At 37.7% G+C, this 144,179-nt stretch overlaps 1 pseudogene; it reads right to left on the bottom strand.

The window, feature by feature from the left end:
• Positions 1 to 88,368: 88,368 nt before the first annotated feature.
• LOC127198579 (adenosylhomocysteinase-like) lies at positions 88,369 to 122,078 on the bottom strand (annotated as a pseudogene).
• Positions 122,079 to 144,179: the final 22,101 nt, after the last annotated feature.

The raw sequence follows: 144,179 nt of genomic DNA, 5'->3' as shown, positions 1-144,179 counted from the left end.
TTGAGTGGCCGAGGGTTCTAGTGACCAGCAAATTCTCAAGTCCAGTAGGATGTCTCCACTGGAGTTTTTGTGGCCTGTGTAACCTCTGAGATTTTGGGTGCCAACCTTGCCTCTGGGATTTCAATTACCTGTTTGGCCTTGGAACTTTGGATACCTGCTTAGTCTCTGGGTTACCTAGTATGGCAGAGCCTCCAGTAAAACAGAATTCTTCTCACAAAGTTGTCACTTAGAATATGGAACCCAGGGAGGGGTTTCAGTTCGGGGATGCTGGGAGAGCTTTAAGGCGAGTTAGCAGGTGGTGAATGATGTCTTACCTGGAGGTCCCTTTTGCCAGCAGGTTATTATGGCTACAGCATATATTTTTGTTACTTTTGCAAATATTAAACAGCTGAGGTCAATTATTTTGGTGGTTTGAATGAAAATAGCCCCATAGGCCTAAAGGGAGTGGCACTATTAGGGTGTATGGCTTTGTTGGAGTAGATGTGGCCTTATTGGTGGAAGTGTATGACTGGGGGTAAGCGTTAGGGTTTCAGAAGCTCAGCCAGCTGCTATGTTGTTCTCTCTTCCTACTGCCTTTGGTCCAGTTGTAGAGCACTCAGCTACCTATCCAGTACCATGCCTGCCAACATGCCAGAATGCTGTTATGCTTCCTTCCATGACAATAATGGGCTGAACCCCAGAACTGTAAGCCATTCTTAATTAAATGTTTATATGGATTGCTGCGGTCATGACATCTAGTCACAGGAATAAGACTGTAACTAAGATAGGTGTGTTCATAAAATCAAAATCTGATTTTGTTCTATTGTTCTACATGCTCTATTTTTGTGCCAGTACTGGGTAGATTTTATAACTATGGCCCTGTCATACATCTTGAGATCTCGAATGTTAATACCACCAGCATTTTACTTTTTGGTCTTTTTGGTTCGGTACGAAATTTAGGATAGGATTTGGTAAGGGTTTTTTTGTTTGTTTGTTTTGTCTGTTTTCTCTATGAATAATGAGATAGGATCTAATTATGGTTGAACTGAATCTGTAAATGGCTTTTGGTAAGATGATAATTTTCATAACATTAAGTCTAGTGATCTACAACTATGTGTTATTTTTGTTTGGTTGTATGTTTGGTTGGCTGGTTTGGTCTTTTTTGTTTGCTTGGTTTTTGCTTTTTGTTTATTTGTTTTAAAATTTCTAATGTCTTTCTACATCTCTTTCTTCAGTGGTTTAAAGTTTTTATTGTAAAAAATCTTCACCTTTGTGGTTAGGTTTATTACTAGATATTTTACTTGCTTTGAAACCACTGTTAATAGGAGTGCAGACACACAATCTTTCTTTCTCACTTGTTTATTGTTGGTGTTTTAAAAAACTATCGATTTTTTATGTTTATATTTTATTCTACCTTGATGCTGAAATTGTTTATTATTTCTGGACATATTCCATTATAATGTCTGGTATCTCTTACATCTATCATGTTATCTGTAAATAAGTATAGTTTGCTTCTTTTTTTCTAATATGTATCTCTTTAATTTTTTGCTCTACTTATTCACTTCAGTTGGTGCTTTGGGCACAATACTGAAAAGAAATACTGGACAACCCTGTCCCATTCCTCACTTCAGTAAGATTGCTTCAAGTTTCTTTTTCATTTAGGATGATTTTTGCTGAGAATTTCTTATGTATAACTTTTATTATATTGAGGTATGTTTGCTTTCTTCCTTCTTTCCCTAGAACCGTTAATTATAGCATCATATTGAAAGTCTTTTTTTCATTGTTATTCTTTCAACATCCTCATTAATTATTAATTTATCCAAGATGTTAAATTATTCTTGGTTTAATTTTAAACCTAAATAATGCATCCATTTCTCTTAAGTTTCCAGATTGTCAAAGTATACATTTTAAACATATTCTTCAATAATATTTGGAACTACTTTGGTGTCAATTCGGATATTCTCCTGATGGTCATTTCTAATTCTGCTACATTGGGTCCCTTCTTTCTTTCATTTGGTTACTCATGCCAAGGGTCTGTCAATCTTGTTTATCTTCTCACAGAACCATACCTTAGATTTCTTGATTCTGTGTTTTGTTTTCTTTGCTTCTGTTTCTTTAATGTATGCTTCTTTATTAATTCCAGCTTTTGGCAGGGTTTCTATTGGTTTGGTCTTATTTTTTCCAAACCTTTTACCTACATCATTAAGTACCTTACTTTTACTCTGATTTTCTAATGTAGATACATGAGGCTATAAAAAAATATCTTTTTAGTATTGCTTTCAAAATGCCAGAAATGTTTTGTTGTGTTGCGTTTTCATTTCATTCACTTATAGGATATTTTTAATTTATATTTTTATTTCTTCTTTAACATACTAATCATGCAGCATTGATTTTCTTAAGCATCATGAGTTGTCTGTTGCTGTCAGTTTTATATTTTATTATATTCTGGCCACTTAGGGTAAATTAAATTGTTTCAGTGTTTATTTATTTTTAAAGATTTGTTCTGAGGCCCAGAATATGCTCTATTTAGGAGAAGCTTTCACATTCTTATGAGTGTAATGTGTATTACTTGTTGTTTATGTGGAATATTCTGTGGAGAGCTGTATAATCCATTTGATGGATTATATCAATTTATTCTTAGGTTTATCTGCTTATTTTTGTCCAGATGACCTGTCTACTGGAAAATGTGGGGTATTGAAATGTTCTACTATTAATAGCTTGATGTTAATCTGTACCTTTAAATTTAGTCCTATATAGTTAACTAAAATGGGTGCCCCAGAATTTGGTAGAAATAGATTTAGTATCATAATGTCTACTTCATTAACTGTTCCTTTGATTACAATGAAGTTTCTCTCTTTATTTTTTATGATTAATTTCAGTTTGACATCTGTTTCATCAGATTTTAGTTAGTAACACCTGCTTGCTTCCTGGTCCTGTGTATTTAAGATACAATTATCCATCCTTTTACTCTAAATAAGTAACTATCTTTAAAGGTAAGATGTGTTTATTGTAGACAATGGATCTTCTTGAAACTTTTTGCCAACGTTTTGGGTTTTTGTTTTGTTTGGTTTGGTTTTTGTTTGCTTTTTTTTGTTGTTGTTTTTTTGGATTGGGCAATTGAGGCAATTTGTTTTTAAAGTTATTATCAAAATATGTGTGTTAAATAGGGTCATTGATCCACTGATTTGTTTTTCAATGTACTTACTTATGTTCTCAGTGGTATTTTGTGTCTTAGCAATTTTGTCTTTGAATTTCATTTCTCTCTTCAGCCTGAAACACTGCTTCTTGTATTTTATTTATGTTTGGTTTGTTGGAAATACTTTTTAGGCTATTTATAACATGGAAAATTTTTTCTCCTTCAATTTTGGCAGATAGTTTTACTAGACATATTAATCTAGGCATTTGTTCATGGCAGTTTAGTTCTTAGAATACTATTGACTGAAGCTCTTTTGTCATTCAAAGTTTCCCTTGAGAAACTGTTATTCAGATGGATCTTTCTTTTTCTGTGTCTTGATTTTTCTTTTGGATCTTTCAATACAATTTGTTCTTCTGTATACTTAATATTTTAATTATGATATTTCATGTAAATTTTATTTTCTGATTTGACTATTTAGTGTGGAGCCTCTTGCTTCCATATAAGTATGGTTTTGTTGTTGTTGTTGTTGTTGTTTGGGAAAATTTTCTTGTATGCTCTTGGGATACTTATCCATTCTTATAACTTGAAGGTTTTGGACGTTTCATAGTGTCCCATATTTTTTGTATATTACTTTACTCTGTTATATTAAGTGTTCCAAAATTTTGCTTACTTCATGTAGACCCTCTAATATATCTTTTAATGCTGATATTCTATCTTATACTTGATTGTTTCTACTTGCAAGACTTTCTTGTTGCTTACTTTGGTTATTGTTTTTTAAGGTTTTGCCTTCCTTTCAACTTGAGTCTGCAACAATTCTATGTTTCTACTTTTTTAACTCTATATTCAAATACTGAATTATTTTTATCATTTTCATTGGCCTATGTTTTGTGTTTTCTTGGGCATCACTCAGAAAATAATTATCTTAAAGTCTGTTCTCTTTAAGCAAAGTGATCTGTTTTTCTGTGTCTTCTTTAAAATCCTTGACTTTTTAAAAAATTTGTTTATTTTACATCCCCATTGTAGGCCCCTCTGTCATTGGCTCCTGGTCCCACCCTTCCTCAATCCTCCTCCTCTTTCCCCTAGTCCTCAGAAAGAGGGAGTCCTTCTCCATTATCATCAGAATTCAGCATAATAGAGTCTCATCTGGACTGCCTGCATCCTCTTCCTCTATGGCCTGGTTAGACCAACCCAATAGGGGGAAGTGATCAATGAATGGGCACCAGAGTCCATGTCAGAGGTAGTGCCTACTCCCTATATTAGGGCACCCACAAGGAGACTGTGCTGCCTATCTATTACATCTGAGCACAGGGTCTAGGTCCTCACCACGCATGGCCCTTAATTGGTGCATAAGTCTCTGCAGCACCCCAGCCTACCCCACCCTGGGGCATGGATTTGTTGGTTCCATTGGTCTCTTTGTGGAGCTCCTCAATGTCCTTCTATCCCCCAACTCTTCCATAATACTTCCTGTGTCCCACCTTGAAGTTTGGCGGTAAGTCTCAGCTTTGGCTTCTATCCCTCACTAGGTGGAGTCTTTCAGAGTACCTCTATGTTGTACTCCTACCTGTTCTTTATTGACAACCACTTCTGATGTCTACACTGTTTGCCCTTCTGAATGGGAACTAAACATTCTCCATAGGATCCTCCTTGTAATTTAGCATATTTGAGTCTATGTACTGCAGTGTGATTATCCTGTACTATGTAGCTACTATCGACATATAAGTGAGTATATACCAGACATGCCTTTCTGGTCATGGGTAACCTCACTTAGGATGATCTTTTCTATTTCCATTCATTTGCCTGCAAATTTGAAGCTTTCCTTGCTTTTAAAAGCTGAGTAATATTCCATTGTGTAAATGTACCACAGGTTCTTTATATATTCTTCAGTTGAGGGACATCTAGTTGTTTGGAGATTCTGGTTATTATGAATAAAGTTGTTGGTAACATGGTTGTCTATATATCCTCATTGGACAGAAGAGCATCTTTCAGGTAAATGTCCAGGAGTGGTATAGTGGGTCTTTTTAAAATTGGTTTTTCGAGACAGTGTTTCTCTGTGTAGCCTCGGCTACAAGACTCACTTTATAGACCAGGCTGGTGTTAAACTCACAGCAATCCACCTGCCTCTGCCTCCCAAGTGCTGGAATTAAAGGTGTGGGCCACTGTGTCACATAGGTTGATATTGAGGAAAAATATTCCCAACTTTCTTAGAAAGCATAGGATTAGTTTTCTTTTTTTTTTTTTTTTATTAATTTATTCTTGTTACATCTCAATGTTTATCCCATCCCTTGTATCCTCCCATTCCTCCCCCCCCCCATTTTCCCATTAGCCCCCTCCCCTATGACTGTTCCTGAGGGGGATTACGTCCCCCTATATATGCTCATAGGGTATCAAGTCTCTTCTTGGCTACTTGCTGTCTTCAAAGTGGTTGCACAAGTTTGCATTCCCACCAGCAAGACAGGAGTGTTCCACTTTCTCCACATCCTCCACAGCATGGAGTGGAATATACCTATTTTTCTGAGATAGCACCAGATAGATTTCCAAAGTGGCTGTACTACAAAAAAATGGGGAAGAGCCTGGAACATATTGGCACAGGAGACAACTTTCTGAACAGAACACCAATGGCCCAGGCCTTAATGTCAACAATTAATAAATGGGATCTCATGAGGCTGAGAAGCTTCTGTAAGGCAGGAGACATGGTCAAGAGAACAAAGCAACAGCCTACAGACTGGGAAAAGGTCTTCACCAACCCTACATCTGACAAAGGTATAATATCCAAAATATATAAAGAACTCAAGAAATTAAATACCACCAAACCAAATAACCCAATTGAGAAATGGGGCTTGGAACTAAACAGAGAATTCTCAACAGAGGAATATCAAATGGCTGAGAAACACTTAAAGAAATGCTCAACCTCCTTAGTCATCAGGGAAATGCAAATCAAAACAACTCTGAGATTCCATCTTACACCCATCAGAATGGCTAAGATAAAAAATTCAAGTGACACCACATGCTGGCGAGGATGTGGGGAGAGAGGAACACTCCTTCATTGCTGGTGGGAATGCAAACTAGTACAGCGGTTTGAATTTTCTTTGTTTTCAAAAGGCAAACTAGTTCTTCAGCTGTAGCTGCAAGGATTAGCAGCTAAAGCCAAGCTGTGCTGGCTGATGAGCACTGCTCTGCTGGGTCCTTTCTCTTTCAGATAACACTGGCTGAGCAAGAGGACTCACTGGAGACTGCTCCCTCCCAGACCCCCCTCCCCCCCACTCATACTGAATTGCAAAATATATGGAGGTTTCTGGATTCAAAACATTCACTAAATCTTTCTTTTTAAAAATTTAGGTATTGAAATCTTTTTCAAAAATTAGCTCCATTATCTAGCAAAGTACTTCTGTAACTTTCTCTCAGCACAATTTCTCTTCTAGAAATTTCAGCAGCAGGGTTTGTCACAGGTAGCCTACATGTGGGCTGTTGTAGGTATCAACTTTTGCTAACTGAGGCATCCTGTATGTGGGAATTTGAAAGAAAACAAAATTTCTAACTAATAAGAAATTGTGCAATATCAAGCTCCTTCCTAAAAATAAAATAAATTTCTAAACAAATTTTCCAAATTATTCTAAAATGTAATATTCTGTTGAAATAGGATATTCTATCTGGGTATTAGGACCATACCAGATAATTTGTTCATGTTTTTCTTTATTTGAACCAAAATGATGGTATGCATTTTTATCAAAACTGTTTCAAATTTTTGGACCAGAGATGTGTGTTTATTTGTGTTTTGAGTGGCAATAGTTTTCCCACAACTCACTGCCTCCAGTCATCTTTTTTTTTTTTTTTTTTTTAATCAGAGTCTCAAACATCCAGAGCCAGCCATATTTTCAGCACCAACAGTTTTTTGTGCACAAGCTAGCTTTATTGCCTCATCTAGTTTTAATTTAAGAGAGAGCTTAAATCGGTTGAATCAGATATCTAGGGGCAACTCAAAAAGGAAGGGGCTACTGAGTTTATTGAACTTTCTGGAAAGAGGGCTGAAAGTGCCCAGTCAGGATCAACCAAGGGCAGCATAGTTACATTGGGATTGGCAGTTTAATTTGTCTTTATATTTTATGAATTGCAGGCAGAGATGTATTTGCAAGGAGGCACATGGGCATTTTTAAAAGTGATTAATTAAGTATGCAGTTTACATGAAAACAATTTACTGATAGACATTATCAGGACACCCAAAATACATATGCAATTTCCTTGCCTTCTAATTTATAGATACAATTATTTTTATTATGCAATTAGGGAAGGAGACCTTCATTAATTTTGTGCAAGTTTGAAAAACCAACACCAATTTAGTGGTGAAAGGGGTTGCCTAAATCTTTAAAGAAAAGGGAGGTTGTAGATTTGAGGGTTCACCCAGTTGATAAATTCTTTGTGTCTAAAGCCAAATGAATTGCATCTATTACTGCTCTTTGAGTTCTTTAAGAGGACACTTGATTACTGTGAACTTCATGAGGTTCGTTGTTTGTTTGTTTAGGAAGTAGCAATCTTTAAAATGTCTCTGTTTCTAGAAGGTATTCAGGGCAATGAGGATAGCCTATATTGTTTAGGGTATCTTTTGTGCTTTCCTGGTAAAGACCTTAAAAGAAAAATTTCAATTCCTGGCATTGAGGTGTTTCTTAGGTAGCCTATAGTTTGAGGAAGAGTATTTTTGCTGAAGACATGACACATTTCAAAGACAGGACTTGTGAAAATCAATGTGGATCTGATCTGGAATCCTCCTTTCTGGGAACTAGCCCTCATAGTATCTGAAGGTGCTGTGCAAGCTGCCAAGGGAAAAAAGCAATCTGTAGTTCTATCCTGCTGTAACACCTATAAACTGTAACAATGACCAGCTAGGTATTCTTAAAGGAGAAATGCTCTCACTTAAATACAGGAAGCAATCAGTAGACATTTAATTTGACTTAAGGCACACCCAATAGAAGTGAATCCATTTCTGGTACTCTGAACTGAGCCAAAAACGCACAGATAATAGGCCATAAAACTTAGAAGTCTATATACTACTACCACTTTCCTAAAGTGCTATAATTTTTTTTCCAGACATGGTTTCTCTGTATAGCCTTGCCTCCCCTAGACCCACTTTGTAGACCAGGCTGGCCTTGAACATACAACAATCTACCTGCCTCTGCTTCCCGAGTGCTGGGATTAAAGGCGTGCGTCATTACCTTCTCTCAAAGGACTCTGATCTTCCTGGAGATTAACACTGTTCTGGAAATGTAGTAGGTATGGCCATCCAATCAGTTGGCACACCCTTTGGCTGCTTTGCTTACTGAACTACCTGGAGCTGGCTGATGCCCAGAGCTGAGGGCACTAGTGTATTCAAACAAGTAGACAGAAGACGCAGTCCCAGCTCATTCAGAGGGTGGACCAGAAAAGGAGGGGCCTAAGAGTCCCCCACTGCCAACTTTGTTGACAGCTGAAGGGTGAAGTGGGCAACAGGGAGACAAACGCCCGGTCAAGTGCAATAATTTTTAACTGCATTTGAAATACCTATCCTGATATCCACAGAGAAGTATAGCTCTAACACCTAGTCAAAGAAGTTTCTTTTTTCAACAGGCAAAGATTATTACAGAAACTCACAACTTCTCAAAACCCAGAGATTATCTGACCAGTGTATGCCTTTCCCAATTAATATATTTGCTACACAGCCTTACATCAATGCTTCAGGAAACATTACGGAATAGGGAGTGGGAAGGTTGTAAGAGCTAGAGGATATATGCTACAAGATTCTCTCCTCTAAAAAAAAAAAAAAATGGCCCACAAAAGTAGGATATAGGGAGGAGTAGGAATGAATATGATCCAAATACATTGTAATACATTACATAAAATTGTTAATGAGTTAATTAAATATATTTTAAAAAATAAACTCCTATTCTGATTTGGTAAATCATGGCAAGCTAGAACTGCCTTGGCCCAGTTTACCCCTTAGTAATGGCAGATTGCCTTATGACTGATCCCATACACAGACTTGTCTCACCAAGGCTTGTTTCATTGTAAATAAAATTTCATTGCCCAACACATAATAGCCAAAGTGCCCTTCTCTGGTGACTCATTTAACCTATGCTCATGGTTGCCAAAGATGAAAAAGATAAGCAATGACTTGATTTACATTTTGTTTTGTGGGAAGCAAAGTATCATAGTAGAAATGGAGCATATAGCATTAGCTCAGCCTTCAAGAATAAAAATATTAGTCCAGATAAAGATTTAATAAAGATTTCAAGGTATAAATTTTTCAGAAGCCAAAGATTTGGTAGGTATTTTGCTTAAGGCATAACTGAGCACATCAAGAGAGAAACACAAAGCAAAAGCTTGTTGACTGTTTGAATCTCCCCACCCTTTTATTTCAGAATCATTGAACACAAAAAAGGAAAATGGTATGAAGTAAATCAACATGTTTTGATCAAAGCCTCATTTACCCAAATTGGCAGAAGATATGAACAGGCCACCTTAATAAGAAGAAGCTGCTTGGTGTAACCAAAACTCCCAAGAATGCTTGCTCAAGAGAAAATTTTAGTCAGTGTTCTTTTGCCTTAAAAATGAGGAAATCAAAGTCAGAAGTAGCCTTCCTACACAGAAATGACAATTGTGCAGAAGTAGAAATTAGGGAAGGTATGCCCTTCACAATAGCCACAAGCAATATAAAGTATCTAGGAGTATCTCTAACGAAACAAGAGAAGGACTTGCTTGTAAAACTTCAAATCTCTGAAAAAGGAGATTAAAGATGACATCAGAAGATGGAAAGATCTCCCTTGTTCATGAATTTGGAGAATTAACATAATCAAAATTGTCATTTTACCAAAAGCAATTTACAGATTCAATGCAATCCCTATGAAAATACCTACACAAAATTTTTTAAAGACATTGAAAGATCAATTCTCAACTTCATATAGAAAAAAAAAAACAGAATAACTGAAACAATCCTGTACAATAAAAGATCCTCCAGAGGAATCTCCATTCCTGATCTCAAGTTGTACTATGGAGCAATGGTAATTTAAACAGCAGGTACTGGCACAGAAATAGGCTGGTTGATCAATGGACTCGAATTGAAGACACAGAAATGAATCCACACACATATGTTCACTTGATTTTTGATAAAAAAAAAAAAACAAGTTTATTCAGCGTAAAAGGATAGCATCTTCAACAAATGCTTCTGGTCTAACTGGATGTCTACATGTAGAAAAATGCAATTAGACCCATATTTGTCACCGTGCACAAAACTCAAGTCCAAGTAGAGTAAAGACCTCAACACAAAACCAGAGACACTAAATCAGTTAGAAGAAAAAGTGGAGAAGAGCCTAGAACACATTGGCACAGGAGACAACTTGCTGAACAGAACTCCAACAGCCCAAGCTTTAAAGTCAACAGTTAATAAATGGGACCTCCTGAGGCTGAGAAGCTTCTGAATGGCAGAAGATACTGTCAACAGAACAAAGCAACAGTCTAGAGACTAAGAAAAGGTCTTCATCAACCCTACATCTGGCAAAGGTCTAGTACTCAAAATACATAAAGAGTTCAAGAAAGTAAACACCACCAAACCAAATAACCAGATTAAGAAATGGGGCTCAGTATTGAACAGAGAATTCTCAACAGAGGAATATCAAATAGGTGAGAAACACTTAAATAAATTTCAATGTCCTTAGTCATCAGAGAAATGAAAATCAAAATGAATCTGAGATTCCATCTTACACCCATCAGAATGGCTAAGATCAAAAACTCAAGTGACACCACATGCAGGTGAGGATGTGGAGAAAGAGGAACACTCCTGAATTGCTGGTGGGAATGCAAACTTGTACAACCACTTTAGAACTATATCTGGCACTATCTCAGAAAACTGGGAATAGGGCTACCTTAAGACCCAGCAATCCCACTCCTTGGAATATGCCTGGAAGATGCTCCACCACACAGCAATGACATATGCTCAACCATGTTCATAGCAGCCTTATGCATAATAGCCAGAACATGGAAACAACCTAAATATCCCTCAGTCAAAGAAAAGATAAATAAACTGTGGTATATTTATACTATGGAATACTACTCAGCCATTAGACACTAGGAAATCCTCAAATTTGTGGACAAATGGACAGAACTAGAAAGGATCATACTGAGTCAGTTAACCCAGACCCAGATAAACTCACATGGTATATACTCTTATAATTGGACACTAGCCCAAAAAGGATGCCCCATGAAAGTCTTCACGTACCAGGAGATTGGGATAGATGTGAGGACCTCCTATTGGGACTCTAGGTGAGACAAGTATGGGAGAAGGGGGAAATAGAAGGACCCAGAAGTTCCTAGAAACCTACAAGAAGAACATCATGACAGGTGGATCTGGACCCAGGAGGGTCTGCTCAGTTTACTGCACCAACCAAAGACAATACATACAGTAAACATTGAACCTCTGCTCAGATCTAGCCAATGACAGGACATTCTCCACAGTTGTGGGAAAGCAGGGATTGACTCTGACATGAACTCTGATGCCCCATATTTGATGATTTCTCCTTGGTGGAAGGCTGCTGGCACTCAGAAAAGGGATAAGCAGGCTACCAAGATGAGACTTGATGGCCTGTGACCATATGGTGGGGGAGGAGATCTCCTTCTGTTACAAACTGTGGGGAGGGTAATAGGGAAAAAGCAGGAGGGAAGGAGGAATAGGATACAAATGTGGGGGGGGACAATGGAGATGTGATCTGAATAAATTAATTAAATATCAGAAAAAAATAATGGGGAAAGCATATATCTATGAATGTTTCCTGAAAATAGAAATTTTCTTGTACCTAGTATTAATAAATTAGTTATTCAACATTTATTGGGTAAATTTCTTTTTTTCTTAGCAGTATATATGCCATGATCTCAAAGAATTTTATCATGTGTCATTTAAATCAACATGTTGGATGGTTTATTATTTTATCTTTATTGATTTAATGTATTAGATAAAGAAATCACTGTGTGTAAAATTCTGTGAGTTAAGTTTACTAAAATAAAGTAAAAACAAAGGAACAAACAAAGAATGGAGAGAAGAGCTCCAAAAAGTGTTATGTTGTGCCATATTAACAATTTTGCCTCTTTGCAGTCTCAAAGTAACTTACTCAGTTTCTTCCTTCCCATAGGAAGATTTTTTTAATTTGTTTATTTATTTATTTATTTATTATTTATTTTACTTTGATTTTATTCCAGCTCTCAGACCTTTGGAAGACTCCTTGGTAACTTCCAAACTTGTAAGAGAAGATCAATGAGAGGATTTTTTTCCCTTAGATATCAAGCTGCCTTAATGTATTCATTTGGTGGCATTCCTAGAACATAGAAAGAATACCTACATTTGAATGAAGTTCCTTGTCTCTATAAAGAAAATTCAACACCAGCTTTCAATAGTAGTTAACCTAAAGATTATAAGGTCAATAAGTAAAGTTAGTAAATCCATGTCTGCCTGGGTTATTCATATATTAGTCTTCCCCTTTTTAAGACTAGTTAAGAGTACATAGTCACTGGTAGTTCTCTTATGGTAACATGAAAAATACCAAAGATTAGAAAACAATAATAGTAGCACACATAATTCACTGATTATTTACTGTTACACAATACTAAACAATAGGTTGTTTTTTCACTCAGTTATTCAATAACCATATGAGGTTTATAATTCCATGATTTTCAAGTTATAGCCGAGGGCACATGAGTGAAAGGAGGTTAAATAGCAAACTAATAAATGAAATAATTAGTTCTTAAATCATATCAGCTTAACACAAAAGTGTGAAATTTTCAGTCAGAAGCAGGCAAATTTGAAAAAAAACTGTCTTGTACTCTTACAACCAGAAATATGACTCTGATGAATTATTTTATATAAATTGAATTAAATATTACTATCTTTTAGGTTTTTATGAGAAAAGTACGTAGTAATGTGAATATACCCATGTAGATCATTAAATTTGTAAGACCTGAGCTATATCTTTAGTTCTCACTTTTTTCCTTTTTATTGAAAATAGATTCATTTGTCATCCAATATATCCTGATTTGTGTGTGATTAAAATAGACTCTAGAACTTGATACTTTCTGTCATTCTTCTCACAAGAATTAACTTCACACACTGATCTATGTTGTTAATAACAGTGAAAAACTTTTGGAGGTTTTGATGGTGGTGACAGCTTTTTGATTATACTAGAAAAATCATGGTTTGGAGTCAAGAATAACAATAGCACCCTGATCACAGCAGACAAACTACATTCTAGGCTTGGTGGTTTCAGTAGCCCTGTCTTCATGCATGTTTTACAGTGCAATATTGTGGTGTGTGGCTTTTCTTGTGGATTCTTGAACAAATATCTATTTGTCTGAGATTACATTAATCACCAGATCAAAGAAACAATAGGCCCCATGTCTAGATTAGTGAGCCAATGAGTCTATTCCAAAGCTGTGGGTGAAAAGCTATTTAGTGAATTATCATAAGTGAAAATATCACTCTTGCATGAGAAGAGACTTACTAAGTGAGGGGCTATTATCAAAAACAGAAGAAAAACCAGCCTTTTCATAGCAGCAGTAGGTTCTCAGGTCAAATTGCTCTCAGTCTGAGAGAAAAACTAATGCAACAAAAATATGCCCCCAAATTAAACAAATACAATTTACTGAAGAAAACTGTTTAACAAGTTCAACTCTTGGCAAGAATCTTCAAAGTCATTCAGACATTTCTTAAAATTGAGAAGTATTAACATTTAAGAATACAGCTTTAAAGAGAGACAGTAACTATATTATAGTATCATGCAATATTCATTCCATTCAGAGATATCATTAATTATCTGATGCTCCATTTTATTGCTGACAGCTTCCTGTAAGGAGAAAAGTTATGCTGGATTACTGTCTTCAAGATGTACCCAAACTTCTTTAACATTTTTAAAATTTTTTCTCCTAAATTCAAGAAAAAAGTGAACATTTTTATTATGTCCATTGCTTAACTTGGAGGTTTATTCATTTGAAATGTTTGTTGGAGATTTTAACTATTCTGTAAAAGTTTTATTAAGTTGTGAAGATTTTTGTATAGAATAAAACATAAATAAAATGACCGGATTAACCACTTGGAAATATCGTCCAGAATACAATAGCATTTAGTGAGTATTGTGTGCTTTTTTTCCCTATGGAACTGTGGTAAAGCATAATCTTCACCCCATATCGGACATCAAAAATGGACCATCTCTAGCTTAGTGAACTAGTGAGTTTACGTTAGTTCCTTAGAAAACTGTGGGTAATGACTTGCTTATGGAAGCCCCTGAATGAACTTAACTCTCTAGAACCATAAGGCAAAATAAATCCTTCCTTCCATAAGGCGCCATTGTTATGGTATTTTACCAGAAAAACAGAGAAGCAACTAAGACAGATGTTGGCAAACAACTATTCACCCCATATAGGACTCTGAAGACAGAAAACCAAACTATTCCACCCAAATCCAGCTTAGTAAACATATGAGTTTATTGGTTCATTACTTATAGGATTATGAAAAAAGTATTACTTAAAGTAACATGGATGACTCCAAAGCAACTGCAACTCTAAGAAGCCTACTCCATCATAGGTGATATTTCACCAAAGATGCATCCTGGAAACTCCCTGTATGACTTACAGGCAGCTCATTCAGGGGGAGACACTCTTCTCTAAACATCTATTATTACTCATGTAAATAGGGAGAGTAGGTTTGTAAATTCCAGGAACTTCATGAAACTTGTAAGCTTTGATGTCTTCCTGAGCCTTGTAAGGCATATGTATTTCTTAAATAAATGTTTCAAGTTGGAGGAAATCACTACACAACAATAAAAATGGCTGAAACAGCAATATTCTGAATTTTTCTGTTTATTTTTTCCATTAATTAAGATTCATTAAGGCCTAAGGAGAGGAAGAACAAGAATCTGATTTTGTAACACCAGAACTCCTGAGTAAAAGGTACATATAGTAGCACACATATATAATCCCTAGTACTACAGGAACAAAAAATCCAGCATGACCCCTGGGACCTCCTGGCCAACTGATCTATTCAAATTAGTATAAGCTTGTCTCAGAAAATGATAAGGTGAATGGGAATTGAGGAAGACATCTGATGGATGTGGGGCCAGGGAGCAGTCCCAGCAGTAAGGCAGGTCTGACAAGAGAAGATAAGGAATGGGCTGAGAAAAATAATGGATGAATGAGTTAGAGATCATGGCTGGGAGAATCTGGCTTGCTAGCAACCAGTTTGTTTCTTTTATTTATACAGAGTTCACAAAAGAGGCAAGGCTATGTTGGCAATAGAAATACACATCATATCATTTTGTCCCTAGATAATTGTCGCAAGAATAGTTATTATCAATCTCAAATCATTTTAGACTACATTTATGAAATATGACATTCTAATATTTTAGGAAAGTGAAATATTGAGCAGGTAGAAAAATATCTGAGCCAGTCTAGGTGAGCTCCCAAGTCTTGAACAATCCATATTGGTTAAAGTACAATTTGTGCATTAGTCTAGCCTAAAGGTTTGAAAGTAATCCCATGCTGCAAACTGACTTGTTCTATTCATTTGTTTTCTCTTTCTTTTTTAGTTATAAGGCCTCACTATAACTTAATGTGAGCCAGTCTCATTATTGTTAGTAAATTATTAGTAAATTATTAAATTCCTATATTTCTTTTAATATATATATATATTCCAGCAACTGGAACCCAGACTCCTCCCACCTCCCACAGCACAACTACTGGATACCAGGGTTACCATCCCAGCCTCCATTCCATGGTTCTTCTGGTCCCTCCATGAAGACTGGCTTGACAATAGAAGCATACAGAGTACCTGTTCCAAGATTAGTCTGAGTACCAGCTTAGTCTGAGTACCAGTGTCTGCTGGGCAAGCAATCCATTGCATTGCTGACTCCAAAACAACTAGATCCATTCATGTTCCCTGGGATAAAGGAGATGTTCTTGGCTGCCAGACATGATCTGTACCACCTCAGACTTCCCAACTATCTCTGCTATACTAAAAACTACTCTAGATTCCTGAGATGTACAGATCTGCACTTCAGTTTATGGCTCTGCTAGGTGTCTTGAGGAGACTACAGAACCTCAATGGATCAAAACCCATACCCCAATTCTCTGCCTATAGGCCCAACTGGAATACAACCAGCAGAGAAGAGCTGTAGGCTATGGAAGGTGATTCAAGCCCCAGACTATGAATTATGGCTCCTCCCACATGCCAAAGAAAACCCCGCAGATTCTTGCAACAACCAATCAACACCACAACCACTTGGCTAAAGGCCAGTATAAGAAAACAATCATCAAAAACCAGGACAATATGGCTAAAAGCTCTGTATATACTAAAACAGTTGAAACATAGGAAAAAAGCTTAAAACTATGCTTATGAAAAGGGTAGAGGCATTTGAAAAGGGAAGAAACAAATTCTTCAAAGAAATACATGAAAATGCACTGATACAAATAGAGACCTTTAAAGAGGAAATGAATAATTCACTTAAAGATATACATGAATACACAGCCAAACAGGTGAAGAAAATGAATAAAACAGTTCAAGACCTGAAAATGGAAATAGATTCAATAAAGAAAACACAGACTAAGGAAATACAGGAAATGGAAAACTTAGAGGAAAGAATCTGACTGCTAATTCTAAAATGCAAAAGCCTATGTTTCCTGGATAACATGAGGCATTCTGGGAGCTAGGAGCATACAGTTCCAGGACCCCGGTGAACCATTGTTTGGTCCAAGAGTCACTGTTACTATTATTTGTATATAATTACATTTGTTTCTCTAGGTTTATTATTTGTTTACAAAGTTTTATAACACAATCTTGAACAGTTTAAGTCAGTTCTTAACCCTCTCTCTTATACTGAACCCATCTTTGCCAAAATCTCCAAGTTACTTCCTTTTTAGTTTTTTCTTTGTTCTATCTGAATCTTCTTCATCTTTCCTATACCTCTCTGCCTGTGGCTGAATCCGTTGCTGAACCCCTACTACCTCTTCTAACTCTTCCTCCCCTACTGGTCAGGAAGTCCATCCAGATTCTTTCCCTTGCTCAATGATTGGCTAAAAGCTGATTTATTGGCATACAAGGGGACAATTGGAAAATAGAGTCTAGACAACATTAAGATTGGTGATTCTCAGAACAATGTTTGCAACCAGATATGGAGGGGGGGTACAAAAATCAACATTTGAATTACACAATAACATTATGCCAACAAGTCATAACAAATCCTGGGTTACCAGCACCTGGTGTGATAGAAGTAGCATCAGCAACAGAATATAAGAGATAGAGAAGAGAATCTCAGATGTAGGAGACACAGTTGAAGAAATTGATACATATGTCAAACAAAACACTAAATCAAAAAAATTCCTGACATAAAACATGTAAAAAACAAGGACATCGTGAAAAGATGAAATCTAAGAATAATAGAAATGGAAGAGAGAGAAAATTCCTGGCTCTAAGAACCAGAAAACGTTTTCAATAAAATCATAGAAGAAATTTTCTCCAACCCAAAGAAAGAGATGCCTTTAAACATACATAGGCTTACAGAACACCGAATAGATTAGACCCGAAAATAAATTTCTCCTGCTACATAATATTAACAACAACAACAACAACAACAACAACAAATATATTAAAATCTGCAAGTGGAAAAGACCATGCAACTTTTAGACCTATCATAAACACACATGACTTCTCAGCAAAGACAATGAAATCCAGAAGGTCCTGGACAGATATCTTATAGTTTCAAAGAGACCACAGATGCCAGCCTAGACTACTCGACCCAGCAAAACTTTCACTCACCATAGAGGAAGAAAAAATTCCATGACAAAACTGAACTTAAACAATATCTATACTCCAACCTGGCCCTATTGAAGACACTAGAAGGAAACTCCAACCCAACAAAGTCAACTACATCCAAGAAAACATAGGATATAGATAACTTCACAACACCAAAACCAAAAGAAGGCAAGCACACAAACACACTATCACCACCAACACCACAATAAAATCATTGGTCACTAATATCTATCAAAATTAATGGACTTGGCTCTACAATAAAAAGACACAGGCTAACAGAATGAATGTGTAAAGAGAATCACGCATTCTGCTGCATATAAGAAACTCACCACAACAATAAAGATAGACATTACCTCAGAATAAAGAGCTGGAAAAAGGTTTTCTGAGAAAACAGACCCAAGAAGCAAGCTAGAGTAGCCATCCTAATATCTAGTAAAATAGACTTTCAACCAAAAGTAATCAAAAGAAATGGGGAAGGACACTTCATTCTCATCAAAGAAAAAAAATCACCAAGAAGACATGTCAATCTTCAGCATCTATACCTCAAAAACAAGGGCACCCAGATTTGTAGAAGAAACATTATTAAAGCTTAAGTCACTCATTGAACCTCACAAATTAATATAGAAATCTCCAATACACCATGCTCACCAATGGACACATCATTGAAAAAGAAAGTAAAAAGAGACATAATGAAACTAATAAAAGCCATTAATAAATAGACATAATAGATGTCTGCAGCACTTTTTCATCCAAACATAAAAGAATGTACTTTCTTCTCAGCACTACAGAGTACCAGCTCCCAAATCAACCATATATTCAATCACAAAGCAAACCTCAACCAATTGAATTAACATATTGTTCTTTATCAGATCCCCATGGATGAAAGCTGGACTTCAACAACTACAGAAATAACAAAGACTACATTCTCACAGAAACTGAACAACACCTTGCTCAAAGGTCATTGGGTCAGGGAAAAAATAAAGAAATTGAAGACTTCCTAAAGTTCAACAAAAATGAAGGCACAACATACCAAAACATATAGGAGGCCATGAAAGCACTGCTAAGAAGAAAGTACATAACATTAAGTCCCTTCATAAAGAACTTAGAGATACTCATACTATCAACTCAACAGTTCACCTGAAAGCAGCAGCAGCAGCAGCAGAAGAAGAAGAAGAAGAAGAAGAAGAAGAAGAAGAAGAAGAAGAAGAAGAAGAAGAGTAGGAGGACGAGGATGAGGAAGCAAATACACAAGAGGAGTAGATGGCAAGAAATAATCTAACTCAGGAATAAAATCAACAAATTAGAAACAAAGAGAACAATAAAAGAAGCTACAAAACGCTAGCTAAATTACAGAAGACATAGAGCTCAAGTCACAGAAAAATCAGACAAAAGCTCTGATTAGAAGATTGGGTGGATTACAATAAAATTTCAAGTCCCAGATTCAAAGTCTGTTGGTAGTTAATGTAAGAGCACCAATTGCTAACAAATGGTATCTGTTAATATAGCATCATGGAGATCTGAAAGTGATATTGCTTTCTCTGCCTTTGCATGAAGACATTAATTAGGGACATCATTGTCCACTAAATCTGCAATGAATTTTACTGAAGGAAATGCGACACAAGAGAATACGGATGTTTCCTCAATGCCTTCCAAAAGTTGCCTCTAGACCTAGAAACATATGTAAGGCTAAGCAGGTTTCTAGAGAGAGGATAAAAAGGGTAGCCCATGAGCAGAAGAACTCACCACTAAAGAGCTTATGTATGTGTTAATTCATCCAAGCACAAATCTGGGGAATCTGTGTGAATGGATTTTAAGAGTGTAGTATAGTGGGAAAAAACATAAAACTGAATCAGTAAGAATTTATTGATATAGTCCTACTGTGTGGAGATTCTAAGTTAATACAGAGGCTCAGAGAATTTAAGAGGGTGTCAAAAGTTTGTTTGATTCATTGTCTAAAGCATTTGTCAAAAGATGCCCTACAGAAAAAGAACTGAAGATGCCTGGTATCCCTTGGCATAGTGTTGATAAATGGATATTAAGGCTCAAGGAAATTACAATGATAGAGTGGATAAGCTGTATTAGACCTAATCCTCTGTAATGGACAGGCTTAGAAGACATGCCCTTTACTAATTCTAAGAAGAAAAATGGTTAGAGGGACACCAGCACATTTGAAGAGCTTTGCCATTGCTCATTTTCTTATGCCAGACCTTAGGGTTGGAGATGCTGCTTAATTGAATGAATTAAATGTGATAGGTTTAATTGGGCTCTGGAGTACCAGGGGCCAAGTGTGGCAGCATTAAATCACCAAAAGCAAGGTGAATATAGTTATAATTGGCAGCACAGACAAAGCAATATCTATAATGAGCTGACCTGTAATGGGCACAGCAAAGTGATTTTTATAAAGGCTTATGTCTTAGTCATTGTTCTATTACTATAAAGAGACATAATAACCAAGTTAAGACTTATAAAAGAAAGAATTTAACTGGAGGCTTATTTACAGTTTCAGAGGGTTAGTCTGTTATCATCATAGTGGGAACATGGTGGGAACATAATGGAAACATGCCACTGGGGAAGAATCTGAGAAAATATCCTGATCCATAGGCAGAGTAGAAGAGGGAGAAAGAAATAAAGAGAATCCACCATAGACATTTGAAACCTCAAAATACACCCCTTAGTGACAAATTTCCCCCAACAAAGGCACACCTCCTAATTCTGCTAGTCCTTTCAAACAGTTACATTCTCTAGTGACTAAGTATTCAAATATATGAACCTATGCACACCATGCACATTCAAACCACCACACATAACTCATATGGACCTTTTTCCCAGGGGTTTCTAGGCAAGAAACAGATAAGCACCCTACTAAAACTTTGTTAGATCTACATAAGCAGACAAAACTTCAAACAAGCAAACAGGATGACAATGGGCCCAGACCCTTCAGGAATGAAGGTATAGTTTTGTCCTCCAGGAAAAGAGCCAGGACCTAATGAAGTGTTCCTTAAGGGTAAAAGATAGACTGAATTCACAGTAGAAGTAGTTCTAAATTCCAGCTAATTCTATATAACCAGTAGCAGAAAGGAGAACTATAGTTGGCATGATTATCTCTATCATACTTTCTTAAGAATGTGTTTCTGAATAAACACACATATATTAAATATACTTGTATGTTCTCTATTCCTTTATGATATACTATAACACTGATTGGCATAATATCAATGGTTATCATATTAAGGCATGAGACAGTAAAAGATGGTACATCAAGGAATATTTACATCTATTCTAAAATATATAATGGCTTTAGGGTTGTACATGAGCTAGTCATGTGATATTAAGTATAATTATGATCTGGTTGTTGTTTTCATTTGAAAATTAAGCATGGCATGAAAAGATATGATTGTGTGTCAGGGTGACAGGGAAAAGACATAAAAAGAAGGAAGCTTTTGATTTTTGTATGCTGTGTTCTCATTCAGTAGTGAGACTGAAGAAATATTAGATCTATTGGATTCTTGGCTTTCCTATTAAGAGATTGTCATTGATATACTCATAAATTCCATAAAAATTTTTATCCTATAAAAACATTGACTAATATGCTTCCATATCAATTTCCAGAATAGCTACATTAGAGAAAAAGGAGCTGAAAAGGGATGAGTCAGATTAAAACTTTCCACTTCATTCTACTTCCTAAGAAAATAAAGAAAACAAATCTCTGTAAAGGAAAATAGTGTCTCCCCCTGCGAGCCTTTTGTGAAAAATCTGGCCTCCTAAGCATATTTTTGAAAAATGACCTTGGCATCTTAATTATCTCACCATTGGTCAGTCATATAAGTTCAATAACTTTTTTGATATCCAAGGAAGATTTTTGCCTGTATTTCTAAAAAGAAAAAAATTACACTCCAAATACACCAAAGCATACTAAAAGCATTCCCATTCCAAAAGGGAAAAAGAGAATAGAGAATGATTGAGCCAAATATAGAAAAGCAAATGTTCTAGTAAGATTTGTTTTGTCAACTTGGCACAAACTGAGCCACCTGGTAGAAGGGAACTTCAGTTCCATTATTTTCTCCATCAGAGTGCAATATCTGTGGCCGCATATCAGTGGATCACTTATTTGTTTAGGAAACAACACGATTTTATTTATCACCCTCTCAGGGACTGACTATAAGACTCTGATTCTTGTTAATTCTAAAGCAGGGACCCAGAAATGATGCTGCTGGTGACAATGCCATAAACAAAAGGACTATGACCAGGTAAATAGAAAGACTGTTATTGGATAAACAGAAGCCTAAATTCAACATTCTTCAGAAATACTCCTTACCAGGAAAACTACTATCTCCATTTTCTGCTCCAATGGTCAGCTACCTCAGACAAGGGCATCTAGTTCCTTTTCAATGTGAAAAGCCTGTGTCAACTAAATTAGCTCTCATCATCCTGACTGGCATTTTTAAAAGCCACTAACTTTCCCACCCAGTAACATACATGGTATCTAGTCCAAGTTCTAGTAGTTCTTCTTCTTGTATGCAACATTATAAACTGACTGCACTTCTGTGGTCATTTGGTTTTGGGAGTCTCAGTAGAATTATCCCTTAAGGTTTCCTTCCAAATTCTCCACTTTACTACAAATGCTTATCCAACACTTAAAATTGACTCCTGCAAATCAGTTACAAAGGAAGAGGCTAACAAAGCAGAACCTTTCTTGTGAGATTTAGCCAGAGCAATAATTTCATACCTCTTGTACAAATTTTCTGTAAGTCATTTTCTCATAATTTCACCAAAAGTCTTGAGAACCACTCAGAGGAGGAAAGATTTTTGTCTCTCAGTTTTAGAAAGTTTAGAATAAATTTGTACATGAGAGGACAGTTTCTCTGTCACCTGAGGAACTGTAAGCAAATAGCTCCATCTTTGTTTAAAGAAAAGCATACAACTATCACAAACAGCAGTAGTCATTACCAAAGAGTATTCTGGGAAATTAAGGTACAGAGAAGTCAGAAGAAATATAATGCAGAGATATCCAGACTTAGTATGGCCACCTTTTCCAGTAAATGTAACTCTTGACAAGATAAAAGACTAATATTATATTTCATGCTATTTATTGAGCAGATAATACAACATGTTATTATCACTCAATATTTAAAGAAAATATTAATGTTATAATACCAGAAGAATAACTAAAGAATTGAGATTTCCTGTACATGGCTAATGTGGAACCCAAATTAAAATGTAGAAGTGGCTTTCAGATCCAAGATGGCAGTGCCTATCATGCACTGTATCTGATCTACCGCACAAAAACCAGGGACCAGATTGGGAGACACAGACTGCAAGAACTGGAGAACACTATGTGAGTGGGGTCCTGCATAGTGCAGACAACAGGCAGGTTTGGTCCTGGGTCAAACAATAGCCCATAGAGGTCCTGAACACACTCCCCAGACTTTGGAACGGAAGCCACCTATGAACTGAAGCCGGTCTCTATAGCTGAAATGCAGTGTGTCTGATGGTGGAACATTGGAATTCCTGAGCTGGGGAAGTCTCAGGAAAACAGATGAATCTGTCCTCAGACACCTCCACTTGCCCCACGCTGGTCTACCGAGAGCCTCAGAGGCTGCACGGAAGCTCAGGCAGTGGAGAGCATGGTGCCCAGACCACATCAGGCAGCCAGCTTCAATGGATTGAGACTGCAAAATTGGGATGACAGAACCCAACCTGGCCAGTCCCCAGACTCCCATGCTTGTGAGAGAAGCTGAACACCCCTGAGAGGTGTGGAAGGGGGTCTGAATTGTGGCGACAACTCAGTGGGATTGAACCATCAAAGGTGCACTATCTAGACAGGTTCGCTATCTAGACTGGTCCAGGGAGGAACCTGAATGTGGGCCACAGTGGTCTAGACTTGGACAATTGGACAGATAAAGCCTGGCCTGGCCAGTCCCCATGGCTTACCAGGGTCTCCCACACTCTTGTGAGAAGCTGGACAACCCTGAGGGATCTGGATGGGGTCTGAACTGTGCATACAACTCAGTGGGACAAAACCACCACAGTCCTTCAGTCTGAACAGGTCCCAGCAGGAACCTATCTACCTGCCACAGCAGTCTGTGCCTGCACAATTGGGCAGTTAAAACCTGGTCTGGCCAGTCTCCACAGCCCTACGGGGTCCCACACACACTTTGGAGAGGCTGAACTGCCCTGAGGGGTCAGGAAAAAAAATTAAACAGTGGTCCCCAACACAGCTGGTCTAAATCCCCGCAGTAGCTTGAACAGGATGAGGCAGAAGCATACTTCTGCTGACACAATCAGGAGATTAAGGTATAGAGCAAAGTGTCCTAGAGCAGAAATCAGGTCACCTGCTAGTTCCAGGGAAGAACTCCCTGATCCCCATAATCAAGGGCACATGACCTATTATCACTCACCAACTATATGTTCTTAAAGACCAGTGAAGGACACCAGAAGCTACCACCCAACATCAGAGATAGCAAGATGACTAAAGGGCAGTATAAGGATGCAAACAACAAAAACAAAAACAACTTGGCATCTCCAGATCCCAGCTATCCCAAGGAAAGCAACCCTGAGAACTCAAACACAATCGAAATATAATCAAATGCCCTCAAATCCTTAGTAATGAAGATGAAAATGGAGGAAATGAATAAATCCATAATCAAATGCAGGAAGACACAGCCAAACAAGTGGAAGACAGAAAAGAAACCTATAAACAGGCACTGAAAAAAAAATCCCGGAAAATACAAATAACCATATGAAGGAAATCAATAAAACAGTTCATGATCTGAAGATGAAAATGGAAACAGTGATAAAAGCAAAGGCAGAAGAAAAATGGGAATGAAAGACCTTAGAGAAAAAAGTAAGCAACACAGAGGCAAGCTTCTCTAACAGAATCCAAGAAATGGAGAAACAAATCCTGGGACTAAAAGATACAATTGTACATCTAACAGCAACCATCAAAGAAAATGCAAAGTCTCAAAAATTCCTGACACAAAATATCCAAGAAATCAAAGACACCATCAAAAGATATGAAATCTGAGAATAATAGGCATTGACGAAAGAGAAGACACCCAACTCCAAGGCCCAGAAGATATCATCAACAAAATCATAGAAGAAAATTTCCCGTTTAAAGGAAGAGATGCATATAAACATACAAGAGGCCTACAGAACACCAAATAGAATAGACCATAAAAGAAAATCTTCCCACCACATTATATAAAAACACAAAATATACAGAACAAAGAAAAAATATTAAAAGTGGCAAGAGAAAAAAATCCAAGTAACATACAATGGCAAACCTATCAGAATTACACCCAGATTTCCAGCAGAGACCATAAAATCCAGAATGGCATGGGCACAGGTCCTGCAATCCCTACCAGACCACAGATGCCAAGCCAGACTACTACACCCAGCAAAACTATCAATAACCATTACTGGAGAAAACAAAATATTCCATGACAAAAACAAATTCAAAGAGTTCCTTTGCACAAATCTGGCTTTACAGAGGTTACTAGAAGGAAAACTCCAACTCAAAGAGACAAGCCACAACCCAACTACACATGAAATCGATAACTATACAACCACACAAACTCTCTACTATAACCAACATCAAAAATTAAGGGACTAAACAGTCACTGGTCATTAATATCTCTCAACATGAATGGTCTCAATTCTCCAAAAGAAAGACACAGACTAACTGAATGGATACATAATCCAACATTCTTCTGCATTCAAGAAACACATCTCACCCACAAGGACAGATATTGCGTCAGGGTAAAAGGCTGGAAAAAAATATTACAAGGAAACGGTCACAAGAAGAAAGCTGGTATAGCCATTTTAATATCTAATAAAATAAACTTTCAATCAAAATTAATCAAAAGGTATGAGGAAGGACACTTCATACTCATCAAAGGTAAAGTCAACCAAGAGGACATCACAATTCTGAACATCTATGCTCCAAATACAAGGGCACTCACATTTGTAAAAGAGCTATTAACAAAGCTTGAACCACACATCAATCCCCAGACATTAATAGTGGGAGACTTCCGCACCCCACTTTCATTGAAGGATAACTGAAGGTGACAGAAACAGAAACTAAACCAAGAAATAACATCATTAACCAACATCATGAATCAAATTAACCTAACAGATATTTACAGAACTTTTCACCCAAACACAAAGGATTTTACCTTCTTCTCAACACCCCATAGAACCTCCAAAATTGATCACATAGTATGTTATAAAGCAAGCCTCAGCAGATACAAAAAGATTGAACTAATACCTTGTATGCTATCAGATCACCATGGTCTAAGACAGGACTTCAACAACAACAGAAACAACAAAAAGTCTACACATACATGGAAAATAAAAACTCTCTACTTAATGACACCTGGGTCAGGGAATAAATAAAGAAAGAAATTAAGGACTTTCTGAAATTCAATGAAAATGAAGGAATAACATACCCCAAATTGTGGGACACATTGAAAGTGGTGCTAAGAAGAAAATTTATAGCACTAAGTGCATTTATAAGGAAATTGGAAATATCCCACATAAGCAAATTAATGACACATCTGGAGCCCTAGAAAAAAAGAAGCAGAAACACCCAAGAGGAGTAGACAGCTAGAAATAACCAAACTCAGGGCTGAAATCAATAAATTAGAAAGAAAAAGAACAATTCAAAAAATCAACAAAACCAGGAGCTTGTTCTTTGAGAAAATCAACAAGATAGACAAACCGTTAGCCAAACTAACTAAAAGGCAGAGACACACTATCAAAATCAAGAAAATCCAAAATGAAAAGGAAGACATAACAACAGACACTGAAGAAATACAAAGAATCATAAGATCCTACTTTAAAAACATATATGCCATAAAATTTGAAAATCTAAGGGAAATGGACAATTTCCTTGATTGATTCCATGTACCAAACTGAATCAAGATCAGATAAACAAATTAAATAGTCCTATTTCTCCTATAGAAATAAAAGCAATCATTTATAGTTTCCCAACCAAAAAGAGCCCAAAGCCAGATGGATTCAGTGCAGAATGCTATGAGACTCTCAAAGAAGAGCTAATACCGATACTGTTCAAGCTACCCCAAAAGATAGAAATGGGTGGAACATTACCAAATTCATTCTAGGAGGCCATAGTCACATTGATACCTAAACCCCACAAAGACCCAACAGAAAAAAAGATAATTTTAAACCAATTTCTCTTATGAACATTGAAGCAAAATACTGAATAAAATACTCATAAACCGAATTCAGGAACATATGAAAGACAACACTCAATACGACCAAGTAGGCTTCATTCCAGGAATGCAGGGATGGTTTAATATACAGAATTCCATCAGTGTAATCTACCATTAAACAAACTGAAAAAAGAAATCACATGATCATCTCCTTAGATGCAGAAAAAGCACTTGACAAAATCTAACACCTACTCACATTTAAAGTTTTGGAGAGATTAGGGATGCAAGGCATATACCTAAACATAATAAAGGCTATATACAGCAATGCAATAGCCAATATCAAATTAAATCAAAAGATACTCAAGGAAATTTTTTCAAAAAGCAGGGACCAGACAAGGCTGCCCATTTTCTCCATATCTCTTCAATATAGCTCTTGAAGTTCTAGCCAGAGCAATAAGACAACAAAAGGGGATCCAAATGGGAAAGGAGGAAGTCAAATTATCCTTATTTGCAGATGATATGATAGAGTACATAAGTGACCCTCAAAATTCCACCAAAGAACTCCTACAGCTGATGAACTCCTTCAGCAAAGTGGCTGGATACAAAATTAACAGAAAAAAAGTCAGTATTCTTCCAATATACAAATGACAATCATGCAGAGGAAGAAATTATTAAATCTACACCCTTCACAATAGCCACAAGCAATATAAAATATCTAGGAGTAACTCTAACCAAACAAGTGAAGGACTTGTTCCTGAATCTCTGAAGAAAGGGCTTAAAGATGACATCAGAAGATGGAAAGATCTTCCTTGTTCGTGGATCGGGAGAATTAACATAGTAAAAATGGCCATCTTACCAAAAGCAATTTACAGATTCAATGCAATCCCTATCAAAATAACTACCCAATTTTTAAAGACATTGAAAGATCAATTCTCAACTTCATATGGAAAACCAAAAAACCCCGGAGTTTTATTGAATCCTATTCAATAAAATAAATATACTGAGGAGGAATCTCCACTCCTTGTCTCAGCTGTACTATAGAGAAATACTAATTAAAACAGCATGGTACTGGCAGAGCAATAGGCTCTTGGATCAATGGATTTGAATCGAAGACCCAGAAATGAATCCACACACAAATGGAATTGACAAAAAAGCCAAATCTATTCAATAGAAAAGGATAGCATCTTCAATAGATGGTGCTGGTCTAACTCGATGTCTACATGTAGAAAAATGCAATTAGACCCATATTTGTCATCATGCACAAAACTCAAGTCCTAGTGGATTGAAGACCTCAACATAAAACCAGAGACACTAAATCAGTTAAAAGAAAAACTGGGGAAGAGCCTGGAACACATTAGCACAGGAGACAACTTCCTGAACAGAACACCAATAGTGCAAGCCTTAAGGTCAACAATTATAAATGGGACCTCATGAGGCTGAGAAACTTCTGCAAGGCAGAAGATACTGTCAACAGAACCAAGCAATAGCTTACAGAGTGGGAGAAGATCTTCACCAACCCTACATCTGACAAAGGTCTGATATCCAAAATATATAAAGAACTCAAGAAATTAAGCACCTCCATAGCAAATAACCTAATTGAGAAATGGGGCTCAGAACTAAACAGAGAATTCTCAACAGAGGAATATTGAATGGTTGAGAAACACTTAAAGAAATGCTCAACATCTTTAGTCACCAGAGAAATGCAAATCAAAATGACTCTGAGATTCCATCTTACACCCATCAGAATGGCTAAGATCAAAAACTCAAGTGACACCACATGCTGGTGAGGATGTGGAGAAAGAGGAACACTCCTTCATTGTTGGTGGGAATGCAAACTTGTACAACCACTTTGGAAATCTATTTGGAGTTTCACAAAAAACTGGGAATAGAGCTTCCTCTAGACCCAGCTATTCCATGCCTTGGAAAATACCCAGAAAATTCTCCACCACACAACAAGGACATATGCCCAACCATGTTCATAGAAGGCATATTCATTGTAGCAAGTACCTGGAAACAGCCTAAATGTCCCTCGGGTGAAGAATGGATAAAGAAACTGTGGTACATTTACACTGTGGGATACTACTCAGCTGTAAAAACAAGGAAATCCAGAAATTTGTGGACAAATGGATGGAACTAGAAATGATAATACTGGGTGAGTTAACCCAGAAGCAGAAAGTCTCACATGGTATGTAATCACTTATAAGTGGGCACTAGCCCAAAAGGCATGTGCCAAAAAGTCTTTACTTACCAGGAGATTGGGATAAATGTGAGGACATCCTACTAGGACCCTAGATAAGAGAAATATAGGAGAGAGGGTAATAGAAGGATCTAGAGGGTCTTAGAAATCTACAAGAAAAACATCGTGATGGGTGGATCAAGGCCCAGCAGTCTGCTCAAACTATTGCACTAACCAAGGACAATACAAGCAGTAAACATCCAACACTTATTCCGATCTAGACAATGGACAAGACAGTCTCCACAGTTTGTGGAGAGCAGGAACTAACTCTGACATTAACTCTGGTGCTCCATAATTGACAACCTCCCCTTGGTGTGGAGGCCTGGTGGCACTCAAAGAAAGAATAAGCAGGCTACCAAGATGAGACTTGATAGCCTATAATCATAACATTGAGGAGGAGGTCCCTCTCAGTCATAGACCTACGGGATGGAAAGAGGGTGAAAGTGGAAAGAAGGCAGGAATGGGAGGATACAAGTGATAAGATAACAATTAAGTTGTAATCTGAATAAATTTATTAAATATTTTAAATGGAGTACAGAATATGAACAAATTAATAAAATATATTATTAAAATGGGGTATAGAGCTAAACAGAGAATTCTCAGTAGAGGAACATCAAATGTCCAAGAAGCATTTAAAGAAATGGTCAGCATCCTTAGTCATCAGGGAAATGCAAATATAAACAACTCTGAGAGTCCATCTTACACCATCAGAGTGGTTAAGATCAAAAACTCAAGTGACAGCACATGCTGGTAAGGGTGGGGAGAAAGGAGAACACTCCTCCATTGCTGGTAGGAGTGTAAACTTGTACAACCACTTTGGAAGTCAATCTTTCCACTTTCTCAGAAAATGGGAAACAGTACTACCTCAAGACCCAGCTAAACACTTCTGGCCATAAATCCAAAAGGTGTTCCACCATACAAGCACATGTGCTCAACTATGTTTACCACAGCTTTATTCATAATAGCCAAAAACAATACAATCTAGTTATCCTTTAACCAAAGAATGGATAAATAAAATATGGTACATTTACACAATTGAATGCTACTCAGTTATTAAAATTATTGAAATCATGACATTTGCTGACAAATGCATGAAACTAGAAATGATCATATTGAGGGAGGTAACTCAGATCCAGAAAGATTCACATTGGTGTGTACTCACTTATAAGCAGATATTAGCCATATATTACAGGATAACCTTACTATAATTCACAGATCCCAAGAAGCTAAATAACAAGGAAGGCACTAGGGAGGACCTCTTTGAATCTCACTCAGGTGATGAAATAAACTAGACAATGGAAGTAGAGAGGGAACTGGAAAGGAGAGGGTGTGGGGAGGATAATGGGGGTGAAGTATCAATTGTGAGAAGAATGAGAAGGGGAAGTTAGAGGACTTGGAGAGAAAATGGAATCTGAGGGCAGGGGCATCACTGAGACAAGCTGTAGACCTGTTACAGGGTAGGCTACAGGAAGGATATGCAGATATCTCTAGAAGAGACTCCTAGACTCAGGGCAACATGGAAACTGAGGAGGCCACCTTCTGGCCAAGCATGACTCATAGTGGTATGAGGAACACCAATCCACATACAAAATCATTAGAGCCAAAATTTATCCTGCCTGCAAGATGGTCAGAGATAAATAAAGAGTAGAGACAGTAGGAATGTCCAACCAATGCTTGGCCTAACTTGAGGTCCAATCCATGGGAGAGAGGCAGCCTCTGACACCATTAACGAAACTCTGTTAAGTTTATAGACAAAAGCCTAACTTAATCATCCTTTTAATCACACCCAGCAGCTGATTGAATCAGATACTGAAACTCATAGCCAAGCATTAGGCAGAGGCTGGGGAGTACTCTTGAAGAGCAGGGCAGAGGATAAAAGATCCCTGAGGGGACAAGAACTCAACAAGAAGACTAGCAGAGTTAACTAACCTAGACCCACAAAGGCTTACAGAAGTGAAAGCACCAACCAAAAAGCATGCATGGACTGGAAGTAGGCCACCTACACGTGTAACTAATGGGCAGTATGATCTTCATGTGAATCCCCTAGTAAGTTGAAAGGGTTTGACCTAATGGGGCTACCCTGCCTGGCCTCAGTGGATAAGAATGACCTCAATACTGATGTGACTTGATGTGCAGGGGGTGGGTTTGTAGGAGGGGAGTTCTCCTCTTTTCTGAAGACAGAGCGAAGTGGGATAGGGGGAACTGTGGGAAGGGGGGACCAGAAGTAGAAGAGCAAGGGGCTAAGATTGAGATGTAAAGTGAATATATAAATTAGAAATAAATTTAAGAAAAAGATCTATAAAACAAAAACCACTTCTAAGCCATAATCCCTACTTGCTCCAAAACAGATAACTTCCTGGAATACTGGAGGTTGTTGTTCATGTAAGATAACAAGTGGTTTTCACTTCTGTAGATAAGATTCTTTTCATCAGCCGCATAGAATATGTGCTTGGTTACACTTAGGCTGGATGTATGTAGCCTTGACTAAACTACTGATATCCATGAGTATTCCAAATGGAACACACATATCTGAAGAATCAAAGCTAACATTATCAAATGAGAGAAAACATGTGATGTTTCTATTTCTGTGACTCGGTTACTTCACTCAGATGATTGTTTCTCTCTATATATGTTTACTTGAATTTTTCGTATCTTCATTTTGAAGAGATAAGTAATATTCCATTGTATAGATATACCACAGTTTTATTATCTGTTCATCGGTTTCTTAACATGTAGGTAATTTCCATTTCTTTGTTACTGCAAATATAGTAACAATAAACATGGATAAACAAGTATCTCTCTAGAAGAAGAAAGGGTCTTTGGTTAATATACTCAAGAGTTGTACAGGTAGTTAATGTGGTAGACCATTTTTTAGATTTTTGAGAAACCTCCATACTGATACCCATAGTGGTTGTACCAGCTGCACTCCCATCATTCATAAATAAATGTTATCTTTCCCCACATTCGTGTCATCATTTGCCACAATTTTATTTCTTGTTTTTGTTTGCTTTGTTTTTATTTTGCTTTGATCTTAGTCATTGTGACTTATATAAAATTAAATCTCAAAGTAGTTTTATTTATATTGAATATGTTTAAAATATATCTCAGGGATGCTTATTTCATCTATGTAAAATTCTTTGTTTACTTCAAGCCCTGTTTTTAAGAGGATTTTTTTCTTGACTTTTGGGGTATTTTCAGTTCTTCATAAATTCATCTTTTTTCTAACAATTTCTTGTATTGTTCCTAAATCCAATATCAAATGGTGAGTCCTGAAAAAAATACATACAAACAACATTTCAAGATAGGGTAGGTCATATTTATATATTATAAAAAATAGCCAAAACACTATGAATATAACATATATATGATTCCTAATGTTTTGTGGTTCTTCTTGCAGTAGGTAGTTTATTGTATATAAGTATAATAATGTAAGTGCATATATAAAAAATATTAATAAAAAATTTTAAAAAATAAAAGAAAAAGAAATATAACAACAATTAAATCAAAAGCCACTCTAAATTTGAAAAAGAGCAAAATTGGTGGTACTTAGAAGGGATTGTAGGAAGAAAAAGAAAGTATTAAATGGTCTAGTTATAATCCACAAAAATATTAAAATATTTTAAATACTCAATGAAAATATAATCACAACATTTACTCTTCCTCTTCTCCCTCCAAGCCTTCTCATATCTTAACTACTTCCTGTCAAATTCATGACCTCAAATGTAATTAAATATAAAAACACAACAGTCTGACTAATTCTCCCTCTTTCAGCAAATTTTAATTTCCCAAACATGTTCATTGTTGGGCAGAGGGCTCATGAAAATTTCCTAACTCATATTTGCATGTCGACTGGTGTTGTGATTTTTAGATCTTGATTAAGCAGCCATATTGTCGAGGTTTCATAAGTGTAGTTAATTTGTCATACCTAGAAGATTCAATGTTGCAGTGGACTTTCTGGTCTTCAGCCTTATATAATATTTCCACTTATTCTTTTATAATGTCCACTGAGCCTCAATTATGTGTAAGATACTTAAATTGGGCCTGAGCACTCCAAAGGCAGTGTCTCTCTGTATTTTGATTATCTGTGGCTTTCTCTGTTTTCTTCATCTTCTGCAAAAGAATTTATTTAGACAAAGGGTGGGAGCCATATTTATAAAAATATGTATTTAGAAAGAAGTTAGGAATGATACTGTTTAGGAAATTTGCAATAATATGTCCTCTGAGTTCTAGCACCTCGCTGTTTACAGTACTAGGTATGATTTCCCTCCTGGCTGAATCTGGAGTTAAAATAGTTATATCTTAGCCACAAGACATAAGTGCAGCTGATGTTCCTTTAGAGATATGTGCCATGCTGGTCTTACTCTTATCATTCATAGGCATCAGACTTATATAGCAAGAGAAGAAATGCAGTACTGGAACACATATGTAGAGTAATGGAACAAAATAAAAACCAAATTTGAGTAAATGTAAATATAGCTATATAATACATAGAAATTGGAGAAAATAACATCGTCAATAACTGGTGCTCGACAAACTAGATATCATCTTACAGATAAATAAAATTAGATATGTATCCATTATTCTGAGAAAACTGAACTACAAATGAATTAATGATATCTGTATGAAACCTGACACTGCTAGAAGAAAACATACACAATATAGGTATAAGAAAAGACTTTCTTATTGAATTCAATCTGCCCCAAAATGAAAGGTAACAATTGATAAGAGGAACTTGTGACTTAAAACCATCTGCCCAGCTAAGGAAACAATTAATCAAGTGAAGAGAGGAACAACAGAGTGGCAGAAAATGTTTATCAGCTATATATCTAACAGAATATTCTGGATACTCATATAAGATTACATAAATTATTTAAAAAAAGAATCAAGAAAACAAATGACCCAGTTTTAAAAGGAGCCCATTTTTAAAAGGCTATTCATTTGAACAAATGTCTGAATAGAAGAAATAAAAGTGATGAGGAAACATGTCAAAAAGTGTTCATCATCCCTAGCAATTAGGAAAATGCAAGATTAAAAAAAAAAAAAAACCAAACCCTTAGTCACTGTTCGTGCTACTGCGAACTGTTGCAGCCACAATGGACTTCAGTGTTGAGAAGTCTCAAATAGGTACAGATAAATCTTCCTTTTGACCCAGCTATACTACCGCATGGCATATTCCCAATGGACTCAACATCACGCTCCATGGATACCTGCTCAGCAATATTCATAGACACTATATTCAAAATATCTAGAAATAGGGAAAAAACTAAATGCCTTTAATTGATGAATGGATAATGAAAAGTTTCTCTCACACACACATACACACACACACACTACACACAAATATTTTTCTACTGTAAAGAAAAAATGAAATTCTTAAATTTTTCAGGCAAATGAGTGGAACTAGAAAATATTATATTATCTTACTGTTCAATTGCAAAAGACATGATGAGCAAGACAACTTGTAAAGAAATCAGGTAATTGAGAGCTTGCTTACACTTTCAGAAGCTGATTATATCTCTATAATGGAGGAGAGCATGTTGGAGAGCATGGCAGTGGGTAGGCTGGCATAGCCTGGAATGATAGCTGATAGCTTATATCCCGATCTGCCAGAAAGAGGCAGAGAAAGCAAGACAGGGTCTGCCTTGGGCTTTTGAGATTTCAAACTCTAGCCCTAGTGAAATGCCTCTTCCAGCAAGGTCACATATATTACAAGGGCCTGCCTCCTAACCCTTCCAAAACGGTTTCACTAACTAGAGACTATGCATTGAAATATATGACCCTGTGAAGGCCATTCTCATTCAAACCACCCCTCTTATTAACTAAGCCAACTGAGAACCATAAAAACAAACAGTACGTTTCTCTCATTTATACTTCCTAACTCCCAATCTTCAGATATAAGCATATGGAGAACAAAAAACTGAAAAGGGACTGTGGAGACAGAGGAGTCATGTGAAAGAAAAGAATAACAGAATAGAGGAGGTATAAAGGGAGAAACTGGAAAATTTAAGGGAGCAACATAAATTTGGGAGAAGAGAGAGATGTCTACAAAGGAGAGGGAAAGGGGATAAATAACAATAAGTACACTTGAGAAATTTATAAGAAATCAAATTATTTGTTTTCTTCTTTAAAAATATTTCATAATACCTATAACTGTGTAAATATATAATTTACATATGTACATATATATAGTGCAGTATATTGTGTACATGAGATTTTGCTACTTAGGATTATAATGTTCCTCCCAAGAGTTGTAAACTATCTAACAAAAAATGTAATAGCAAATATAAGGTTTCCTTTTGGTTTGTTGGTCAGGGGAGTCCCGGAGACTTCCAAACATTATAAGCTCCTGTTTTTTACCCTTGATTGCTCCAAAGAAATTGAAAGGCGATCCCTACTGCCAAAGACACTGCAAATGGAGGACACATGTCGTAGAGGAATTTAACAGGATCTGACCCAAAAGCCTACTCTGTGAGTATTAGTTTTCATAACACCAGAAGACATAATGCAAGCTGCCATGGGAGGAGCACGCTCAGTAATGCTCTAACAATATGGTTTCATATGAATTTTAGAATGAGGATTTGGATGGTGCAAAATTGACAAAGAACTAAAAAGGATTAGGTATTCATAAAAGTGCAATAGTGGTATTTATATTTGGCCAATAACCCACAGCTATCCAAACAGACTTTAGGCCCACTTTATAGGAGAGGGTTTATGTCTGTTACTATAAACATAGTCAACTTTCCATGGCTAGTGAGGCTCTGAGCCCTACAGGGGAACCTATAACTACCATTCTCCCAGACCACTACAATCTAAAATTACATTCTTGAGACTTATTCTTATAACCACAGATAAGTGTAGCTCTCTCATCTCCATCGTGCAAGCTTCTTTTTCAGCAAACAGAGACAATTATAGTATGCACAACTGCTCAAAATTCACATAACAGCTTACAGAAAAGTGACTAATCCCAACTGATACTTCTGAAACACAACCTTTACACCTTAGGTTCAGAGAACATCGTAAAAGAGAGGGATCAAATTATAAGATCCAGTGAGCTAGAAGATAAGCTGCAAGAATGTATCTTCCATATATGACAAGGAGGCTGAACCTATGAGATTCTCACAATCGGGTTACCTAAATGGGACATGAACAATGACAAAACCAGTTAGCGTGTCAAATTGCAAGGGCAGGGGGGATCTCATGGGTACCCTCCTTACATGAAGAGGTACAGACAGCAGATGATTGCTCTGAGTAGAGTCAATCTTTCTGAGAGATGAACCCTCTAACTGGATATTCAATACTAAGTGGTCCACTCTAAAAACATTTACATTTGAGCAACATTAATAAATAATTGTATTCATATATGTACATGGATATATACATAGAAATTATAATTACAGAAAATAAAGCCATTTGAGAAGGATTATGGAGCAATAGGAAGGGTTAGAATGAACAGAGAAAGAATGAAAATCCTGTAAATACAGTGCATATATATGAATTAAGAAATTGAATATTTGGTTTGGGGATTTAACTCAGTGGGAGAGCACTTGGCTACCAAGTGCAAGGCCCTGGGTTTGGTCCTCAGCTCTGGGGGAAAAAGGCAAAAAAAAAAAAGTGAGTATTTTTTAAAAATCACAAAAGAATGACTTTATGCTGAAATTCAAGAAAATGGAAAAAGAATAAACTAAATCTAAATCCAGTAGGCAGCAGTCAAGGGCAAAATTCAGAGCATAAATTAATGAAAAAGAAAGAAAAGCACAAAGAATCGATGAATGAAAGAGCTTGTTATATAAGAAAATGAACAAGTTCAGCACTTGCTTTCTCCAACTAAGGAAAAGAAAGCAAAACATGAGTTGTAAACTTCATTATTTATCCAACAGACCAAAGTTAAAGCAAGAAGAGATAAGCAGTGTGGACTGACACAAAAGTAGTAAAATGATCAAAATAGCAATAAAAAGTTTTCTGACTAAGAAAAGCCCGTTCCAAGGTCACAGGAGAACACTATCTAAACATATATTCACAGGAGAACTATACCTGACCTTCAAATAACTTTAAACAACAACTCTAAAATTGTTCAATGCTCTCCATCTATCAGACCATATCTAATTACCCCATAGCACAGTATCCCTTCCGGTCTTTCCCGGTAGGGACATCCTATAAACTGGCCCAGCCTGACAAATACTAGAACCGCTGCATTCAGGATATCAAACTATTCCTACTACATGAGAAGTTACAGTATTTTTGACAGAAAGCTTGGAAATGATCTATAGTTGCAATGAAGTGGCAGAAGGCAAAACAGATATTGGTTGTCTTTCTATATATCAACAAAAAACATGGTGAGGAAGAGATCATGAACACACTCCAGTTCACAATAATCTCAAAGAAAATAGCATGTTTAGGGATAAATCTAGCCAAAGATATGAAAGAAATCTAAAAGGAAAACTAGTATCTCTGAGAGAGAGAGAGAGAGAGAGAGAGAGAGAGAGAGAGAGAGAGAGAGAGAGAGAGAGAGATTAGAAAATGCAAAACCTTCTCAAAGTTGTCTACTGGTAAAGTTAATATGATCATTTTACCAAAAGTAATTCCCAGATTCAATTTTCCACAATCCAAATCCTCATCCTAAAATTTATATGGAACCATACTGCTAGAGCATTATTGAGTGTGCTCCTCCCATGGCAGCTTGCATTCCTTCTGGGTATTATGAAAACTAATACAAAGTAGGCTTCTGAGTCAGATCTAGTTCCATTCCTCTAAGCCATGCGTCCTCAGTTCACAGTGTCGTTGGCAATAGGGACTGACTTTCAATTTCTTTGGATCAATCAAGGATAAAAAACAGGAACTTATATTGTTTGGAAGTCTCTTGGACTCCCCTGATCGATAAATCAAAAGGGAATTTCTCATGTTTGCTACTACAGTTTTTGTTAGTTTACAACTCTTGGGAGGAACACTATAATCCCAAGTAGCAAAATTTCATCTAAACTGTATACTACACTATATTTGTACATATATAAGATACATATATATATATATAAATATAAAGTTATAGGTACTATGAAATATTTTTAAAGAAGTAAACCTAAATAATTTTATTCCAAATCTTTTAGTGACACTTGTCATATATAAAAATGTTTGCTTATGTACTAACTGGATGGTGTGCATTGGAATACACTGAATGTACTACCAAAGCTAGTGTGTCTTTTAATGAGATGCACCAAGGATGTATCTCAGCATTAAGTACATTTTTTAGTTTTGCATAGGTCCAATCTCTAGCATCACAAAAAGACACATTGAAGATGAAAGAGACAAAGAAAAATAGCATGTTGGGCAACTTCTGGCAGTTTTCTGTAAGGTCCTGTGTGAAACATACAAATGTGTGTAGCTTGTATCCTCATATTAACATGAGATCCTGAGGACAGAATGGAAAGATTATGGCTTAAAGTGATGTATTTTTATGTCAAGTGGACAAGAATGGAGTCTTCTAGTTGTTTTCAACTATCAACTTGACACAGACACAAAGGGATACCTCAATTAAGGAAGTGCCTCAATCAGACTGTCCTGTGGGCATGTCTGTGGGGTATAATTCTTGATACCTACTTGATGTGGGAGGCCCCATCCCACTATGGGCAATGCCATCCCTTGGCAAACGGTCCTAGGTTGTATTACAAAAATGGTTCAGTATAAGCAAGAAAAAAGAAGCCAGGAAAAAGTACTTCTAAATGGTTTCTACTTCAGTTCTGGTTTGAGCTCCTGCCTTGACCTCCTTCAGTGATACATAGGGGCCATGTATGCTATAAGCTGAAATAAACTCTTTCTAAACAAGTTGCTTTTGACAACAGTGGTTATAACAACAATAGAGAAGCAAAATATAAAAACATATAAAAAAAGAGACCCAAATATCTTTGTTTCCTTTTCATGACTTCAATCATGCTTTCAATTAATATTCATAATCATGAAAAAGGGCTAAGATTAGTCCATACTAGGTCACACGCAGCTCATACCTGAACTGCATGTGATGGGAGAATGCTGCAAACAGTTTAAAATGGTCTCATTCAATTTTGAAAAATAATTATTTTTGATTGGGTCTTATTTTTGTGAAAAGACAAGACCTGTATTATTTATCAATATACTAGAGAGAACTATATACTTACAGAAATAAAACTCTTTATGAACATAGACTTAGATGAAAAGCATAGAGTGAAGCCCAAAACCATCTAATACAATACCATATTTCCGACTCTACGTTCTTATGCACTGTACTGTGATGCTGTCTATAGCAGTTTAGCAAATGGGGTGTTGGTCTAATTTGACTATGACATTTTTATAGTTATGATATTTTTCTTCTTAAATAATATTTAATGGATAGGAAAATATTTTATTTTTTCCATTTTCTTTTTTTTGTTTGTTTGTTTGTTTGTTTTGTTGCTTTTGTAAAATTTTTTATTAATTTATTCTTGTTACATCTCAATGTTTATCCCATCCCTTGTATCCTCCCATTCTTTCCTCCCTCCCATTTTCCCATTACTCCCCTCCCCTATGACTGTTCCTGAGGGGGATTTCCTCCCCCTGTATATGCTGATAGGGTATCAAGTCTCTTCTTGATAACATGCTGTCCTTCCTCTGAGTGCCACCAGGTCTCCCCCTCTAGGGGACATGGTCAAATATGAGGCACCAGAGTTCGTGTGAAAGTCATACCCCACTCTCCACTCAACTGTGGACAATGTTCTGTCCATTGGCTAGATCTGCGTAGGGGTTTAAAGTTCACCACCTGTATTGTCCTTGGCTGGTGCCTTAGTTTGAGCGGGACCCCTGGGCCCAAATCTGCCTATCATGATGTTCTTCTTGTAGGTTTCTAGGACCCTCTGGATCCTTCTACTTTGCTATTCTCCCATGCTTCTCTTATCTAGAGTCCCAATAGGATATCCTCCCCTCTGTCCCAGTGTCTTGGTAAGTGAAGGTTTTTGTGGGACATGCTCCTTGGGCTAGTATGCAGATATAAGTGAGTATATACCATTTGATTCTTTCTGCTTCTGGGTTAACTCACTCATTATGATCATTTTTAGCTCAATCTATTTGTCCACAAATTTCAGGAATTCCTTGTTTTTAATAGCTGAGTAGTATTCCATAGTGTATGTGTACCACAGTTTCTTTATCCATTCTTCTACTGAATGACACTTAGGCTGTTTCCATGTTCTGGCTATTATGAACATGGTTGAGCAAATTTTCTTGTTGTGTGCTGGAGCATCTTCTGGGTATATTCCAAGGAGTGGAATAGCTGGGTCTTAAGGAAGCCCTATTCCCAGTTTTCTGAGATAGCACCAGATAGATTTCCAAAGTGGCTGTACTAATTTGCATTCCCACCAGCAATGAAGAAATGTTCCTCTTTCTCCACATCCTCTCCCGTATGAGGTGTCACTTGAATTTTTGAACTTAGACATTCTGATGGGTGTAAGATGGAATCTCAGAGTTGTTTTGTTTTGCATTTCCCTGATGACTAAGGAGGTTGAGCATTTCTTTAAGTGTTTCTCAGCCATTTGATATTCCTCTTTGGAGAATTCTCTGTTTAGTTCCAAGCCCCATTTCTCAATTGGGTTATTTGGTTTGGTGGTGTTTAATTTCTTGAGTTCTTTATATATTTTGGATATTAGACCTTTGTCAGATGTAGGGTTGGTGAAGATCGTTTCCCAGTCTGTAGGCTGTCACTTTGTTCTCTTGACAGTGTCTCCTGACTTACAGAAGCTTCTCAGCCTCATGAGGTGCCATTTATTAATTGTTGACATTAAGGCCTGGGCTGTTGGTGTTCTGTTCAGGAAGTTGTCTCCTGTGCCAATATGTTCCAGGCTCTTCCCCACTTTTTCTTCTAAATGACTTAGTGTCCCTGGTTTGACGTTGAGGTCTTTGATCCACTTGGATTTGAGTTTTGGGCAAGGTGACAAATATGGGTCCAGTTGCATTTTTTAACACATAGACCTCCAGTTAGACCAGAACCATTTGTAGAAGATGCTATCCTTTTCCATTGAATGGATTTGGCTTCTTTGTCAAACATCAAGTGATCATATGTCTGTGGATTCATATCTGGGTCTTCGATTTGATTCCTATGATCAACCAGGCTGTTGCTGTGCCACTACCATGCTGTTTTAACTACTATTGCTTTATAGTACAGTTTGAGATCAGGTATGGAGATTCCTCCGGAGCACCTTTTATTGTACAATATTGTTTTAGCTATTCTGGGTTTTCTGTTTTTCCATATTAAGTTCAGAATTGAACTTTCAATGTCTTTAAAAAATTGTGTAGTTATTTTAATAGGGATTGCATTGAATCTGTGCTGTAGATTGCTTTGGTAAGATAGCCATTTTTACTGTGTTAGTTCTCCTGATCCATGAGCAAGGAAGATCATTCCATCTTCTCAGGTCATCTTCAATCTATTTCTTCAGTGTTTTGAAATTTTTTTCAAACAAGTCCTTCACTTGCTTAGTTAGAGTAACTCTTAAATATTTTATATTGCTTGTGGCTAATGTGAAGCATGTGGTTTTCCCAATTTCTTCCTCTGCAAGCATGTCATTTGTGTACAGGAAGGCTATAGACTTTTTTGAGTTAATTTTGTATCTAGCCAATTTGCTGAAGGTGTTTTTCAGCTGTAGGAGTTCTCTGGAGGAATTTTGAAGGTCACTTACATACACTATCATATCATCTGCAAATAGGGATAATTTGACTTCCTCCTTTCCCATTTGGATACCCTTGATCTCCTTTTGTTGTCTTATTGCTCTGGCTAGAACTTCGAGTACTATATTGAAGAAATATGGAGAGAGTGGGCAACCTTGCCTTGTTCCTGATTTTAGAGGAATTTCCTTGAGTATCTTACCATTTACTTTGATTTTGGCTATTGGCTTGCTGTATATAGCCTTTATTATGTTGAGGAAAGTGCCTTGTATCCCCGATCTCTCTAGAACTTTAAACATGAATGGGTGTTGAATTTTATCAAATGCTTTCTCTGCATCCAAGGAGATGATCATGTGGTTTTTTATTTTCAGTTTGTTTATATGGTGGATTACATTGATGGATTTCCGTATATTAAACCATCCCTGCATGCCTGGAATGAAGCCTACTTGGTCATGATGAATGATATCTTTGATGTGTTCCTGTATTCGTTTTGCATGTATTTTATTTAGTATTTTTGCATCTATGTTCATAAGAGAAATTGTTCTGAAATTCTCTTTCTTTGTTGAGTCTTTGTGAGGTTTAGGTAACAATGAGACTATTGCCTCATAGAATGAATTTGGTAATGTTCCATCCATTTCTATCTTTTGGAGTAGCTTGAATAGTATCAGTATTAGCTTGCCCTTGAAGGTCTGGTAGAATTCTGCACTGAAACCATCTGGCCCTGGGCTTTTTTTGGTTGGGAGACTATCAATAATTGCTTCCATTTCTGTAGGGGAAATGGGACTATTTAGCTTGTTTATCTGTTCCTCACTCAAATTTGGCAAGTGAAATTGATCAAGAAAATGGTCCATTTCCCTTAGATTTTCAAATTTTGTGGCATATATGCCTTCAAAGTAAGATCTTATGATTCTTTGTATTTCTTCAGTGTCTATTGTTATGTCTCCCTTTTCATTTCTGATTTTGTTGATTTCAAGACTGTCTCTCTGCCTTTTAGTTAGTTTGGCTAACGGTCTGTCTATCTTGTTGATTTTCTCAAAGAACCAGCTCTTGGTTTTGTTGATTCTTTGGACTGTTTTCTGAGTTTCTAATTGTTAATTTCAGCCCTGAATTTGTTTATTTCAAGACATATACTCCTTTTGGGTGTTTCTGCTTCTTTTTTTTCTAGAGCTTCCAGTTGTGTCATTAAGATGCTTGTATGCGATGTTTCCAATTTCTTTTTAAAGGCACTTAGTGCTATGAATTTTCCTCGTAGCACTGCTTTCAATGTATCCCACAAATTTGGGTATGTTTTTCCGTCATTTTCATTGCCTTTCAGAAACTCGTTGATTTCTTTCTTTATTTCTTCCCTGACCCAGGTGTCATTTAGCAGAGAGTTCTTAGGTTTCCATGTACGTGTAGGCTTTTTGTTATTTCTGTTGTTGTTGAATTGCAGCCTAAGACCATGGTGATCTGATAGGATACAAGGTATTATCTCAATCCTCTTGTATCTGTTGAGGCCTGCTTTGTGATCTATGATGTGATCAATTTTGGAGAAGGTTCCATGGGGTGCAGAGAAGAAGGTATATTCTTTCTTGATTGGGTGATAGGTTCTATAGACATCTTTTAGATCCATTTGACCCACGGCATTGGTTAATGATGTTATTTCTCAGCTTAGTTTCTGTTTCAATGACTTATCCTTCAGTGAGAGTGGGTTGTTGAAGTCTCCCACTATTATTGTATGGGGATCGATGTGTGGTTTAAGCTTTTTTAGCAGATCTTTTACAAATGTGGGTGCCCTTGTATTGGGAGCATAGATGTTCAGAATTGTGATGTCATCTTGGTTGACTTTACCTTTGATGAGTATAAAGTGTCCTTCTGCATCCCTTTTGATTAATTTTGGTTGAAAGTCTATTTTGTTCAATACTAAAATGGCTATGCCTGCTTGCTTCTTGTGACCATTTGCTTGGAATGTTTTTTCCAACCTTTTACCCTGAGGTAATGCCTATTGTTATGGGTGAGTTGTGGTTTTTGAGTGCAGAAGAATGTTGGATCTTGTTTATGCACCCATTCAGTTAGTCTGTGTCTTTTTATTGGAGAATTGAGACCATTGATGTTGAGATATTAATGACCAGTGACTGTTAAGAGTCTTAATTTTGATGTTGTTTCCAGTCGAGCATTTGTGTAGTTGTGTTTTTCCATGGGATAGTTATCTATTTCCTGAGTGGTTTTGGTTGTAGCTTGACCCTTTGGGATGGAGTTTTCCTTCTAGTACCTTCTGTAAAGCTGGATTTGTGGATAGGTACTGTTTGAATTTGTTTTTGTCCTGGAATATTTTGTTTTCTCCATCAATGGTTATTGATAGTTTTGCTGGGTAAGGTAGTCTGGCCTGGCATCTGTGGTCTCTTAGGTTTTGCAGGATCTCTGTCTAGGCCCTTCTGACTTTTGTGGTCTCAGCTGAGAAGTCGGGTGTAATTCTGATAGGTTTGCCATTAAATGTTATTTGACCCTTTTCCCTTGCAGCTTTTAATATTTTTTCTTTATTCTGTATGTTTCATGTTTTGATTATTATGTGATGGGCAGTTTTTCTTTTCTGGTCAATTTTATTCGGTGTTCTGTAGGCCTCTTGTATGTATATAGGCATCTCTTTCTTTCGATTGGGGAAATTTTCTTCTATGATTTTGTTGAGAATAGTTTCTGGGCCCTGGAGTCTGATGTCTTCTCTTTCTTCAATGCCTATTATCCTCAAATTTCTTCTTTTCATGGTGTCCTTAATTTCTTCGATGTTTTGTGTCAGGAATTTTCCAGACTTGGCATTTTCTTTAATGGTTGCTTCAAGATCTGTGATTGTATCTTCTAGACCTAAGATTCGTTCTTCCATCTCTTGGATTCTCTTAGAAAAGCTCACCTCTGTGTTGATCACCTTCTTCTCTGAGGTCTCACATTCTTCTTTTTCTTCTGTCTGTGTGTTTTTCATTGAATCCATTTTCATCTTCAGATCTTGAACTGATGTTTTGATTTCTTTCATCTGATTGTATATTCCTGAGTTTCTTCCATTGCCTCTTTATAGATCTTCAGAGCTTGAACCGGTTTATTTATTTCTTTCATCTGGTTGTTTGCATTTTCCTGGAAAATTCCAGTTCCACTCTATGTGTTTCTTTTATGTCTCTCACCTGTTTATCTGCGTCTTCCTGCATTTGATTATGAATTTTATTTGTTTCCTCCATTATCATCCTCATTACTAAGGATTTGATGTCATTTTCTTTTATTTCCATTGTGTTTGAGTTCCCTGGGTTGTTTTCTTTGGGATAGCTGGAAACTGGAGATGCCATGTTGTTTTGGGTTTTTTTGCGTATGCTTTTATGCTGTCCTTTAGATAGCTTGCTGTCTCTGTTTTTGTTGGGTAGCTTCCAGAGTTTGGTGGAGGGAGGCTGATTATAGATTCACTTGTTTTCTCATGATTTCCCTAGTCTAGAAGCTCTGATGCTTCACTGGTGTGGATGGCAGGAGGCTAACCCTGTCGTTTTGGACTCTCACAGCCAGTGATCCTCAGCTCCCCTATACTGTGGGTCCTGTAATCGTTCTGGGTCTCTGAATGAGTGTTGGGTCATGTCAAAGTATCCATAGCCTTCTGCGTCCCCTGCCTTGTCCACCCAGGGCCACTGGTCCCTAACCATGGACCGAGGTCAGCAAGATTCTCAGGGAACGAACCTTCTGCTGAGCTCAGCTAGGGACTCTGGGCCCAATCAGTGCACTGAGCTTCCCTAGTGAATCTGGCCCCAAAATGCATGCAGAGTCCACCCAGAATTTTTGGGCTGGGACCGCGTGCCAAGCTCAGCTAGAGGCTTTTGGCCCAAAGTGCGTGCTGTGGTCAGCTAGAGACTCAGGACCCGAATTGTTCGCCAAGCTCAGCCAGGAATTCAGGATTCAAACTGCGCACTTTGTCCAACCAGAGTCTTCATGCCGGGACTGTGCCTAAAACTCAGCTAGAGACTCTGGGTCCAAACTGTCTCTCAAGCACAGCTAGGGACTCTGGCCCCAAACTGCACGCTGAGCTCTGCCCGAGTCTCCAGGGCGAAATTTGCACCAAGCTCAGCCAGGGACTCTGGATCCACACTGTGCGCTAAATTCAGCACGGGACTCCAGACCTAAACTGCGTGGAGAATCCAGCCAGAGTCTCAGGGCCATCAAGCTGCAAAGCTCAGCTAGAGTCTCTGGACCCAACCTGCCTGGCAATCCAGCTAGGGACTCTGGGCCGAATCTGCATGCTGACCTCAGCCTGTGTCAGAGCAGCAGAACTGCACCCTGAGCTGAGTTAGTGTCTTGGGCAGAACTGTTCACTGAGCTGAGCTAGCACCTCGGGTGGAACTGAGTGCTTCGCCCAGCCTGTGTCACAGCAGGGGAGCTGTGGCTGAGCTAAGCTAGTGCTTCGGGCAGAACTGCTTTCTGAATTGAGCTAATGTCTCCAAGGCACTGTGCACTGAGCTGAACTTGGGGCTCAGGGACTGAGCTGTCCGCCGAGTCCAGTTTGGCTCTCAAGGTACTGCGTGACCCAAATCCTGTCCAGAGTCCTCTCTCCCGTAGCAACTCCCACCAGCCACAACACTAATGGCCTCTGCTGGAGGGCTCTGAGCTGCAAACCTCAGCCGCTGCTGCTGCTGCTGCTGCCACCACTGTTGCCGCTGCTGCTCCAATCCAAGATCCACTCTCCTCCCATGTGAAGGGGCATGCAGGTCCTCTGCACCCTGGTCCCTTCGAACCATGGAGCACTCCTGCTGCCATGGTGTGGGGACCTTGGTGTTCCTGGTTCAGAAATCTGTGCAATTCCCTGAATTGTTTACTGGAGCTTCTAAACACAGTCCACACTGCTTGCTGCCATCTTGGATCTCTGGGAAATATTTTATTAAAGTAAGAAAAAAAATCAGCGTTTTTCAGGACTAGAAATGTAACTTAGTGGTAGAATGCTTACCATTCCTAGTACTGAAAGGTTATAAAATTTTTGTAAAAGGATAACATTTCAAATAACTGCATTTATTTATCAGTACAAACCATTTAAGCTAAATAGGCCACTAATAAAATAATATGACATCATATATACCTTTACAAAAATGTCCGATTTAATCTCTACTTCCCTCTGAAAATAAAATCTTAGGATTCCCTTTTTCTTTTGGTCCCTCTTGGCAATGCTGCATTTTTCCAAGTGCTTTTAAAAGTAGCAGCAAATTATTAGCTAAAGCAATCTCAAAAATTTTTTATGAATACAGATGGTGGGTATCCTACTCCTCAGGGTCATCTTAGCCCCTCCAGGAAGTATGGTATCTGCTGCTGCCAAGTTTCTGCTTCCCCTCAGGTGATGAAAAATCTGTTCTCAGCCCATATCCCTCAGGTTTCCTCCCTTTCTCTCACCTTCTACTCTTCATTCTTACAATCACAAGTAGTTCCTGTAAGGTAGTCCTCCATCTCTCTGCTTTCTATAAGCTGCCTGAGAACTCTCACTTAGTATTCTGGCTCAGACTGGAGTGGCGGGGAACAGGAATTCATTTAGTTCTCCTTTCATTTTCTCTCTTTATGCTCCATTGAAAGCACCTCAAATGTTTTTCCCTCATTCATATGCCCAGTAAAAAAATTCTGTCATTTGGTATATTGCACACACACACACACGCACGCGCGTGCACACACACACACGCGGGCGCGCGCGCACACACACACACACACACACACACACACTCACACACACACTTTCTTAAAGTCTCTGACTTTACTTATACTACAAAGGCTTTTTTATAAAATGCCCCACCATAATAATAGATAAAAAAAGATCAGAGCTCCTCAACAATAACTGTAATATATCTTAGTTGTCATTTCTTCCTTTTCACACAAGAAATTGTTTATAATCATGTAGTTTAACAAGATTTGCCAGTTTCTGAGAAAGCAACTTTAATTGATAACACAACTGCAAGAGATGTATTTTCCGGCCTGAATCAATATTTTCTCTCCCAACAACATATAAGATTTTGTATTATCTACCTCATAGTTTGACCTATCAATTATTAATCAATGCAGAAAGCCTCTGTCTCAATTGTCAATACAGAATAAATCTCTGTCAACATTTAGCCTTATTGATAATACAGTACAGTTATAGGTACATGGTGCATATTCTCTCTGATGCTTCTCACAATAACTGATTTACTATTGATGAATTTTCCTAGCTATTTGAAGAATAAGAGAGTTTCTCAAAACTTCTCAGAAATTGTTTTAGTTCATTTCTTTTTAATATGAAATACAAGACTCAGAAGCATGATGCAGAGGCCCATGACTGTATCCCAGCACTCAGAGGCTAAAGCAAGATGTTTGCAATGATTTTAAGGCCAGCCTGGTCTGTACAGTGAGCTGCAGTAAGTTATAGATTAAGACCTTGTCTAACAAAAATAAATAAAAAATTTAAAAGGGGAGGGAATAAATGCCTGAGATCAAGATGGAGGGTATTGATAGGCTTCTCTTTGAGATTTGCTTAAACACTACTGTACTATTCTTATCTTCTCTTCCAAAACTTCCATGTCTTTCTATAATAGCCTGGAGTTTCGTTTTTTGTTTTATTTTGGGGGGGTGGGGTGGGAGTTGTTTGTTTGTTTGTTTGTTTCTTTGTTTGTTTTAGAATGGAATAAATTTCACTAAAATTATATGTGCAGTTAGTAGACCCTAGAATCATAATCTATTTCTTTAGGTTTGGAATATATACCAGATATAAAGAAATGGAAGAAAAATAATGTCCTGTAACATTTTGAGCATCAACTTACTAAAAGATGACTGATGAGGAGGATGACTTAGAGAGAAGTCTTATATGAGGAGTGGTAAAAAGAGCACCTTGGGGGAAACTTTCTGAAGGAAACTAAGAATTCTTCAGACCAGCGGAAGTTTGGTTCCCATATGTGTATGGGTTTCTGTGGTATTTCTTATATCAGAGGACTTTAACCAGGATGTCAAATAACTATACAGACACAAAAACAAAAAGGAAATAAGGACTCTGAGTAAGATGCCTAAATTTTCTAGTTCTGTTGTCCCATAGGATTGTTGGAAAGTAAGTTTCATAGACTTAAAAATAAAAATAAGATAAAAATGAACATTTCTCAAAAAAGGTGTTAGTCTCATGGTGTGCTGCTCTGATAAATGTTACCATTATTGCTATATTTATATAAGCTTATATTATATAGGTTGTTACTGTTATTATTATATTTATATAGGTTCAAGAAGGTTATATTTATATAACATTTTGAAACAAAAACTCATTATGTAGTCCAAGTTGGCCTCAGACTCATGATCTTCCTGCCTTCCTCCTGCCTCTTAGCCTTCCAACTGTGGGAATTCTAGGTACCAGCTCTATTTTTAAAAGATCTTATTTTATACTCTATAGTCTTCTTGTAATTGAAGTAGAAGATACATACAAACAATTCAATTCTTTTGTCCCAACTTAGGCCATTAGAGTTGGTAAATTGATTCACTGACCCCCTCCAAGCCCTAGAGAGCCATTCTAGCTCACAGGAAATCACACAATCCTTATGGGTGAAATGCCTTTATTCCACACAGTGACAAAAACCCTGTCTGTGCATAAATAAAAGGCACTAGATAGATCATTAACATCATATATCTTTCCCCAGAGTCCTCTTTCACACTTCTTAGAAAGAAGGCTCAGCTTAACCACTACACATTTCAGAGCAGTTACCATGTCATTTCCACTTCTATATATGCCTTCCTATCTTTTTTTTATGCCTTCCTATCTTAAACAGAAATAAGCAGGTTGTTGCAACATTTCCGAATCAATAGACAGATTATTTAGGTCGTTAGTCTAAGCAATAGTCTTATAATATTCCCTAGATAATTTTTCCTTTTGAGATATTCTAAAAATAAGTTTCCTCCAATAAACCTCAATTTATTCCAACGTTCAGAATTCATCACTATCAACTTTAATAATTACATACATAAAGAATCTGTATGGAAAAGTGTAAAGTAGCCTTTCCAAGTGAACAGCTTTCTCACTCTCCGTCCCATGCTGCTCCTTCTGGACTTAAGAACCCACAGAGAGTGTATCAGTCTTCTTTCCTCTGTGCCAGTCTCATTTTGTTATTCTCTCCTTCTTCCTGTTTTCCTTTGTTTCTTCCATTTTGACCCATTCTTCTAACTTGCAGAAGGCCCACATTCATTTCTCAGCATGTGCATGGCAGCTCCCAGTTATCTGTAACTCCAGTCGCAGGGTATCTGATGACTCTTCTGACCTCTGCAGGCTCACACACACACATGGTGCACACATATGTACTTATGTGCCTACACATAAAATAAATAAGTGTTTTTATTTAAATTTATGCTTTTCACTGAACTAGAAATATAAACCCAAAATTCATACTAAAGTACAAAATATCAATAGTCAAAACAATTTTTAATCAGGAAGAGAAATTCTGGGGATATTACAATCTCATCTTATATTCTATAGTCACAAAATACAAAGCAAGGTATTTGCATAAAAATGAAAGAATAGAACAATGGAACAGAAGAAAAGAAACACAAAACTACACAACTGCATATATTCACCTAATTTTTTTACAAAGATGTCAAATACTTTTTTTTTAAAGACAACCTCTTTACCCAAAGATGATATAAAAACTGGACATGCATATGTAGAAGAATAAAACTGGATCTCTTTGACTTATCCTACACACACACACACACACACACACACACACACAGACATACACACACACACACATACACACATCAATTCAAAATTCAACTAAAAACCTTAATGTAATAACTGAAATTTTTAAAGTGTAAGAGGAAAACTTGGGTATAGTACTTTAAGATATCACATACCAAACACTTCATGAAGGAGATTCCAATTGTAATGAAAATAAAACCAAGAACTTACAAGTAGAATAACATGAAATTAAAATGGTTCTTGGCAGAAATGATGATGATGATGATGATGATGATGATGATGATGATGATATAGCAACCATAGTAAAGATACAGGATATAAAATAGAAAATATTTGCATGTGCTAGAGGATTGATAATCTAAAATATGAAGTGAATCACTTGAGGGTCTCTAGAACAGTGGTTCTCAAACTTCTTAGTGCTGAGACTCTTTAAAACAGTTCCTCATTTTGTAATGACTCCAATCATAAAATTATTTCACTGCTTGCTACTTCATAAGTATAATTTTGCTACTGTTATAAATCATAATGTAAATATATGACATGCAGGATATCTAATATGGGACCCATAAAAGCATGGAAATCCATAGGTTGAAAGCCACTGTTCCAGAGAAGCAGAACTGTTAAAATTATTAGGTAGTAAAAGGGTATTTATTATATTAGCTTACATGATATTGTTAAGGTTGTTCAACTATGGCTGACTTTACACTGGATAAGCTCTAAACTTGGTAGTGATGCTCAGTCCATTAGGCTGCATACTTCAGAAGTATCAACATGCTTCTGAAGGCTTAGAGATTTCTTGAGGAACCAGTAGTGTTTTCAGTCTGCCTTGGAAAGCCAAAGATATCAGGTTCCCAAGTCAGTGATGGGTGACCTCAGCAGTGGAAGTAGCAGTGACAGTGGGTTGCAGCAGCAACAGCACAAGTGTGTTCACCAGAAAGAAATGTGGTTTCCTTGGCGTTTACCCAATTGTCTCTATTCTCCTATAAAAATTCATACATATACATATCCAAAACACTATGGATATAACATTTATATAATTCCTGATTGTTTTTTGGTTCTTCCTGCTCTAGGTAGTTTGTTGCATATGTGTGTAGTAATATAAATGAATCTGTAAAAATATAAAAATAAAACAGTTAAAATAAAAAATTCACAACACACAAAAAATACTTGCATATAATTGTAAAACCAGATGATATGGTCACAACACACTTTTGTGTTTACGGACCTCAGTTTCTCCATCCATCAAATAAAGGAGGTAGAACAGAAAAATAATACATGCGCATTCATTTTTATTGATAGACTATTAACAATAAGTAGGAAATTAGATTAATACAGATATCTGACAACATATAAATAGATAATTAAAATGTATGTACAATGAAATTCTATTTAGCACTGAATAAAAATGAAATTACAGAATTCTCAGAAAACAGAGGAAAATGAAAACTAGTATACAGAGTGAGGTACCTAAGAACTAAATAGACAAATACCATGTGTACTTCTTTATACGCAGATCCTAGTTTGTAAGTCTTTTATTTCTATGTTTAATCTGAAGTGAGTGATTATAAAGGAATAAAACAAAAAGAAATGCCAGATGGTAGGTGAGATTCTTTGGGTTGAGGAGAGCAAAGCACATATGCAAGCAAATGACATGAATACTGTATATAGAGAGGTTTTAATTGAGATGACAGTGAAGCAATAAGGAAAAGGATGATGTAGAGACTGCAGTCAACCAAAACTAAGAACTGCAGGGAAAAAACATATGGAAGTGTATAATAAATAAGAGCTTCTCACACCCTGGAGGCTGCTCAAATTAGAATGAACCAGCATATGTAGCACAACTTGGTAGAAACCAAGCAAAACACTTTTTCCTCCCAGACTACCTGCAACTCCCTTCCTACATCCTGGAGTCTGACTAAGTTAAGGCCTCACACTTTAGGGGTCAGGCAAAGCACTCCATCTGTTACTGATGCCTACAATTTTTTCCCTACATCCCAGAGCATGTTTAAGTCAAATTGTTGCATACACATGGCCCAGTGGAGAACAGGTGCAGTAATTTACTCACCCCTACCCCCTTCACACTCCACCCATGCCTGGAGCCTACTCAAGCTGAACTATCATATGCAGCCTGTCCCATTGGAAATTAAATAAGGTACCCTCCTCCAATTCCACTGCCTATAACTCCGCCCTCGTTCCAGAAGCATACTTCAGCTAAAAGCCATAAGTGACTTGGTATGGTAGACATCTCGAAAGACAGTAGCTTTTCCCAGTGTGACTTCCACACTCTAGTGCTCTTAAGTGGTTCAACACACTGACCACATAAAAACATGAGTGTAGTGGGGTGAATATATATAGCGGAAGTACAACACCTGGCTTAATATACCAAGATATTATTGGAAAAACACATACAATACCCCAAAAAAGATGCCCCTCAAGCATCAACCTCATAGTAATAATTTCAAAGAAGAATATCTTCAATAATATGTAAGATATAGAATTAAAAATAAAAATTATAAACATGCTCAAAGTGTTGAAGGAATTTAAAGACAAATGAACAAAAACCTGAATGTACTGAGAGAGAATAAGAATAAGCTAGTTGAACCTAAAAAAAAAAAAAAAAAGGTGAATGAAAAAGAAAGTTAATTCAGGTTATTAAAACAGAAATCAATACAGAGATAGAAATATTGAAAGAAACAAAATTAATTGAAACTAGAAAAGAAATTTTCAATTAGTTAAATTTGTGGAAGGCAGAATAACAAAACAAAGCATAAGAACTAAATAACACACTCAGAGAAAATGAAGAATGAGGACTCATGAGTGGAATATTCAGGGCCCTTGAGATGTCATGAAGTAGACAATCTATGAATAAGTGTCAGAAAGAGGAACTTTATATTAAGGGCATAGATATTTCTTTTTTAAATACATTTTATTAATTTATTCATATTACATCTAAATTGTTATTCCATCCCATGTATCCCATTCCTCTCTCCCTCCCGTTTTCCCTTTACTCCCCTCCTCTATGACTGTGATTGAGGAGGACCTCCTCCTCTTGCATATGGTCATAGGTTATTAAGTCTCTTTTTGGTAGCCTGCTATCCTTCCTCTGAGTGCCACCAGGTCTCCCCATGCAGGGGACATTGTCAAATATGGGGCACCAGAGTTCATGTGAAATTCAGATACTTCTTCTAGTAAAACTTTAAACAAATATTTTCAAGTCTTGAGAAAAATATAACCATATACACCAAAAAGATCTATAGAACAACAAATAGGACCAGAAGAAACGTCCTCATAAAGTAATAGAGTTACTGTACATAACTCTAAGTTAAAAACATAAAATAAATAACAGATATTAAAACCTGCAATAAAATTGACCATGTTACATACAAAGATAGACTCATTAGAACAAGCTTTATTCCAAGATCTGATAGACCTCAGCTACTAACCCAGAATATTATACCCAGCAAACCTATCCTTGCATAAGTGATGAAAAAATAAAAACATATATGATATAAACATACTCAAGGAATTTATTAATAATAAGACCTCAATACAGAGGAAAGTGGAAGTAATATATCAGAACAAACAGAAGCATAAGCACACCAAAGAAGCTGCAGGAAAAAATAAAAATTTCAGGGCAGTAATTTAAAAGATGTCCTAGAAAACATCATAGAAATATTGAATTATTAAAGTTTCTATTGTTATAATAAAACACCCTGACCAAAAACAAATTGTTGAGGAAAATTTTGATCGTTGCCTTACATGTTATAAGCCCATCATCCAGGCAGGTTAAGACAGGAACTTAAGCAGAAATATGGAGACAATAGCTAATGCAGAGACCATGGAGTAGTCCTGCTTACCGGATTTTGCAGTAGGGTGTGTATTTTCCATCCTAGCCCCAAGCTCCTGGAACAATGACTCATGAGACTGAAAATACATTTACAAATACCTAGGCCATAGAGCTAGGCTCTTTTCTGAGTAATTCATAACTTAAAATAATCCATTTATACTAATCTACATTCTGCCACATAGCTGGTTGCCTCTGCTAAGATACCATGTGTCTGTCCTCACAACTTCCAGGGTGAGCCTCCCAGACCTAGCTGTATCTGATATTCCTTTCTGCCTGCTGGATGTCCCACCTTCTATCCTACTCTTTCCTATAAGCTATTTTTTTTAATTTAGAGGTAATGCATCCATACAGTACTCAAGATATTCTCTCTACAGTTCCCCCCTGTAGTCCACTAAAAGGCTCTTTTTCTTACAAATAAGCTATATACAATGAGAACAATTATGAAATTTATCAAGTAAGCATTACAACTATTATTGACATATAAAATTGGTTTAAGAGAAGATTCAAAAATCTTTTTCCTGTATTTCTACATTATTTCTATATTCTTTTTCTATATTCCTTCTTCCCTTCTCAACCTTTTTCTCCTTACCTAAGGAAAAAGGTAGAGAAAAGGATAGGGAAGAGTGAAATCCCTGAGTCTAAACTTCTATATCTGGTTTCTTCCCTGATCAAGACCAATTAATAATTTGTAACCAACTACAGTTTAAGGATAAGCATCCATCAGCCATAGAATGATCAAAAGCTACCCAGCCTTAATGGAATGGAATGTTGTTCTCTAAAATTGCATTCAGGTAATTTAAGGAGTAGTGGTCCTTTTGGGTGTCAAAGAAAATTGGGGAAATTTGGGTTAAGAAAGCCAGATCTAACATTTCTTGTCCAGTCAGTAAATGCTGTGAAAATGCAGGCTTTAATGAAGTCCTATTTGGAAAGTCTGAAAGGCTGGACCAGTTGGGATAAGCAGCTTCCTTTGAAGCTTTCCTTGAAGCAAGCTTTGATGAAACAGAAACTGAAGTAGCCTGAGGCTAGATCTAGAATAAATGTGTTTCAGCACCTCAACATCCTGGAGAATGAGTTTTTGAAGGCCTTCTTTCTATTGGTATTTGGTACATTTGTTCTATAAACATATAAACTCACACAAGTAATATACAGTTCTGTAATAACATGTTACAATGTGCAAGATGTGCTAATCAATGAAAATTTTTTCTGTTCTTTGTTTGAGCAGGTGAAAGACATTTGTCTTTTTTTATAAGCTAGTTTGGACCAAACTTCAATGTAAATTTTTATTTATGCCATTTCAAAGAATGGCATGCTAAGTCTCAGCCAGTCTCACAGCTACTTCCATAAAGAGGGATCAGCATATATTTTACATATCTTGGTCTTTTCAAGTTCCTTCTTCCTGTCTGCATCATCTTTCAAACCTAATTTCTTTTTTAATCTGTTTTATTTATTATAATTTATTCACATCACATCCTGATTGCTATTCCCTCCTTGTTATCTTTCCATTCCCACCCTCCATTCCTCTTCTTTCCATTCCCCACCCCTAGACCTCTGATGGAAGCCCTGCCTACCCCAACTTTTGGCAACAGCCTATTAGGTCTCATCAGGATAGCCTGCATTCCCTTCCTCTGTGCACCCACTAGGCCATCTTGCCAATGGGCAGTGACCAAATCTTGGGCACCCAAGTGCATATCAGACATTCAGAAACAGTCTCCTCTCCCTCCTCCACATAGAGAATCAGCAACATCTGAATAGGGGGTCTTGGTACTCTGCATGCCTGTCCTTGGTTCCCACATCAGTTTGTGCAGGTCCCCCTGTGACCAGATCCCAAGGCCTTGATGATCTCCCAGTGGAGCTTCTGCTCCCTTGTGGGCCTTCCATCCTCCACTCTTCCTTACAACTCTTAGCATGCTACACCCAGAGTCTAGCTTCAAGTCTCAGCATCTGTCCCAATCCACCACTGGGTAGAGTCTCTCAGAGAACGTCTATGTTGAGCTAATATCCACTAATACATGAGTATACACCATGAGTGTTTTTCTGGGTCTGTGTTACCTCAGGATGATCATTTCTAGTTCCATTTCAAGATTTTCTTATTTTTAATAGCTGAATAGTATTCCATTGTGTAAATGAACAACAGTTTCTTTATCCATTCTTTGGTTTAGGGACATTTAGGTTGTTTCCAGATTCAGGATATTACAAATAAAACTACTATGAACATAGTTGAGCAAATGTCCTTGTTGTGTGGTGGAGCATCTTTCAAATATATGCCCAGGAGTGGAATAGTAGAGCCTTTAGGTAGCACTATTCCTAATTTTCTGAGAAAGCACCATATTGATTTCCAAAGTGTTTGTACAAGTTTGCACTCCCAGCAACAATGGAGAAGTGTTCCCCTTTTTCCACATCCTTGCCAGTATGTGCTGTCACTTGAATTTTTTATCTTAGCCATTCAGGTAGGTGTAAAAGAGAATCTCAGAGTCATTTTTATTTTAATTTCTCTGATGACTAAGGACATTGAACACTTCTTTAACTGTTTCTCAGCCATTGATATTCCTCTGTTGAGAAGTCTCTGTTTATTTCTGTACCCCATTTTTAATTGGATTATTTGGTTTGGTAGTATAGCCAATATCAAACTAAATGGACAGAAACTTAAATCAATTCCACTGGAATCAAAGACAAGACAAGGCTGTCCACTCTCTCTGTATCTCTTCAATATAGTATGTGAAGTCCTAGCTAGAGGAATGACAACTAATAGAAATCAAGGGGATACAAATTAGAAAGGAAGAAGTCAAAGTATCACTATTTGTAGATGATATGATAGTATACATAAGTGACCCCAAAAATTCTAGCAAGGAACTTCTACAATTGATAAATACTGTCTGCAAGGTGGCTGGATACAAAATCAACTCAAAAAGTCAGTAGTCCTCCTGTATACAAATGACAAAAGGGCTGAGAAAGAAATTAAGGAAACCACACCCTTCACAATAGCCACAAATAATAAAAGTATCTTGGTGTAACTCTAACCAAGCAAGTAAAAGAGACATATGGAAAAAAAAAACTTCAAGTCTTTTATTTTAATTTTATTAATTTATTCAGATTATAACTTAATTGTTATCCCATCACTTGTATCCTCCTATTCCTCCCTCCCTTCCACTTTCAACCTATTCCCCTCCCCTAGGTCTAAGACTGAGAGAGATCTCCTCCCCCACTATATGGCCATAGGCTATCAAGTCTCATCTTTGTAGCCTGCTTATTATTTCTTTGCCATCAGGCCTCCCTTACAAAAGGAGGTGGTCAAATATGGGGCACCATAGTTCATGTCAGAGTCAGTTTCTGTTCTACACATAACTGTGGAGAATGCCCTGTCCATTGGGTACAACAGAGTAGGGGTTCGATGTTTACTACTTGTATTGTCCTTGGTTAGTGCAATAGTTTGAGCAAACACCCCTGGGCCCTGATCCACCAATCAAGATGTTCTTCTTGTAGGTTACTAGGACCCTCTAGGTCCTTCTATTTCCCCATCTCCTATCATAATGAGTGAGTTAACCCAGAAGCAGAAAAACTCACATGGTATATACTCACTTATAATTGAGCACTGGCCCAAAAGGCATGTCCCACAAAAGTCTTCACTTACCAGAAGATTGGGATAGATGTGAGGACATCCTACTGACTCTAGAAAGAGAAAACTTCAAGTCTTTGAGCGATGAAATTGAAAAAGATATCATAAATGGAAAGATCTCCCATGCTCATGGATTGAGAGAATCAACAAAGTAATAGATTCAATGCAATCTCTATCAAAATATCCACACAATTTTTTACAGACCTTGAAAGATCAATTCTCAACTTAATATTTAAAAAAAAAAAAAGAAGGCTAAAATAATCCTATACAATAAAAGATCTCCTAGAGTTATCTCCATCCCTGATCTCAAATTGTACTATAGAGTAACAGTAATAAAAATGTCATGGCACCGGCATAGAAATAGGCCAGTAGATCAATGGAATTGAATTGAAGACCCAGAAATAAATCTAAACACTTATGGACAATTGATTTTTGACAAAGAAGCTAAAACCATACAATAGAAAGAAAAGAAAAAGACAGCATCTTTCAACAAATGGTGCTGGTCTAACTGGATGTGTTATACCTCAGACCTTTATCCTCAGAAAGGAGGAGCCTTCCTTCCCTAACAACTGACATCAGCCTATTAAGTCTCATACAAATTGTCTGGATCCTCTTCCTCTGTGGTCTGGCAAGGCTGGCTGGCCAGGGGAGGTGATCAAAATATGGGCCCCACAAGGAGACTGATGTCTATCTACTACATCTGAGCAAAGGGACTAGGTCCTCGCTGTCTTTCTCCAAGTCTGCCTTATTTTGATCCCTCCTAAAAATGATATATGTAGTGGATGTAATTGTGTTTTTGTTTTGATCCCAAGTGTGCAATGTGAAACAGACTTATGTGAGAGTGTATGGTGTTTTCCACTGAAAACAGAATTGTGAGAGAACAAGTGATACTTGTCCACTGAAAGAGGAACCACCTCTTGGGAAGGCACACTCTTTTCCAACTAATAAACATCCTAGTGCAGACACTGAGAGGAGATATATACATCATCCCAAAACAAGAGGTGTGACTCTTTTCTTCTTGGCTGTTCATCACTCTACTTCAAGACACTCCTAGAGAGAACTGCTCCAGTGAAGGCTTCAAAGCTCTGGGTTCTAGCTGCTGCTCCAGACTCTGCTTGATGCTCTGGGCTCTGGCGATTGCTCCAGGTTCCAGCAGTTGCTGTTACAGTCACCTTCGCTGAATTGCTCATTTACTGTTTAACTGGCCTATTGGAATCAATCCAAGGAACTGAGTATAAAAAAGATCTATCTCCTCTGTTCTTATAAACTTTTTTTCTCTCCTATCTAAAATAGTTGGGTTGGAAAGGAGGTGTAAGCATTAAAGAACCCCAAATAAAGTAGGTTTGAAAAAGTTCAGAGCCTACCGATATACAATACAGTAACTGTTACTGAAAAAAAATCTATGATGATAACTGCAACAAAATCAAATGGAATCCAGATGTATTGTGTTTTCCTATATTTTTAACACAGAAAATATATTTTCCAACTCTCTGCCTAAGGACTTCGCTGTTTTCAAACAAAAATATTCTTCCTGTGATGTTTTACACCCAGTTTCCTTTCTCTTTTGCTGTTTTCCAAACTCAGCACCTCACAAGTTTAGACAATTTGGAGCTTCTCAGTTTGCATCTAATGCTGTCATTGTCTCCAACCTAGCCATTCAGCTAGCTTAGGGCTTCTGTTGGCATGCCAGGCCATCCCAACCTGAGGGGCTTCTGTGTGGATTTAGGACTGTACTTGCATGGATCCAAACTGGGCTACTCTTTTCCCAGTGTGCTTTTAACTATGCTGCTCTCAGAGAAGTTGCAGCTACAGTGCCTTCAGGCTCTGGTCCAAGAGCCTCCACTCCAGTGTTTGGCACACCTCTTCAGTGGGTCTTAAAGGGACTTTGTGTGGCTTTCTGGTTCAGCTCCTCTGTCCATTATTCTTGGCTTATGCCAGGATCATGTGTTTTTTTTTTAATTTTTTACTAATTTATTCTTGTTACATCTCAATGATTATCCCATCCCTTGTATCCTCCCATCCTCCCCTTATTCCCCTCCCCTATGACTGTTCCTGAGGGGGATTTCCTCCCCCTGTATATGCTCATAGGCAAGGACAATACAGGCGGTAAACTTTAACCCTTACCCAGATATAGCCAATGGACAGAACATTCTCCACAGTTGAGTGGAGACCGGGGTATGACTTTCACACAAACTCTGGTGCCTCATATTTGACCATGTTCCCTGGAGGGGGAGACCTGGTGGCACTCAGAGGAAGGATAGCAGGTTACCAGGATCATGTGTTTTAAGCATGAATTTTTACAAAAGTTTGGATTATATGCCTACCATGAAAGGTGCGGTCTATAGTACAGTGACAGTTTTTCTTCCGGGCCCCAAGCTCTCTGAATAATGACTCATGAGACTAAAAATATATTTAGAAATACCTAGACCATAGAGATAGGTGCATTCCCTGATTAGCTCATAATTTAATAATCTATTTATTCAAATCTAAGTTCTGCCACATGGTTGGTTCCCTCTGCTCAGGCACCATACATCTGTTCTCCTCACATCTTTCCAAATAAATTTCCCACACCTGGCTCTATCCCATAATCCTGCCTACCAGGTGTCTCACCTTCTATTCTATACTTTCCTATAGACTATAGGTTTTTTTGACAGGCAATGAATCCATACAATAGAAAAGATATTCTCTCTGAAAACTTTATTCTCATGATTAGCTCAGCCTACTTTCTCATACCATCTTCTATAAATAATGCAGGGAAACATAACCATAAATAGTAAAAGAAAAACCAAAAATAAATTTCTATATATCAACTCACACAAAACTCAAATCCAAGAGGATCAATATAATACCTGATATTTTGAAGCTGCTAGGTGAAAAAGTAGAGAGTATTCTTTGACACATCAGTATAGGTAAGGATTTTATAAGTAGGACTAAAATAGTACAGGTAGCTCATCAACTAGTGATATCTCATAAAGTAAGACTTTGATATATCAACAGAAACTGTTACTTGAGTGAAGATGTAGTCCCCAAAAAGGGAGAATATGTTTAAGTAGTCTTCTTCTTCTCATTTTTGTTTGATTTTTGTGTTAGTTTGCTTGTCTGTTTTATTTTCTTTTATTTTTTGAGACAGGGTCTCACTATGTATCTCTAGCTGTCCTAGAACTCATTATGTAGAGCAGGCTGGTCTTGAAATCATAGAGATCTGCCTCTACCTCTGAAGTAAGTGCTGGCATTAAATAAGTGCTGAGATTAAAGGTGTATGCCACCACATCTGGTAGCTAATAGTGTTCTAATAGAAGCTTAGTAACTAGAATATGTAAGAAGCAATAATAATTAAATTTTAAGATAAGTTATGTAGGCAAAAAGATTCTACAGTATGACCTAGATATAACATTCCTTGACATATGCCCAAAGGACTCAGTGTCTTACTTCACAAATATTTGCTCATTTATGTTCACTGATGATCTATTCATATTATCTGGCAAATGTCCTTCAAGTGATAAATGGATAATGAAAATGTCATAAATATACACTTTGGGATACTGTGTAGCTTTAAAGAAAAATTAATTCATGAAATTTGTAGGAAAATAGAAAAATAATATATTGAGTGTGATAGTCTGGGGCAAAAAGGCAAACGCTAAATGTTCTCTTTAATTTGGGGTCCTAGCTCTGATGGTTTTAGATTTGAGTAAATAACCTGAGGTAACCTCAGATGACAGGAAAGAAGAAACATGGGAGAAGCATAGAGAAAGTGCTACCAAGAGGAGGATAGTAAGACACAGATTTTATGAAATCTGAGCAGAATGAGAACAGTAGAGGATCTTTAACTGGGCAGCAGTGACAGTGGTTAATATAGAAGAGGAAGGAATGATAACACCAAGAATGTATGAAAAGGCAATGAACATATGGCCTTATCAACTTACTTTAAAATAAATATGTAATTTTACATACATAATGTATGATATTATACATGACATAATGTAATAAAATAGATACATATAAATAAGTACATATAGTTTAAATGGAGTTATGCCACAGCTGTCTAGTTGAACTTAAGACTAAGTGAAAAAAATGTTATTTTTGGTGCTATAAGCCTATCCCACTACCCATGCTGATGAGGCCATAAAGGAGAATCAATTAGCACAATTTTTCTAAACACACACACACACACACACACACACACACACACACACACACACAGGCAAAACTTTCTGCCAATGCCATTGACTCTCTAATAAAACCTCTTCTAGGTATGAGAAACCACCTTTTAAGTTGTTGGGCATGGGAGTCCAAGAAACTCACTGAATAATATAGGCTATTGTTATTGCCTTGGTTACCTCCCAGAGGTTGGATATAAGATAATATTGCTGAAGACACCATGCACTTTAGACACAGAACTCGCTGGATTCAAGCTGGATCTGACCTGAGAGCGTCCTTCCTGGGGACTAGCTCTCACAGTAACAAAAAGTAACATACTATCTGCCACGGGTTGGAAGCAATCAATGGTTTTACACAGCTGTGATACCTAGGATCCATCACAATCACTTATATGGCAAGATATCCCTAAAAGTTTCATAGTGGCATTTATATCTTGGCAGTAACAACAGCTGTATAATAGAATTTAAAGCCCACTGGACAGAAAGTAAATCTTGCCTGATACTAGAAATTTACCCCCATATCCTTGGCTAGTGAGGTCATGGATTTTCAAGAAAATGTTTCTGCTACTTCCCTAAAGAAATATGACTCCTAACTGCATTCTAAATACTTAATCTTATACCTACAGAAAAGTATAGCTCTCACAGCTCATTAAAGAAGTTTTTTCTATTAGCAGATGGAGGACCAGATAATTACAATTGGTCAAAAATGTAGAGAACATCTGACTGCTAGGTTCAAAGCCTCACTTGATATATTTACAACACAGTTCACAATTTCTGGACCTAAGGCTCAGGGAACATCATGGACAATGGATGGAAAGATTGTAAGAACCATAAGACCAGATTTCTCCTATCAATAGTAGGAAAGCTACTCCTATAATAACTCAACAATATGCCTGTCTAAACAGTACTTCAACAATTACAATGCCAAGAAATAGTCTACTGTGTAAGGTAAAACTACCATAAGAGCCCACTCTAGTCAGAGAACTAGAGGCAAATAAGGTCTGCTGAGAGAAGCATAAATGGTCATCTCTGGGCATGATCCCCTAAATGATTATTGAATTCCAAATGGTCAAACAAGTAATCATCATGTTATATCTCTATTTTTATGTGTTTATCCATATATCAAGCAGTAAACATTTGACCATGTCCCCTGGAGGGGGAGACCTGGTGGCACTCAGAGGAAGGACAGCAGGTAGCCAAGAAGAGACTTGATACCCTATGAGCATATACAGGGGGAGGTAATCCCCCTCAGGTACAGTCATAGGGGAGGGGAATAATGGGAAAATGGGGGGGGGAGGAATGGGAGGATACAAGGGATGGGATAAACATTGAGAGGTAACAAGAATAAATCAATAAAAAAAAAAAAGGAAAGAAAGAAAAAAAATTCAAGAGCCATAAACTGTAAATGTTATTCTTTTTTCTTTAGAAGAAGACATGAGATGAGAGTCATAGTCAAGCTTAGTAGTACATAGCTTGGGCTGAAGCCAGAGCATTCCTATCTAAATATCCCTAAACATAGGCCTGAAGCTTCTAGCTTTCATACAATCCAATCTGCTGCAAATCTGGACGTTGAAGGCTTCTGCTTCCATCTTCCATCTGCTAACCTAGGCCTAGAATGTTTCAACCTCTAAGACTTGCTGCTGAATAAGCTCACCTTTTCTAGTTTTTTCAGAACCCTGCCTAGCTGGCTCAAAACTCTTCTCAACCCTGATTGATTCAAACTGGCTTCTCTCCCCTTCTCATTGAATTTCTCTGCTTGGAAAATCCACCTCTGAACTCTATGAACTGAACTGCATGCAGTCGACTGCACTCAACTAAATTGCACCAAACTGAGCAGAATTGTATATACTCTCAAACTCTACCGTTCAGTCTCCATGAATTCTCTCTCTCTCCTTCCCCCCCCCCTCTCCCTCCCTTCCTCCCTCCCTCCCTCTCCCTCTCCCTCTATTTTGCTACTTCTCTCAAGTAGTTTCTATCTCCTGTTCTTGTGAGAGTTGGGCATATCCTCTGACTCATTCTGCCATATCTTTTTCTCTCTCTAATTTGTCACTTGGTCTGGTCCTAAATTAGACATCACTGTTTAGGGATAAAGCTGTGTACCAATTTCAAGCCAAATGGATTAAAGGTGTGTTTCATCTATATTCCAGCCAGAGGGATTAAATATGTGTAATAAGTGTATGTCTGCATTCCAGCTAGGTCAAACAGAACTAAGTCTTTGGATGTGTTACCTTGCCAGAGTTGCCATGTTGCTGGATTAAAGTTCCTCTACAATAAACTTGAGAGGGAGTTGGAAGGAGAAAAGGAGAAAGCAGAAATGATATGAATATGTTTTAATTTACAAAATACACTTTAAAATTCCATTAAACAAATTTGGATGTGCATTCAATCATCAGAAAAAAAATGTTTTATCTTATATATGATTATACTACCAAGCTAACAGTAATGGTGTAAGTAAATGCCAAAAGAGAACTATTAAGATTTGTGCAGGGAAATAAATAAGGGTCCATTTGCATTTTTCTAGCAGTAGTCGTCCAGTTAGACGAGCACATTTGTTGAAGATGCATTGTATGGCTTTGGCTTCTTTGTTAAAAATCAAGTGTCCATAGGTATGTGGGTTTACTTCTGGGTCTTCAGTACAATTTCATTGATCTACCTGCTTCTATGCCAGTATTCATGCAGTTTTTATTACTGTTGTTCTACAGATCAGGGATACAAGGCATATATCTAAACATAGGAAAGTCAATATACAGCAAACCTATAGCCAACATCAAACTAAATGGAAAGAAACTTAAAGCATTTCCATTGAAATCGGGGACAATACAAGGCGGCACATTCTCTCCGTGTCTCTTCAATATAGTACTGGAAGACATAGCTAAAGGAATAAGACAACTAAAGGAGAGCAAAGAGTTTTTATTTAATTAAAACTCTTTTTTAAAATGTATTCACTTTACCCGCTTCCTCAACTTCTCCTGGTCGCATGCTCCCTCCATCTTCTCCTTATGCCCGTCTCCTACTCCTCTTTCTCATTTCTGATTTTGTTGATTTCGATAGTGTTTCTTTGCCTTTTAGTTAGTTGATTACAGGTTTGTCTATCTTGTTAATATTGTCAAAAAAAAAACCAGCTCTTAATTAATTGATTGTTTCAATTGTTCTCTTTGTTCTTATTTTATTGATTTCAACCCTGAGTTTGATGATTTGTAGACCTCTACTCCTCTTGTGGTGGGGGCCATGCCAGAGGAACAGCGAAACAGCTCTAGAATTCATGGAATAAGATCCACCTGTTAGCATAGCCATGATGAGCATGTCTCAGTCAGGCATAACGTGAGAACTATGTGTCCAGAGGACTTATGCTGGTATGGATTGTAGATCTGTTTCCCTTGAGGTCCTCCTAATCTCCTTAATGTATGCATTGTGAGAGTATTATAAAGGGGGTTTCCAGCCATTCACTGGCCAATATCATTGGCATATGCAATAACAGTGCTTGATCTCTTTTAGGCATTATTGCTGGAGCAGATTAATGATTCAGGCACTACCCTTGAAAAGAGCCTACAGATATAGATTGCTGACAATGACCATCAGAGGAAACCCTTGATAGGAGCCATCAGCTCTAACTGCTTGCCAGAACTGCTTGCTCTAACATCAGTCTGGCCTGGATGGCTGCCCTAGAGAAAGTCTTCAGTTGGGATCTATATTCCATCTCACTTTCCCCAGATGATATCAAAGCTGGACATCAATAATTTGTGTGTGTCTGCTTCTTTTTTCTTCCCCATAGGGCTTTCAGATGTGCCATTAAGCTGCTTGTATGAGATGTCTCAAATTTCTTTATGAAGGTACTTAATGCTATGAACTTTCCTCTTAGCACTACTTTCATGTTATCCCATGATTTTGGGTATGTTGCACCTTTATTTTCATTCAACACTAGGAAGTCTTTAATTTCTTTCTCTTTCTTCCCTAGCCCAGTTGTCACTGAGTAGGGAGTTCATCAGTTTCCATGTGTGTATAAGCTTTTTGTTATTTATTTTGTTGTTCAGTTCCAGCTTTGGTCAATGGTGATCTTAGAAAATAGAAGGGGTTTTTTCAGTCTTCTTCTGTTGAGGCTTGCTTTGTAACTGACTATATGGTCAATTTTGGAGAATGTTCTATGAGGTGCTGAGAAGAACATATAATCTTTTGTGTTTGGGTAAAAGGTTCGGTAGATGTTTGTTAGGTCCATTTGATTCATGACATCTGTTAGTGTCATTATTTCTCTGTGTTTCTGTTTCATTGACCTGTCTTTTCGTGAGCATGGGGTGTTAAAATCTCCCACTATTAATGTGTGAATCTATGTAAAACTGATGGATCTCTGCTCCTTTTCATCTATTCATTCAGAGGCTTTGCACCTAGCTAGCTAAACCTGTCCATGATTTCCTTTCTAACATAGCTAAATTTCTCAAAATTGAATTATTCTTCTCCATCACTATCTCATTTAAAATTTACTTTTTAATTTCTCTTCCTTCTTTCAATTTTTGAAAATAATGAGACAGACATGATATGACTAGAAAAACTGGCCAGTGCTGTGTATCATTACCTTGAATGTATGATGTCACATGTTTTCTCACTTATGATTCTTAGATTTTTAGATAGATACATAATGTATATAGACATATATATATATATATATATATATATATATATATATATATGTCATGAAAATTGAGGATAAAATATAAAGGTACAAGGAAAGTATCAAGAATAGGGAGAGGTGAGAAAAGGAAGGATAGGATAAGTCTGGAGCAATATGGTGAATATACAGCATAAATTTATATAAAATATCTTCAAAAATTTTTAAATATATTTCTTAAGATATTTTACTTACCAGGAAACTGGGACAGAGGGGAAGGCATCCTATTGGGACTCTAAATGAGAGACGCATGGGAGAATAGCAAAATAAAAGGATACAGAGGGTCCTAGAAATCTACAAGTAGAACAATATGATAGGCAGATTTGGGCCCAGGGGTCCCGCTCAAACTAAGGCACCAGCCAAGGACAATACAGGAGGTAAACTTTAAACCCCTTCCCTGATCTAGCCAATGGTCAGAATATTCTCCACAATTGAGTGGAGAGTGTGATATGACTTTCTCACGTACTATGGTGCCTCACATTTGACCATGTCCCCTGGAGGGGGAGACCTGGTGGCACTCAGAGGAAGGACAGCAGGTAGCCAAGAAGAGACTTGATACCCTATGAGAATATATAGGGGGAGGTAATCCCCCTCAGGAACAGTCATAGGGGAGGGGAATAATGGGAAAATGGGGGGGGAGGAATGGAAGGATACAAGGGATGGGATAAACATTGAGATGTAACAAGAATAAATTAATAAAAAAAAAAAAAAAGATATTTTCAAGATAGGGTCTCTCTATGCCCTGATTTCCCTGGAACTCATTTTGCAGACCAGGATGACCTCAAACTCAAAATTTTAGCCTGTTTCTGCCTTCCTAAGTATGAAAATTAATGATGTGTGGTTAGTTTCCTAGCCCAATTATTCCACTCTTTGCCATATGCCCAAAGACTTGACATCCTACTTCATAATAGCTGCTCAGACATGTTTATTGTTACTTTATTCACAATAGGCAGGAAGTGGAAACAGTCTAAATATCCTTCAAATGACAAATGATTTGTGAAATGGTACATATATACTATTGAATCCCATTCAACTATAAATAAAAATAAAATAATGAACTTTGCAGGTAAATGGGCAGAACTAGAAAAGATTCTATTGAATAAGGCAACTAATACTTAGAAATTCAAAAATCTCATGTTCTTTCTCATCAAAACTCTTAGCTCCAAATTTCTCATATTTGTATACATATCTTGGATAACAGCAGAAATCAGGAAAATAAAATGGGACCATTGCTGAGGCAGAAGATGGGGGAGCAATAGAAAGAAGAATTTTATGATGCAAGGGATTTGATTATATAAATTATGTAAATGGTGACCTCTAATTAAGAAAGAATGAGGGAGATAAAGACAGAAAAAATAAAGAGGGTAACGATGTCTAAAAAGTTATAAGGAATCATACAATTAACTTTCTCCCTAGAAAGAAAACCTTAAAATGCGTATAGGTCTCTGAAAAAAAATATTCATATACTGTGCTTGATAATTTTATGGAAACCTGGAACAAGCTAAGGTCATTTCAGAAGAAATAATATCAACTAAGAAAATGTCTCCATAGTATTAGGCTCTTACATGTAACAATTGTGTAGCTTTGTCTTTATGTGATACTTGTAACAACGGGAGGAGGAGCTATCTCTGACATGGTTACCCATATCTGGGATCCTTTCCTCTGACTGGTGTGCATTATCTAGCCTCAATAAGAGAAGATGCACCTAGTCTTACTGCAACTTGATATGCCAAAACTGGTTGATATCCATGGGAGGCCTCCCCTTTTCTGAAGAAAAAGAGAGGACTGAATTGGGAAGTCAATGGGGTGGGGGAAGAACTGGGAGGAGAAAAGGGAGGGAAGTGGCTGTAAGGATATATAGTTAATTAATAATTAATAAACTAATAAATAAAACAACAAAAAGATCAGGTTATATGGCGTTTTCTTATTTAGTATGTGATGGGGAAGAGGCCCAGCCCATTGTGGATGGTGCTATCCCTGGGTTTATGCTCCTGTGTTCCATAAGAAAACAGGCTGAGCAAGCCTTGAGGAGTAAGTAAGTAAGCAGAATCTTTCATGACCTCTAAATAAGCTCTTGTCTCCAGGTTCCTGCCCTGTTTGAGTTCTGGTTTCTGGCTTCCTTCAGCAACGTGCTATGATGTGGAAGTGTAAGCCAAGTAAACCCTTTCTTTTCAGCTTGCTTTTTTGTCATGATGCTTTATCATAGTAATAATAACTCAAAATATGACCTATAGACATTCTCCACAGTTGAGTGTAGAGTGGGGATTGACTTTCACACGAACTCTGGTGCCACATATTTGACCACGTCCCCTGAGTGGGGAGGCCTGGTGACACTCAGAGGAAGGATAGCAGGCTACCAAGAAGAGACTTGAAATCTTATGAGCATATACAGAGGGAGGAGGTCCCCCTCAGGCACAGTCATAGGGGATGGGAGTAAGGAGAAAATAGGAGGGAGGGAGGGGTGGGAGGATTCAAAAGATGGGATAATAATTGAGATGTAACAAGAATAAATTAATTTAAAAACATGAAAATAAATAAATAAAATATTACAGAAAATTAAAAAAAAATTCCCATCTGTGCTTGTAAATCCAAGAGTCAAAGGCCACCTAAAAGGTATGAGAAGCCTTCCTTCGAGTTGTTAGTCATGGGTGTCCAATAGACTCCCAACAGGCTATTACTATTTCCTTTGGTTGACCCCAGAAGTGGAAGGTAAGTCATATTGCTAAAAACATCGTGTACGTCAGAAAGAACACCAACAGACCACAGAGCTGAAGCTAATTTGAAAGCCTCTTCCCTGAGAACTAACCTTCATGATATACAAGTTACCATGAAAATTTCCAAAGAAAGGAAAAAAGCATCAGTCTTTCCAAGCTATGCTACCTTTGAACCACAATAACAAGTATAGCAGGATAACTCAAAATTTACAGTAGTGCAACATATGCCATGGCAGTAACTAGCAGCTCTTTAATTGGACTTAATACCTGCTCCACAAGAAAAAAAACATGCCTGGTACTAGAAACCTAGCTAACTACTCAGTGCTAATAAGGTCATGATTTTTGGAGCAGAATCTACAACCATTACTTTACTAAACCAGACTAATTTGTTAGCAACACTATATAATCATTTTTCCCTAAGCTCACAGATAAGCATATATTTAACCCTTCATCAAGAAACCTTCTCATTGCAACAGATAGAAATTGGTACAGAAAACCACAACCAATCACAACACAGAGCTTTTGAGCCCAGTCCCAACTGATACATCAACACTCATCCTCTACACCTGTGGTTCAGAAATCACTGTGGAAGAAGGGGCAGAAGGAATGTAAAATCCAGAAGGACATGGTAGTTTGCTGTGAGATTGTGTCTCCTAGTAATTCCAAACTGAAAATTCTTTAAGTCTCACCAACACGAGTGACAAAACATCTGCACAAGGACAAAAAAAAATTAGACATAACAAAGTAGGTAGGGGAATGATCAGAAGACAAAAACTCTACACAAAAATTACAGGTAACTAAAGAATGTTGAGAATGGGAGAAGTAGTTTTCCCCAGGGGAGAGCACACCAACTGCTTATCCAGTTCCAATGACCAATCCTGAAAAGATACATACAAGTAACACCATATAGACTGAGCAGGTTATATTTAGGAATATACATATAAACACATACATATATATGTAGCAGTGGTTAATGAAAAATAAGTCATTTATTTCAAAGAGGCCAAGGAGTGGTCTTGAGAAGGTTTAGAGGGAGGGAATGGAAGAGGAAAATTATGCAATTCTATTAATTATAAAAATACAAAAAAATAAGAAAACATAACTTATTTATTTTATGAAAACCTCAATTTAACATTAAATTTGTGTTTTGTGCACAGGGAAGTTTGTTGTGAGATTTTGTCTCCTAGTAATGCCAGAAGGTGAATACATTAAGTCTCTCTAATTGCCTAAACATTAACTTTGCACATATCACATGTTCTTGACAATATTATTACAGAGAGACCATTTCTATACATCTAGTAACTAAAGACATTTATACAAGTATGTTCCATGCAAGATTATTTTTGCAGCCTTTTTAGAATAGCAAGGGACTAAAGTCACCATTAAAATAATTATAAGAGAATGTAGAATTCTGGTAGCATGTTTACATAGCGAAGTATGTGCAGCTGTACAGTAAAATATAAGTGTGTGTGTGTGTGTGGGTGTGTGTGTGTGGGTGGGTGGGTGGGTGGGTGGGTGTGTGTGTGGGGGTGGGTGGGTGGGTGGGTGTGTTCTCTAGAGGAAAAGATTAAACAGCATTTGGTGCCTTTACAAAAAAAGAAAGTAATGCCTTAATATATTTTTGACTTGTCCCATCACAAAACACTGTGTTCAATAACGATCAGATAAAAATCCCATTCACAGCTTGAAATTCTAGTTCTTCAGTATAAAATCATTGAAATGTGTTCAAAAATTCTCTACTCTTTCTTTTTATCAAATTCTAGAAAATATAATATAATAAAAATGTTTTACTTGTTCATATAATAATATGGTTCACATGACATATATCATACAGTGACATAAAATATGACATGTACACAACAATGTTCACTATAACTTTATATATAATTAATCTGTGTTAAGTTATTCGACGAAATAGGTTCAATATAAATAATTCAAAATAATTTAAATTATCAAATGATCATTTGCAGTCCACAGAAATGGAAACAGATTCCCTTGCTGCCTCTAAGGGTAAAATATGTCTACTCACACCTTACATGCCATGCTGGGCTATATGTGGCTTTTGCTATGCTTCCCCAGCTTTTTAGCTTTTAACACTAATCTCCTATACTCCAGCCAAGTCCATTAGGCTTTTTATCCAACTGACACAGCAATGAGGCCACTTTTCCTTTTAACAAAGAGCTCATTAAGACCCATCACACAGTCCTACTTTGTTGAGACTGAAGAGGCTTTGCTGTCAAATATTTGTGATTAATCATAACTCTAAGTGCAATTTTGCGAGCCACATTTTCAAACTGCTGACTCCTGAAATATTTTATCCTTTGTATCTTCACAAACTGCTCTTGAAGATTGAGAAATGGAATTTTAGCATTGGTTTTCTTTGTCACAAGATTGGCAGAGTGCAGGCGAAATTGAGTAAATAACACAGAGAAGACTTTGGATTAGAAGAGAAACATAAAGGGATAGCTCTTCGGAAGCATTTGGACAAACAAAAATCAAAGCAAATGACACTTTAGAAATGCATTGCTCTAAGAAGAACATGAGTGCTTCTTATATAAGACTTTGAAATAAGGTACTATGTGGTTCAAAGATCATGTTCAAGTATACTGTGACTGTGCTTTAAAAACCCATCTACAATTTCTTCTTTTGAAGGCATAATAAAAAATTACCAATCAATTCATTCTGTGATGAATAGAGCCACATTAGACTATTTCTCTGATGAAGAACATCATTCCCAAAGTCATCCTTTTTCCCTCTTCCATTATTTCTGTACCTTTCTTCCTTAAAGCACTAAAACAAATTACCTCATCGGACCATCAAAGACACTCAAGTTTCTTTTTATAATTGAGGTTTTTCAACAGTGCTTCCCTCTGGATTCCACTATCTATCCTACTCTGCTTGCCAAGGAATTCCAAAAGTCAATTTGCACTGAAGAAACTTTCCTAATGTGCTCATTTTTATTATTAGAGTGACCTTCCTTAAACTGAAATTTAAGTTTGTTTGATGTACAAATATTAGTTTTGTGGTTCCTATGAAATGACTGAGTTAAATAGCTTTGGTACGAATTTATTCTCTCTCTCTCTCTCTCTCTCTCTCTCTCTCTCTCTCTCTCTCTCTCTCTCTCTCTCTCTCTGTGTGCGTGTGTGTGTGTGTCTTTGTGTGTGTGTCTGTGAATCTGTGTGTGTGTGTTCTTCTTTAGACAAACTTGTTTCATCACAGTTATTTTATAGATTTCAAAAGAATTTTTACATTAGTTACTGGACTCAGAAATAAAATAAACATGAAAGAAATAGTTTTCACATGTGTATTAAATATCAATAGTTTATTTTAGTGATATTAAAATGAAAGAGTATTTTTATGTCATGAAAATGACATGGACACTTATTAAATCCCATCTTTCATAATGAATTGCTAGGATGTATATTGGAAAAGTAAAATGAAATTCCCATATAATGATGCTATCTAGGAGTATCCATGTGATTCTAATTACTACAGCATTTAAAACCCATATTCTGAAATAAAAGGCATGCCCAATTTTGTACATTTACCACATGCTCTTGTCTGTGTTCTATTTTATCACTTTTTAAGTTAGCATAAATTTATTAATATCTATCAAGAGAATTTACAAGCGTCCAAGTGGATTAAGCTGTAACATACTTACCAGTTCTTACAATACATATGGGAACTGTGCCCAGGCTCTCCAAATATATCACGCAGTCTTTAAAGCCAATGGAGTTTGGTATGACTGATTCATGAGTTATGAAAGGCAATTATTTGGACACTGGATATCCATGAATAAAATTCCTGGCTAGATTTCAGGAGAAATTTGTGATATGCAGTTCAATAAAAAAAAAAGACCAAACAGGAAATGCAGATAAAATCTCATTCTTTTTAATATATTTTGATGGTAAAATATAAATGGTGGTGTCAAACAGTCAAGATGTAAAGTGCACACTGTCAGAAGTAGACCATAGAATGGAGTATCTGAACAGCTATAAAATCTCAGCGGTGACTTGTTCCTTTTGAAATATAGTAACTAGTGTTGTGTTTTATAATAGACTGCATCATAGATTGAAAAAGTAGATTATATACTGGTATTCATAATCATAGGAAAACCAATGAAGTAACCAATCATTGATGAGAGCTGGGTAGATCAGTTATGCTATCCTCTTTGTATTTTTTCTTAATTTTCAATTTTTCTAAACAGTGTAGATGAATTTCACAAATGGTAAACATAAGGGGTGTTATTAAGACAACTGTGTGTGTATAAATAGGTTTTCATTTATCTTGTTTTCATTTTTAATTTTATTTTTAAATTATATTAATTTAATTATGTTTATATCATCTCCTCTTCTTTCTCCTCCCTCCAGTTCCTTTCATATTATCCCCCATTTCAATTTTATGATTCTTTTCAAGTATATATATGTGTGCATGTGTGTGAGTTTGCATGAATATGCGTATGCATATGAAAAAGATATAAACACAACATATTAAGTCCATTTAGTGTTTCCTATATGTATGTGATTTTTGGGCTCAATACTTGTCATTAGGTAAAAGTTTAATGGCTAATCCTTAGAGAAGACTAATTCTCCCTTGTAGATAGTAATTGATTTTCTATAATTCTTTTTCCATAGCTCTTTGCTTTCAGAGAGGTAATGTGAAAACTCACTCATCCATGTTGGAATGTCAACTGGTCTTATGATAATTCAAGTCTTGTTTAAGTAAAAACAATCTTCATGGGTGTAGCTTCAATGACATATCTAGGAGACACAATTTGAAGCACAATTCCTTTTTCTCTAGTTTGTGTCATCTTTCTTTCCCCTCCTTCACAGTATTCCCTGAACCTTAAGTGTAGAAGTGATAGCATAGATTTATTAAATGTAACAAAACTGATCATGGTCAGTTGTTCTCTGCATCTTGACTAGTTGCAATTTTCTGTAATCATCTCCATCTTCTGATAAAAGACATGTCTTTAATGAGCTACAGGAGCTACACTTACCTATGGGTATAAGGATTCATATTTAGAATGCAGGTAAGAATTGTACCTGTTTTTTAAAGTGGCATTAGTACGTTCCTCTCACAAGAACTATGACCTCTATAGCCAAGGGTTCTTGGCTAGGTTTCCAGTACAAGATATTGCTTCCTTTCTGTTGGCCTGGCATTAAGTCTAATTAGACATTTAATGGCAACCACCAAAATACAAGTGCCATCAAGAATGTCTTGCTGTGCTAGTCATTGTTATGATCCATAAGCATTGCAGCTAGGTACATGTATTGAATGCTTCCCTCCCTTGACAGAATATGTAATAACTTCTGTGCTATAAAAGATAGTCTTGAAGGAGGAAGAAATTATATCATATATGTAGTGAATTATTTGAGTTTTATGCCCAATGTGCATGCTGTCTTCAGCAATGGAGACTTAGTTTTGACTTATGGCAGGCAATAAAAAATAGTAGTCTATCTAAACTATAGGCAGTTTCTTAAATTCCCCTGACCAACAACTTGAAAGGGTTTTTCTCATAACTGATAGGAGATTTTTTTTGCCAGAAATTATGGTTCTTGGGAAGTGTATTGTTATCCCAAATGGCATAATTTCATTCATAAGTAGGAGTTTATATACATTATATGTAATTTAGGTAAATATGAAATAATATAATCCCTTACTGCTATTTCAAGTATCCTTAGTGTTATCACAACTCTATTCTTCTCCTTCTGAATTGTATTCCCTACCTTAACCTTAATTAAGCCCTCATTCTTTTTCCTTTTCCCCATCATATTACCTACATATTGCTATTACTTTCTCAGAGCTCCTTTACTATCCCCCACCTTTTCTTTTGCTTTCCTTGTTTATGAAATAAATAGAAAATACAAAAAGGACTCAAACAAAAAATGAGTGCAATAAACACACACCTTTCAAAAATAACTATAATTAATAATGGCATCAACTCTCCAATCAAAAGACAGAATAGCTGAATAGATTAATAAACACACCCATCTTTCTGTAGCTGAGGGAAGATCTGATTTAAAGATAACTACCACTCTAATGGAAAATGATGGGAAAAAAAGCAATAGGAACATGAATAAAACAGATGTGGCAATCCTTGTATCTGATGAAATAGACTTCAAAATAAAACTCTTCAGAAGAGATAATCATTCTTATCTAGAGAACAATCGACTAAGGATACCTTATAGTCACAAATATATATACATCACATTCTGGGGCATGCAATTTAATAAAAAGCATACAACTATAATTAAAATCACAGATTAATGACAATCCAATAATAGGAGGTAATTTTAGTATCCCACTTTTGCTTTATAAAGCCTTAATTCCTAGTAAATAGTGTTCATGGTACTGGGAGATACACTGCAAGCTACTTACGTAGAAATGTATCCTCCAAACCAGCCACAAATCCTGAAATTTACAGTGGTGACCTGTCTACATAAAAGCTAGAACAATAATGGCACATACATTGTGAGAATAACCAAATACTATATAATTAAATTTAAGGCCCAGAAAATGAAACCCATGCCTGACACTGCTTGAGTGACCAATAACCTGACACTAGATAGGCCATGAGTATAAGGGAAAACCAAATACTATTGTTCTGCTAATGGAACACAACAACTAAATTACCATAAATGACAATCTACTACACATATAAGTCAGTGTCTTGCTCAGCCATGATCAGAGGAGGTTCTTCATATATTAGAGAGGAACTAGCATGGAGATCCACAACTAGTCAATGTGCAGAGAAACAGTCCCAATCCTAATATTTCCATCAAACTTCTAACCTTAAGATTCAGGAAGCTACACTAGAGAGGGAGCAGAGAGATTATCAAAGCCAAGGGGGATGGGTGGCGCCAAAGAAGCGGTGTCTTCTAGGCACAACACAATTGACATACATATACACTCACAGAGACTATGAAAGCATGCACAGGACCTACACAGGTTCAAGCCAGTGCAGAGATGGGCAAGTAGACAGGTTCTCCCATATATAACCAAGAAGCTATCTTTTATTGACAATCACTTGCAAAAGCAAAGTTAGTTTTCCCTGATGGATTCTTACTAGTTATATAAACCACACTTAAGGGAAGGCCTGATGCCCTCAATATGTGGTCCACAGAAAAGGAGCTCAGTGGTGGTTTTGTCATTTTGTTTTGTCTTATATTGTTTTCTTTGGACATTTGTGCTACTGGTCTTTTGCTTGAATATTATAGCTTCCTGTTTGTTTTTAATAGTAATAGTAGTGGTATTTATATGTATATGTGTATAGTTATTGTGCCTCTTCACTTTTTATAAATTCTTGTTATCTTGCATTTTATTTGCCTGCCTGTTTCTAAGGAAAGAGAGAAAAATAAGTCATAGAGTTGGAGCTGGGAGGAACTGGTAAGAGATGGTGGGGGAAAACACCATTAGAATTATGAATTTTCAATAAAAATAAAAAGAACTCAGAAAAAAGTTATCTTAATGACAAATTTAAACAATCAGGAATAAAAATAAATAAGTGACTTAATGATGCAACTCAAAACTTTTGAAAAACTACACTGGGCAGTGGTGGCACATGCCTTTAATCCCAGAACTCCAGAGGCAAGACAAGTGGATCTCTGAGATTGAGGCAAGCCTAGTCTACAGAGTGAGTTCCAGGACAGCCAGAGCTACCCTGTCTTTAAAAAAGTTTTGAAAATCTAAACCTGAATCTCCTAGACAGAAAGAAATAATAATGAGAGGAGACGTTGGACATTAGTAAAATTAGTGAATGGAAACAAAGAAAACATAACAAAGAATAAATTAATATAAGAGCTGATTCTATGAAACAAATAAAATTAACAAACCATTGATCTGACTAAACAAAAGAAAAGAAAAGAAAAAGAAAGAGATGAATAAAATTAACAGAATCAGAAATGAATAAGGAAACATTACAATAGACACAAAAAATTTAAATATGCAGAAATTCAAAAATAAAGAATGCTTTAAAAACATAGACTTCATTAACTTAGAAGACATAAAGAAATGGATGAATTTCTAGATCTAGCCATATCAACAAAGTTAAAATATTTTTATTAATTTCATACAATGTGATTTGATTATATTCACCTTCTCCCAACTTCTTCCAGATTCCCATCTCCTCCCCCTCTTACTTCGTGTGTGTGTGTGTGTGTGTGTGTGTTTGTGTTTGTGTGTATGTGTACATAGACATACATATATGTGTATATATGTGTCTGTGGTACTGGAAAAAACAGAAAAGGCAATGAAACACATAGAAAATAGGTGTGGCTATCTTTATATCTGATGAAATAGACTTCAAAATAAAAGTATTCTGAGAAGATAAAAAGGACACATCATTCTAATCTAGGGAACAATACACACACACACACACACACACACACACACACACACACACACACACACACACATATATATATATATATATATCCTGTGTGTTCTTGGATGTGGAGCATTCTGCTGAAGTAGTTTGGCTTGCTGATGGGCATGTCCTTAAAGAAGACTGTCTATCTCTTTCCCAACAGCTATCCATTACCAATAGCTCCTCAGCTAGGGATGTAACTTCACATTCGCCTTGTCTTTTTACATTGGAATTTTTCTGGCGTGGGATTTTTAAAGCTCTTCAGGATGTCGTCTCAAACTACTGTGGGTTTATATGTGCAATTCTTCTTTGGTGTCCAGGAAACTGTTTGTTGTACTCATCTACCACTTCTAATTCTCTTCTGCTTCACTCTTCGAAGATGATCACGCCTTAGTTTCTTATTCTTTGCAGAGTAACCAGTCGAGAGTCTCTGTATTAATCACATATATTGCAAAAAGAAGTTTCTCTGGTTAGAGTTGAGAGCAACACTAATCAGTTGATAAAACGAACTCATTTGGAATCAGTTTAATATTGTTTCTGTTTAACAGAATAGTAGACGTAAGTTATCATATAGGGTACATGATCTTCAAAGCCACATGCTTTTGACCCTTTAATCATGATAGATAGGAATGGGTCTTAGATGAGATTAGAAAGCAATTGGTTATTACCATAAAATTTGTGCCAGTGTCATACCAGTGGATATATCTTATCAGGCCGATCACTATAGTTTATAAGATTCATAGATGAGTAATATTGATGATTACATTTTCTAATCCAATCGCATACATAGCCACTTATATTATTTTGAAAGCTAACCAATAAGAATGAAGCTTCCAGGTCAGCACTATCTTGATTTCTCTATGTTCTATTATTTGTATATGTAGTATCTTCAGCAACAGTTTTATCATCAAGTCCTAGAAAGTAGCCAAACACAATTCCAGTAGCCAGTAAAGTTTGGAGATCTATGAGTCTCCATTGGCCGACATTTCTAAGGCATTAACTGGATTTATTTGTGAGTATATGGTGTCTTGTAGGACATTGTCATCCCATTATAGACTAACTTCATTTAAACTCTTATATAATATATAATATATAATATATATATGAGTTTCTTATATATTATATATAAGAAAGTTTCTACTGATAACAGCCCTCGCCAGGGAGCACTTCTTGCTGGGACAGTGGGGACGGCGCCGGGGAGGTGGGGGACGGGGCTGAGGGTTTATTTTGAAGTCTGCAGTGTTTGAGTTGTTTGCTGGGAGACTCAAGCCTCTCTTTGGTTGGGGTCAGAAGCGGTTTGAAGCGAGGTATCAGTTTCCCAAAGTTCAGCTTCCTCCAAAAGCTCTTGAGCTCTGTAATCTGCATTAACTCCCAGCACCCCAGCCTTTCGCGCTTCATCTAGGGATAAGCCAGTGATCGCTAGAGATGTGATTGTTCATTCCTTTTTTTCTCCCAGCCCTCCTCTGGAAAGCAGAATCCTTACTCATTTGTCCTTATCTTATTCTCATACATCTGACACTCTCTCTCTCTCTCTCTTCTTTTTCTTTCTTTTCTTTTCTTTTTTTTTTTTTTTTTTTCAAGACACGGTTTCTCTGTGTATCAAGTCCTGGCTGTCCTGAACTCGTTTTGTAGACCAGGTGGCCTCGAAATCACAGGGATCCGCCTGCCTCTGACCGCCCCATCCCCCACCCCCACCCTCTGGGATTAAAGGCATGAGCTACCACACTTAGCTTGACGGTAGTGCGTGTGCTCCGCATGCACGATTGAGGCCACTGGTTTAATCCCCAGAACCAGTAATTTTCTGAAGTTTGAGGACTTCTATAGATAAGGAAGGAGTCTGTGTCAGAAATAATGTAGTCTGTTTACGAGAATTGGGTACAGGCTCAAACAGAAAAATGGCCTCAAATTTTTCACTGGTTTCACCAATTTTCAAATGGTAAATAAATGGTCCCCTAGGATTTTTCTACTTGGGTCATAGTGACTCTACTGTACACTGAAGCATTAGTGTTGTCATCTTCTACGCCACTAGCTTGCGGGTTATAATGGCTTTGTCTATTGAATGTTTTACTGGTATGTAGTTTTATACGGATCATCTCACGTGGCATTCTCAACACTCAAGCCAGATGCTCAAGCCAGGCGTGGTGGCACACTCCTGTAATCCCAGCACTCAGGGAGGTAGAGGTAGGCAGATCTCTGAGTTTGAGGTCAGCCTGGTCCTTGGGCCTTCAAAGCACAATCGATTTATCCAGAAAGAATAACAACTAATCAGGTCACTTATCAAAGGAATTAGTAAGGGCTGAGAATGTAGCTCAGATGGGGTACAGCTCACCTGGAAGAGGATTTGCCCAGAATACACAAAGCTAGATCCAGTACACAGTACTACATAAAACTGGGTGGGATGGCACAGACCATGGCCTTTGCTTGACGAGGTGTCATTCTCCACTGGGCACAGTGGCCTCTCTACCTGCCAACTGACAGGCCAGGACTAAATTCCAAGAGATATTGGAGGAAAAGGAGGAGGTCATGCATGGATGTGTTCAAATAGTTGTTACAGGTTTCTTGGAGGTTTTTTTTTTTTTTTTTTCAAAATTAAATAAAACACAAGCTGTATGCTCTATCCACTCTGACCTCCTGATCAGGTTTGGTCTGTAAAGGGACAAACCATAACACCACATACAGGAAGAAGCCAAGTTTGATTTAGACGCTCAAGGTCACTGTCATCCCCATAGCCAGTTGGAGGCCAGCCTGGACTACAGATAACCCGGTCTCAAAGAAATAAAATATCAAGCCTGAAGTGGTAGTGTGTGGGAGGCAGATACAGGTGGATCTGTGTGAATTCCAGTCCAGTTTCATCTATATAGTTAGTTCCAGGATAGTCAGTGCTATAGAGAGACCCTGTCTCAAAAAGAAAAATAAAATAAAATAAAATAAAATGCAAAAGGAAAAAAAAGAAAGTTTCTACTAAGGTAGATGTGTTATTTTTATTTTAAAAAATCACTAAGCAAAAATATCAATTTGATAATAAATAGGAAAAACCCTCTATACTTTTGAGGAATTAAATAGAAGGCCTTTTTTAACTATAATATCTTTTTTTTAGATTTTTTTTAAAAATAAAGTCTAAAAAGTAAGTAGCTGTTATGATTCTCTTGATGTTCCCCCATACTCCAAACAATCTTTAATTAAGTCCAAAATCCAGCTTAGTGGAATAAAGTTAAATGTGCCATAAAAAATAAGCTAAGAAGCTGTCTACCTTTCTCCTTTCCAACATTTCTCATCTGAATGGCATGCTGTGAACACACACTTAAACTGATTGGTATTAATGCATGCATACAGATTCCAAAATGTCAGCAAGATTCATTTGCTTTAAAGTTATATTAATTCTGATGATTACAGTGAGTTGGGTAAATAAATCTTAGTGATATACAGAAAAAATATTTTTAGTTTTTATCAGATGCAATCCTTGAATTTTTCTTCTGTGCTGTTTCGCTTTCACCTACTACAAACTCATTTTATAAAACCTGATGTTGCAGGCCCTAAACTAACATAAGGCTAATAAATGAAAGAAATAAAGCACTATTCATCTATCAGCTTTATGCTCTTGGGGTTTTACAAAAAGCAAGATACAAATAAGTACACTTAACATACTAACGAGAGAGAGAGAGAGAGAGAGAGAGAGAGAGAGAGAGAGAGAGAGAGAGAGGAAAGAACAAAGAAAGAAAGAAGAAGAAAAGAAAAACTTTGTAGGAAATATTTAGGGCAAACAAGTGATTTAGGAAGAAAAGGATGGTCAGAGACTTTCTCTGAGGAAGTCCCATTTTTCAGTATTACTGGAATTATTTTTAAAGGTAGCACTAAAAAGAACATCTCCCCCAAAAAACAAACAAACAAAACCAGTTGTCCTGACAGAGGAAAGGTAGAGACACTGTGGTGGAAAGAAGTAGAGGCAGTCACATAACATAGAGATAGTCAAATTGACTAAAACAAAGTGAATATGGGAGTAAGTGACACAAATGAAGTCAGATAGCTCAGCAAGAAGCAGGTTACATAAGACTATGCCGCCATCAGCAAGGGTTGATATATGAACCTCTTGTCATCTTCCCTTTGAAGATACACGATGAGTTTTACTAGTCTTATAAAAATTTATGACAGAAACAGCAGTCTTGACATTGGGAAAAGATCTTCACCAACCCTACATCTGACAAAGGGTAAATATTGAAAACATAAAGAACTCAAAAAACTAAAACCAAAACACAAAATAACCCAGTTTAAAAATGAAACACAAAGCTAAACAGAGAATCTCAACAGAAGAATATCAAGTGGCTAAGAAACACTTAAAGAAGTGCACAATGTCCCTAGTCATCAGGAAAATGAAAATCAAAATGAGTCCACCATACACCTGTCATAATGGCTAAAATAAAAAACTCAAGTGACAGCACATGTGGACGAGGATGTAGAGAAAAGGGGAACATTCCTCCATTGCTAATGGGAGTGCAAATTTGTACAACCCCTTGGGAAATCAATCTGGTGCTTTCTCAGAAATTTTGGAATAGTGCTACTATGAGACCCAGCTATACCACTCCTGAGCATATACCTGAAAGATGCTCCACCATATAACTAGAACATTTGCTCTACTATGTTCAGCGCACCATTATTCATAATAGCCAGAATCTGAAAACAACCTAGATTTTCCTCAACTGAAGCATTAGTAAAGAAACTGTGGTATGTTTACACTATAGAATACTACTCAATTATTAAAAACAAGGAAGTCCTGAAATTTGCAGCAAATGGATGGAACTAGAAATGATCATCCTGAGTGCAATAATCTAGACCCAGAAAGACACACATGGTATATACTCATAAGTGGATATTAACCCAACATATATGTCCTCTAAAAGTCTTTGGATAGAAGGACCCAGTGGGTTCAGGACCATCAAGGGTAGTGGATCTGGACCCACAGGGGCCTGCACAAACTGTTGTAACAACCAAAGACAATGCATGCAGTAAACCTAGACCCCTTGTTCAGATGTAACCAATGGATAGCTCATTCTCCATGGTTGTGAGGAGAGTGAAGACTGCCTCTGACATGAACTCTGGTATCCCCATTTGATTCCTTCCCCTTGGTGGGGAGGCCAGATGGGCAGCACATAAAGGAAGGGGAAGCAGGCTATCCAGATGAGACCTAATATGCTGTGGTCATATGGGGGCGTGAAGGTCCCCTTCTGTCAGATGTCTAGGGAAGGGGAATATGGTGAAAGAGGGACGGAGGGTGGGAACAGGAAGATACAAGTGATGGCTTAACAATCAGGATATAATCTGAATAAATTATAATAAAAATAAACAAAAACAACAAAACAAACAAATAATAAAGTGCCTGATTTCAACCAATTATGAATGCCTGTCCTGGGAGCCCCCCACCCACTCCCCAATGGCTATATAGCCTTTGCTCCCCCTGTAAAGTTGAACTGTCTCCTGGAGTGTCCAATCTCCATTGTGCTTACAGCCTTCCAGGCCCTGAATCTCATCTTCTGCTCCTCTTGCCTAGGTGAACTGGTGGGCAAGAGCCCCCCCCCCCCCAGGGAAGAGGAGAACCACAAATCTGGCACTTTCTCAGAAAACTGGGAAAAGCTCTACTTCAATACACAGCTATACCACTCCAGGGCATACACCCAAAAGATGCAGACCATGCAACTAGTACATTTGCTCAACTATGCTCATAGCAGTTTTATTTGTAACAGCCAGAAACTAGGAACAACCTAGATGTCCCTCAACTGCAGGATGGATAAAGATATTGTGGTACATTTACACAATGGAATTCTACTCAGCTATTAAAAGCAAGAAAATCATGACATTTGTAAGCAAATGGATGGAACTAGAAAAGATCATCCTGAGTGAGGTAACACAGAACAGAAAGACACACGTGGTACGCAATCACTTATAAGCAGATTTAGCCATATAGTACAGGATAAACATACTACAACCACAGACCCAAAGATGATAAGTAACAAGGAGTACCCAAGGAAGGATGCTTAAATCTCACTCAGAAGGGGAAATAGAATAAACAGAGGTAGTGGTTGAAGAGAAGGAATAAGGTAGGAGAGAGAGCACAGAAAGGAGGTGAGGAGTGGGAGACAAAAGGCCTGCAGAGAAAAGAGAAACTGTGGGCAGGGGAAGCTCAATGACAAGCTGGAGGCCTGAGTCAGAGTAGGCTTCTGGGAGCACTTAAGAGGGACACTAGCTGATACTCGTAGTAGTAGGAGCCATGCAGACTAAAGAGGACATCCTGTAACTAGACAAGACTCCTAATGGAGAGGGAATACATACATTATAGCCATGAATCTTTCAGTTCCAAATGCTCACTGGCAAAGATCTTTCCCATTCTGTGGGATATTACTTTATTGATCATTTTGAGACTATGATCATAAGGGATACTGGCCTATTGTGTAATCTTATCTGTCATTGTTGATTATGTATCTTTATAAGATTTGGGGTGAAAGGCAGGGAGTCTTATGGAAGAGTTGGGGAATAGACAAACCTGGAAGGGACAGGAACTCCACAAGGAGACCAATGGAGGCAACAAATCTAGGTAGGGGAAGGGGGTCCTGCAGAGACTGAAGCACCAATCAAGGACACTGCATAGTGAGGACCTAAACTCTCTGCTCAGATGAACTATATAGGTAGCACAGTTTCCTTATGGGTCACATAATATGGGGAGTAGGGACTACTTCTGACATGGACTTTGCTGCCCACTCATTGATCATTTCCTCCTAGTGGGGCAGTCTTGTCAGGCCACAGAGGAAGAGAATACAGAAGTCCAGATGAAACTTGATAGGCTAAGGCAGATGTTAGGGCTCCCTTTTTTGGGGGACTAGAGGAAGGGGGAAGGGGAGGCAATGATGGAGGGGAGTACAATTAAGAAATAAAGTGAACAATTTATTAAAAAATAAATTGTAAGCATAAAAAATGATCTACTCTTAGTGGATTCATATTCATCTGTGGCCTTAAAATCTAGTTATACAATGTTAATGAAACTGGATACCCTAGAGTTTGGTGCATGTAAGTTTAAGAAAGTAATATCATTTTGTGTAACTATTCCTTTGATTAGAACGAAATTTCTCTGCTTATCTCTTCTTGTTTGAGGCATATTTTGTCAGATATAGGATAACATCTGCTTTTGTCTTGGTGTCATTTATTTTCATCTTTCCACCATTTGATATAGATATTTAGAGAACAATTTCTTCCCAATAAACATCGCATACTATGTGTATGGCAAACTCATGGTAAAAAAGATATTTCTCTTCTAAGCAAGAACTTTATAGTTATCACCAAACAAAAATACTTTGGGTCAGAATTTAAAAAGCATACTTGTAGCTATGAATGAGAATGAAGAACTGTGGCCAATGATATGGTGTGTATCTTCCTACTTCACATGATCTAATTTTTAAAATTCCCCACATGAATTCCCAGAAGTTTTTGTTTTAGTTAACTTCAGATGTAGTCAAATTGACAAGCAATATTAGTGTTTACAGTGTTACAGCAGTGAGGAAGGCCCCTGTCACAGGTAGTCTTGGTTGCCAGCTTAACTACACCTGGAGTCAATCAAATGTCTATGGTACTGTGCTAGTGAAAAACTCTAAATCTCTTAAACTCTGGAGTATTTCTCAATACCTATGGTCCTCTCAGAATAGTGGGTTACTGACACTTTGTGTCTTTTTATCTATCCCTCTATTCCAAAGCATAATTAGTGGTCAATCTCAGATGTGTTTTGTTTCAAGTGAAGAAAAGTCAGAAAATTAATGGAAAAATATCCATGTCAACAATGAAAACAGTAACAGCCTATAGTCATAAATACAAATGTTGGGAAGCACCTTAGCAAGTACATCATGTCCATAAACTAAAACAATAACCATTGTTTTTCTACTGTGGCCTCTGACTCTTGTGGCCAAATATTTTGCCTAAGTTCCTAGTATCTGCTATAAATTATTCTCTATGGAATAGGCATTAAGTCCAATCAAAAAGTTGATTTTTATCTGTAATCATACTCACCATTTTTGCACTAGCTGACACATCTTGTGTGGGATCATGTAAAATTTTCAGGAATCATGTAAATTTTTCAGTTAAGTAGGACTTTGGGCCATAATTCTCTATAGCAATTTTAATAGTACCTTCCACTACCAAAAGAGTTAGACCATAGGAAGGGAGCACTTTCAACTTAGTCTCAGTCTTCTCCAAATCCTGCAATTAAAGGATATAACAGGCTTAGCAATAAGGTTTCATGATTCAATTTTTGAAGGCAACCAACAGCAATAACAATACCTTTATTATTTTAGGCAACTCTAGTGCTTATAGACCATAACCCAGATGAAAATAACCTATCCCTAGCGTTGGAAATTTTCAACAACCTTTTGGCTTTGGGGAGTATGTGCCTCTAGTTTTACAACATACCCTTATTTATTCTTTGTGAAAAGATGTATATATCTTTATTCCTTTAGGTACATTTAAATGTTTTAAATGGGTTTCTAAATATGTAAGACTTAAAGATTTAACATTATGTTATCTCTAAATTAAAAATAACATTGTGATATAAAGTATGTGCTGGACAATAATGCAAAGTCCAGAACAGCTGTCTTATATCAAATATAGGGATTATAGAAATAAACTTAGGGAAGTAGTCTGAAATCTGTTGTCATATATTGGGGGAAATTGTCTGGTGATTGCGGAAGTGTGCAACTAAGGAAATACTAAAATAAACAATTAACAAGTTCTAACACAGCATGAAAGATTTTATCCATTTTTATTACTTGTCAGACTGTATCATCCCAGAGTATTCTCATTAGGCCTCTTGGTTTCCTTCATTCTTAAGCTTCATGGAACTAATTCTAACTATTCAATCTAATCCAGACCAATTGAGAAATAGTCATCCCACTATTAGAATACACTTTGGATATATATGTGACTTCTTCCTTGGCTGGGTGAGCAATGTATACTGTGTGTTTACTGTCTTTTGTACTCCTAGCAGCCACCAGGAAATGGAGGCAAACCTTCTCTGTCACCCATTAAACCCCAAATATTTAACATTGATATTAAAACAAAATGACTACAATTTAGCATGACCCTTCAGTCATACTTGGTAGTATCCCATTCTTAACCTAGTTTACAGACTAACCTAGCTCATTCTGGTTTGTTAAAGCCTCTTTTACTTTACAAAGATCATGCCCTACCTTGGGACTCACTAAAGCCTCTAAAACTCCATTGTAATCCTGATTTCTCTAATAAATTGACCTTTTCCACAACTCTTAGTTCAGAGTATCATCAAAAATAGCTCTGTGGGTTTTAAGCTTTTGAGTTCCAGAAAAGATTTTTAGCCAAAAATTAACTTGTATTTTTTTTCTCATTTGTGTCAATTGTAAGAAGCCATAAGACAGCGTTTGTCATGCATCCTCTCTCAAGAAACACAAATTCCTATTGGAAAAGTCTGTACCTGCCTTTTTAAAGTCACAACCCATTTCTGGTGATACCCTAACAGATTACAGACTTCACCTCCCTGTAAGAAATAGTCCATTCGCCACCTCTCCAGGCTCCTCTGAGATGCCTTCTGAAGAATTTCAAATTCCTACACACACATTAAGGGCTGCTAAGCATACACACCTCTGCAACCAAACTTGGACAGATCCAAAAATCCAAAATGAATCTTATAATTGCCACCAGTAATCAGGTAAAATGGAAGAAAGCTCCTTATTTTCAAGCCTTTTCTCTTTTTGCTCTCCCAAAAGTTTCAAATATACACCTAAGGTTAAATGGAAGGAGGCTCTGTTAGCATAGTGCCCCAGTCTGCCTATGAAACTGTGACATCACTGCCTCCCTGTTACCAGGTGTGCCCCTCCCCAAGATTATAAAAAGGGCAAACCCTCTCTCTCTCTCTCTCTCTCTCTCTCTCTCTCTCTCACACACACACACACACACACACACACACACACAAACACACACAAACATTCTTCTCTTCATTTCTCGCTGTCTCTATCTCTCTGTCTCTCTTTCCCTGGGTGCACACCGTGTTCCTTTAATAAGGCTCTCAATATCATATCTGTTGTTTGGCATCTTATTTTTCATATTTAAAATTGGTGGCCTCATACTGGCTAGGCTTTTCCAGAAATGTCTAACTATGAGATCCTTTCTATCGGATTCATGCTACCTGCCACACTGCCTGCAGCAATTCACCTTCTGTTCCACTGATCACTAAGTGCAGCTCCATCCAACAGCAACTGACTGCTTGTGAGGTTTTTCCTTTCCGGTCTACTCTGTTTCTGCTAACCTCCACTTGAACACATCCTCTGGGTAGACTTCATCTACCAGCATGGTATTCTTTCCTCCTTTCTTGAACACCAAAAATCCTGGAACAAGGTGAAATTGTTCCACTCGGGCATCTGCCCTGCCCACTGGCAAACAGTGTGATGACACATTTGACCAGCTTGTGCCAGCTCGTTTCTAGTCCCCAAGCCTTCTGGGATGCATTTATTTCTTCACCCACCACAGGAACAGAGTTCCCAACTCTGATCTCAAAGCTTTTTGGAGACACATAGCTTCTAAATTGCCACATCATACTGCCGAAGAAATTGGGGAACACAAAAAACTTTACTTTCCTGTGACTTTTTCTCACTCCAAAACTTTTCTTTGATTTTTTTATAATTTATTCAGATTGCATCCTGATTCTTATCCCCTCACTTGTATCTTCCTGTTCCCCCTCCCTCCTTCTTTCACCCTGTTCCCCTCCCTTAGACCTTTGACAGAAGGGAACCTTCTCCCACACCTTATGACCACAGCCTATCAGGTCTCAACCAGATAGCCTGCTTCCCCTTCTTTAGAGTGCCACCAACCCCTGAAAGTCAAAATGCTCACATGCAGACTTGTCCTCTGTGCCCAGCCACTGGAGGCTCAACCAGCACAAATGATATCGGCATTAACCTTCAAGCTCCTTGACCTGGTCAAGTACAGATAGCTCCTAGATTCAGCAACCTTGACAATGCTAGGGTAATGCTAATGATCTATTTTAACCTCATACTTGGGCTACACAGTCACATTGGCAACTTCTATCATGGGATGCTTCAGATAACTTGACAGTCCTTTACATATGCAGGAGAGCAAACTTTAACTTTCAGGTCTAGATACAGTTTACCTCATTACCAGACTTAAGAGACAGGTCTCAGAAACAAACTTTTACCATTCTTTTGGCTAAAGGACAGTGACTGCTCACAGCAATTTTATCTATATCTTAAGGTTTCTAAAAAGGTGTTTTATGAATGTTGGGGAGTCAAGGAAGATATTTTAAGGTTGATAGATGAAAGTTATGAATGTTAGAAGGCCTAAGGACATGTTTTAAGGTTGGTAAATACACGTTATAAAGATCAAAATGTCTAAAAGAATGTCTTAAGTCTTCCTGTTGCTGTTATTGTTACATTAACTGTTCAGAGTATTGACACTAACCAATGGGACTCTGATTTATTAATCTAAATATGGCAGAACATTCCATTAAACAATCCTCTATCATATTTCCAAGCTCAAATGTTTAAATTTCCCTTAGTTTGTCTTTCACTTAAAATATTTCTCATTGTGCTAAAATTATATACATCCAGTCTTCTGAACAAAGGGAAGAAACACATGTTTCATGATGTGTACTGAGGTGAAAGTGAGCTTTTGCCAGTCTTCTTTACAGCAGGTTCCTGTCTTTCCCATGTTATTGTTTCACAGATGTCAGAAAGATCCACAAGGCTTCTGCCTTCCTAAACTCACCTGAGAAAGTATTCATGCTTTTAACACAAAGTTTCTTCCAAGCCTCTATTATGCTGTATGTCTACTGCCTTTTCCTACAATGTGTATTTCACTACAGATTGTAAACTATGACAATACTAACATTTCTAAAATTTATCTCCTTTTATATACTTAAAAGGATTCCTTTAAGCTACAGGAAATCCACTTCTCAGGTCAAATGGAACCCAGATAAGCACTGTCCATCTGCAGCCAAAGTTTCACACCTATCACCTCTCTCAGAGGGTGAGATTCCTACCCCTTTCCCTGGCCTTTGGGACTCCCCTAACTACCCAGTTACTACATTCTTGCACCTAACATGGGCTAATTGCTGAATTTTCCCTTCTGGTTGACATAAACACTTCCTGCCAGTCTTGCCAGCTTACATCTAAACCTTCATCTAGGACCTTCTCTCTTGGGTGAGAGCTCCCTCTACCAGCATTGTTTCATCTCCTTCTCCACTCATTCGTGGTCAAAACCCTAATTCTGGGTAAGCGTGTATGCTCTTGAGCCATGGCCTTGGTCTCTGACCAGCGCTAACACGCTGCTGGAACAGTTTGTACCAATCTCATTGAGTTAAATCTTGCTCAGGGGATGCCTTGACAGGTCACTGACTTCTAATATCCCCATGGGAACAGTCCAGGTGGATCTCTTTAGGCTTCCAACTGGGATGCCTTCTAGAGAATTTCAAATCCCTATGCCCACATTAAGGGTAAAATAAAAGAAATTCCCCAAGATCAAGCTTTTTCTAAGGTAAAATAAAAGGAGCCTCCTTAGTTTCAAGCATTGTCTCTTTCCTTAATTTCAAGACTTTTCTCTCCGTTGCTTTCCCAAAAGTCTCAAATATATACCAAAGATAAAATGAAAAAAGTTCACTACATTCAAGCTTTTCTCTTTTTTTGTTTCAAAACTCTGTCTCTGCTCACTCTCCTAAGAGTTTCAAATGTACACCTAAAGGAGATTTTCTCCCTAACCTACTAATTTTGTCTTCTGTCCACATATATGTTCCAGTATCCTGCCAGATTCCCTACCTCCAGGACATCATCAGAGCAACCATCCACAGGTGCTCCAGTCCAAGCTCACAGATCATGCCAGCTGGACCTTCCTTGCCTCCAGCATCAGATGTTCTAAGACCATGGACATCAAATATAACAGCCTGTTTTTCCTGGAATTGGCCAACACTTCAGCATTTTAACCTCCTATTGCTGCACTACTGTCAGCAGGAAACAAAGATATTGATTTCTTCATCCTTTATCCATTTACAAAAGGATGAAATTGTTTGCTTCAGACCCAGGACTCCAGATTCTCCTAACACTCCTCTGTCCCTATCTGCTGTAGGACATGGCCAACATGCCCTGCCCTCTACCCTAAACTTTACAGGGCAGAGCTTTTCCTTGCCCATCACCCCATTACATGGCAGTCAAGAGTTGCTTCCTATGAACCTATATTTATATACTTTAATGTACCTTACATCAAAACAATGTATCCTCATTTTTAAGTATAGGAAAAGGGAGATATATTAGCATAATCCCCCAATCTGTCTAGCAACCTATGACATCATTCCCTGCCTGACACTAGGTTTCCCACCACCAAGATTATAAAAAGGGCAAACCCACCTCTTTCTCTCTCACTCTCACTCTCACTCTCGCTCTCGCTCTCACTCTCTCACCTCCCTCTCTTGTTTCTCTTTCTCTCACTTACTCTGTCTCTCTGTCTCTCTCTGTCTCTGTGTGCATGTGTCTCTCTCTCTCTTCCTCTCTGTTCCCCTGGGGTGCCCCCTTTTCCTTCTCTCCCCACGCTTCTATAATAAATCTTATACCATGTATGTTGTGTGATATATTTTCCTATTTTACAGTACCCATCTTGGCTTTAGCTGTTTATTTATTTATTTACTTACTTACTTACTATTTTTCTATACAGAACCATGGCTACATGACTGATTGGGGATTGGTCTGGTGCCATGTATTTTAATTCTAATTACTGGCCCCAAGATCTGGTCCCTGCTCAGAGGAGCACATTCTCTCATATACCTGTCTTTGTTGTGTGAACCTTGTTCCACCTAGTTTAAAGTTGATTGGTTAATAAAAAATGGTGAAGTTTGGAATTTGGCAGAAGAGCAGAGTTTTGAGGTTGCAAGGCTAGATAAAGGTCTAGGGGATGCAAGGAGAAGGCGAAGGAGAGGAGGAGAATGCATGGATTCCAGATATGATAATAACACAATTACCTGGGATGTTGGATGGGAGGAAGATCAAGTGATAGTGCGATGATAGATTAGTTATTATGTTTACCTCTGTGCTTAATTTTGAATGAATCATAGTCTCAATTGTTATGCCTAAGTCATGAGAACCCCATAGATGACCAGAGACCAGCCGAATGCAATTTATACAGTGTCTTTTCATTGAGCAAGCTCTGGAGCAAGGACTGTCCATTCCCCAGGAGCTGAAGAAGGTGACAGCCCAAACTCCTTAGGATACAGGGATTATAAAGGCAAAAACTGCAAGCAGGACATTCCAAGCCTTGGCAATACATAATTGGGTAAGGGGTATAGGGAAAGCTGGCCTTAGTGCTGATAAGGTACTGGGCAGAGGGGCTTTGAGCCATGCTATAGGGGGACTTTTATCTAAATTTTCCATCTGCTGTAGCTGTTACATTGTGGATCTTTTCACGTACTTGGGTAAGGTGATAAAGGGAAAGTTGGCCTTAAGCTGATAAAGTGCAGGCTAGGGGGCCTTTTGTTTAGCTCTCATACAGTGTGTGGTTATTTGAGGAAAATTTAATAATTAATGAATAAATAATGTTTCATTAAATATGACTGAATATTAATTATTAATATTCATAACAAATGGCACCCAATGAATTTAATGTTACCCATACCCTTAATGTTCAGATTTAAACATTATAAAAGTTCTGAATGGAAACTTCTAACTAATACTCTCCAGGACTAAATTTAATATAGCAAAATGAAGAGAGAGAGGTTCAACTACAGCATAGGCTTAATCTAATTCTCTGGGGCTTGAAAAGGCAGCTGCCCCCAGAGCCCTATCTTTAAAATTTGCCACAAGCAAGTAAGATTGGGTACAGCTGAAGACCTAGGTGAAAAAAGAGCCAAAGGCTAACAGGGAATGCACTTTGCTCTGACTGCCCAACTCCCAAAGGAGGAGTTGGACACCACCTGCTAGGAAAACTCCACTGTGCAGTTTCTTAGCAACTTACATTCTGAGAGCCTGGTGGCTCAGGACTTGTAAACAAGCTGCCCTCACTGTAACAAGGCTAAAAGAAGATTGGAGAGGCCTTTTAAATAAAAGCTTACCTAAAGGGAAAAATCCAGTTTACTAGACCCAAACTAAGTGTGCTTCCAAGTCAGACATGTGCTTAACTGATTTGTGGAGGATCTGGCAAAATAATTCTAAGTTACAGGTGGGAGGCAAAATGACGCCTCTTCTCTGTGAGTTGAAAAACAAGAGCAAGGTCAGGCACAGCACAGCAGGAGAGAAAGAGACCAGACACAGAGAGGGAATAAACCTCTGATCAGGAAATTGTTTAATTATCACACTTCTATGCTGAAAACAAATTTTAAGTAACAAAACATGCACTATGGGGGAGAAAATAAAACAGACTTCTTGGAGCTTGGCTAATGTTTTCTTCTATGATTTAAGACAGAAATAAAGGAAAATTCGGAAATTATGGTTACATTCATAATTCTTATTTTAACTTTAATAGTTGGATTAGCCTTTTATGGTTTTACAAAGGCAAAGATTTTAGAAAAGATACTGAAACAAACAAAGAACAATTAGATCAGTATAAAGAAAAAAGTTGGAAGCAAAGCATAAAACGAAAGATCCAAAACTTATAGACCAAAATGAAAAATAGAGAGATAAGTATGGAATATGGGCTCAGACCTTAAGAGAATATTAGGTAAAGAAAATATTAAGACAGAGACAAAGATAAACATAAAGTAAACCAATAAAAGGTAGTTAGAAAACAAATGCTAGCCTATTCAGCTGGTATAGAACAGAGACTACCAGTCAATAATCATCCACAGGATTATCAAGAAGCTGAATCCCACTCTGTCGAAGTGTAAGATCTGAGAAAATTTAAGTGAAGTGTCACCAATTTTGGAATTCATTCACCATTTATAAAACAAATAATGACTTCATGGTCAATCAAAAGTAGAGTAACTCCAAAAGACTAAGCTATGACAAAGGCTATAACCTGCGCCATATTTACAATGCTTTCTTAGTGGAAAGAAGAAGCTAGATAGAACACAAAAATTGAGCCAGAAGTCTCAATGCTTCTAAGGACAAACTGCTTGGTGATTTGCCATAAATGGACCAGGAAGATGCCTTGCCAGCCAGCACAGCTCAGTTGGGGCTCCCACTCTCTCCCAAGGGTCTGAACTAGCCTGAGGGGGATCAGGCAGAAAACTAGCCACCCACTACAAACCAGGGAGCCATTCCAGCAAGCTCTGGAAGAACCTGACCAGCTGACACAACCCAGTGAGAGTAAACACACATGCCCAGAGGAGTCTGAACCAGCCTGAAGGGATCAGTCAGAAGCCCAGCCAACTCCCAGAAGACAGAGGGCAGTATCTGCTCTCTCAGGTGGGACTGATCCTAGGCCCCACAGCCTGGACAGAGCAGGCAGAATCCTAGTCAATCCCCACAAGCCAGCAGGGGCTCTGGCACTCTAGCGTGGACTGAGACTAGGCTCCCAAAACCCCAGGTCCCTATGGCAAGGTTTTCAAACCCAGTCAAAGGCAGGATAACAGGCTTTATCTACACTACCTCAAACTGATTCTTGGACTGCAGAGCACCAGCACAAGCCTTTGTTGACCCATTGGAGAGCCCAGAGTGTAGAGTAAAGTCCCCTGGAGCTGAAATCAGTTCATTTGCCTGATCCAGGGAAGGACACCAGAAACTACCTCTCAACATCAGAGACATCAAAATGACTAGCGGTCAGCATAAATATAATAAATAAATAAATAAATAAATAAATAAATAAATAAATAAATAAATAAAATAACAGCATCCACAGGTCCCAGATATCACAAAGAAATCAACCCTGAGAACTCAAACAAAATTGAAACACAAGAAAATAACCTCAAAGCCAGAGTAATGAAGATGATAATGAAGGAAATGAATAAAATCCATAAACAAATGGAGCCAACCAGATTGTAGACATTAAAGAGGCCTATAGTTAAGCACTGGAAGAAATTCAGGAAAAGACAATCAGATGAAGGAAATCAACAAGACAGTTCAAGATCTGAGGGACCATAAAAAGACATTGAAAGAAAGTCAGGAAAATACAAACAATCAGATAAAGAAAATCAATAAAACAGTTTAAGATCTGAAGATGAACATGGAAACAATGATAAAAGTACAAACAGAAGAAAGTCAGGAACAAGAGAACTCAGAGAAGCAAGTCAATAATTCAGACCTAAGCCTAACAGAATTCAAAAGATGAAGGAAGGAATCTCGGCAGTAGAAGATACTATGGTAGATTTTGAAACAAGCATCAAAGAAAATACTAAATCTGAAAAATTCCTGACACAAAACATCCAAGAAATCAAGGGCACCATGAAAAGATGAAATCAGAGGATAATAGGAATTGAGGAATGAGAAGATGCCTGGATCCAAGGCCCAGAAAATATCTTCAACAAAATCATAGAAGAAAATTCCCTACTTTAAAGAAGGAGAGGCATATAAACATACAAGAGGCCTATAGAACACCAAATAGAATAGATCAGAAAAGAAAATCTTCACATAATATTCAGAACACAAAATATACAGAATAAAGAAAAATACTAAAAGTGGCAAGAGAAAGGGGCCAAATAACGTATAATGGCAAACCTATCAGAATTACCCCTGACTTCTCAGCAGAGACTATAAAATCCTGAAGGGTCTGGACAGAGGTCCTACAAACCCTAAGAGACCACAGATGCCAGGCAAGACTACTCTATCCAGCAAAACTTTCAATAACCATTGTTGGAGGAAACAAGATATTCCATGATAAAAACAAATCTAACAATAACAAACCACAAATCCAGCCTTACAGAAGTTACTAGAAGGATACCTCATACCCAAAGTGACAAGCTACAACCAAAATTACATGGGAAATAGATAACCACACCAGTGGAAAAACATAACCACACAAACCCTCTAGTACAACCAACATCAAAATCAAGGGACTTAACAGTCACTGGTCATTAATATCCCTCAACAACAATGATCTCAATTCTCCAATAAAAAGACACTGACTAACTAAATGGATGCATAAATAAGACTCAACATTCTTCTGCATCCAAGAAACACATCTCAGCCACAAGGATAGACATTACCTCAGAGTAAAAAGCTGGAAAAAAAGTATTCCAAGCAAATGGACAAAGGAAGCAAACTGGTGTAGCTATTTTAATATCTAATAATGTAGACTTTAAACCACTATTAATCAAAACAGATGAGGAAGGACACTTCATACTCATCAAAGGCAAAGTCAACCAAGATGACATCACAATTTTGAAAATCTATATTCCCAATACTAGGGCACTACATTTGTAAAAGAAATATTAACAAGCTTATACCACACATCAACCCACACACATTAATAGTGGGTGAACACCACTTTCACCAAAGCATAAGGTCAACAAAAATGAAACTAAATCGAAAAATAATGACATTAACCAATGTCATGAATCAAATGGATCTAACAGATATCTACAGAACATTTCACCCAAACACAAAAGATTATACCTTCTTCTCAATACTTCATGGAACTTTCTTCAAAATTGATCCTTTAATAGGTCACAAAACAAGCCTCAAAAGATACAAAAATAATATCAGGTACCCAAGTTAGTGCGAGTTCTACAGATAAATCAAAAACCTGGGAGGGAACAAAAAACAAATATGTTGGCAAACTTCTATAGATTATCAAAGGTCATAGTTAAAAATAATTTTAAATAATATTGAAATTGAAGTCATGGAAGATACTGGAGCTAATGTCACAATTATCACTCCTAAATCCTTGCCTCCAGATTGGTTAATTCAAGAGGTAGATATCCAATTTCAAGAAAATGAAACTTTGTATCAGGTAAAACAAATGTCAGATGTCTTAAAGGTACAGGGCCAGAAGGTCAAATAGAAAAAATTAAGACCATATGTGGCTGATACTATCATAAACTTATGGGGAAGAGTTCTGTTAAAATAGTGGAAAACCCAGATTAACTCTCGCAATTTCAGAGACAATCCAAAAGACAGGTGATACTCCTGATAAGAAAACACTAAACTTATTTTAAAATGCTATCAAAACCAGTTACAGACTGCCCAGGAGGCCCATAAACAAGATACATCAGAAGCAGACTCATCAACTTTATGTTTGGCGAACCACTGCTAATAAAAACCTACAGCCTTACTACTAAAGTGGTTGACCGACCAAGCTATTTGGATTGAACAGCTAGAGGCTCAACACATAGAGGCCTCTAACAGCCCTTGGAATTTTCCCATATTTGTCATCAAAAAGAAATATGGCAAATGGAGGATGTTAACAAATTTCAGAGCAATGAATAAAACTATTCAGCCAATAGGATTATTACAATCTAGAATCTCATTTCCTTCCTTGTTACCTAGGGAATTGCCTATTATAGTGATTGATTTAAAAGATTTGTTTTTCAAAATTCCTTTATATGAGCAAGATAGGAAGAGTATTCCTTTCTCAGTACCTACCATTAATAGAAGCTGCCCCCAAAAGAGATATAATTGGAAAATTTTACCACAAGGAATATTAAACAGCACTACTTTGTGCCAGTACTTTGTACAACAGCCATTGGAGATAATTTGTAAGCAATTTTTTCAATTCATATTTTATCATTGTATGTATGTATTGCTGGCTAATTAAGATATGAGTACATTAGAAAAAACTGATGAAGTTAAAAGAGCTTTGACTTGTTGGGGATTGCAGATTGCTCCCCCCAAAATAAGAAAAAACAAAAAGAGGAGATTATATTAATTATCTAGGGTAGAAAATATGTCTACAGAAAATTGGACCACAAAAGGAGAAACCAATTAAGGACTCTTAATGATTTTCAAAAATTGCTGGGTGATATTAACTGGCTATGACATACACTTGGTTTGACCACTCAATAGCTAAGTAATTTGTTTCAAACCTTACACAGTCAAACCTTCCATGGTCTAAGAAAGCTATCAGCTGAAGATGAAAAGGAATTGACTCTAGTAGAGAGGAAATTACAAGATACATATATAGACTGTCTTGACCCAAAGCCCCTGTTCAAAAAAATTCCTCATTTCTACCACAGACGGAATTCTGACTGAAATGTGAATGCTTGGATGCAGGCTGAGTCGACTGCTGAACTCTGCCAAACAGGGTAAGCAAGTCCTTAATAGTTCCTGCTTCACAAATACGTCTGTCAGAAGGCTGAAGATGATGCTCCAATGCTATAGGGAGTTTTGTGTGGCTGTCCAGGCAGCAAACCGTCTCTATCATATATATTTTTTTTAATATTGGAAGCTGCTAGACTGCACTTCCTGCTTATTAAGGTAATTAATTTTATTCTTTCTCAAGTTTCTGAAGGGATTGATAACCAGATAGTTGTAGTTTTACAATTAAACTTAGTTGCTTAGGAATTAAGAAGATGTTTTAAGGTCTAGATTGATGTTTTTAGGCTGTTAGCTATGAGACATGACAAAAATTAATTTAGGTACAAAACTTTAGACTTACCAAGGTAGGCTAGACAATATTTTCTTTAAGATTGCCAAATATCATTTTATCAGGCATTATGTATATAATTCTTACCTATTAGTTTGTATAATTGTTTCATAATTGTTTTTACTGTGCGCTATTATACATTTTAAAAGGTCCTTGTTGGGACTTGATCTGGTGCCATGTATTTTTTTTTTATAGGACAAGTTTTTTTAAGCACTAGAAACTGTATTTAATTTAACTTCCTTTGTTAACATTCTAAATAATATATAAACATTACAAATTAAATTAATCTCTTTGTGACCCAGGCTTGTGATAGGAGCTATCAATGACTAACAGTGACAGAGCTATGTCTATCTGTTCTTGCAGGACCCTTTCAGTCTGTAGCTGTCACTTATCCTTTCTTGGTCCTTTCTCTTTAATCTATTTTAACCCTGTGAGATAGAGACCAAAAGTACCAACCTCAGCATTGTGAGGCTTAAGAGACAGCCCAACAGTAAGTAAGCCCAGCTCTCAAGAACCTTCAAACTCAGAGGTTCCTGCCCTTTGCTGGAGCTCCTCAGGTCCTGGGCTGAGAAACCAGTGAACTGTAAACCAAGCACACAGACCTAGACCAAGTGAGGCCTGCACGGTAAGGTGCATGCCCTTGTGGCTACCTCCAGCAGCATCCAGCCTCAGGACTTCACGGCTTCTGAGCTCACACTCCCTGTGGATAGCTCCAAAGTACCTCTATCTTGACTGGTGAGTCAGTTCCCCTTGTCACACCTGGAACTGTATGAGGGATACAAGAGAGGCCAAAGACAGAGTGACCAGCCCCAGTGGGGGACAAACACTGCCAAAGCAGTGGTGACATTTTCTCTTGGGAAAGGGGTAGGACCTGGAACACGGATGGCGACTGGAAGGTGAAGGGCAGTCTTGGCTCTGAGTAGCAGTAGTGGTCAGGCTTGAAGGGGTCGTCAGAGGACATGCCCAGGTATTGGTCCGGCTTCTCAGTCAGCTTAGTGAGTTTCACATTCAGCTTGCCCAGGTGGGCTTCAGCCACTGCCTCATGCAGCTTCTTAGGCAGGAAGTGAACCCCAGCGGGGTATTTGAGTGAGTTCACAGCTCAATCTGTGCCATCACCTGGTTCGTGAAGGAGTTGTTCATCGTGAAGCTGGGGTGACCCATGGCACAACCCAAGTTGACCAGATGATGCAGCATCCATTTTTCTCCAGTAGCGGTCCACCTGAAGTTTCATGTTTACCTTCTCCACGGCGTTCTCACTGAGCCACTTCTCATCAATCTCCACATCGAAGTGTCCAGTGTTACACACAATGGCATCATCCCTCATCTGCTCAAAGTACCAGCCAAGGATGATATCAACCCAGCCTGTGGTGGTGACAAAGAGGTTGCCCTCTTTACAAGCCTCATCCATGGTGGTCACTTCATAGCCCTGCATGGCAGCTTGCAGTGCATTGATGGGGTCAATCTCAGTGATGATGACTTGGGCCCCAAAACCCCTCAGGGCTTGGGTACAACCCTTGCCCACATCACCATAGCCTGTTACCACTGCCACCTTGCCCGCAATCATCACATCTGTGGGCCGTTTGGTGCCATCTGTGAGGGACTCACAGCAGCCATAGAGGTTGTCAAACTTGCTCTTGGTGACAGAGTCGTTGACATAGATAGCAGGCACCTTCAGTATCCCTTTGGCCATCATCTTGTAGAGATTTTGGATCCCAGTCATGGTCTCCTCAGAGATAATTCAGATAACTGACCAAAGCTGTGGATATTTGGTGTGGATGAGGTTAGTAAGGTCACCACCATCATCCATGTTTAGGAGTCCATCCTTGAAGTGCAGTGTCTGCTCAATGCACCACAGGTACTCTTCATCGTCTCACCCTTCCAGGCAAACACTGGAATACCAGCCTTGGCAATGGCAGCTGATGCAGCTAGACCACTGCACCTCAGCACCCAGGGCTAGGTGGGTCTCAATGAAGACAGCAGTCTCCATAGTCATATGCAGGCAGCCAGCAAAGTGAGCACCCTCCAGTGGCATGGAGGCTGAGTACAACTCACACATGTTCATCGAATCTGGCATCTCATTCTCGGCTATGTCTAGGGCCTTTCGTCCCCAGGCAGCCAGTCCGATGTCTGAGACTTTGTAGGGTAATTTTGTTTTGGCTTTTTGAGGCAAGGTTTCTCTGTGTAGCCTTGACTGGTCTGGGCTCACTTTGTAGATCAGCCTGGCCTCAAACTCACATCGATCATCCTGCCTCTGCCTCCTGAGTGCTGGGATTAAAGGCATACACCACCATGCATGTATTTTAGTGCTAATTACTGGCCTCAAGATCTGGTCCCTGCTCAGACATATTCTTTTGCTATGTAAACCTTGCTCCATCTAATTCAAAGTTGATTGGTTAATAAAAAGTGCTGATGTTTGGGATTTGCAAGAGAGAAGGGGGTAGTGTTTTTAGGTTGTAAGACCAGAGGTTGGGGGATGTAAGGAGAAGGAACAGGAGAGGAGGAGAGTAGATGGATTCCAGAGAAGATAACAACACAAGTGCCTGGGACCTTGGAAGGAAGGAAGAAAAACTGATAGTGGGATAGTAGATTAGTTATTAGGTTCACCTCTATGCTTAATTTTGAACGAATCATAGTCTCTGTGTGATTATTTGGGAAATTATTGATTAAGGAATAAATGAGGTTTAATGAAGTATATGACTGAATATTAATTATTAATATCCATCAACAGCCACAGAACCTCTGTAGCAGCTTGCTAACACTCTCATCCTTTACATATTACTCAACTAGACCACATACTTTGCTTCAAGCCTTTAAGATATTTTTAGGTCATCTCTATACCCACGCACTAGACTCTCCTTTCTCATACAGCATAGAATAAAACAGCATCACAGAATTTCCCAACAGACTCAGGGCCCAGATTTTTATTCTATATATAGGAATCAGTTTTGGTTGTATGTTTCAGCATATACTGAAAATGCCTACATAGAATGGAATCACACATATCATATCAGAAAAGGTTCATTTCATCATTCTGTCATATTTTCTACCCTTAAGCTGTTTAGCAGAAATTGCATTCCTTGATATTCATAATCACGACCATGCACTCATAAGAAATGAGGCCCTATTCCACTTTGGTTATGTCTACCCTTGTTTTTTTAAGATTTATTTATTATGTATGCAGGTCTCTGACTACATGTACACCTGCAAGCCAGAAGAAGGTATTAAATCACATTACAGATGGTTGTGAGCCACCATATGGTTTCTGGGAATTGAACTCAGGACCTCTGGAAAAGCAGCCAGTGCTCTTAACCTCTGAGCCATCTCCCCAGCCCCCTTGTTTTGACATCAATTATATAAATCATTATTGCTGGTAAGACATGAACGGACATCAACATAGATAAGAAACTGACTACAGTCCAAACTACGGCCACTACCAAATGCCAATTTGATGAACCAATGAGTTTTACTCAGGTTATATATAAGGATATAAGTGAAGAGTTACAAGAGCAGAAATGACTAAAAACAGCTACATCACTAAAGCCACCCCAGCTCATGGAATCTGGAAACCCAGAACACACTATACAACTTGCAAATAGCTCAGTGAGTTGTAGTGTTCCATTTTCAAGTGGCACAGTCAATCTAAGCCTTTTCCAGGCTCAGATAGTCCTTGCTTCTTCTTGGAAACTTGGATAATATGAGAGTTTTCTATAAGATTCAGATTGCATGGTAGTTTGCATAAGTATAACCTGCATAGATTCATGTATTTGGTTGTTTGGCCTATAGGGAGTAGAACTATTAGGTATGGTATTGTTGAAGTAGGTGTAATCTTGTTGGAGGAAATGTGTCATTATGAGGGCAGGCTTTGGGGTCTCCTAGACTCCAGCTACAACAAGTGTGGCACACAGACTCCTTCTGCTTCCTGTGGATCAAGGTGTAAAACTATAAGCTCCTTCTCAAGCATCATGTCTGCCTGGACACTGCATTGCTTCCTGTCATGATGATAATAGACTAAACCTCTGAAGCTGTTATTCAGCCCCAATTAAGTGTTTTCATTTATAAGATCTGTCTTTGTGTTTCTCCACAGCAATGAAACCCAAACTAAATCAGAAGTTGGCTCCAGAAGTGGGGTATTGCTGTGATAGACTTGATCATGTTTTTCTTTGGAGGAATGTAGATTTGGAAACTTTGGATTAGGACAGCAATAGAATGCTTTAAGTGGGGCTTAAAGGGCTGTACTTGTAGAAGCATAGATGACAATGGCGCTGAGAATAATTTGAACTGTGGGGGACTGGCTCAAGATGTTTCAGAGAATAAGCCTTTTAGTATGTTGCCTAGAGATCATTCTTGTGATATTTTGGTGAATAATGTGACTGCTTTGACCACATAGTTCTGGCTTCAGAGTCAAAGACAGAACAAAGTGGCAATAGTATCTTCCTCTGTGACTAAATAAAGCTGGGGTAGGGGTGTTCCTGCATGGAGGCCCATAGAGGACATTGTGTGAAAGGGGTTATGTAATCTCTCTCTCTCTCCATGACTAATAAAAGCTGCTGAGGCCAGGTTTGTGGCAGAGGCATCCCTTCATGGAGGCCCAGAGATGCCATCATGTGAAGCTTTGAAGGTGAAGCCTCTATTGCCTTGGAGACACCGGGATATTAGAGATACCAGAGCTGTAGGATACCTGCCTAAGGAAGCTGCTAACAGGGAGTGGAACAAGCCCAAGAAAGAAATATGTCAGATATCTGAAAAATGTGTTTTTACATCAGAAATGAAGATGCAGAATTTGGAGTTTTCCCAGCTGACTTTTCATCTTACTTTGGTCCAGTATTTCCTCATTATGCTTCCTTCCATACAGTTTGAAACAGTAATGTATTTTCTGCACCATTGTTTGTTGAAAGTATGTAATCTGTTTGTTTTTTATTTTACTTTATAGGTGATTACAGTTAAGAGATTGCATGGATCCCAGAAGAGACTTTCAACTTTGGACTTGAAGCATTGTTGAGAATATGACAGACTGTGGAGACTTTTGAAATTGGACCAAGTGCATTTTGTATTATGTTATGGCTAAAAGTCTATGGGAACCAGGAAGTGGAATTGGCAGTTTGAATAGGTGTGGCCCCCCATAGCCTCATATGTTGGAATGCTTGGCCCATAGGGAGTGGCACTCCTAGGAGGTATGGCCTTGTTGGATTAGATGAGGCCTTGTAAGAGGAAGTATGTCACGGTGGGAGCAGGCTTTCAGGTTTTGTACACTCAAGCTATACCCAGTGTGGCACATAGTCTCCTTCTGAGGCCTGTGAATCAAGATACAGAACTCTCAGCTCTTTCTACAATACCACGTCTGCCTGGAAGTGGCCATGCTTCCTGTCATGATAATAAAGGACTAAACCTCTGACACTGTAAACCAGCAAAAATTAAGTGTTTTCCTTCATAAGAGTTGCCTTGGTCATGGTGTCTCTTCACAGCAATGAAACCCTAATTAAGACAGCTTGTCTAAGAGTCTTCTAGATATCTCAGCTTCTCTCATTGTATTTCAGTAGTTCTTACAGCTTACATATACTAGGAAAGAAAGGGGCTTATTGAATCTGGTAAGTTTCAGGGATATCTTGAAATTATTTTAAATTGTTTACTTTTTTAATTAGCTTCTTTGAAGGATGGACTATTTCCCATTAGAATACCTGTTTTATCTCTTTGTATACATTCTGTGTCTTAATGAGACATTCTCCAAGAAAGATAATTTTAACCTCAGAAGAAAATGCTACACAACTCTGTACTTATAAGTTGTATGTCCTGGAAAAGTCACAGTAAGTCTGTTTGCGCATCTATTTCTTCCTTTGTACTATTAAAATAGTATTTACCACAAGGTTTTATTAATAACTACTCATGAGATAAGACAGATAAACTAACAAAGGTTTTGTTATATATCCTGAGTCCTTTGTAACCTATAGTGCTACATTTTATCCATACATTTCTCAAGCCATCTGTGAAAAACTTCAGGGTACACATTCCAAAAAGAGCCTGTAAGACTTTAAAACTGCAGGGAAGTTCAGTGTCCAAAGAACCATGTCTTTGAAATTGAATTGGAAAGAATATTTAACAAGGTGTTGGTCTGGAAGAGAATGGAAGATTTAATTTGGTTTAGTTCCTTTGGCATTTGCAGGTAAAAACCACCACAAATTAATTAGCATGTCTTCATTTGCTTGAGGATGATTAATAATACTCAAGCAAAACGGGTTTTACATAATTCATCAGTCTGACATAGCCTAGTACCTCCAGAGTTTTTAGAACTTTCAAATTGAGCTGCTCTGCAACATTTTAAAGGTGCTATTCTTGCAAAGCCTGTTATATTGTTTTTAAATGAGGGGAGGAAATCTAACCACAAGCAGCAAAGATACTTTCTTTCAGGCTTTTCTACATCCAAATATATATATATATATATATGCATATGTTATAAGCAGGCACCACCCTAGGTCACCCTTGTTCTTCCTCTGACCATTAGTTCAGTTCATGTGAGTTCCCTAAAGAACAAGTCTGACCCTTTAAATGAAATCAGACTTTATTTGAGGGTTTTTTTTTAATTGCCATTTTTTTCTGGTACTGTAGCTGTAGCCCATGAGAGAAGGCTTGCCTGTCACACATCAAGCTCTGGCCTCAGCTCCCCGCATTACCGCCTACCTCCATCAGAGGAAAAAGTTTTATCCCCCAAACATTGCACTCATGATGTTTTGTTCATTAACTACAATTCACAGAAAAATATTGAAGATAAGATACGTTGTCACCATGACTCGACAAATCAAACAAACAAAGCATTATTTCTATTTATCTCTGTCAACTGACTTCCTCTTCCTCCTATTCCTCCTCCTCCTCCTCCTCCTCATTTTCTTCTTCTTTCCAATACAAGGTTTCTCATGTAGCTTTGGCTGTCCTGGACTCACTTTGTAGGCCAGGCTGGCCTCCAATTCACAGCAATCCACCTGCCTTTGCTACCCTGAGTGCAGGAATTAAAGGTGTGTGCCACCATGCCCAGCTAAACTGACCCTTTCTAATTCCATGTTTATAAGACAAAATGTTTCAAGGCCTTTAAATGTTATCGTATCTGGTTCAGCAGCAATAAGATATGATTGGCTTAGATTTCATATTAATTTCATTCAAGGAGTAGGATTACTGTATTATGAGGCTCATTCCCAAGGGAAGAAGGGAGATGAAGAATTTCTTCTGGTTATCAAAAAAGAAAAGAGAGAGAAAGAAAGAAAGAAAGAAAGAAAGAAAGAAAGAAAGAAAGAAAGAAAGAAAGAAGGAAGGAAAGAAGTGGTGGAAGAAAACATTAGAACACCAGGTGCTGAGGACAGTCTGAAAAGAAGACTCCAACAAGTGTATCCTGCCAAACAATAGAGCATCCCAAGGACTTGTTCCCTTTTACTTTCATCTGGTTTCTACTCCTTCTATTGATATCACCCTACAATTACTTGTCAGTCTCACATGTACTATCAACTTCTTTTTTAAAGCAACATCTGAAACATGTCTATCTTGATTGAAGACATCGAGTCAAAAATAATCACTATATTTCTTCAGGACAACCTAAGGATTTTTAAAAATCCATAATCCTATAATCTGATGTTTCACAGTTCAAAGAAAAACAAGTTGCCTCTTAAAAATATGTAAGATTATCTGGGTGTGGTGGTACATGCCTGTAATCTCAACAGTCATGGAGACAGAGTCAGGCAGATCTCTGTGAGTTCAGGCCAGCTTGGTCTACTCTAGGACACAGACAAAGCCTACTTCAAAAAAAATTTTTAAATTTAAAAAAGAAAGGAAGGCTGTTTCTTCTCCTATAAAGAAAGTAGAAAAAGTTATTTTTACTACTAAAACAGCAATAAATTATATATTGTAATATTATTGATACTAAATATTTATCTCAGGGTCTTTCAAGAATTTGTAGGGTTTGGGGAGGAAAATAGAAAGAGTATCTGATCAGGCTTACAGACCATTTTGACCTAAACAAAACTAACTCAAATAAAGCAAATTGCCACTTTTCTATCAAATACAAAATCTGCTTTCAAATGGGTAAAAACTGAATAAATATCTTAAACTATATAATATATATATATATATATTTCAGATAAAATCATGAAGATATGTCAACTTTGTTAGTTTCTATATAATACTAATGGAAACCTTGATAAAGGAGGAACAAACAACTATTATAATATTTAAGTTTAAATTTGATAATAAATATTAAGTGCTGTCCAAGATATGGAACACTGGAAATCTTATCATTCTTTGTGGAAATAAAAATGTATTACCACTTTCAAACAGTTCAGAAATCTCTTATACAACTCATCCCTCTCATTTTCAGAACTGACCCAAATGAAAAAAAAATTTATCATCACATATGAGTCAGGTTGTTTTTATTGTTGTTTTTGAAAAAAAAAAAAAAACAAAGTCAAGTTTGGTTTCATAAAAAACTAAACACAATGTAAACACTTCCAACTAGGCAATGAATAAACTCTGTTATGTCCTATAGTCCTATACCAGAATATATAGCAATGTAAATAAACAGCTGTAAGAATTAACCACAGATTTAGTCTAAGTAAAAAAAGATTTAAAGGCTACATGTAATATTCATAGGAAATTCTAGAAAAAGTAAAACTATAAAGGCAGAAAATAGACCAGCAGTCACTAGAGGTTGAGGAATATGAGTGATCTACCACATGACAGGGGGGTTGTGTGTGTGTGTGTGTGTGTGTGTGTGTGTGTGTGTGTGTGTGTGTGTGTGTGCATGTAATATATATATATATATATATATATATATATATATATATATATATATAAAATTTGGATTTTGCTTTTTGAGACAGGGTTTCTCTATGTAGTCTTGGCTGTTCTGGACTCATTAGTAGACCAAGCTAGCCTTGAAATCACAGCAATCCACCTGCCTCTGCATCCCAAGTGCTTGGATTAAAGGTGTGTGCCACCATGCCCAGCCCAGGAGGTTGTATATTTTAATTGAGTGTTAGTTATCTGATGACACTTTTGTCAAGGCTGGACAAGCTATATGCTATGGTGAATTTAATGGTACATAAGTTACATCTTAATAAAAAGGTTAAAAATTACTAACATTACTTTGAAATAGTCTATGGTTTCCAGGAGTTTGTAAAGTCAAAACAAAAACACTTCTTTTTTGGTTGACAGTATACATTGAATTGAGAGGCCTTCAGTCTTGATGGATTTATAGACAGAAATTAAAAGTAACCCAGAATATCTCATTGGCATTACCAAAGTTGCACTTCTCACTGCAGAAAACACACTTTTCGACATTTTCTGCCAAGTGATGTTTCTCAAATCTGCATTTGAGTTAATTTCTCTAATGTATATGTACCCAGAAATAATAAATAAAGGACTACTCCAATCCACATTTTTCTATTCCACTCAGAACGTATGTAAAGGTGACACTGGCCACTTGGTCATCCTTAGGGTAAAATGCATGGGTTCTATTAATATCACAGATGTTCTGCTTCAACATCTACTCTTTTTAACATTTATTCATTGTGTGTGTGTGTGTGTGTCTGTGTGTGTGTGTGTGTGTCTGTGTGTAGGCATATGCCTGTGTGCTTGTACTTATGCTTCCACATATGCCTCAAATATGGAAATCAGAGTAAAGCATAATGAACTTAGTTCTTACCTTCTAATCATATGGGTCATAGAATCAAAATTAGGCTGTCATGGCTGAGAAACACTTAGAGAAATGCTCAACCTCCTTAGTCATCAGGGAAATGCAAATCAAAACAACGCTGAGATTCCATCTTACACCCATCAGAATGGCTAAGATCAAAAATTCAAGCAACACCACATGCTGGCGAGGATGTGGAGAGAGATGAACACTCCTTCATTGCTGGTGGGAATGCAAACTAGTACAGCCACTTTGGAAATCTATCTGGGGCTAACTCAGAAAACTGGGAATAGGCCTTCCTCAAGACCCAGCTATTCCACTCCTTGGAATATACCCAGAAGATGCTCCAGCACACAACAAGAAAATTTGCTCAACCATGTTCATAGCAGCCTTATTCCTAGTAGCCAGAACCTAGAAACAACCTAAGTGTCCATCAGTAGAAGAATGGATAAAGAAACTGTGGTACATATACACTATGGAATACTATTCAGCTATTAAAAACAAGGAATTCCCGAAATTTATGGATAAATGGATTGAGCTAGAAATGATCATAATGAGTGAGTTAACCCAGAAGCAGAAAGACTCAAATGGTATATATTCACTTATATCTGCATACTAGCCCAAGGGGCATGTCCCATGAAAGCCTTCACTTACCAGGAAACTGGGACAGAGGGGAGGACATCCTATTGGGACTCTAAATGAGAGAATCATGGGAGAATAGCAAAGTAGAAGGATCCAGAGGGTCCTAAAAACTTACAAGTAGAACATTATGATAGGCAGATTTGGGCCCAGGGGTCCTGCTCAAACGAAGGCACCAGCCAAGGACAATACAGGCAGTAAACTTTAAACCCCTACCCAGATCTAGCCAATAGGCAGAACATTCTCCACAGTTGAGTGGAGAGTGGGATATGACTTTCTCATGTACTCTGGTGCCTCACATTTGACCATGTCCCCTGGAGGGGAAGACCTGGTGGCACTCAGAGGAAGAATAGCAGGTTGCCAAGAAGAGACTAGATAGCCTATGAGCATATATAGGGGGAGGTAATCCCCCTCAGGGACAGTCATAGCGGAGGGGAATAATGGGAAAATGGGAGGGAGGGAAGAATGGGAGGATACAAGGGATGGGATAAACATTGAGATGTAACAAGAATAAATTAATTAAAAAAAATTTTTTAAATGAGGCTGTCAGATTAATGGCAAATGCCTTTACCTCCTGAGCCATTTTCCTGTACTCACGTTTTAATTCTTAAATGTACATTTCAGTAGTCATAGATATTCAGAACTAATACTGTACATATGCCACCTTAGGAAATGATGCTGTAAAAATAATGTACTGCATGCAAGCACCTACAAAACTCTACTTCACTGTAAGAATCAGGGCTCAGTCCTAGGAGTACTGCCATTTGTATTACAATTAGTAATAATAATAATTTGTGTGTTTTTCTGTCTCATTTAAACAAAATGATTGCAATTTTTGAGTGCAAGAACTTGGTAAATGAAAATTTTAAATAATTCTACATTGTCTAGATTTCCTGGTTTTAATTCTATCAAAAAAGGTGTGACTCAGAAATAATACTCTGCAACTCTCAGAGGTTCTGATTAAATCAAGAAGAGGGAGAGGGCCAAGGCCCCAGGATTATCCAGCCTCCACCCCACAGCTCTACCTGCCTTTGCAAGGAAGCCTTCAGGGAAGGGGCCCAAGGGACACCTGGTTCTAACCTCCAGTCCACAGTGCTAGTTGCCTTAGCAAGGATAGATGCCAGACCCCAGGAACATCCAGCCTCTGAACAGGGATTTTCCTCACTTCCAAGGAGTCCTACAGGCACAAAACAAAACAAAACCATAGCCAATACCAGGGAAAACCAGATGGCAGAAATGAATGAATCCCTTAATGAAATACAAGAAAATGCAAGCAAACCAGTGAAGGAAGTAAATAAAATGGTTCAAGACCTAAAAGTGGAAATAGAAACAATAAAGAAAATGCAAACTAAGTGAATTCTGTAGATAAAAAACCTAGGGAAGACAACAGGAACTACATTTGCAAGCGTCACCAACAGAATACAAATGAGGGAGGAGAGAATCTTAGACATGGAAGACACAAGTGAAAAAAATCAATAAATTTGTCAAAGAAAATATTAAATTTAAAAAGTTACTGACACAAAACATGCAAGAAATCATGAACACTATGAAAAGAAGAAACCTAAGCATAATAGGAATAGAAGAAAAGATTCCAAGCTCCAAAGACCAGAAAATATTTTCAACAAAGTCATACAAGAAAATTTCCCCAAATCTAAAGAAAGAGATACCTATAGTCATACTGAGACTTATAAAACACCAAAAAAATTGGACCAGAAAAGAAAATTCTCCTGCCACATAAGAATCAAAACATTAAATGTAGGAAAAAAAAAAGAGAAAGAATATTAAAAGCTGCCAGGGAAAGGGGCCAAGTAACATATAAAGGCAGACCTATCAAAATTGCACCTGATTTCTCAACAGAGACTCTAAAAGTCAGAAGGATCTGGGTTGGTGTCTTGTAGACCATAAGGCACCACATATGTCAGCCCAGACTTCTATACCTAGAAATACTTTTAATCACCATAGATGGAAAACACAAGATTCTCCACGACAAAACCAAATTTAAACAATATCTGTGCAGAAAGCCAACCCTACAGAAGATACTTTAAGGAAAACTGTAACCCAAGGACTCTAACTACACCCAAGAAAACATAAGAAATAAGTCCACTGCACCAAACCAAAAGAAGAGAAACGCAGACACACATACACACATTCTATGTACACTATCATTAAAATAACAGTAATGAGTAATCATTGATCATTAACATTTCTCAATGTCAATGGACTCAATTCCCCAATAAGAGGACAGAGACTAACAGAATGGATCCATAAACTGGATCCAATATTGCTGCATACAAGAAATGTACCTCAGCAACAAAGATAGACATTGCTTCAAAGTAAAGACATGGGAAAAGATTTTGCAAGCAAATAAATCCAAAAAGCAACCTGGAATAGCCATTCTAATATTTAATAAAATAGACATTAAATCAAAATTAATCAAAAGATATGGGTAAAGACACCTCATACTCATCAAAAGGGAAATCCACCAAAGGATATCTCTATTCTGAACATCTATGCCCAAATACAAGGGCACTCACATTTGTAAAAGAAACATTATTAAACCTTAATTCACACATTAATAATGGGAGACCTGAACACAGTACTCTCACCCATAGATAGGTCAACAAAACAGAAACTAAACAGAGAAATAACTAAACTAACAGATGTCATCAATCAAATCCTAACATACATGTAGAGCACTTTTCACATAAACAAAAAAGAATATACTTTTGTATCAGCACATCATAAAACTTTCTCCAAAATTCATCATATAGTCAGTCACAAAGCAAGCCTCATCTGATGCAAGAGAATTCAAATTACCTCTTGTACCATTTCGATTACCATGTATTAAAGCTGGACTTAAAAAACAACAGAAAGTCTACAAACTTATGGACACTGAACAACTCTCTACCCAGTGATCACTTGTTCAGGAAAGAAATAAGAAAGAAATTAAAGACTTCCTAAAATTCAATGAAAATGAATAAATAACATACCCAATCTTATGAGAAACAATGAAAACAGTCCTAAGTGAAAAGCTCATAACACTAAACACCTTCACAAAGAAATTGAAGCAATCACATACTAACAACAGAAAATCTGAAAGCTCTAGAAACAAAGGCAAACATACCCAAGAGAAGTAGATGGCAGGAAATACTTAAACTTGGGGCTGAAATTTAGAAACAAAGAGAACGATACAAATAAAATCAATAAAACTAAAAGCTGGTTCTTTGAGAAAATTAACAAGATAGACAAACCATTAGCCAAACTAACTAAAAGGCATAGAGGATTATATCTAAATTAACAAAATCAGAAATTAGAGGGTGGACATAACAACAGAGATTAAGGAAATCTTAAAAATCAATAGGTCTTACTTCAAAAGCATATGCTCTACAAAACTGGAAAATCTAAAGAAAATGAGGCTTTTTTTGATAGATCATATTTATCAAAGTTAAAACAAGATCAAGTTAACGTTCTAGATAGTCCTATAACCCTTATGAAAATAGGAGCAGTCATTAAAATCTACCCTCCAAAGCCCAGGGTCAGATGGATGTAGCACAGATTTCTACCAGATTTCCAAAGAAGAACTAATACAAATACTCCTCAAACTATTCCACAAAATAGAAGCTGAAGGAACATTGTGAAATACATTCTATGAAGCTATAGTCATCCTAATATATAAACCTCACAAAAATTTAAGCAAGAAAGAAAATTTCATGCCAATGTCCCTTATGAACATTGATGCAAAAATTTGAATGAAGTCCTCAAAAGGCAAATCCAAGGACACATCATATGCATCATCCACCATCATCAAGTAGGCTTCATCCTGGGAGTAACTCTAACCAAGCAAGTGAAGGGCTTATTTGAAAAAAAGCTTTGAATCTCTGAAGAAAGAGATTGAAGATGACATCAGAAGATGGACGAATCTCCCTTTTCATGGAACTGGAGAATAAACCCAGTAAAAATGGCCATTTTACAAAAAGCAATTTACAGATTCAATGTAATCTTTATCAAAATACCTACAAAATTTTAAAGACATTGAAAGATCAGTTCTCAACTTCATATGGAAAAACAAAAAACCCAGAATAGCTATAACAGTCCTATACAATAAAAGATCCTCAGGAGGAATCTCCATACCCAATCTCAAGCTGTACTATAGAGCAATAGTAATTAAAACTGCATGGTACTGGCACAGCAATAGGCTGGTTGATGAATAGAATCGAATCAAAGACCCAGAAATTAATCCACATACATACGGTCACTTGAATTTTGACAAAGAAGCCAAATCTAGTCAATGGAAAAGGAATAGCATCTTCAAAAAATGGTGCTGGTCTAACTGGATGTCTGCTTGTAGAAAGATGCAATTAGACCCATATTTGTCACCATGCACAAAACTCAAGTCCAAGTGGATTAAAGACCTCAACATAAAATCAGGGACACTAAATCAGTTAGAAGAAAAAGTGAGAAAGAGCCCAGAACACATTGGCACAGGAGACAACTTCCTGAAAAGAACACCAACAGCCCAGGCCTTAAGGTCAACAATTAATAAATGGGACCTCATGAGTCTGAGAAGCTTCTGAAAGGCAGGAGACACTGTCAAGAGAACAAAGTAACAGCCTACAGACTGGGAAAATATCTTTACCAACCCTACATGTGACAAAGGTCTAATATCCAAAATATATAAAGAACTCAAGAAATTAAACTTCACAAAACCAAATAACCCAATTGAGAAATGGGGCTCAGAATTAAACAGAGAATTCTCAACAGAGGAATATCAAATGGCTGAGAAACACTTCAAGAAATGCTCAACGTCTTTAGTCATCAGAGAAACGCAAATCAAAATGACTCTGAGATTCCATCTTACACCCATCAGAATGGCTAAAATCAAAAACTCAAGTGACACCACATGCAGGTGAGGATGTGGAGAAAGAAGAACACTCCTTAATGACTTGTGGGAATGCAAACTGTACAACCACTTTGGAAATCTATCTGGCACTTTCTCAGAAAACTGGGAATAGGGCTTTCTCAAGACCCAGCTATTCCACTTATTGGAATATACCCAGAAAATGCTCCACCACACAACAAGGACATATGCTCAGCCATGTTCATAGCAGCCTTATTCATAAAAGCCAGAACCTGGAAACAGCCTAAATGTCCCTCATTGAAGAATGGATAAAGAAACTGTGGTACATTTACACTATGGAATACTACTCAGCTATTAAAAACAAGAAAGTCCAGAAATGTGTGGACAAATGGATGGAACTACATCATACGGAGTGAGTTATCCCAGAAGAAGAAAGACTCACATTGTATATACTCACTTACAAGTGGGCAATAGCCCAAAAAGCATGTCCCAAAAAAGTTTTCACTTACCAGGAGATTGGGATAGATGTGAGGACATCCTACTGAGACTCTAGGTAAGAAAAATATAGGAGATGGGGAAATAGATGGACCCAGAGGATCCTAGAAACCTACAAGAAGAACATCATGATGGGTGGATCAGGGCCCAGGGGGGTCTGCTCAAACTATTGCACTAACCAAGGACAATACAATAGTAAATATCGAACCTCTGCTCTGATCTACTCAATGGACAGGACATTCTCCACAGTTATGTGGAGAGTGGGGATTGACTTTGACATGAACTCTGGTGCTCCATATTTGACCACCTCCCTTAGGTGGGAGGTCTGGTGGCACTCAAAGAAAGAATAAGCAAGATACCAAGATAAGACTTGATAGCCTATGGCCATATAGTGGGGGAGGAAGTCCCCCTCGGTCATAGACCTAGGGGAGGGGAATAGAGTGAAAGCAAGAGGGAGGGAGGAATGGGAGGATACAAGTGATGGGATAACAATTGAGTTGGAATATGAATAAATAAATAAAATCTTTAAAAAACAAAAATCATAAATAAGTGGGTACTAGCCCAAAAGGCATGTCCCATCAAAGTCTTCACTTACCAGGAGATTGGTATAGATGTGAGGACATACCACTGGGACTTTAGGTAAAACAAATGTAGGAGATAGGAGAATAGAAGGATCCAGAAGGTCCTAGAAACCTACAAGAATAATGATAGGTAGATCAGGGCCCAGGCGGGGGTCTTCTACAACTATTGCACTGACCAAAAACAATACATGTAGTAAACATCAAACCACTACTCTGATCTAGCCAATACTCAGGACATTCTTCCCAGTTATGTGGACAGTGGGGACTCTGACATGAACTCTGGTGCCCCACATTTAACCACCTCCTCTGGATGGGGAGACCTGAAGGCACTCAAAGAAAGAATGACCAGGCTACAAAGATGAGACTTGATAGCCTATGACCATATAGAGCAGGAGGAAGTCTCCCTCAGCCATAGACCTTGGGGAGGGGAATATGGTGAAAGCAGGAAGGAAGGAGGAGTGGGAGGATACAAGTGATGGGATAACAATTTAGTTGTAATCTGAATAAATTAATAAAATTAATTTAAAAAACAAAAAAATAAATAAAACCCAGCTGTACCATTCCTGGGCATACATGCAAAGATGATCCACCATACTGCAAGTCACTTGTTCACCTATGTCCCTAGCAGCTTTATTCATAATAGCTAGAAACTGGAAATAGCCTAGGTGTGCCTCCTCTGAAGGGTGAATTTTTTTTTCAAGTATTACATTTACAGAGTGTAATACTACTCAGTGATTCAAAACAAACACATTATGAAATTTGCAAGAAAATGGATCAAACTGGAAAATATCGTCCTGAGTGAAGCAACTCAAACTCAAAAAGACATGCATGATATGGACTAACTTATAAATGGACATTAGCCATAAAGTACAGGATAACCAGAATACAATTCATAGCCCCAAACTAGTTTATAAGGAAGCCCCCAGGAAGGATGTTTGATTCTCACTCAGAAGAGGAAATAAAAAGAGATATTGGAGATGGTTGGAAAGAGGGAAAGATGGAAAGAGAGGTATGGGGATGAGAGCAGGTGTGGGGGTTAGTTGTAGGGAGAGCAAGGGAGAGAGGGCTGGGTGAGGGAATGAAAATTGGATGTGGAGAGCACCTCTGGGACTGGCCAGAAATCTGGGATATGAGATGTCACAGGAACTCGATGGGGTTCACTCTAGCTTAGACTCGTAGCAGCAAAAGATATGGAACCTGAAGTGGCTGCCTCCTGTAGCCAGGCATGACTTCCAGTGGCTGAATAAGAACACCAAACCCACTCACAAAACCTTCCATGTAAATGTGTCCTGCCTTCAAGATGTACAGCAACAAAGATGGAGCAAAGATTGAGGGAATGGCCAATCAAAGACTGGCCCTACTTGGGACCCATGTCGTGAGAGAGAACCATGACACTGTTTATGCTCCTATGCTTGTAGACATAAGCCTTGCATACCTTCTCTGAGCAGCTTCACCAAGAGCTGATAGAAACAGATGCAGAGACTCATAGTCAAATGTTAGACAGAGCATGGGGAGTCCTAGGGTAGAGTTAGGGGAACAATTGAGGGAGCCAGAAAGGTCAAGGACTTCACAAGAAGACATACAGAGACTGAACCACCAACCGAAGACCATGAACAGGCTGGTCCTAGGCCCCCTGCACATATGTAGCAGATGTGTAGCTTGGTCTTTCATGTGGAACCCCCAACAACTGGAGCAGGGTCTCTCTGACTCTGATGCCCACCTTTATATTCCATCCCCCTAACTGTGTTGCCTTGTCTAGCTTCAGTGGGAGAGAGAATGTGCTTAGTACTGCAGTGATTTAATGTGCCAGCGCAAACTGATACCCATGGAGGACCTCCCCTTTCTCTAAGGAAAAGGAGAGGGAGGGTAGGATGGGGGGCTGATGGAGGGACTGAAAAGAGAGGAAGGGGGACTGCAATTAGGATGTAAAGTGACTGAATAAATTTTTTGAAAAAAGAAGAGGTAGAAGGATAGTCAGAGGGAAACATCTACTAAAGCTCATCATGAAAATATTACTGAACTAAAAACTGATTATTAACTGTCCATCTGGAAGTTAGGCAAGTCTCATGATTTCCACCTGGGTCTGCCTGGCTGTGCTAAACTAACCACAACTCTAATCAAAGGTATGTGCCAGCCTGCTGCCAGCCCTAGCATGTCAGACTTGACATCAGAGTCTTTCTGTCCTCTGACCTCCAGGGAGGCTGTAAGCAGTAATTAACATGCATTATGTAGCTAGCCATTCCTACTCAGCTGCCTTCTGTCAACTTCTAAACAGACAGCTGCATACCCCATGACTCAGGGCACTTCATCAGACCAGTTCTGCCTCCAAGCATGACAAGTGACCTCAGTTCCATTTGTCCAAAGTACAAAGGCCATGACACTGAAAGGTCTCTTGCCACCATAAACAGTGTCTCCAAGCCTTGGTTAAATATTCTACGGCTGAGCAGACTAGGCAGAAACAGCAGTGCTAGCAGGGCAATCTCAGTGATCAGAATACCTAAACCATGCCAAGCACATCTGAAAGAACTATTGTCAGAATACTCTTAATGTGAGAGTGAATGACCCTATCCTACCACCTAAACATCCAATACTATTTCCTTACACTGAAGCCCTGAATTCATTAGATCCTAATTCAAATTACTGAACACTAAAAAAATCCTAAATCCACTGTAAAGAAGAAACAAATACTTGTTCACATCTGTGTAATGTCAACTTCTTTAATTGCACCTATAGCCCAGCCCCTGAAATGTGATATATGCCCGAAAACCCAGAGCTTAAATAAGGCATCAAGTGAATGGAGAAAACGAATTCCCATTTAATTGCTGTGACAATTCCAAGCAATTGCCTATCAGGAATGAAACTAAGACACACTGTAAATGTAGTTTCTTGCAGCAACAAAGCTGTTATGGCTAAAGAAGTTTACTTTGGAACAGCTGTCTAGACTCTAAAATGCATTTTAATTCTTTGCTCTGGAAGTTTAACCTATTCATGCATCAGATGCTAGTATGGATAATGTCACTTGCTACTAAGAGATCAATAATTGACCTCTGTGTCTTGTTTGGATCAAAATCCCTAGACTCTCTTCTACCTGGCTTGCTTAATAGCAGTAATTATTATCATATTTCTTACATGTAATTAGATAAGGAGTGAGAAAATACCATACAGTTTGGGAAAGACCTAGTCCACTTACTTTATTCTCTGTGGGAGCCATCACATATGCATCCCCTCAGGGAATGATAATAGTATTTAACTTTTTATAGATTCCTTCTTTTGCTTTCACTCATGCCTCCTCTAGAGCAGTGGATCTCAATCTATGGATTGTGACCTCCTAGTCTCCTAATATGATTCATCTAATTCATGTGATACAACTCATAACAATAGCAAATTATAGTTAGGAAGCAGCAATAAAGATAAGTTTATTGTTGGGGGCCATCACAACATTAGGAACGAACAGTATTAAAGGGTCATAAAACGAGGAATGTTGAGAATCACTGTCAATAGAGGGTTTTACATGTCCAATGCTATGCTGATTTTAATAAGACATGCACTGGTAAGGAGAAAAGTAAAAATGAGACTTAGGCCTCCATTTTCCTTTGTATGTCCTCCTTTGAGTAGCAGTAGAATGTCTAGCACCCATTTTTGTTTTTAAGAAGTGATGAGATCACAGTCTCAGCCCTGCAAGATCTTTTCAACCTTCCTTTCCTCCACACAGCTCTGATTCTGCCAGGACCTGATATTGAATGCACTCCCTTTAAGTTATCATCAGTTGTTCAGTAGAGTCAGTTATGCCGTGATGGAAAGCCTTTGTCCATATCTGCTAGAAGTACCAGAAATTTCTGCCTTGCATTTAAGCCCCCTTTGTGTTCTATGGTGTGGCTTTACTGGCTTTTGGAAACTAAGTCATTCAATTTTTAACTGTCTCTACTTTGTGCATTCAACTTCCAGTCTCCTCCAAATCTCCTGTTCTTAATCAAATACATGGACTATTTTTATTTGCAACTGTTTTTAGGTATCTTCTTTCTGTTATGGTTTTATATCATATTACTTTAAAGGTGCTTTAATGAAGTGTAAAACAGAAAGGTAATCAGTCACCTGTAGATAGTCTTTAGGCTTCTTTCAATAGTATATTTTCCACTGCTGAGGAGCTAGATAAGGGATACCTCAATATTATAGGCCACCAAACATATGAGATTCTCACAATAGACGAGTACATAAGAACATGAGACTTGATCAATAGAAGGAATCAATCACTGCCACCACACCTCCTTTGCACATGCCTACTCAACAAGGTACAGCTAATCTAAACCCTGTCAAGTCATAACCACAGGCTGTGCACAAGAATTGTCTGTTATCAGAGTCAGAATTTCAGGAGTGAGTAACCAGGTAATAAAGGTCCTTGCCCATATGCTGCCTTAAGTCATGTATCTATTCTCTAGTCTCTGAGAAGAGAACCAAAGATCACTTCAGAGGGCAACAACATTGTTCCACCATTTGAAGTCAGATATCAGGTTATAGTCATCTTCAATGAATAGGAACAAAGCCCAAAGAACTGCGAGTATACCCATCTTATAAGAACAGGGATGTTGCTATGTGGACAGACAGACAACAGGAATCTCTTTGGTATATCTCTTTTTAATTAATTATCTGAGCAGAGAGTGTGCACATGGGAGTTAAAAAGTGAGGAAACTGAAATAAAGGACCTATTTTCAAGTACATATCTAATATTATCTAAATCAAATTTTCTCTTTTTTAATATATTTTATTAATTTATTTATATTACATCTCAATTGTTATCCCATCCCTTGTATCCTCTCATTCCTCCTTCCCTCCCATTTTTCCCTTACTCTCCTCACCTATGACTGTGACTGAGGGAAACCTCTTCCCTCTGTATATGCTCATAGGGTATCAAGTCTCTTCTTGGTAGCCTCCAGAGCATCCTAAAAACCTACAAGAAGAACATTATGAAAGGCAGATCTGGGCCCAGGGGTCCTGCTCAAACTATGGAATCAGCAAAGGACAATATGTGCAGAAAACTTTGAACCCCGACACAGATCTAGCCAATGGACAGGATATTCTCCACAGTTGAGTGGAGTGTGGGGACTGACTTTCACACAAACTGTGATGACCCTATTTGACCCCGTCCCCTGGACGGGGAGGCCTGGTGGCACTCAGAGGAAGGATAGCCGGCTACTAAATCAAATCCTCTTACATTCCTCTTCCCTTACTTTTCTGACTTTCCTTCAGCTTGTCTCCTGCTCTGTGTTTCTATCTTATTTTCTTCCCAACATTTTATGCCATCCTCTTTGCTCTTTTAAAACTGGACAAGATAAATATCTTCTACACCAAGCTCAGGCCCACAGAGAATATTTTGAACACAGCCATTTCTAGGCCCTGATCCACAAAAGACGTTCTGGCAAGAGCTTTAAGTAGGGCAACTCTACTCACCTCTAACTCTATTTAATCAGCTTTCCTAAAGCTGGGTACAGAAAACATGATAAACTCCCATACCAAGCTTTTCACTCATTTTAAACCCACTTCTCATCAGGACTATTCATAATGAAAATAAATGAATCCCCTTCACAAAACCCCAGTTCTAGGTTATGCATTTTTTTTTCCACAAAAGACAGAGATTTCTACATTAATAATTAAGGTCTTCTGTCATTGATTTCTTGGAAAACAGACATTTGTTTCTTGAGAGAGAAATAGGTCACAAAAGTTTTGAGGAAATGAGGATATTCAGTCCTTGCTATATGCTAGGTTTAGCATTTTCCATATATTATCATCTCACTTAATCATCACCATGACCCTAGAACTGGAGACATATTTATCCCCCAAGCTGTATCAAGTGAACAGTGAGTCCCTAGTGAAGTAGAGTTGAAATCTAAATTTTGTTGGTAGTATTTTTTGTATTGTTTAGATGTTTGTATGTTGAAATGGCTCTCACTGTGTAATCTTAGCTACCTCAGACTCGTTGATGAAGATCTTTTCCAACTTTCAGCAATTCTCCCCTCTCTGTCCCCTGAATGCTGGCACTACAGACATATAGCAACCATACATGGCTTTTTCTTAATGGGTTGTCACTTTTAGCCAAAGCTGCATTTGGATTCCTAGCAAACTTCAATCTCTTGAGTGCTGAGATTACAGGCAAGAGCTCCACATAAGCATTCTGACTCTTTAGTTCATGTTAAGCACTATACTTAGCTAACTTTTCTGACATCTCCTAAAACTAGTTCTTTCTATTTTTCTCAAAAATAAAAAACAAATATTGAATTGACAATGCAGAGAGCATTAAATTATGAAGAAAAGCCTGAATTATTTCTTATATATTTGACCATCCTTCCCCAAATAAATTACATAGCCAACCCATCAGAGCTTGAAAAATACATTTGGAAATCATCAGGGAATTGGTATGAAAAGCAAGTGAGTAGAAGTAGTCAACCAAAAACAGAGATTAAAAAGACGATGTCAACCTTAGGAAATAGTTTAAGAAGAAAAGAACAAGGTTATAAAATTATTCAAGGAATACTAGGAAGCAATAGTAGAAAATCAGTATGGGAACATTAATAGATTATGAATATCATCTAAGAGGTTTTAGACTATTGGGTGCCTGAAAATAATACTTGGTGCCTAGAAAGTGCTCAAAAATGTTTTGAATGTTTACTTAGATGCAGAAAAAGTAGAATGGAACTGAAAAAAAAATTAAAGTATGAGCTGAGACCTTAGACATGACCCTCGAAGGAGATTTTTGAATGAAATGATTGATGGACCTTAGACTTTATGGAATAAAAGACTAAACAGAAGACAGGAACTTGTAACAATGAAAAAAAGATGCCAATTTTCTTGTAGAAAAGGAGTTATGACAAGGGTTGAGAAAATTCTTTACCACAAGCAGGGCAAAGTGAGCTGAGTGGCTAGACAGACCATGACCTAGAGCCATAATTTCTGAAAAGTATGACTAAAGAGTTACAGCAAGCCAGGGCAAAGTGGAAGTTTCTGGTTTCTCTACAAACTCAGCTATGTCACAAGATGTGTTTCTGGAAACTGTCTTGTGAGAGGGCATGTGTTGTTTGGCTGACGACAGAAATGTGAGAAGGCACTTGATGATTAGAAAGAATATAAATAGAACCCCATAGACAATTAGATGATGGTTTTGCATTGCTATGCTGTGCAATGCTTCACTGATCTTCACTTTGCAGGAACACTCCAGAGAACTTCTCTTTGTACTCTGGCTGAGTCTGACTGCTCCTGTTGACTTTTACTAATTCAGTGGAGTCTTGCTGTTTCTGACGGATCATGATACTACTACAGATTCATGTTATAGTGTAGTTTGCTAGTATCCTGACAATGCAAAGTGAAATTGCCCCAAGGAACTGTGTCTAAACAGGTCCACAACACCTTTTTCCTATTAACATTCTTTCTCCTCTTCCTCTGGTTGGTGGGTTAGAAGTGAGGCTGAAATGTTTAACAACCCTAAATAAAGTAGGCTTTGAAAATTTTAAACCTACAGCAGGGTATACTAAAAAGCTGGGGAGATGAGCAATATAGAAGGATGGAGAAAGAGTGAGTGGTGGAGGTAGTATAAATATAGAACAGTTAGATAATACCTAGCCTAACAAGAGGAACAGATTGTGATCAAACATCTGTGAAGGGAGCTCAAAAGAAGGAAAAGTCAGAGATCATGCGCGACAGTTTAAAAAATCTCTCATTCTTTTGGTCTATATGCACAGATAGTAGGAAAATTTAGATCCAGCTATGTTCATAGGCATTTCATGGTGACATCTAAGTTTGACTGTAAAACAAAATGCCACTTGAGACACAGTTTGTTTAACATCATACACTTTCTGAAGTATCAAGAAAATTTTAATTATTTTTGATTACTTTGAATATGGAGTTTGAATTCCATTCATTAAATATTTATAAAACACCTACCAAGTACAGGCATTGTAACAAATATGGGGACAATAAAGGTGAATAAATTCTGTTTTGTCCAATACAAATCTCCTGGGAATGATGGCACAATAAAATAAGCTTATATGATTTATAATGTGTTCCCAACAATATCATGAAATCAGCTTCTGATAAAAAAAAAAGTGTATGTTGACTGGGCATGATGGTACATACATGTTTTAGAGTTTCTATTGATGCAATTAATCATCATGAACAAACAGAAAATTGGAAAGAAAATAGTTTGAATTAAAATTCCATATTACTATTCATCAATAAGGGAAGTAAGGACAGGAACTCAAACCTGGAAGCAGGAGCTCATGCAGAAGCCACGGAAGATTGCTGGTTACTGACTTGACCCTCATGGCTTGCTCAGCCTGCTTTCTCATAGAACCTGGACTACAGGCTCTGAGATGATACTACCCATAATGGGCTGGGGCCTCCTCCATCAATCACTACCTAAGAAAACACCTTATAGGTCTGCCTACAAACAGATGTTATGAAGGCATTTTCTTTAAGGAAATGAATCCCTTCTCTCAGATGCCTTTAGCTTCTGCCAAGTTGACATACCTCTAATCCCAGGTAGTGGCAGAAGTTTGAGACCATCCTGGTCTATATATTGAGTTCAAGGATAGCCAGAGTTACATAGTGATATCCTGTCTAATAAAACTAATGAAAAAAAAAAGAAAGAAAGAAAAGTGTAGAGAGTGTAGAGAGTTCCTGGGTGATTATTAGTGATCATGATGTTGCTGTAGAACACAACAGTTAATTGTGAAGATACTCAGTCCCAATATGAATGGGCTATTCGTTTGTTCAATACAGCTTTATTTTGTACTTTTTGTACTTGGAGTCAAACTCAGAGCTTTACATGTGTTAGGCAAGAGTCCTATCACTACCTACGCCTCCAGGTCTATAAACTGCCCTTTTCATAGCTCCTTTATTCAGATGTATATCTGCCATGTTGAAACATCTCATCTATCCAGCCACTCACTCAAGCATTCATCCATCTCCAATTTTCCTCTTTCAGTTACTCTTTTTGTTTTGCGTCAGCTGAATTTGTTGATCAGAGAAGAAAATTGGCTGCTGTCATTTGGGAGCACTGTGTGTCTTCACAGTGTTTCATGTGTTTAGCTTGGGTGATGTTAAGAAGTGGTAGAACTGCAAACTTTTACAACCACTTTAGAAATCAATCTGGCTCTTTCTTGGAAAATTGAAAATAGTGTTACCTAAAGACCCAACTATACCACTCCTTGGCATATACCCAAAAGATGTTCCACCATACAACAAGGATATTTGCTCAACTATTTTCATAGCAGCCTTATTTGGAAGAGCCAGAATCTGGAAACAATCTATATGTCCCTCAACCGAAGAATGAATAAAGAAACTATGGTACATTTACACAATGGAATACTCTTCAACTATCAAAAACAAGGAAATATTGAAATTTTCAGTCAAATGTATAGAACTAGAGACAATCATCCTGAGTAAGGTAACCCAGACCCAGAAAGGCATGAATGGTATATACTCACTTATAAATAGATATTAGCCCAACATGGATGTCCTCTGAGAGATTCCACCCAGCGGGGGGCTGGAACAGATACTGAGACTCAAAGCCAGACTCTTGGTTAAGAGCTGCGAGTTGTATGCAAGAGATAGGGGATGGAAGGGTGGGCACTCCACTGGTCCAAAGGTCTAGGGGAGAGGAATAGAGTGGAAGAGGGAAGAAGGGCGTGAGCAGGAAGATAAAATCAAAGGGATTACAATCTAGATGTAATGTAAATGAATTATAATACAAAAGAAAAATTTTTAAAAAGCATGGTAGAACATTTAAGAACCTTCAGAGAAGTCATTATTAGCCCCTTTAGGATACTGTCCTCCTACCTAGTCATGTGATTTACTGGTATCACATGTGTTCCCATCACTGAGTTGAAATGTACCATGAGGTGCTCAACAGAGCTCAGAAGAAGCACTGTCATGCTTTTAAACCTCTAGAACAATTACCTGAGTAAACTTGTTTCTCTATATGTTAGCAAGTAAGACTCAGTACTGTATTTTAACAGAAAATATATGAGTGCAATCAGATTTTTTGCTTCCCTTGCCATTCCAAGCAGCCATATCCTAGAATTCAAGCAAGATATGTATGACAGAAAAATAGCATTGCACATATTGTCTCTTGTGTGTCCCAGGACATGACTTTCACCTGACTTCCTCACTATTCCTAACTCCACTTAAAATACCTTCATTTGGGTGGGACTCCCAGTGGAGGGAGGGGCACACTGACCCATAGCATGAAACCATCAAACCAAAATGTGTCCTGGCTACAAGTAATCAAGTGATAAATGTGAAGCAGAAATAAAGGGAATGGCCAACCAATGACTGGCCTAACTCACCCCATGGAAGACAGCCAACACCAAACACAATTAATGACATTCTCTGCTACACTTGCAAATAGGAACTAATGCAACTATCTTCTGAGAGGCTTCATTCAGCAGCTGATAGAAACAGATACAGAGACTCACAGCCAAACAATAGGCAGAGCACAGGGAGTCTTGTGGATGAGTAGAAGAAAGGATTGATGGAGCCTGAGAGGTCAAGGACTCCACAAGAAGATCTATAGAGTCAAGTAACCTGGGTCCATGGGGGCTCATAGAGACTAAATCAACAACCAAAGAGCAAGCATGGTCTGTCCCTAGACCTCCTACACATATATAACAGATGTGCAGTTTGTTCTTCATGTGGATCCCCTAAGAATTAGAGTAGGGGCTATCTTTGACTCTGTTGCCTGCCTTTGAATCCCTTTCATATAGCTTGGATGCCTTGTCTGGCCTTAGTAGGAGAGGATGTACCTAGTCTTAATGTGACTTGATGTACCAGGGTAGATTGGTACCCAGGGGTGAGGAGCCTCTCTTTCTTTGAGGATAAAGGGATGGGGGATGGTGGAGGGGTGTTAGGGTGTGACTGAGGAGAAAGAAGGAAGGGGCTGTAATCAGGCTGTAAATTGAATAAAAATAAATTAAATCATACAATCCATAAATAAATCAATAAATAACAATACCTGCATTTGAAAGGGTACTTTTTGCTTCACTAGTATTGGTTTTCTGTTGTCAGTGATTTTGGTAAAACAGATGTGAGGGGTGAACAAAAAAATGCAACAAATCTCTAGCATGGTAAGTGAAAAAAAGAAGGTTATTAGTAGCATTGCTGTTAATTTTCCATAAGCGCTTGTCAGGAATGAGTCCACTCTATGCCAACTGTAATACAGAAATCCCCCCAGCATTCAGTTCCAACAATACAGTACAAATTTATGCAGGGTAGTCCAGAATAGAAGATGGAAGAAATCCTGCTCAATGACCAAGTAACAGTGTTCCTGATCAGGGACCTGAACCTTTATCCTATCTCGCTTTGTTCCCATGGACTGCTCAGTCGTTTGTTTTTATTCCTATCACATTTGTCCAGAGCCCTTTCTCAGGTATGCTGCTCATTTTCATGGTCTGTCCTGGAGAGATCAGTATCCTTCCTACTGCGCTCATAAACACTAAATTCTACTCTGTCTCTTCTAACTCTGGAACCTAAGGAAAGTTGTCCCATCTTAAACAAAGCTCAAATACCTTGTTCTCCACCATGAAATCAATTCTAGCTGTCGATCAAACCCACACTCCTTACTCCACCTTGATTTTCTGCCCAGTTTTGTCCTGAATCTAAGTTCCATTGGCTTGCACGGCCTGATGTAGGCTACTATCAAAAGGAGCACTTTGAAACCTTAAATTACTTTAAAAACAATGATTGTATGTGGTTTCATCATTGACTGTAACCTGCTGAGCCTGTTTTTCTCTTTTTTTTGCTGGACCTCCTCCCATCTTTTGCTTCTCATGTTCTTTTTTTATTCACTTCTCCTTTCTTGCCTTTGAAGATTACCTGCGCCTGTTTCTGACACCACAAGTATTACTTCCTTGCCAGATGAAACACAAAGATAAGAGAATTCTCATCGTTCTGTACGGGATCAGTTCACAGTTGTATTAAGTTACTGAGGGACAGTTTAAACTACTTTATGCCTATAGTACAGATATACATGAAAATAAAATAATGGCATGAAAAAAATAGGCATGGCTTCAGTTGAGAAATACATGTGGGAGCATGATTCAGGAAAATAGGACAAGCATTGAGAGGCACTGCTCTGCATGAAGATTGCTTGTCTGGTCCTCAAAGCAAGAATAGATTGTTCTTATAAAATATAAAATAAAATAACTGGGAAAACTGCACTGTTCTGGATCAGGCAACAGCTGACAGCGATGTGCTTGATTTTCAGAACTAGCAAGAAATGCAATTATAAATATGAGCATGACAAGCTATACCTGGAGGCAGCTAGCTAATTAAAAGTCCTCTGAAGAGCTTAAACATAGTATAAATGTATCCAGGAACACTGAGAATTCTCCAGAATATATATTTATGTTCATATTTATATATATAGATAAGTATAACTTTTTAAAGCATCGGTAAGTGTCTGTGCTTGTCTGCTTCCTCCCAGTAGAACAAATTTCTGAAAATAATTTATCAAGAAGGACTACTTGTTATAGTTCAGAGGGTCAGCCCACAGTCACTAGACCCTGTTGTTTTGGGTCTATGGTAAAGGGAGCATATGCTGAAGTGACCTGGTTACCTCATGACAACTAGTAAGCAAAAGGAGATGAAAGGAGATTTTCATCTCCCCTTTCCCTTTGGTTATATGCACATTCCTAGGGACTAAAGGCCTTTTATAAGGCTTGAGCCTCTTAAAGGTTCCCCAAACTGACAATAGTACCACATGCTGGGGATCAAGCCCTGAAACACAGGCCCTTTATAGCAGTACCTGAACTGATTACAATAAGATTGACACTTGGAGTCAAGATTACATTACACAGGGTTGCTAAAACGCTCTGTAACATAATGATAAAATACAATTAGCCTTTGACTATAATTTTCAGCAAATAGCTTCTAGATCTCTTGGAATTTTCTGAGCAATTGCTAGAAGATTATCTTTTATTATTCATGACAAGAACCGTTGGCTAAACTTGAATTGAGCTTACTTGTCTTAAAGAATCCTAAGTAGCCTCAAGTTTCAGTGTGGTCCCACCTGATTGAATGAGGAAAACTTTTAGCCCCGTATTATCAAGAAACAGAAGTAGAATTCAATTAAATGGCAAATAATTTAATGAAGAACATCTAATGCCTTATTCTGCATTGACTTCCACACGAACACATTAGTAACTAGCTATTTTAAACAGTATAAATTTATTTCTCACCAACTTGAGGCTAAGAAGTCCAAAATCAGGATTTCCTGTTAATTTATTTTCTGGTAAGTGTTAACTTCTTGGCTTGCATATGATTTTTTTATTGTGCCCTTACATGGCCTTTCTTGGGAGTCTGCACAAAGAAAGATCACTTATAAAAGAAGCACTAAACTCATGAAGAAGACTGCCACTATCATGACCTAATGTAACATTAATCATCTTCCAAAGAGCTCCTCTCCATGAAACTAGAGGCTTAGTGTATGTGTGTAATGTAACAGAATGGAGAGGGAAGTTGTTGGGACAAAAACTCTATAAAATTTGTATAATGAAATCCTATTTTAAAATTCCATAACAAGGCTGAGGAGATGGCTCAGTGAATAAAGCATTCATCACAAAAATATGAAAACTAGACTTTGGATTCCCAGAAGTCACATGGTAGCCACCTGCGATTACAGCACTCAAAACAAAGAGATCATCAGAACTCTAGGCTTAGCTAGCTAGTTCGAATAGCTGATTGAATAGCTCTAGCTTTAAATGGAGAACCTACTTCAACAAATAATGTGGAGAAAAATCAAGGTAGAGGTCCAACATCAAATTCAAGCCTACACATGTGGTATAACTGTACTCATACATGCAACCATACCACACATACATGTGAGAGAATAAAAAACCCATGGCACATGGTTTCAGGATTACTGAGTTTAACAATATGAGGGGAGGGTGCTATGGCTACAGAAAGAATAGAACACTAAACATCTGTGCCTTATTCCCACTCTACATAACTCTTTGTATCCTTTATAAGAAACCAACAAAATAGTGGGTTTCTGAGTTATATAAATAATTTTAGTGAATTACTGAATTTGAAAGTGGTCATAAGGCCCCTCCAATCTGTAGTCTATCTGGTAGAATATGCCTGGTGGTCCCCAAAACTTGTAGATAAAAGAGGAGATGGAAAGACTAAGAGCCAGAGGATCAGGGAGGTTGCTGTACTATTGTGTCTCCTAGAATTGTCAGAAGACTATACACATAAAGTGTCACCAAAATAGCTGCCAAATCCTGGGCTGAACACGAACAGTGTGGATGGGGGAAAGCTCATGGGTCCTCACCCCTAAGCAAAGGACTTTATGCAAATGGGGAAAGCTGTGAGTTGGAAAGGTTCCCTGCTCCCCGCCCCGGGGGAGAGCACACTAATTGGTTTTCCAGGCCCAAATACAAGTCTTCTTAAAATGCTAAATTTGAAATAATTTGCTATACAGTAAAAGAAAATAAAAACAGTCACATGAATAAACAATGTTTAATTTGTCATGCTTCTACTTCATCTTACAATGCTACCCAATGGAATGGACTAGAAATGATCACCCTGAGTGAGGTAACCCAAACCCAGAAAGACACACATGGTATATACACACTTATAAGTGGATATTAGCCCAACATAGATGTTCTCTGAGAGATTCTGCACAGCGGGGGATCAGGACAGATGCTGGAACTCACTGTTGGACTCCAGGTTGACCGCTAAGAGTGGTATGGAAGAATGGGGAGATGGAAGGACCCAGAGTGTTCAGTAGCCGCACAAGGAAACCATCAAGGCCAGCGTATCTGAACCTGCACAAACTGCTGTACCAACCAAGGACAATGCATGCAGTAAACCTAGATCACTTGTTCACATCTAGCCAATAGCAGCGCATTCTCCACAGTTGTGGGGAGTGTGGGGACTGCCTCTGATGTGAACTCTGGTGCCCCCTATTTGATTACTTCCCCTAGTTGGGAAGGCCTTGTGTCACACACAGAAAGGGGAAGCAGGCTATCCAGATGCGACTGATAAGCTGTGGTCATGTGGTGTGGAAGGAGGTCCCCTTCATCAGAGGTCTAGGGGAGAGGAATAGGGTAGAAGAGGGAGGGAAGGTAGAAATGGGAACATAGAAGTGAGGGGATAACTTCAGGATCTAATCTGCATAAATTATAATAAATTACAATGCTACCCAATATGTTTCATGTTTTCTTTAATTGAAAATACAGCCAAAGATTTTGATGTTTAGCAAAATTTTTGTATATAATGTGCCTAATAACTCCACCATCAGACTGATAGTATACCATAATAGTTTACAAGACAGTATTAGAAAAAATGTTACTATGCTTACTGGGCCTTGTTGTATATTCTACCCCTAAATGGCATTTTTTGATATCTGATAGCAATATGGTTATGTAACTCCATTAAGGTATCACTTTCTTTTTTAAAAAGATTTATTTATTTATTATTACATATACAGTTCTCTGCCTTCATGTACACCAGCAGGCCAAGAAATGGCATCAGATCACAACATAGATAGCTGTAAGCCATCATGTGGTGGTTGAGAATTGAACTCAGGACCTCTGGATGAGCAGTCAGTGCTCTTAACCTTTGATACATCTCTGCAGACCATAAGGTATCATTTTCAAAGCAGAAAATAAGTTGCATCTTTATATCTACAAAGCCCATAATTTGAATTGTTTCCACTTTTTAGGACAATAAAGGGGCAGTTGTCACTCTACTAAAATGTCCACCCAGATTTCAACTCTAACATGTTGTTGAGGAGTGGATCCAGTAGCATTTGTATAGTTTCCTCACTGAATAGACAGTTCAGCAGAGCTAAGCATAAGCAGGAATTGGAGCCACACTGGAAACGTTCAACCATTTTCTAATCTACTATTTACTTCCCCATTCCTCTCTTCCAAGTTTTCCAACAAAAATGGCCAGAGGCTGGAGCATGAGACTAATTTGCTCTGGTTGGTTTGGATCCCATTCCTAATGTGTCTTCTAAATATTTGTCCTGTTTCCATTATTTTCCTAAGAATAATTGGGAAGGTCCACATCCCTCACAGTTTGCTAAATTCAAATAAGGTAACAAATGTGAAGTTTTTCCATGAGAAAAGACTTCCTTTAATTTCACAAATATTTAATTATTTAAATTTATTCTTAGATAATTTTGTACATGTGTGTATGCCTACTGACCACTTTTATCTCACCCACCCTCTACCATTCATTCCCACCCTCTTCCACCTCACAGATATCTCACACATATTCATGTGAATATGAAGCAAGGGCCTTTTTAACAAGAATATTATAATTATATAATCAAATCTCAGTATTAAGAATTTTATAAGATGCCAATTGAATACTTTGATCTCTTTTCTGATACTCTAATTCATTCATCCATCAAATATGTATGAAATATTTACCAAGATCTATGTGCTATGGAAGGTCTTTCAAAATGGCCTTTAGTTGTCAGCTTTTCCATAATAGCAGCTCCCAGAGACCAGGATCCTCACTCCATCTGAGGTAGTTATAATTGTTAGAAACATCTCCATTGTAGGAAAAGGCTCAGAATCACCATGGGAAAAGAACAGCCAGGTGTTCTGTTAGATGATAGTTGGCAGCAAGCTTAGAAATGACACCTAACACCTTAAGTGACAGTGAACAAAGCCAGGAGGTGTCTATGTTATGTGGACACTGATCAAATGGTCCTAAAATAACTGAGAGAAACAATGGAGTCTTTATAAAGGAACTAGAACATAAATGGAGCTTTAAATGTCAGCCAGAACCTGAAGAGTGGGGAAGCAATTTTATATGTGATGAACAAAAGGAATAAGGGCACAGAATTCACTCCTAGAAAAAGCGTGTTTGTTTGGCACTACTTGGGAAAACTGAAAGCTTGACAAAGGAGTTTGAAGTTGATATGACGGAAACCAGGAAACTTCCTGAGGGCATTAAAGTGTTATTGGTTTCATTTTCATAAGAGCACTGTTTATTTGAACAGGAAATAAGTCTTTTTCTTCAACCAGAAGAGGAAAGCAATAACAGAATAGTTCAGTCTGAATCAGGCTTTAAGCAAAAACTCAGCTCCAGAAAAGGATTTGAAGCAAGACCATGCCCTGAAGTGGTTGAATAAACTATTACATGTTTTATAAATTTGCCTATGAAAGTTGGCAGAAGCACTTGACCTTCTGTTCACCTGTTTGTTCATGAAGGGTAGCTTCTGAAATCTATACAAAATTATGTTTCTGTATTTTTCCAAGAGTGTTGAAGTATTTTTATTAAATTCACAATCAAAAAATAGATCCAATCTTGTAGACACCATATATAAGTAAATCTTTTAACTAATATTTTGAGCTAATCTATACCTTTCTTCTTAAGAATGCTCTATAGAGAGGATGAGCTGGCATTAGGATCATTTCTCTGCTGGGTAACCTAACATCTGCACAGAGGGACCATGATTGATACTACAGGAGCAATATTCTCTATTATGATAGCTAGATCAGGAAGGTATCATAGTCTGACACAATACTAATTCAGATTTTATTTAATCTCTCTGAGATAGTATTCCAGACAGAAACCTTGGGGGTGGTAATTGTTTTATTCCCTAAAGAATACATTAAAAAATTCTCAGGGCCTGTTTTTTTATTTTGTTCAATTTGTAGTTTTCTTTGCCTACGTAGGCTTGAAATCCAGAGTGACTAATTCCTTTCAGCTTTGAGGATAGCCAAAAGAACAATTCTTACGGGATCTGATAAGTTTCTCCCAGCATTGTAAAAGAAAATGTATGAATTCGGCACTGGCCCCTTTTAATTGTTTATACTAATCAAAGATTATGTTTACTGGGCTATCCAATCATATCTCTTCCCTGGATATGAATCCTGGATCAATGCCAAGATTCTTTTTAATCATATTTTACAAATAATAGAAAAAGAAAAAAGAAAAGAAAACATGACTTCAGAACAAAGAAAGGCATTGTCTTAGCCAGTGTTCTGTTGCTGTAAAGAGATACCACGACTACAGTAACTCTTATGAAAATGAATCATTTAGTTACGGCTTAGTTACACTTTCAGGGGTTTAGACAATTATCCTCATGGCAAGAAGCATGGCACATAGGCAGATATTGTAGGTGAGAGTTCTACACCCAGATCCTCAGGCATCATCAGGAACAGAGAGACTCTGAGCTTGTCATGGGCTTCTGAAACCCCAGTGACATACTTTCTCAACAAGGCCATATCTCCTAAAAGGCCAAAGTTCAAATCTTTTCTGAGACTCAAGGTAATCTCTTAATTGTACCTCTTGTAAAATAAAACAAAGCAAAGCAAACAAATGGAACAAAGCAGATCACATACTTCCAACATACAATAGCACAGAATATGAATGAGCATTACAAAGGAAAGGAAATGGAGCGAAGTGAAGAATTACTGAACCAAACAGAATGAAAATCAGCAGGGCAAACTCCAGACTCTACATCTCCAATGGCATCTCTGATGTCAAAGACCTCTTTGGGTCTCCAGCTTCTTTGAGTTCTTCTCTCTCTCTTTGGATTGTTCCACACCCTGTTTGCATCTCTGTTTGGCAGATATCTCACCACTCTGGCATCTCCAACATCTTGGGGTCTCCCACACAGTCCACACTTCTTCACATTTCCATGCAATGTTCTCTCTGGCTCTCTATGCAGTGACACACCTGAAATACACCTAGCTGCAGCAGCTTTCATTAGTAGAGACGGGAGGTTCCACAAACTCTTCCTTATATCCTTGACTCTAAAACCACAACCACGTGGCTGAAGCTGCCAAGTTCTTCTGTTTGCTGGGGCTGGAACATGGCCCCTTTGCTCAAATGCATCTTTACCACTTTTTGTTTTCTTTTTTTAATTAATTAATTTACTTCCCAATTATGTCCCCCTCCCTCTGTCGTCCGGGTCTCACCTTCCCTCCCTCTTCCCTGTGTCCTCATTCTCTACCCCTTAGAAAAGGGGAGCCTCACACGCTACCACCACGCTCTGTTTACCCATGCCAGCCAGTCAAGTCATATCAGGACTGAGTGCATCCTCTACCATTGTGGCTTGGCAAAGGAGCCCCACAAGAAGGAAGTACTTGAAAAGCATGTACGAAAGTCTTTGTCAGAGACAGCCTCTGTTCTCCTTACTAGGGAACTCACATAAAGACCAAGCTGTCCATCTGGTACATATGTGTAAGGGGCTTAGGTTCAGTCCATATATGGTCTTTGGTTGGTGTTACAGTCTCTGCAAGCTGCACCACCACAACCTCAATGCCAGGTTACTTGGCTCTGTTGGTCTTCTTGTAGAGCTACTGTTCCCTCCAGATCTTTCTATCCTCCCTCTCATTCTTCAACACGGTTCTCTACGCTCTGCCCAAAGTTAGGCTGTGAGTGTTACCATCTGTTTCCATCCGCTGCTAGGTGGAGCCTCTCAGAGGACAGCTATGTTAGACTCCATTTGAAAGTATAGCAGAGTGTCAGTAGTGTCAGGGGTTGGATCTCTTGCATGGTGTGGCCAGGCATTAGTTGTATATTCCCTCAACTTCTGCACTTTCTTTATCCCTGCAGATTTTGTAGGCAGGGTAAGTTTTGGGTAGAAATTTTTGTGGCTGGGTTGATATTTCCCTCCCTCTATTCGGAATCTTCTCCGGTTAGAGGGTAGCCTATTCAATCTACATGTTCATTGTTAGTAGGGGTCTCAGTTAGAGTCACCTCCATATCTTCCAAGGAGCCTACCCTGTCATGAGCTTCCAGTCTGTCTCAGCCATCTTTTTGTTTTCAATGGTTTCTTTCTTTTTTTTTTTTTTTTTAAATATTTTATTTAATTTTAATTTATCTGTGTTGGTGTGAGGGTGTCAGACCTTGGAGTTACAGACAGTTGTGAGCTGCCATGTGGGTGCTGGGAATTGAACCCGGGTCCTTTGGAAGAGCAGGCAGTGCTCTTAACCACTGAGCCATCTCTCCAGCCCTTCAATGGTTTCTTTCACTGTCTAAGATTGTCTTTAATTCCTTTCCTTAATTCCAGGAAAGTTGCAAGTTTCCTGGGTAGGGTCTTCTCCTGAGCTCATCACTCTCTTTATTCAATTAAGGGAAAAAACTACAACTCACAACTCATATCTTTAAAAAAAATTTCAGCAACCTTAAAACTGAAACTGAAAAAATCTTGAAATTTTCCAACTTCTATGAGCCCACCATTGTCAACCTATACTGAGCAAAGCAGTCTGCCAAAGTTGAAGCAGAAGAAAAGTTTCCATATCCAAACAGGCTTTAAAAAATATTTAACAACAAAAACAAAACAAAAAAAACCCTCTAAATAGAAAACCGAAAGCCATACCTTAAACTAAGGAAAAAATATGCACAACCAGGAAATTCTAGAAAGAAAATGATGCTATAATTTAATAAAAAATAAAACACAACTAAAGGCAAAAGTTATCAACAGGCATCAAAATTACTACAATCCTCATACTCTTGAATAATATTGAAATATTAATGGCCTCAACTCTCCAATTAAAAGACACAGATGAGGTGAGTGGACTTGGAAATAAAATCTAGCTATTTTCTACGAGAAACGTATTTTATTTTGAAAGATAGGCACAACCTTGAAGTAAAAGTAGAGGGGGAAAGTATGCAAAGCAAGTAAAATCAAGAATTAAGCCAGTTTAGCCATTCTAACTAACTAACATGAAGAAATAAAAAAGGTACCTTTTCCTATTTAAGGCATTATTTAATCAGGAAAACAGCACAGTATTAAATATATATGCACCAAATTCTGGGGCAATCATAATATCATCAAAGACAACAAAAAAACTACTAGAATAATCCTACAAAGGAGGCACAAAAGCTCTACAGTGAAAACTTCAAGTCAAAGAAAGAGATTGAGGAAAGGCTCTAAAAATGAACAGACACCCTAGGTCATGGATCACTAAAATCAGTACTTTTATATTCATATTACCAAAAGCAATTTACACATTCTACATAATCAATCAAAATATCCACAATATTATTCATAGAAATTTGAAAAGTTCTATAATTCATATGAAGCCAGAAAAGATACCAGATAGACAAATCAATACTGAGCAAAAAAAAAAAAAAAAAAAAAAAAAAAAAGGAAGAATATGGAGTGATTAATATTTCAGACTCTAAAATATATTATAGATCTATGGTAATAACAATATGATACTTGTCTTAGTTTGGGTTTTATTGCTGTGAAGAGACACCATGAAGTCCATTATCATGACAGTGCAAAGCATGGCAGCATGCAGGCAGATATAGTCCAGGAGGAGCACACTAGAGAAGACTTGAACTCCACATTGGGCAGAGCTTAAACATAGGAAACCTCGAAGCCCATCCCACAGTGACACACTTCCTCCAACAAAGCCAAACCTTCGCCAACAAGGCCATACCTCCTCATAATGCCATTCCCTGTGGGTCAAGCATTCAAACACATGAGTCTATAGGGGCCAAACCCAGACTACCACAGTACTGTTCCCAAAAACAGGCATATAGACTTAGTCATATTTCTTTTGCTATGAAGAGACACCATGACCAAAGACTTTGTTAAATATGTAAAAAAAAAAAAAACAGTTTGGAGACTGCCAACATTTCTCCCCATTTTTCAAATACTTAAAAGTTACTAATGTCACACATAAAGCTGCTAAGAATAACAGATGGCAGTGTGTCTCAAAACATGTCTTCCTTTTGGGAAACTTGTTCCAAATTTTTGTTCCTTTGTACTGTACTGTCTATGTTGGCTAAGGATTGTGTATTTTGTCAGTTTTAAGTACTGCTTTTACAATCTATGTTCTCAGCTTTGACCCTGACACCATCTCCTCCTAGTGTGTTTCTGGGTTATTCTGAACACTTACACAAACATGAGAGTGCTAAAGACATTGGGTGACCAACCTCTCATATGTGTCTCTCCCCACAAGAAAAGAAAGTTACTTCAGCCCGGGAAACAGGGTATATTAGTTGGGTATCTCTATGATGCAATTGCACAAGGGGAATGTTTCTCCAAACCCTCCACACTGTGGGGTAGGAGGAAATGGATGCCTTTTGCCTTTGATGCCTTTATCATCAGCCTGAGGATGGTTAATTTTTTTTACAAATATTTTATTATAAACAGTATCAAATACAACAAAGAGAATTTGAAAGTGAGTGTTTATTATACATCACTTAATTTCACTAATCACCAGTTCATGGTTAGGCTTTTCAATCTGTACTCTTTCTCTCTACTCCCACATATGTACTGTAATATGTTAAAACAAATCCCAGGCTCTATGTTACTTGTAATTTAAATATATCATTATATAGCCTCAAAACACTGAAGGTTTTTGAGTCATCATGATATTACTATGTCTGAAAAGTTAACAATAATTCCTCAATCATCAAATTTCGTTGTTAAAATTTCTCCTGTTGTTTCATAATTTTTTCAAGAATAATTAGAATTCTCTCCAAATATGTTTGGTTTCTATGTATCTTAATTACTATGAACTAGAATATTGGATTATATTGAAGTTCAGTTTTGTGACTAGAAGACTTCATAAAATGGCATCATATCCTTTCTATTATAGTGTGGAGGAGATATGTACTGCCTGCTGTTAATATTGATCAAGGAGTTCAGGTGTTGCCTTTCTGAGCATCCATTATGAAGTTCCCTATAAGCTTTTCAACTAACTGTCTTAGCAGGCATTTAAGTTAATTGCCTTGATCAATTATCTCATTAAGTGTTGAGACATTGACTTTCTAAATCTATTATTTTCTTTTCATTTATCAGCTGGAATTTTCCTATAAAAAATTTTGGTCAAATTTTTAGTTGTCTTTCCTGTGTGAATTGTACCTTAGAAAAAGGAAAGACTGTATTTCTGCTGTTGTTTATCCATCTTTAGAATAACTGACTAGTTTTATAATATGCCATAGAATTTATTACCATAAATTCAGGATTATTAATATATCATATACATTTCAGTTCATTTATTATGGATTTTTAATTGTCCCATCTTTGGTCAGTGAGAATTTTCAAGGTGACTTCTGATTCTTTTTCTTTTTCATTAACCATTTCCATTTTTATGTTTTATTTCAATAAAATATTTGGTGTGTATTCCATTGTCTTGATGACTGACTTGCTTTCTGCAATTACAAGCCATTCTTGCTATGTTAGTTACATTGCCACTGCTGTGACAAATCAACATGACCAAGCAAGTTACAGAAGTAATAGCTTATTCTGTCTTCTGGTTCTAGAGGAAGAGTCAGTGTGGTAAGGGAGACATAACAGGAGAAGAAAACAAAGAGGTCGCAGCTCTATCCACACACAGAAAACTGAGAACTGGATGTAGGTGAGCATATAAACTTACAAAGCCTACTCTTATAGTGGGGGACAAGGTCACCTTCTGTCACAGATTGAAAGAAGGAGGGAGAAGGAATGGGAAGATACAATTAAGGAGGTAACAAATGAAGTGTAATCTGAGTAAATTACTTAAATAATTTAAAAAATTAATTTCACAAAACATACAAACAAACAAAAAACCAAAGTCCACTCCCTGTGGTGTACTTCCTCCAACAAAGCTAAAAGAATATAGCAAAAACCCCTAGTGACAGAGTGCTATGTCCATAGGTCAGAGCATTGCTCATCTGTCATCAGAAAAGCATCTACTTGCAGGAGATGGTAATTAAGAAAAAGCTTCACAAGAAAAAGATAAGGGGCCGAGAGTGATTGACTCATCCCAGAATGAGACACTTTTAACAGATCTTTTGCCTTGAGGCTCAGGGATCTATGTGGAAGAGGAGACAGAAATGCTATAAAAGACAGAGGTGACAGATGCCTCCAAAGAAACAATGTCTTCTAGACCCAATAGGATTGACACAGGAATGAACTCACAGAGACTATACAGGTTCAAACCAGACAAAATATCAACTCTGAGAATGGGAAGTAGACACAAAAATCTCACTCCTACCCAAGAAGCTATTGCTAACTGATAACTGTTGAGAAAACAATATTCTTTGATGGAGCATCACTTGCTATATCCACCAGACTCCAGAGCAGGCCCAATGACCAATAGTTGGCCTACAGAAAGAAGATTCTATCTTTGGTTTAGTTTTTATGAAATATTTGGTTTGGAAGTTTTGTCTGATTGGTTTTCTTGCTCTTTGGGTGTTTGTTTGTTTGGTTGGTTGGTTGGTTGGTTGGTTTTTTACTGAAAGAGCATGAATTTTTGTGGTAGAGAACAGCTGGGAAATATCTGGAAAGAGTTCTTGGGGTGCTAAAAATATGACCAAAATATCTTTCATGAAATACTTTTTGAATAAATGTTTTAAATGAAACTTTCCGTCTTTATATTATAATAGAATTATACAACTTTTCCCTTCCCTTTCTTCCCTCCAAACCCTCCTATATACTATTTATTGCTCTATTTCAAATTAATGACCTCTCTTTTTATTAATTAATTCTCAAAAAATATTACATGTCAGTTTGTATAATGCTTTTGTATATATGTTCTCAGGATTGACCAATTGCTACTGGATAGTCAATCGGTGTGTTCTTCCCTGGGGAATACTATGTTCCCCCACTCTGAGCATTCCTAGTTGCCCACAGTTTTTTTCTAAGGTTGATACCTCAGGGTCTTTCCTCTATCCACTTTGGCATGTTAAGGAGTCATGTGGATGAGACTCTAATGGTGTAGCTTTGCATATGGCTAAGAGATACAATCTTACAGTGAACTGTCTGATCCTCTTGCTCTTACAGTCTTTTAGCCCCTTTTTCCACAATGTCTCATGGGCCTTAAGTAAAGGACTTGAAAGACAAAAATTCTCCTTTATCTTAACATTAACAATTTATAATATCTTTCTTGATTTTGTTCAGCAAAAAGATACACATGTCCTACAATATGTGTGCAGGTTACTTAGTTTTAAATGCCATTAAAATAATTTTAGGCTGATTTTTTTGATGCAGTAAACCATCTTTATGATACATAAATTAATTTGTTGCTTCTTTATTTTAATTTATAAAATTAATACCTTGTTTTGATTTACATAATTCAAAATTCAGGTCTATGTAACAACACATAATAAGGATACTTCATTTGTCTGTGGCTTATATCTACAAATGTACTTCCTCCTTTCATATATGCACTACTTTATATCTTGTTTTTTGTAGTTAATGATATTTTTCTGAAACTTATATTTGACCCATATGTAGGACAAATTCTCATTCATTTACTAGTTGCATAGTACTCCATTGTGTAGGACAACCAAATATTACTTTATTATTTTATTTGCATAAGACTATAAATTATAGATGATAGATAGATAGGCATATAGATGAGAGGGAGAGAGAGAGAGACAGAGACAAAGACAGGGACAGAGGTAGAGAGACAGAGAGAGAAGAGTGCTACCGCTTTCTTTGTAGGGTTAGATATATAACAGTAACCTTTTGTCAAAACTTCTTTTTCTTTGTACTGCTAGTCTATACCAATGCCAGGTAAAGCCCAAATCCCATCCTTTTTATGATTTCAGGGTAGGGGTTGTGGGAAGAGTCCTGGGCAGTAAGATAGATGTTTCTGTAGGTAATCTTCTCAGATTGAACTCATTGGCATAGGAGACAACTTCCTGAACAGAACACCAAAAGCCCAGACCTCATGAAACTGAAAAGCTTCTGTAAGGCAAAGGATACTATGACCAGAACAAAATGACAGCCTATAGACTGGGGAAAGATCTTCACCAACTCTACATCTGACAGAGGGCTAATATCCAAAATATATAAAGAACTCAAGAAATTAAACATCAACAAACCAAATAATGAAATTAAAAATGTGGTACAGAGCTAAAGAGAGTATTCTCAACAGAGAAACATGAAATGCTTGAGAAACACTTAAAGAAATGTCCAATGCCCTTAGTTATCAGTGATATGCAAATCAGAATGAATCTGGGATTCCATCTTAAATCTATCAGAATGTCTAACATCAAAAGTTCAAGTGACAGCACATGTTGGGGATACTGCAAACTTGTACAACCACTTTGGAAATCAATTGGCTCTGTCTCAGAAAATTGGGATTAGTAATACCTCAAGACGTAGCTATACCACTCCTGGGCATATACCCAAAATATGCCCCAGCATAGAACAAGTAAATTTGTTCAACTATGTTCATAGTAGCTTTATTCACAATAGCCAGAAATGGGAAACAACTTAGATGTCTCTCAACCCAAGAATGGATAAAGAAATTGTGGTATATTTATACAATGGAATATTACTAAGCTATTAAAAACAAAGAACTCTTGAAATTTGCAGGCAAATTGATGGAACTAGAAAAGATAAGCCTGGGGCTGGAGAGATGACTCAGAGGTTAAGAGCACTGTCTGCTCTTCCAAAGGTTCAATTCCCAGTAACCACATGGTGGATCATGACCATCTGTAGTGAGATCTGGTGTCCTCTTGTGGTGGGCAGGTGCACATGCAGACAGAATACTGTATAAATAATAAATAAATCTTAAGGAAAAAAGAAAAAAAGAAAGAATGAATGAATGAAAGAAAGAAAAGACCATGCTGAGTGAGGTAACCCAGATCCAGAAAGACACACATGCTATATACTCACTTATCAGCAGATAATACCCATATAATATAGTATAACCATACTACAATCCACAGACTTAAAGAAGCTAAATAACTAGGAGGTCCCTAGGGAACATGTTTAATTCTCATTTAGAATGGCAAATAGAACAGACACTGGAACTGCTTGAAGAAAGGGAACAGGATAGGAGCCTACCATAGAGGTCCTCTGAAAACTCCACCCAGAAGGGAACTGAAGCTGCTGATACTCACAGCCAAACTTTGGAATGGAGTGCAGAAAGTCTTATGGAAGAGTTGGGGGAATAGATATACCTGAAGAGGACAGCAGCTCCACAAGAAAAACAACAGAACCAACAAATCTGGGCCCACAGAGACCTGCAGAGACTGATGCACCAAACAAAGATCATGAATGAAGAGGATCTAGACCCCATGCTCAGATGTAGTCAATAGACAGCACAGTCTCCGTGTGGGTCCCATAATATGGAGAGTAGGGGATAGCTCTGACATGGACTCTGTTGACCACTCAGTACTTCCCCCTGGCTTGGCAGTCTTGCCAGGCCACAAAAAGAGAGGAATGCAGGTAGTCCAGATGAGACTTAATAGCCTGGGGTCAAATGATAGGGGAGGGGGCTTCCCTTTTCTGAGGGCTAGGGCAGAATGAGAGTAGGAAGAGAAGATGGGGGGCTACAATCACAATGTAAAATGAATAAATTAAAAATAAATAAATTTTTAAAAAGATGTTTTCTTGAACAATTCACAGTCATATGACTCAGAGGAGGTGACCCAACCCTAGATCTGAACATGTCCTCAACTTTTCCTTTGTTTACAAATGTCCATGTCTTGGTCAATGAGACTCAGTTGTTTTTAAAAAGTCTACTGAGATATTCTCCATAAAGTTGCCTCACTTTTAGGACATCCACTAGTAGAGAAAATATTTCCTCATATCCTTGGATGATTTTGTGATCATCCTGCTTTTCCACTGGGGATTATCCCAATCCTAAACGTAGCAGACAGGATTAGAGGTTTTACAATTTACATTTTACCTTTACTTGGCATTAGGGTGAGAAGGGATTCATTCATTATGTTATCCACAGGAAAGTTGTCAATCTTCAATGCCTTAAGGATCCTAACCTCCCACCATGACACTGAACTCCTAACCCATCCTACCTTCTCTTGTAGGTCACCCTACCATCTCAATGTTTTAGATGATTCAAAACTCCTGTTATTTTACAATCCAGAGTAGTTAATCTATCTTTACTTAAACTTCTATTCCATCAATGACCGTATTCCTTTCTTTCAACACTAAAAAGGCTTGTTAAGACATTTACTTAAGCCAAAGAATAATTCTGTCTCTGAAAAATGAACACTGTGTTTCCCTCAGATCAATCAGTTTGAATCAGTTATCTCTTAAAATATGACTGATTCTCTCTACTATGAACACTCAAAATAAAACTAATGATATTTTATAGAATTGCTAGAATGTTTTATGGATGTGCTTGAAAATACAGTTAAACTCTACTTCTCCATGAATAGTATTAGATACATAGTAAGTGCTTAGTTGGCACTAGGTGCTGTTATTGCTATTCTTTCACCAGGTATCTTTGATCTAAAAAGGTTGGTTTGACCTGCTATCATAGGGAGATAAGAGTTCGGATAGATAAACACTGTGAGGACTGAATGATGTGTATGACCTCAGATAGCCTCTTGTATGTAGTGACATGCTCACACACAGTATCTCAACACTGAAGAGATTGGAAAGAGTGTATTATAAACACTAATGAATAATAATTGATCAATAATGTGAGGCTCTATCATTTTATTTCTTGGGATGTGAATATTTTTGAAGACTGAGGCAAAACTAAGGCAACTGGTATTTTTTAAATCCTAGCAAGAGACTTGTTTTGATTCCCATGGAGGACACTGTAACTGTTGTCACCCACTTTGACACTGTTGGGGAAGTAGCAGCAGTGTCAGGTGATGGTTTCAGAATTGCCTCTGCCAGGTACCATATTTGTAGTCTGTGGGAAACTACACGCATATAATAAATATGTTGTTTTCAATATACAAAGCAAGAAGAAAGAAGAGTTCTCTCACAGTGCATTCCTAGTCCCTATCTTATCCTTGCTAAACATGAGCTAGCCTCTGGGATGTGTGTCTCATTCAGGCAACTATTTTCTGCTACAGTGAGAATCAGCAAGCTTACAAGATCATCTCAAAGCCCACTGACACTGAACAGAAAGTTGTACCCATGCTCCAGAAGCAACACAGAAACAGAGACAGCCTTTCCTCTGCTCCTTCTGTAGTTACTCCTAGATCCTAGTGAAACAGTGAGCCATAGAAGCTTCCCCAGGAATGCAAAGTGACCACATATGAGGATGAAACTTAGATACCAGGCATTATAAAAGGTCCTTGGAAGACTTACAGGACAGCAGAGAACTAGCTTTAGAAAAATGAACTCTCTATTCTTCATGGGGAAGTAACAGACAATGTTGATAGCATTCTCTTGGATAATTCATAAGTACTAAGATCAAGGTAGAACATAATTTGAAGCACATGAATACAAACAAAACAGAAAGAGAAAGTAACTATGTATCATCAACAGGTTATGTCTTCCAATTGGTGAAGAAGAAAGCTAGGCCCTGGTTTCATGGTTTGTGTAAGGACCTGGCTGGTACAATCCACAGAAGGGTAGTGATATTGACAGAAGGGTATGTTTTTTACAATGGAAATGGCTCCCACAGACTCATGTGTTTGAATGCTTGGCCATCAGGGAGTGGCACAATTGAGAAGTGTGGTGTAAAAATGTGGTTTTTTTTCCCTGGCTCTAAGCTTCT

The sequence above is a fragment of the Acomys russatus genome, chromosome 2 (assembly GCF_903995435.1).
Source record: "Acomys russatus chromosome 2, mAcoRus1.1, whole genome shotgun sequence".
Taxonomy (NCBI): domain Eukaryota; kingdom Metazoa; phylum Chordata; class Mammalia; order Rodentia; family Muridae; genus Acomys; species Acomys russatus.
This window is presented reverse-complemented; position numbering and strand designations above follow the sequence as displayed.